Source organism: Lichenostomus cassidix, chromosome 2 (genome assembly GCF_008360975.1).
Source record: "Lichenostomus cassidix isolate B80296 chromosome 2, HeHo_3.0, whole genome shotgun sequence".
Taxonomy (NCBI): Eukaryota; Metazoa; Chordata; class Aves; order Passeriformes; family Meliphagidae; genus Lichenostomus; species Lichenostomus cassidix.
The window spans coordinates 2401897-2542114 of record NC_139482.1 but is presented as its reverse complement, the minus strand read 5'-3'; the positions used below and the strand labels follow the sequence as shown (position 1 = coordinate 2542114).

The window sequence follows — 140218 nt, the reverse complement described above, 5'->3', positions numbered from 1 at the left end:
ACCACCCAAAGGTCTGGGAAAGAGCTTAGATTTCAGCCACCCATCACTGCAAGACAGCCATTCATCTCCTCCTTAAGCAGTAATTAAGGTGTTTCTTCCCACTGGCAGTTTGAGGGCTCAGGCTGCCCACATTTCACAGGTAGGGGATTATCTGCTTCCTTCCTTCCTCACCTTCTCTGCTACTATGTAACACCCACAGCGCTGAGCAGCAATTCCTCAGGATAATCTCATTGATACACACCTAATTAAGGTCAGAGCAATTATTATAAATGTGTGTTTAGCTTTGGAACCTGCTGCCTCTAATTCAGGGTTGTTGCAAAGCCCACCTACAGTTTTCCCTCTCTTGTTCAACAACAGACTCCACACCTTGATACTCACCTACATTTCATCCCTGCCCTTGGATCACCACAAGTAGGACACTGTCAGCTTAATAAAAAATGACAATTTGCAGCTCAGATACCAAAATCCAGATCTTCTCCTGCACCAACATCCCCAAGACACAACAGAATCAATGAGCCCTCAAGAAAACTATTCAACCCTCAGGATCTTCTCCCTCAGTCCAGATATATCCAGATGGATAAACTGCACCTCTGGCTTCATTTCAGTGGCAGCTAAAACACCACAACAGCCACCCCAAGGTTTCAGAGAGGAAAATACTCCTGCCTTCCCCTTTCAGAGAGATTTTGACAGATGGATGTAAAAAGCTTTGGTGCCAAATTAATATAGGGATGTAAAGTACCTTTCGTCTGTGTCTCTGTAATTAATTTGTCTGGCATGCTCTCACACACCCATAATTTCAGCTCCAAAGCAACTGCAAAAGGAACTGTATTAACTCCATTTGATATGTGTCACTTTAGGGAGCTTTACTGGATATTATAGTCACAATGGTGTGAGTTACTCTGTCATCAAAGGCAATTTGGCTTTTCTTTTGCAACACAGTGATATTTTAAAAGAACTTGTAGCAGATTCTTTTATTTATTCACTGACCCCAGAATTCAGCTTCCTACTAATTTTTCCTGCTATGTCTACTTTTGATGAATTAAATAATGTTGCAGCTATATATATGTACAACTCCCCCACAGAAATTTCCTAATAAAGCCTGTTTCTTCTCTTCAGATTCTCAGGTTTACTTCAGAGGCACAAAATGCCTCTCAAACAAATTATAATTATCAAGCAAAAGTGTAATTCATTGAGCAGGATCCTGAAAACTACACATGCCAAGAGTTCCCAGTCCCTAGGGAAGAACAATGTAGGTCTCAATATATTGCTTCTGCAGCGTGAAATATTATGTAAAAGTTACATTTTTTCAGTCCAGGAGGATAAAAAGAATTGCTGTCACAGATGCAGGGGAGATTAAAACATCCAGTTGTTCAGGGTTCAGATTCTGTGAAAACTGGTCCTGAGATGGTTTGCTGCAGAGATTTAGTTCTGCTCTTAAACTCTGAGGTTTAACTCACAAACTAAAATTGCAGAGAGGTGAGACGGGTCCTCCTAAGGAAAAATTATTACACTTCCTTAGGTGACTTCAGTCATATTCTTATAAAGAGGATTTCACAGTAGAATGACCTATTACATTAAATAAGGGAACAGCAGAGCACAAACACCCTTAGTCCAAGACACCACAACTCTGCACAAGCACAAATAAACACTAACTAGGTTTCAAAATGATCAGACTCTTCAAGCACAGAAGCTGTGCACTTCAGAGCACAAGATGCCCACAGAAACACTCTGGGAGCTGTGGGTGATGCAGCACCCAGGCAGGCAAAAAGCACCAGCAGGTTTGAACATGCACCCAACAACTCTGTGCAAACACCCTCACTCAGTGAAGAAATTGAAACCTCTGCCCAGAAAAAGATTTGCTGGCAGAGGCCTCTGGCCATTTCACTGGAGGCAAACAGCAGAGTCTGCAGCAGCTCTGATCTGCCTCCTCCAGGCACAGCACCAGGGTGGACAGTGAGTCAGTCAAAGCTCCGCAGAAAGAGCGCCAGGAGCGAGACATGAGATCACAATTGAACAGTTTAAACTGAAATACAAGCACACAAAAGGCAGAGAGTGAGACAGCTTCAAAAAAAAAAAAAAAACACTTGAAAAGGCCTCTGAAGGACTCCCTGAGCACTTATAAAAGATTAAGGACATTCATCAAGGGGAGCTGCAGGATTTACCAGCTCACTCACAAGACGAGTGGCACAAGTTGTTCTGCTGCTTCCCACAGCAGTTGTGATGTGAAAAGTCTCCCTCTTCCCAGAAAGCTCCTCAGAGTCCCCATGTCCCCTGGAGCACCACCAGCTGTGCCCACACTGTGACACAAGCGAGGCTCTGCAGCAGCAGCCAGGGCTGTGTAGGTTTTGATCAAGGGTACAAAAAAAGTGGTTTTCTAGCCAGAGCTGGGCTGGGTTTAGTTAACAAAGGAAGGAACAAACAGCAGAAAGGGAAAAAGAAAAGAAAAATCTTTTCTTCTCATAAATACTGACAGGGACAAAACTGCTCTGACTTTCCTGACCCTTTTCACACCAAGCTGAAGAGCCAGAGGATGAGCTCACCCTGCTCCAAAGAGGCCAGGAGCAGCCCCAGCCATGTGAGGAGAGGGATGTTTGGATCATCCCTGGATCGATCAATCTGCACTGGGGAATGCAGACACAATTAAATCCTGCTCTCCTGCAGCCCCAGCATTTCAAACAGCCTCTTGCAGAGCAGAGCCATCATATAAATAACATTAATATGGAACAAACACTGTGCACACAGCTAAACTTAGAGCAGCAAAGTGGGATTCAGCTGGTAGGGAATGATGAGAGCAGAGAGACATAAGCCAGGAAAGCTGACTCCAGTGGAGGCAAACAGATGATCATAAACATGAGCCTTAAAATAAAGGCAGAACAATCTGCAAGAGTATTTGGGTTAGACCAGAGAGAACAGCCAGAAATAAAAAGCCAGATGGAAAGTAAAGGAAAGCAATTAGGGATCAGGGAGAACTGAAAATATATTTCTCATCTGTGGACACAGACTAGATCACAAATTTTACTGGCTGTTCAAAAAGCTGTTCAAAATTTAAAAAAAAAAAAAAAAGTGCAAAGAATTTCTAAGCCCTGTCACAACATGAAAAGATTTAACCTTCAAGCACAGTTCTGAGGAGCACTCACAAATCTGACTGGCAAATATAGTGGTTTCCATTCTATTTTTAATTCCTCCTGGCCAGTGCCCTTCTATACTCTAATTTAAAATACCTATGTCAAATTAGATTCCAGCTCATCTATCACAAACAATAAGATTGAGCAATTGGAGCTTAATTTTATTAGTGTTTCATAAGCCAAGAACAACAACAAAAAAAAAAAAGGAAATACAAGCTCATGGTACTCCAGCTGCATTTAAACCACCTTGCTAATAGGATTAAAATAGGGAAAGCTTTAGTGGTGGACTTGGCAGGGTTTGGTTTCTGGTTGGACTCAATGATCTTAAAAGTTTTTTACAACAAAAATAATTCTATGATTTCATTTGTGGAGGAGGTAGGCAGGACCTTGACTATGCAACTGAAACCCAAGTAAGATGTGCTATTTTTATAACAAAGAAGTTGAGGTTGGTACTTCAAAAGCAGGTAAAATGTCAGGTTTTGTTGCAAGTCTCCTGTCAAGCCTCTGTGTTGTTTATATAGATACACAAATCCTCTTTCAGAATTTTAATCAAATGCATTACATTTAAAAAAAAAAGGTAAAAGGAAAAAGCAAAGATAGGAGAACAACTCCAGCCAGACAATCTGGGAAGAAGAGTTTTACCCTCAGCTCATATTCTTCTCATCTTTTCTTCCCTCAAGGCTGAAGAAACTCATTCAGACTGTAATTACAGATCTTTCATTATGAGTTTGCAACAGGCAGTGAATCAGTGGAGCTTCTCTAGAAATTTAACAAAGTAGGATTTAAAAAGAAGAGAATTTAAAGAGAATTAAGAGAATGGAACATACCAAGCCCAGTCTATATTTTCCATACAGAGAAACTGATGCAAGGCTGGAAAAAGAGTCCACAGCAGCACCTAAAGCTCTGCTGCAACGCAAAGCCCATATGTTGTTTACTATGCAGAAAAAGCCCTTTTTGGTTTAATCCACATGCATTTCTCAGTACCAAAGGAACTCCTCTGTGTTGCTGTGCAGGCTGAGGGTGAGGAAACCTCCTGTCACCTCGTGTAGTAGCAACTTACCAACCTCCACATGGCCTGCTGCATGCCCTCCGTTGCTGAGCCCATTGAGCAGCTCGGTGGTCTCCAGCTGCAGCTGCACTGGGGGCTGCAACCGCAGCTCCTCCTCCACCTGCTGCCACCTGGCCTTGGCCCCAGAGCCACGGCTGCTGTTGAAATGGTGTTTCACCTTCTGGATGATGTTATCTGCAACAACAGGAAAACCTGCTGCAATCACCTCTGGAAAAGGGTTTACTTAATTAATCCTGAATGTTATTAAAGCTTTGTTAAGGGGATTGTTTATCGTATCATGCCATTGTCCTGGTTGGTTTTCATTCCTTCGTTTCTTATTGGTTTTGGTGTGAAATTCCACTGCTGGTTTGGGAACAAAAATACTTCTTTTAGGTATTTTGTATCTGAAAGGATCTGAAATCTCATCCAGTTCCATGGGCAGGGACACCTTCCACTGTCCCAGGTTGCTCCAAGCCCTGTCCAGCCTGGCCTTGGACACTTCCAGGGATCCAGGGGCAGCCACAGCTTCTCTGGGAAATCCATCCCAGGGCCTCATCACCCTCACAGGGAAGAATTTCTTCCCAATATCTAATCTAAATAACAATAAAAGTTATATGCAACTACCAGACAAAAGGTTAAGATCTCAGGCATCAAGTGCATCTTAGATCCAAACACAGGAAAGAGGGTGATTAAATTAATAAATAAATAACCACACAGCAGTATTTTGCACCCAGTAACTTAATAAAGTATGACAGTAAAAAGTACTTTAAAAATGTATTTTTTCTTTAAAAAATAAGCTTTATGCAATTAAATGAGGCCGGAAATTCCCCAACTCCTACTCAAGTTAAAAAACAAAGGAGTAATGTGGATCTCAATTACATCCTGGCTGTAATGTGCCCTGCAGGGAATTCACCCAAAATCCAAGATGGCTCTGTAAGAAGCTTTCCTGATGAATTTCTCAATCTTTTAAGCCTGAGTTTAACACTATTACTGAAATCTGGACAGGAGTGTGCAAACCCACTGCAGGATATTATCCTTTTCCAGAAAAGTTTCTCACTGCAAGGGAATTGTGTCTGTCAAAGGTGTGAGGTTCAGTAGAGCAGCTGCTACTTGGCAAGAAAACAAATTATATCAGGTTAAAAAAGAACCACTGGGCATGGGTCTGAAGTATTATGAGTCCAAGTCATGCCAGAAATAAAACTGCCCATAATAATCTATTCTGTCTCCCTTTTTTCCTGTTCTCATCTGTCTCCACTCATCAGAATTTTTTAAATTAAGTTAGAAAGTGTCTGAGATATCAATTTCTTTTTTCCTCTCTGCTTGTTCATCAATCACCACAGCATCTTGTTCATAATAGATGAACTCTCAGGACCTATAAACCAAATATTCCAATAGTTTAGGGCATTAAGATCTCCCCCTCCTCCTCCACATGCAGGCAAAGGCACACCCAGAGACACTTTTATCATCAGGCTTTGGTCAGGAGATGTTTAACACCATCAATTTGGCAGACAGAGGATTTTTACCATTAGAGAACAAAGTTACAAACCAAATTCAATAAAAACATATGGTCTGGAAGCTAAATTGATGCTCCTTGTGTCGTAGGAAGCAGCAAATTCCCACCGAAGCTCTTCCAGGAAGCAGAAGGCCATGATGGTTGAGTAGCTGCTGGAACAGATTGCCATGCAGGCAATATCCCCAGAAGAAAGGAAACTGAAATAGAAATGAAAAGAGTCACATCAATATAAAAAGGTGAAAGTCCTGCTGAACGTGAGGATGAAGCTGTGCTTTCTGTCAAAACACAAAGTACAGACTGAGCTGAGAGAGCAGACTGCAAAAAATGTAATTTTGGTTGTTGTCGAAGTCCTGCAATGCCTGTAGATCTATTTATTCTTAGACAAGTATTTATTTCTAACTCATCCAGGATGCCTGAGCACAGTGAAGATCACAACACAGACTTTATTAAATTGGTGCATCAGTACAAATCGAGGACATTATTCTCCCAGGCTGGCTTTAAATCACATTAATAAAAACCAAGATGGCCAGAAAACCAATTTTGAAAGAAAATGCAGAAAAAAAGTAAAAGCAAGGAAGCTTGTTCCCAGGAAGCAGATGGATTTCTTAATCCCCTTGAACATGGCAACATCACATTAACAGCAACAGATATTGGTTAATTTGCACAACCCAAGATTTTCAAACACTTACTGCTACATCATCTGTAACAAATGAGTTTGTAACAGAAACAGCACAATAAAAATTCTACTCTAAAAGGGATTCCTCCACCACTGAAGCTGCATTTATGCACAAGTTTTCACTTATAGATGGTCCAAAACCTTCCAGGAAAATTATCAGGGCTATCTTCCCTTACAGCCCAGCCATTTGTCAGCAGTAAATCAGTTTAACTCCCAAATTTTGAAACTGAACAATTTGTCTCTTTTCTTCTATTCCTATCTTTCATCCCAACCTAATTTCACGCTCGCGGTTTGTATTTCACCATATTTTCATTCACTTGCTCTACTGTGGAGTTGGGATTTACAGTTTGGCTTGGCTCTGCCAGCCCAGTTGCACTGGGTAGCTTCCCCAAATTCCTGCTGCTCCCAGCTCAGGGCTGGGGATCAACACCATGCCTGCCTCAAACCACCTTTTCCAAGTTGGCCATAATTTATGGCCTTTTTGCCACATATCCATTTGCACTGCTCTCATTCCAGAGCCAGGGCAGAGCTGCTTCTGCACAGAGCCCAAAAGATTAAACCAGCAGCACTTGTTGGCATCGAGTTTGCTTTTGAGTGAAGAGGAATTGAGATGAAGATCTCTGATTTTCCAGCTGTTTCAGTGTAAATTCATGTATTTTTTAGCTTCCCCCACTCCCCCAAAGAGGGAGGCTTAGTTTTAGCTTTTAAATAGTTGAACATTTAAATAAATGTCTTCATTTCTTTCTCTGTCATTTCTTTAATAAACTTCTGCTCCTCAACTAAGTTATTCCAAGCATTTGGACATCCTCTTAAAGGGATTTGTAGAAATCCATAATGCTCCAATTCCTAATAATAACAAGCACTGCCCATTGAGCAGGAGGCTTTGCTACACAAAATGAAAATTAACATGAGCAAAATATATATAAATAAGATATATATAAATAAGAAATATATATAAATAAGAAATATATACAAACATGCAGCTAAATATGTATAATATAGTGTAAATATGCATATGTAGATATGTATATGCATATAGGTGTATATGTACAAATGTATATATATAAATGTATGTGTATAAAAACAATGAAATATGTACAAATATAGCATAAAATAAATAACAGTTGTGTAAGTATATTTATATAAATGTAATATATAAAATACAATCTATCAATACACCAATACATACAAATACATGACTAAGCTGATGCTCACTACACTGAGCAAGAACTGAGGAATAAGCTTTCAAAACCCTTGGAGTTCACAACCCAGACAAGCACTGTGGGATTTCAAACTGGAATTAGCCACTACAGACCATACCCAGAGTTCAGCTAATCCCCAAGAGCATGATTCCAAAAATTGAAGCCAAAAACCCCAAGCAAAGCAGAGCAGGGACTCACTGGATGCTCAGGTTATGTCCTTTTGCTGTGCCCCTGCTTGGATACCGCGCCAGGATCGAGGACAACGCCTTCAATCTCTTCCTGCACTCCAGAAAGTCCTGGTTGAGATGGAAATCTGTGGAGGCTGAGAGGGGAAGTCCATCCCTCACCCTCACCACACAGGCAAAGAAGATCAGGGACATTCTCCACGGGAGTATTCATGAGGACAACCTGAAAATGGAAGGTTGAGTTCGGTTAAATCCGAAATTCCAGGCAGGAATACGTCAGGATGAGATTTTATTCACCACTGGAAGTGAAGAGCAGCTCTGGTGACACTTCTGCTATTGAAAGGCAACCAAACTGTTCTCAAAGCTCGTGCCTCTGTCCAATTTTTGCCTCTCAGATTAGAAGATGAGGCAGGGGAATCATCAACTTGAAAAATATTCTTGTTTCCCCTTCTTCTGCTTTACCCAAAGCCTCAGAAATGCTGACTAAAGTTCTTACAGGTGTTTCTGGAAGCTGCCTAAGCCCCACTGAAGTGCTGCATCTTCACTGGAGTTACAAAAGGCTGCCTGAGCATGGCAGCTCTTTATTTTTTCATGTAACACACAAATCCAAAAATAAATTTTAGGCTAGAGCCCGTCAGGCTCTTTTTACAGACTCACCTAGGGCTAAATATAGAATAAAAGTTGCCCTCTCTTGACTTCTTCCTCTTTAAGAGGTCACAAACTGCCGTGGAAAGTTATTCTTGGGATTCACCTGGCACATTCAGAGCATGCAGAGATGTGTCCTTCAGACATACCATGAGGATCCAGGACACGGTGTCAGAGGACTAACAGCACTTCACATCATCTCTGAAAGAGAACCAGAATGATCTAATTAAGAATTAGTATAAAAAACTGATTAATTGCCTGTATTTACATGTGTGTTTACCATCAGATCTCCTGTGAAGTGGATAAACATATTCTAGGAAGTACTTTGCCAGAAGGAAAACTAACAATTCATTTTCTTATTCAATATATTCATTTCTAGACTCATTCAAAGACATTATGGAATGATATGTGAAATATTTGTGAGGTCCCAATCATAATTTTTTTAAAGTTATCCCTGTAAAATAACAGTTCTAAATCAGCAGATTTGAAGAGATTACCACAAACAAGTCAAGGGGAAAAAATGGGAAAAAAGGAAAACCAAAGGCATTGACTTGGCTTCAGGCAAACTACATAAATAAAGCATTAAGGAAATAAAAGGAAAGAAACAAAATCACACTGTGAACTCAAACTTTTGATAGAGAGAACAACTGCTTTGACCAGCCTTGTATCACACCATTCATTAGGATGCTCAAAGTGCCTTTGAAATGTGGCTCACCAGGACCAGCTTTTCTTGTCTAAGAAGTCCAGCGAGCAAAACCTTTTCTATTTCAGGCACAAGCTCTCCTGCCTTGGAGCTGCTCTGATGTCTGATAAGGGTTGAGTTCTTGCCACAGGCAGCATTTCTCATTTCTACCCCAGGTCTCATTTCTGCCCCACAGGAATCATTCCCACCCAAGTTGTGGGAACAATCCCTCTGTCCAAGGTGCCAGCAGGTTAAAGTGACTGCAATTATCAGGGGATAATTATCAGAGGAATTAGCAGAAAGCACAATGGCACAAGACTTGTTTCCTTAGAAAAGCAGACTAAAACTACAGAAGATCAGACATCTCTTGAGAAGTGTTATCTTGAACTTTTCAAACAGAGATTAAAGAATTAGATGTGGTTTTTTTCCTATAATCCCTCTCACAGTTCTCTTCCAGTTGTCATTTAAGTTGTAAAAGCAAACTAAACTCACAAACTTCAACACACATCAAAAGGAATTTCAACACTAATCATGATTATCATAAATCAGCTAAACATCTCATCAATCAATGTGTTGTGCTCGTAGCCACCAAAGAAATAGTGCAGAAAACTTTTACATAAAAGTGAAATAAATCCAAAAAATATTAATTTGAACAGAAATATTAACTTTAACACAGCCAACTTTTAAGCACAGCTGCTCAGAACATCACAGGTTTAGGGTGAAGAGCTGGCAATGCTGATGAAGCTTAGCTCCAAAATAACTCCAAAACAGCCAGAAGATGATCAAGAAAATGAAAAAGCACCAAACTTAGGAATCAAAAACATTTTCTAAAACCTACCTAGCCTATGAAATTATTCAGCTCCCTGTGCCACTAACATCAAGAGTTTAAACTTAAACATACATATATTTTATTAACCACCAAGGATAACATCCCCTACAGTTAGAGAGTTTTCCAACTTTCCAAGACATACAAACCTTCCTGCTGCAGTGCCTAAGGCTGTCACTGAGTATCAGCTGCCCATCAGAGGGATCCTTTGGTCTGGGAAAGAAAGATCAAGTGTCCACCAGGCAACCTTCCAAATGAAGTGCCAGACTTCCCTGGAGAAATGAGTCCACACTCCTTGCTCAGCCAATGCTCCCAACAAGGCTTTGGGTTTTCCTTTTCCTCTGGCACCAGCCCTTGCTACTTGCCCATCAGATGATGTTCAGAGCTGTTCTGGCAAGTGACAGCCACGAATGTCACTTCCCCTGGGATTTTAACCACTTGCAGGCCAGTTTTGCCACGTCACCTGTGACCAAGCACAAAGTATCACAACTTGCTGCACTGATCAAGGTGTGCATTTAACCGGGTGACTCAATGCTGTCACTGTGTCACTCTGGCTGCCCTTTCCTCCTCCAGCCTCTCTGTTTGCACACCAGCAGCAGCCCAAAGATCTGCAGCTGGCTGTACGTGGCAGCTCTTTGACCTTGGCTCTGAGCTCGGGCAATGCTCTCAAGGCTTTGGATTCAGCAATATTAAACTTTGCAGCACTCACAATCGATAACATCACGCCAGCATCAGCCCACCTGTTTTACTGGCAGACCACCTGTTTTGCTGGCTCAAAGCTGAACTTGGGGAGTATTTCAAGCAATTGTTTCAGAAGAACAAGTCATAATTTATGACTGAAGTGAACGAAGTTGTTTTTTCACTACTTGAAGCACCAGTGTGTCTAACAACACTTCAGAATAAAACTGCTTAGTGCAAGACTCACATTAACAGCCCCAATCTCAGGACAAACAATTCCTCAGTGTAGCTAAGTGACCTGAAGCACAATTCCTCCTTCCCTCAGCTCCTAAGGAGCAGCCAACTCTCTCCAGTGGCTGTGCAGGGATTATCAAGGCAGCCTCAATCAGATCTGCTGCACTTTACTGTGCTGTTACGCAAACTCCTCTGGGTAAGCAGATTACACCCAACTCGCCAGGCCACACCACTCCAAATGCTCAACAAACTGCTGCTTTATTGCCTGGACTTAGGAAACAATCTGCTCAAAAGGCTGTGAAAGCAAATGCAAACCAGTGCAGAGTTCATGAGGCGAATCATGTTAAAAACCTGATTCTTTCAGAAATTATCTCACCATCAAAAGCAGAAGGTTTCCATGCCAGAATGGCACAACACTCACAAAAAATGTTACCAGGGTTTCTCTCAAGCTTTCACCTTCTCTCCCCATTCAGAGCCACATTTCCCTGCCCCCTAGAAGTGTCCAGCCTCAAACCCAACAGCATCCAGCTGTTTTGTCCAGCTCTGGCCTTCCTGCTGAAGGAAGAGCCAAAAGCTTTAGTGAATGTTACCACAGTCCTGAAGCAGAAAGTGAAGTTTTTTGGACATGTGATACATAACCACAACCATTACACCAAAGCATCTTTCCTCAGGCAGGTGATCTGCAGAGGGAGTCCTGGACAGCTCCAGGGATGGCAGAACATGAAAGAGACTCAGGTTGACTCAACCAAACACAAAACTTGAGCTGCAGCTCCAGTGTTGCTTTGGATCTCAACCAACAAGGATGTGGCTCATGAGGGAGATTTATCACATCCCTGGGGGATCACAAAGTGGATTTTACCTGCTCAGGTATATAAAAAAGCAAATCCAAAACGCTGTTAAGTTTCTCATCTTCCAAGATGGCACCATTATTCCCCTGATCCTTCCCAGCTCTCTCCCTGCATGCCCCCAGCAGTGCTGACCAGCTGCAGACACCCCAGAGCCACAGCACAACCAGAGCCACTCTCCAGACTGAGCAGTGAGCAAAAGCAATCTGAAAACATGCTGCTGTCTCAAAATTTAACACAGGATTTGCGCATATCCAGAGCTTTTAGGCTCCTATAAATCCTACAGGCTTACTCTTATCCCCAAGGGGAAGCATGTGGAAAACCCTTACCATCACAGATCTCCTGTCTGCACATGCTCATGTGAATTACCAGAAATAAAGCACACAACACGCCTCCAAGCCCAGCATTCAGCTCCCACATCAATCCCACTGTCCCAACAATCCTCCAAACCCCTGCCCAAATCACACTGGGGCAACTCTGTGATGCTCTAAAGCTCTGCCCCACCTTCATCTCTCAGAAACACCAGGCACCTTACCTGCTCCCAAATATTCACCCACCCCATCCACCTGAGCCCTGAAGCCTCCCCAAGCCCACCAGCTCATCCCTGTACCTTCACCAGCCCTTGTCACCCATCCCACATCCATCCTGTTCCACTCACATTGTACACAACTACATCCTACTCACACCAAGCATCCTCAAATCCCCAAATGAACCTCCTCCCCACACTCCTCAATACACCTGGACACCTTGGAAGCAAACACACCCATGCCTCCACTCAGGGCTCTGCTTTGTGCTGACAAGGCCTTCCACACACCCCTCAAGCACTCAGACATCCCCAATCTTACTCCCATCCCACAGGTCCCAAACCCTCCCGTTATCCCTGCTCACCCCAAGCCACCCCCAGCCCAACCCACATCGCTTAGAGTCCCAAGCCTCGTCCTCCTCCTCTACCCCTGAAGCACCCTAAGGAACCCCCAAATGCCATATCCATGCCATGGCATCCCAACCCCAACACACAGATCCCCTGACCACTCCCACCCGGTCCGCACACCCCCAACATCCCAGCTCTGTCCATCAGCACCCACACCCCATCAGGCAGCCCAAGGAACCCCCAAATCCCATATCCATCCCAACACACACACCCCCGCACATCCCCAAATCCCCGCCTCCCCAAGCGCCCCAAACCCCTAAACACCCCTCCATCCCCAGTTCACCCCAGTCCCCTCCCAGCTCACTGCCCCGCACCCTTCCAGCCGCGCACACGGCCCGGAGCGCCCCGTCCCGGGGCCGCGGAGGGGATGGGGGCAGAGGAGGAGGATGAAGAGGAGGGTCAGTGTCCCCTGCCCAGCCAGGACCCTCCCAGCTCACCTTCCTTCCCCGGCGGCCCCGCGGCCTCAGCCTCCCGCTGCCCCCAGCGCGCCCCGCCCGCACCACCGAGACGGAGAGCCGAGCGACTGCGCGGGGACTGCCGGGATAGCGCCCGGAGGACCGCGATGGGAACGGGAGCGGGATGGGAACGGGATGGGAACGGGAACGGGATGGGAGCGGGATGGGAACGGGATGGGAGCGGGATGGGAGCGGGATGGGAACGGGATGGGAACGGGATGGGAACGGGATGGGAGCGGGATGGGAACGGGATGGGAGCGGGATGGGAACGGGATGGGAGCGGGATGGGAACGGGATGGGAGCGGGATGGGAGCGGGATGGGAGCGGGATGGGAACGGGATGGGAGCGGGATGGGAACGGGATGGGAGCGGGATGGGAACGGGATGGGAGCGGGATGGGAGCGGGATGGGAGCGGGATGAGAACGGGGCTGAGTTCCCTTGGGATCGGGATGGGCTCTGGGAATGCGGATGGGGCTGGGCATGAGGATGAGGCTGGACTGGGGATTGGGATGGGATGGGATGGGATGGGGATGAGAATGGGGATGGAGACAGGGTGTAGGGATGGGGATGAGGCTGGAGATGAGGATGGGATGGAGGCATAGGGATGGGGATAGAGATGGGGATCGGGTGGGTGTGGATGGGGATAAGGGTGGTGATGGGGATGTGGGAATGAAGATGGTGTGGGGATGCGGATGGGCATGAGGATGGGATGTGGGGATGGGATTGAGGCTAGGGATGGGGTGTGGGGATGGGGTGCAGGGATGAGGATGGGGATGGGATCTGGGAGCCTTTGGGTGGGAGCACTGGTCCAGCTGAGCAGTGGGAGCTGTGCTGGGGCACCAGCAGCAGCCAAAGGAACAGTGGGATTTTTCCAGTGATATAAATCACACAGCTTGGACACCACAGCCACCTCACCCGGCTTTCCTGACACCTCTGGTTGAAATAAAACCAAGCTATCTCTCTAGCTCAGTTCTTGTGCTGCTGCTTCAAGACAAACTCAGTACCACTGTAATCCCAGATGGATTTTTCTTTTTAATCAGGAGCTGCTGCAGATGAACTGGGATATGATGCAAATTACCATTTTCCTTCCTTCTGGAGGTGCCAGGCTTAGGAACAAGTCAGGAGGCTCCAACCTGACATGGTACCTGTGCCTCAGGGTTGTTCATGTTCAGCCTGGAGAAGTGATGGCTCAGGAGAGACCTCACTGCTGCCTTTCAGAAATTAAAAGGGGTATAAAGAAGCAGGAGAATGACTTGACATGGTCACACAGTGATAAAACAACACAGAATGCTTTGAAATTGAAAGAGGAAAGATGTAGATTATATATTTGGAAGGAACTGTTCCCTGTGAGGGTGGGGAGGCCCTGGCACAGGGTGCCCAAAAAAGCTGTGCTGCCCCTGGATCCCTGGCAGTGTCCAAGGCCAGGCTGGACAGGGCTTGGAGCAACCTGGGACAGTGGAAGGTGTTCCTGCCCGTGGTAGGGAGTTGGAAATTAATCATCTTTAACAATCTTCCCAAACCTAAGCCATTCTGTGATATGATTCTGTGTTTCTCATTGCAGTGTTGTGGTAGTAACACAACACAAACTGTTCTCACAGGACATTCATCTGTAAAACAGCAGAATAGAAAGAGTAAACAATAAATCATTCCTCAACAAGGGAGCTCTGCACTCAAAATTCTCGATGTGGAGACACTGAATGTTATTGAGTTGTTGCTGTCTGTAAGCAGTAGCAGCCCTGCTCAGCACTACATGCAGTGAATAACCAGTGATGTTCTGTTGCTCCTCTGACAGCTTCCACTGCCCATGAAAACATCCCCCTGCTGCAGGTCTGCCTTGCTTCACAGTCTGACTCCATCCCTGCTCAGGGTTGCTGCTTTGGACACCTTCCACTATCCCAGGTTTCTCCAAGCCCTGTCCAACCTGCCTTGGACACTTCCAGATAGAATGCTGAGTCCAAACATTTATAAGGGAAAAATATTTCTACATAATATCTACACATCAGCAGTGATCTGATGTGGTGCAGGAGAGAAACAAAAAGCTGATTTTTCTCTTGCCCCAACCCCAGCTGTAAGAAATGTGAACAATGAGGCACAGAACAGCACTGAAGTTCCAAAGAAAACAAGGTTACATGCAGACAGGCTTGAGCCAGATAAGCTGACACAATCTGTATCCCATATGAGAAGCTTTGCCAGGGAATTTGAAGCCAATCTCTGCTTCCATTTTTAAGCAGAAAATCCTTATGTCAAGGAAAAAACACTAGAGAAAAGCATGGACTGAGTATTTGGGGCAAAAGACATCAAAATAAACGTGCACCACTGAATACTGGAGTGGTGGGAGAATCTTTCTCTGTTAACCACTACAAACAAACAATCAGAAAACCCACAAAACAACCAAACCCAGGAAACAGTCTGAAACTGCAGCATGGTTTGAATATATTTTAAGGTTTCCTTCCTGAGGGTGCTGTGAAATTATTAGACATGGCACATGCAGGGTCAGGCAGCCCAGCCAAGGGGATCAGACCAACTCAGACAGTATTCCCTAAATCCCCAGGGAGCTGTGGAAGTGCCAGCCAACATGAGTAGTGCCTTGCTGTAAAAATACCTTGCGGTTATGTCACTGAATGAGTTTTTGGACGGTATTAAATGCAAATTCACTTCTTCTTGCCATGGCATGGGGGTTAGAAAGAGGAAGGGCACTCATCTACTCAGCTCCCCACGGCACTCAGGAAAACGTGATTTTGTGGCTGACCTCCTGTTTGAATTATCCTGCCAGCCACAGAACAAAAGACTGCTTTATTAGATTGCTTGCCTTCGGGATTTTCTTAGGATTTAATGATCCTGGTCATGACTGGGAAAGAACAGAGCATGACAAATACTGAAACTTTCCCTAAAATTTTAAATTAGACTAGAAGAGAACACACTGACATGCAAAACCCTTGACAGCTTTCTGGATAAATACAAGTTGGCATTTGGTGATTGTGTTAAAATAGACATAACGGCTTGTTTGAGCTCAAATGTCTTCGCCAATACTTCCTGAGTGAGCAGGAGGGCTGGACACAAATCCTGGGTTTAAAAGGCCACAGTGCTGGTTCCAAGGTAAATAACTGTGAATTACCCAACTGACAGCACACAGCTCTGCCTGAAAGGAAAGGTACAGCCTGGTGTGAGAGAGAAGGCTCTGGCAGGCTTTATGCATTTCACAAATGCTTATTTATATATGTGGATGTGCCTTGTGTGTGTCTGAGCAGTGGAGTTGATATCTGAAGGCAGCTTTAAATGAGAGATTGGGAAGAAATTCTTCCCTGTGAGGGTGGGGAAGCCCAAATGTCCTGTGATTCTGTGACCTTAGGTATGCAAACAGTGAATCCACAGCATTGCAAAATGCAGGAGGAGTGTAAGATTCAAACCTCCTCAGCACACTCAATTTGACACCTGTCCAGGAATCTCAGCCTCAGTGAAAAGGTGTTGGAGGCGATACAGTCACTTTCTGAGTGGAGAATTGATGTCTTACCCACAATAATGGATCAGGACGCTCCTGTGACAGTGGCTGGCAAGACCAGATAGCTCAGGACCTTCTGAAGAAGCCACATTTCTGTCCCACGCTGTCAGAAGGGAGACAGGATGTCATGAGAGATGTTATTAAAAATGGTATGTCACCAGCACATCAGTGTAAGACCCTGGCTGAGCTCTACATTCACATAGCAATGACAGTCTCCAAATCCCATCATAATGCTCATCTCATTGCTTCCCAAAACATCCGTGATGGAGAAACATAGGAAACAAGGCCTTAAATTTTCATTTCCTAGGAATGTGGGAAGCTGATTTGTTAACCTTTGGAACAGCTTATTTAATGCTGTAGCAGGAGGTAAATCCTTCTATTTGCTGTACATTATTGCAGAAGAACATGTCACAATTTGTAATCTAAATACTCAATCTCGTGAGCATTTGATGAGCACATGGGAGGTTTATTTGTCTGACTCTCCCTGCACTGAATGCATTCCATCACATGCCTTTAAGAAGTGTAATGTTGGCTTGTTTAAATGTTCTAAAGATATAGGGTTTGTTTTAATATGAGAAGAGTCATTAAATATTTTTTCAGCTTTGTCATATTCATGTTAATGTTTTACTGTAAATAAATAAGTGCTGTCATAAAGGCAAAGGAACAGGGATACTGATTCAGATGGGATGCACAAGTCCATTAGCCTATTTTCAAAAGTATCCATAAGCAGATGTCAAAAGAAGAATAAGTGATACTTCCCCCATGAACTGGAGCTTCCAACTACTTTCAACCCAGAGAAGTCCATGAACTTGATGTGGTTTTGCTACTTGGCAAACCTCAATAGATCTCTAAAGTTCTGCCCTATTTCCCTTTTAACCCAGGAAAGCCTTCTACATCCACAACCTCTGGTAAGGAGTTCTAAAGGTTCAGCTGCCCACAGCATGAAGAACTATCTCTTCTTTCCCTGTACTAATATTGAAATATGCAAATCCACACTGACCTTCTTTGCTATGTTTTTGTTGAGGTTTTTGTTTGGTTGGTTTTTGGGTTTTTTTATTTTTAATTTACCCTGAGTTCTCGTGTCTCTGCCATGTTATCATGGCTTACATACAGATTATTTCCACTGCTCCTGCTCTCTCTGTCTCATGAACCCTGAGCAATCCCGGAGCCTCTGGGCTCCTTGCTCTTTCACTCCCCGGCTCACACTCCAAGGACAAAGAAATCAGCCAAATCCTCCAGGCATCTCTCAGCAGTTTTTCCCTTTCTGCCCAGGTTTTACAGGAGGTAAAAGTGACACAAGTGGCTTGAAGTCTTCCCACACGGCGCTGCTCATCCCTGTCCCGCTGTGCCGCGATGGTTTTGGTGATGGCAGCCGGGAGACAGATCAGAGACCGGAGCCAGAAGAAAGAGGGGATGCAGCTACTCCTCCCTGTGAGCTCTGCCAGCTCCGTGCTCGGGTTCAGAGCAGAGCCCCGGGGCAGGCGCTGCAACCAAAGGAGCAGTTCAGGAGGAGGTGAGAGTGGTTTAAGCTTTGAGGAGGTTTCACGTTACGTTCACCCTGGAGTCAAGAGGCAGCTCGGAATATTTTTATCGGCAGGGAGCCCTGAGTACTTTGACTTTTAAAAGCCTGAATGGTATGAGCAATAAGCCAGATGTGCTTTCTGTCTGCTAAATGTAGCCCCATCACTGGAGTTGAATTCTGTGTCCATTTGAAACAGGGACTAAAAGGCACCGTGCCCCTGGACAGGGAATTAATAATCAATTACACACTTATACTGGCAAAGAATCTCACCATTTTCGTGCTTAAATGAACAGAATGGGAACAAGCTTTGATTTTTATTATATTACTTCTTACTTCCCTCTGCCAGTAAGAACTGCTTGGCAAGGCAGGGCAGGCAGAGCCATATCTGCACCCCAGCTCAGGCAAGGAGCAAGAGCAAGGGCTGGTGTTGAAACAGAGCTCTCAAGCTCAGGGTTGGGAGGTTCACAGGCAAAAACCCCAAGCAGGAATCCTCAGGTTTCCACAGCAGCCTCACGCAACCTTACAGCTGCCCTACAGCAGGTCTGACCCTGAGCACTGCAGCTGAAGCCCTGGGAGGGGCAGGGAAGAGGCTGCAGAACCTGTTGGTGCACTCAGGGCTGTGACAGTCACCTCCTTTCCCATCACCATTTGTCCCCACACCTTGCCAAGGTCCCTCTTTGGAGTAGCAGGTGTGAGTGAAATGCTTGGTGCACAGGCATCATCCCTCACAGGTCAGATTGACCTCAAGGTGTTGATGTCTTAGGATTTTTAGTTTCTATAATTTTCGGGTATCTGTAGTTTTAGTGTGTAGCTCTGGACTCCACATAAAGTGCTAAAACTTCTGTTCCCAGCATTTTAGACAAAACAATTCCTCTAAGCTGGGAATCCAAGGACACTTTTGCTGCCTCAGAGCCCCAGAATATATCAACAACAGTGAACTGGGGGAGCAAGCTTGGGGTGATTGACATCATCATCTGAAGGTGGAATTGGAGGATTAAGGCCTGATATCTCTATGGACAGAATTTATAAAATGTGAAGAACTCATGACTCTTTGTCCATTTTGGATGTAGCCTCTCAAGTAGGCTTTGTCTGCCCTGAATGCACCTTAAAGGCCTTTAATAAATCTAACTGCTTTTTATTCTCCTAACTCTGTCTAGCCTCTGTTTTAGGTAAGCCTGTTCAGGCCTCAGAGTTCAGAGGCCACCAGTTCAGGGTGCAGTGTTGGGTAGATGCTCCCAACAGGTTCTGCTTGTGCTGGGATCACACCAATGGGGCAGCCAGCAGGGCAGTGACATGGTTGGGTTTCTGTCCCCTTCAAGGACTTGTCAAAGGGCCACAAAGATGTTCTGAGGGCTGTAGCACCTCTGCTCTGGAGCCAGGCTGAGGGACTTGGAGAAGAAAAGGCTCCAGGGAGACCTCAAAGTGATGTCCAGTAGCTAAAGGGGTTCCAAGAGAGCTGGAGAGGGACTTTGGACAAGGGATGGAGTGACAGGACAAGGGGGAATGGATTCACACTGCCAGAGGGCAGAGTTAGGTGGGATATTGGGAAGAAATTCTTCCCTGTGAGGGTGGTGAGGCCCTGGCACAGGGTGCCCAGAGAAGCTGTGGCTGCCCCTGGATCCCTGGAAGTGTCCAAGCCAGGCTGGACAGGGCTTGGAGCAACCTGGGACAGTGGAAGGTGTCCCTGAAATAGCAGGGGGTGGCACTGGATGATCCCTTCCAAGCCAGGCCATCCTATAATTCTATGAATGGCCAAGGGTCCAGCGCATCCCAGACAAATCCAAAAGTCCAGGAAGCCAGGAGCAGGTCAGGATCAGCAAGGCACAAGGCAGGGCACAGACAGACCTCAGCATCTCTCAGGCAAGGGAGTGAGCTTCAGAACAGCTCCTGAAATACAGGAAAGAGACCTCAAACAGGTCCTCCCACAGCAGATCCTCCCACACACGCACAGCACAGCAGAAGGAGCCAAGGCTGAAGCCTTGTCAGAGCTCCCCCCAGCCCAGGCAGCCACAATGCAAGGGGAGGGAGGAGGTTGTAGAGCTCAGTGGTGCATGCAAGGCACTGATGAAGTCTCCTCTTTCCTTGTACATCCTCTTGTCATGCTGCATTAACATTTAAGAGCAGACACAGACCAGGAGCTCTCAAGCTGACCAGGACTGTGAGGGATCTGTTTTGCAGCTTTGTGCTCCTTAAAACAGAACCTCCCTCTCTCTGTTTCCTCTCCCCCTGTAATTCACAGCATTGTCAGGCTTTAAAAATTGTCACCTGCTTAATACTGGAGAGCTTTGGCATTTCTTGGGAACTAACAGGTCACTCAGCTCTGGATAAAGGTTACGACAGTTCTTCCACTAAAAAGCCATCATTGCTCCTCCTCCTCCTCCTCCTCCTCATGCAGTGCTGTGGCAACTGAAAAGCACTGACAGGACATAGTTTAAAAGCTCAGGTATTTTTCTGCCCCACAAATAAGTTAATTGACTGTATCTCTGCTTGTAAATAAAGAAGGTTAGAGTTCATCCTCTGACCTGAGAGCAGGCTCCTGTTGATGTAGCTGAGCTGTGCTCCTGTTCTCCCCTCCAGGACAGGGTGGCTCCTTTTTTCTGCTGACCAGCAGGAGCTGCTGCTCCGTGGCTTTCTCAGACCAAGCCTGAGTGAGTCAGGAGATCCCAACAGCATCCCAAAGCAATGCCAACAACTGCACAGTACAGCCACAGACAGGTGTTCATACCAGTGTTTGACAGTTTTCACTGGTTTGTACACATCCATGTAGTCCTTTGGGTGGGTATGTACCTAATTCTTTGTAGAATTTGATCCTAAAAACTGTCTGATTTTCTCTTCTGATTCCCAAAGCAAAAAGGGAGAATTTTAATTTACCTGCCATCCACAGGTTGCTGGCTTTTAGTTCCACCCTTTACATGACAAGTTATCAGACTCTATGGAGAAATACATGGGGGAAAATCCAATCCCAAATGAGGCCAGATGGGATAATTTCCTTATCCATTTTAGCTCTCAGGATCTGAGGATTTGGGTGCTGATACTTCTGCCTTTTCCAGTTTTGGGTCTTTGGTTTTTGTTGGGTTTTTTTGCTGGTTGTTTTGGTTTGGTTTTTGTTTTGTTTTGTTTTGTTTTGTTTTGTTTCTTTTTTTTTTGCCTGACCTGTGTCACTGATCAGTCTGGCTGAGCTGGAGGTCCAACTTTTCCCTCAGTGCCAGCATGTAAGAATGCATCATTTCAAAGAGGCAGGAATGACCTTGGTTTGCAGCATCTCGCTGTCCCCTGTGGCACTGTCAGACACCAGATAAAGAGCCTCTGTGCTTGATGAGTGCTCTTGCTTTCTCTGAGCCAGAAAGAATATTTCAATTTCACAGCCTGAGTTTCCTTTGTTAACCCTTCCCCACCTGCTCTCAGGGTATTTTTATTCTCCTCAGTCCCCAAGAAGATGCAGACTGGAGGTTATATTTGACTAATTAGCAGTAGGTAAATGATAACATTATAATGTTCAAAGAACCATTTTTCCCCTGGGGATTTTTAGGATGAGTGATTTAGAGTAACAACATTATCCACCACACAAATACACCCTGCTGTAGCACCGTCACGCTGAATGCTCAGCACTGGAGAGCTGCAAATTTAAAAAAAGCTTATCAAAAGTGGCCAGTTATAATTAGAGGGGGAATTGAGGTCTGGCAGCAGCAGCCAGGAGCACCAGAGCTCACAGCCCCTCTAAAATGCTGTTGTTTAATGAATCCTGGGGACAGGTTTAACACAAGATGAGGGACTGGGGCACCTACACTGATAATTCGTGGTGTAGCACACCCTGCTCATGCAAAGAGAGAGTAACAGTGGTGTTACTGCTTCCTCCACCCCTGCTTCATGTCCCTGTGCCTGCATGCAGTACCCAGGGATGCCACCTTTGAGATGTCTCATGGATTCATTGAATCATCTAGACAGGAAAAGATCTCTAAGATTGTCAAGTCCAACCATTAACCCAGCAGTGCCATGTTCACCACTAAACCATGTCCCCAGGTGTCACATCCACCCAATTTTTTGAACATAATAGGGAAGATGTGTGCTGATGTCTTTCCAAACAATTCCATGGGCAGGGGACGGGTGTAAAGGGCTTTGAAATGGGTCTGGATGTCTCCGCCCACTTCAAGCCGCAGATTTGTTACAGAGCTCAGACAGTTTGGCTCCTGAACCACAAATGAGGCTGCACAAGCCTGAGATCCTGAACTTTGGGGAAAATTACAGGTTTAGGGGGGAATATCTAGTAGGCAGTTCGGGAAGTCTGTACCTTCCCAGTACCTCACCTCATGAGGAAAGGAAGAGGAAAACGTGCAGCTGGGAGTTTGGGATAAAAGGGGGCTGTGCTCTTCAAAAGAGAAGAAAGAGAAGACTTCCCTTGAGAGAGAAATCCCCACAGGCTTGTGCCCCAGTGGACTCTCTCCCTTTATTTGAATAAAGTTGCAGGACTCCTCCTTTATGGACACTGGCTTTTCCCAGTGGGATTTTCCACACAAACACTTTCCGGGAAGTGTTTTACTACAATGTGCAAAATATGAGGATTTAAGGTTTGGAATTCTGGAATAACAAGAAATCAAGGAAAATACCAGCTTGCTTTCCAGAGCAAAGGTAATTTGTAGATATCCTAACAGGAGAGTACAGCAGAAATACAAATCCTTGAAAGCATTTTTTAAAAAGCACCCCGGCTGTCTTTGCTTTAAAAACCTCGTAGGCTTTAATTTGTGTTTATGATCAGTTGGGCTTGGACTCAGGGATGAGCATCTGGAGATGATGAATCACAGATGCCACAGAAACTGTGCCACGGGCAGGGACACCTCCCACTGTCCCAGGTTGCTCCAAGCCCTGTCCAACCTGGCCTTGGACACTTCCAGGGATCCAGGGGCAGCCACAGCTTCTCTGATCACCCTGTGCCTTACAGAAACTTTCCCATCTTGCTCCCACATCCATTAAGACCTCATTGCAGCTTGATCTAGAGAGCTGCTTCCTGAGCAATGCCCACACACCCCCTGCATCCTGCAGAACAAATCCTGGAGGATATTTGGTGGGTATTAAGCAGGGAAGGATGTAGAAAATGGCAATGTGCTCACATTTGCACAAATCCCAGAAGTCAGGGAGGCAGGTTCAGGCTTACAAGTGGTTTCAATGTTGTTTTCTCAATTTTCCTCCGAAGAGCCCACATTTCACTGCCCTCAGCAAATGATGCCTCTGCTCACAGATATTGTTTCTCCCAGAAACCTCCCTTCTAGGACAAAGCTCATCCAACCGTGGCAGCTACAGCATTCCCGTTACGCCTAATCCAAATTAACTTGTCTCAGTTTTCACACATCACATACCACCAGTGCTTGTAACAGCCCATAAAACCACGAGGGAGAGACCAGAGCATGGGGAAAATTATTTGGAAAGTCTGCTCCATTAGGGAGAGAACAAACCAGAAGAAAATCGTTGGCCAGAAATGGGCTGTGTCCCCGAAACATGATGTTTGCTGGGAACATTCATGCTGACTTTTGCAAATGCTGCAATTACTGTCTGGCTGCCCTAAATAGTCACATTTATCTCGGGAGACTTTCTCTGCTCTGTGTGATTTTTCACTGCTCTTCCTCTGAGCTGTTTGCTCCCCGGCAGAGTTGTTTACATGCTCGTTATTTTTATGGGTTTCCCCTTCATTTCCCTGTAAGTAGAACAGCAAATAAAAGGTGTGGAGAGGGTGTGAGCAAATTCCTGCCAGGGGTCAGCGGCAGCTCAGTCAGGCCAAGCAGCAGAAGGTGGTTTCTGACAGCAGGTTCATCCTACAATTGTTTGAGACAAGTAAACGGCTGAGGTTGAATTTAGAGAAGGAAAATGATCGATGTGGTGCTCTGGCAGGAAAACAGGAAGAAAATTAAGGCAGAGACAGAGTTTTCTTTCAAGAAATGAATTGTTTTCACCTCAGAATTAAAGGACACATTATTCCCATTTATAATGCCAGCAGAATTTGATTCAGCCACATCTTACTTGTCAGTGCCAGCAGGGATGCAGGAGAAAACGTGGCCATGGAGATTTGATTAAATATCTTTTAATGAAGATTTCCAATTATTTTTCTTGGCTCATGTTTTAACTAGACTCAGGTGCATCAAAGTTTGGGTCAGAAATTATACTCCAAACCTTTCTTCATTCTGTGGGTTTTAGTTTGGTCACCTCTGCAGATGCTGTTCAGCAGCAATGAACTGGCCAGCACTTTACAGAATGTGGAAGAAACATTTTCTAGTGCAGGCAGGATGTAAAAGTCCAGGAATAGAGAGTCATAGAATGGAATCATAGAATCGTTCAGGTCAGAAAGGTCTTCTAAAATTGAAATTAACCATTAACACTGCCAAGGCCACCACTAAACCATGTCTCTGAGTGCCACATCTACACATTTTTTTCACATCCTTACAGGGATGGTGACTCCACCACTGCCCTGGGCATCCTGTTCCAACGCCTGACCACCTTTTCCATGATTTCCACCTTTTCCATCCAACTTCCCCTGGTGCAACTTGAGGCCCTTTTCTCTTGTTCTGTCACTTGTTACTTGGGAAAATTGACCAACTCCCACCTGGCTGCATCCTCCTGTCAGGGAGTTGTAGAGAGCAAGAAGGTCCCCCTGAGCATCCTGTTCTCTGGGTTAAACAGCCCCAGTTCCATGGGATTGAAATATAAACCTGGATCTAGGTTTACAGCTGTTTGTTGCCTCAGAATCTAAGGCTGAATCTGTGCAGCCAGTATTTTATTGATCCTGATTTATGTTTATAGACATGGTGTGATTTTATCACTCCTTCATTTACCCAAATCCATTAACATTTCCACATATGACTACCTAGTTAGATACTAACAGGCAACAATAGCTTTATGGCTGGATTTTCCCTCATTCTGTTCCTTAATTCACCATTAAAACGTCATTATTATTGTGATGGTAAAAGGCTTAGTTGTTCATTATTACTCTCCCAAAAGCCAGGCAGATCCCCTGGACAAACACTTGGCAGATTTGAGCACCAGGACTAAATCTAATAGGGTGATGCAGAATGTAACAGAAATTATTTCCCAGCTGATCCATAATCCTCCATCAGAACAGCAACATTTATCTGTCTTTGACTGACAGGAACACACGATTTGATCAGGACATCCTTGGCCAAGCTTCACCTACATGACACCTGCAACAAGATGATCTTTGAAAGGTCTGTTCCAACTCAGACTATTCTATGATTTTTGAAATCCCTCTGTGGTTTCTCACATGGGTAGTCCTAATTTCTCACCCTGGGAAGGAGGTTTTGGCATGCACTGCAAGGAGGCAGGCTGGAGGTTGGCTGCTCCCTGATTCACATTTTATTTACATGTTAACATCCAGGTTTTACTTTAAGCACCTGTCTTATCATAAGGCAAACTCTTCCTATGCAGAGGCATAAACAAGATTTTCACTACATCATGCCAGAGTTTTATATATCTCTGTCCGCCAAGATATCTTTTAGTATCAAATTAAGTGAGGCACTGAACTCCCAGCACAGATATTTTGCTGCTGCTGCAGGGAAGAGAAACTGTCATTCCCAAACAGATCGATGCAGTTTCCTGTCTCTGACAGTGGCCAGTGTTGAATGTTTCAGAAGACAATATAAATCCTTCCCTACTCCCAACCTGCTCTATCTGTAAGTGCACACAGTGCACTTAATTGTTCAATCCGGAAAAATAATATCTTCCTAACCTTAGCTGATGGTAATTGCATAGGGCTTTATTTATATCAACATCAATATTCATCTGGATGGTTATTACCAGCACTGCTACCAGGAGGCACTGCATGTTTTATTACTGCTGTTCTCTAAAGGCACTGTGCCAATCGAGGACTTCTGGCAATCCTTCATTCCTCCTATAGAAACCACCCACTCCTTTGCGGGAATCCATCCTGCCTGGATCCACAAGCCAGAATTGCATAGGGTCATGGAATCACAGAATGGTTTGGGATGGAGGGAACATTGAAGACCATCCAGTTCCAACCCTCCTGTCACAGGCAGGGATACCTTTCACAAGCCCAGGCTGCTCCAAGCCCTGACCAACCTGGCCTTGGACACTTCCAGGGATCCAGGGACAGCCACAGCTTCTCAGGGCCTCCCCACCCTCATGGGGAAGAATTTCCTCCCAGTATTGTAACCCTGCCCTCAGTCAGTTTGAAGCCATTCCCCCTATTGCTGTAACTTCATCCCTTGTCCAAAGTCCCTCTCCATCTCCCTTGTGCTGAGGACTGCAGAACTGGACAGGGCACTGCAGGTGGGGTCTCAGGAGGACAGAGTAGAGGGGGAGAATCACCTCCCTCAACCTGACCTGAATTTTTCAGTGCCCTCTTTTGTTACCAGGATTCTCTGTTCATTCCTCATTTTTGAGTGCAGGGAGCTGTTCCCTTTTGCCTGCTCAGATCTGCTGAGAATTCCCCGCCTCGCTGCAGCCATGGCTCTGCCAGGCTCTGCCAACTGCTCGGTTTTCCTTACTGGCACTGCTCTTGCTGTTATTATCACTCTGCTCTGGAGCCTCAGCTGCAGATTCACCGCTTTAACACCAGAACAAAGCACTGTAGCAATTAGTTTGACCTCCCAGCTCACAGGAGCCACTACATTTCACCCAGTTCCCCCCGTGCTGTGCCTTGAATTCTTTATTTTTGAAGCACTGGCAGCTGTATGGATTTATCCATCCCCGAGATGGCTTTGTGTGGAGTCAGCGTGGTTTCCATATGATTTAATGGTTCAGGATCAGCAGTGCATACAAATGGAGCTGCACTTGTTCCAGGGCCAATTTGGGTCTCAGAGCGATGCAGAGCTCAGCTGGTTCTGCTCGGAGCCAGCTCCAGCCTCTCTGTGCTACATGTCACACCCCTGGAAGCAGGAAGGTTGGGACAGCAGTGACAAGGTGTCCCACCAGCGCTACGTGAAGTCATTTCTGGCTCAGCACAGCAAATCGATGAATCTCTGCCGCTCTGCAGAGCTGCTTTGATGGTCCCCAGCAAATGCAGAGCCCCGAATCTCCACGTACATTTGCATCTCAGCTAATTAACAATCCCTCCTGCGAGCCACAGCGCTGGCACCGGGCTGCAGAAGCTGTCTGAGCTAAAGCTAACAAGCTCTGAAGCACCTGAGCTTCCTCAGTTTCAAGCGTTTCAAGCTGCATAACAGAGTGTTCTCAGATGGTGCTGGGTGAGAACATCGAACTGGGTTTACACGTCTTTAATAATGCAAAGGCAAAAAGGTAAATTAAACTTTAGGGGAAAAAAGAAAGGGAAAAATCTAGGGGAGAGGAATCATTGCTCCATGTTCCCCTCAAAAAGCTATTAATTAAATATTAGCTGGAATAGGAGTGATCCTGGGGATATTACACTTCATACCAAGCCTCTTGCAGGGTTGTGTGGCTGCCTCCAGCAATACACATGAATTTTCCCTTTCTACTTGCTCAGTACCATTTTCTATTTCTAATCTCTGCCTCGGTGTCACTTCTGAACAAGAGCAAGCTTTTAGGCAAAATTGCCTTCTCCCTTTTACCGACAGCAGACCGATAGAGGTTGTCAAAGTCCCTACCAAAAGCTCTCCGTTGTCACCCATTCCGGGAGCTCAGGATTTAATAGGAGAGACAAGAAGCACAGGGAAACAGATGGGAGATGGCAAGAACACAGTAACACAAACAGTCTAATTTTATTGGAAAGGGTAAAAACTCCCTTGTGCTGCTGCTCTGTAGCGTGCCCCACTTACTGGGTTTCCACGCAAGACTCCACATGCAAAAGCAGACATGGTATCATTAACCTCCGCAAGCTCCCGCGGCACCAGGTTTCACTGGTTAATTATATGCTGGAGAAACGAAGCTCTTGTTTTTGACCTAGTTTGAGTGTTACTGAGTGGGTAACTCATGTCTGATATGAGGTAATACATTTCTGCCTTTGCATGAAGAATAGTTTTGATTGCTAGCAAGACAGCAGGGTGAGGGTTTTTTTTCATATTCCTGAGTTACAGTCCCCTGAAGTAAATGAAAAAAATGATTAATCACTTTGGGGTTTGGATCAGGCCAAGTGTGATCTTGAGACATTCACAAGACACCAACCCACACATCAGGCATTTATTGGTTAAGCAAATGTAAAATCATCAACCCCTTTGTCTACACACAGTAGAATATTTTTAAAATGGAGGTATTTTTGTAAAGTTATTTAGGGAGAGCACACAGTAATGCAGGGAAGCAAATAAGCAGGTAGGCAGACAGGAAGGTTTTAGAGGTAGGGATCATCCTGCAGCAGCTCGGATGAAATCTGGATTTCAAGGCCTGAAGAAGCCACCAGTACAGGAATATTCCCTGCCCCATTAAGCAATTCACACACAATGGATTAATGAGTTGCTGATATTTCTATCACGCTGGGGCAGTCATTAACAAATTCTGTTTACTGCCTGGATAGCAGATGGGGCCACCTACTCATGCCAGGGATGGAAACACTCCTAAAGCTTCAGGGCAGGATGGGGGGATCCTCAGTAATCCTTTAGGAAGTGTGTTAGTGGTTCAGGTATTAAGTGGGTTCACAGGAAATCCCAGGGGAAAGGGAAGGCTGAGTGAAGGGAAGTGCAGGCAGCATTTGGGTGTCTGAGGTTCAGATATTCCTGTCACCTGCCCAAGTGTGTCCCCACATCCATGCTCCTTTCCAGCAAAAGCAAGTCCTAGGATAAAGGTTTTGCTTGAGATGTGCCATTTCCTCCCCTTTAGCTCTCTAAACTCAAATGCTGACCTGGGGATTTTTTAATGAAGCCCCTTTTAGCTACTTCAATTTGCTTAAGAGGTAAACTGCCTGTCAGCCTTTCACTTTTAACTTCTTGTGTGCTCAGCACTGAGGCTTGGCGTAATTAAAGCCCCTTTTCAGTTATTCCAGTCTGCAGTATTTATTTTTCATAAAAAACCCCAAAGAAATGGCTTTGCATGACTGACTGGCTGAAGGAAACACTTCAGATGCTTGTCTGTTTTTCAGTTAAGTTCTTTAATTTAAATGTAAGATTTTCTGGCTCTTATTTCATCTTTCTACACTCCAAACTTTGGTGACCCACGTGAACTGTTCTGAGTCAGCTCTCCTGGTGTCAACACTTAGCATCCCTCCTGGAGCAGAAAGATGGAACACTGAAGAGTGAGATTTTGAACAAGTAGCTGTGAATTTGTCTCACAAGAGTATTTTGAGCACCACCCCCCGAACCAAAATGCCCTAGATAATGAAAAGCTTTGTTGGAAATTTCATCTTAAGTAACAAACTAGGTAGGAAAACACTCAGCACGGAGGAGCAGTGAAGAGGTTTTTCAGGCACTCAAGCTCTCTACCAACAGCTTGTTGCTCAGAAAAAAACCTCGTTTCCCACTGCAGTCTCAGGTTCCACATATGGAATTTGCAAAAAAGATAAAGAAAAGCCTCTATAAATACCTAAACAAAAGCTGCTTAGTTCAAGCTTTCATGGCCACATGGAGACTAATAGTTATTAAGGCAATTGAAGACACTTTGGAAATTAAAGTCTGTGCCCCAATTCAAGCAGTTTTACCCCAAAGTGCCTGCAGGCTCCATAGCTGCTCTGCAGTGGCTTTTACCCTCCCATTTTAAAACCTCCCCAAGCCAAGCAGGCTCTGTCTCAGGGGAGAATGCAGCTTCCAGCCAAGATTTGTCAATGTGGATTCTTAGGCATAAATTGTACCACTAAGAAATCTCTGAAGTTGATTTGAGGTAGGATAAAGTTGGATCTGCAGATCTCGATGTGCACAAAAGTTGTGTCTTGGATTGGAAAACAACCAGGAGAATTTTAGCCTGTAAAAGGGAAGTGTTTCACAAATGTAGGGCGTATCAAACACTAGAATAATACAGAAGCAATTATTCCTAACCGTGCTGAGTGTGATCCCCCTCACACAGCCTACACCCAGAGCCACTGCCATCAAAGGGGACTTTGTCACTGCTTTCAATGGACACAGGATGTGACCAGAGCAGCATCTGCAGCAGCTCCCAGAGAGGGGCACGAGGAAAAATATCTTCATTTGTAACTCAGTGTTTCATCTTTCAAAAGACTGGCCTCAGATGTGCTTTGGGAACTCTTTTTTTGGGTATCTCTTTCTTCCACCAAGCTGCATATTTATCAGCTCTAGTCCTAGACATGATCTTGAAAGCTTATCTCCCGAGGGATCAGAACTTCTTTTCAATTTGCTTCTTTATTAAAATAATCAGGGCTTGAAATTAACTTCTTTTTTTTTTTTTACTGCTCACAATCCTTGCTATTTTTATCAAAAGTGAGCAGCACATTTCCATGTCTTTTGAGACTTTTTGCTTATTTATTTGCTCTTCTGCCTCTAGCAAGTTCATGTTCTGAGGATGGAAAAGCAAGAAACTGCAGGTGAAAGGGAATTAAAAATTTAATTGAAGATTAAGGAAATAAAGGAGATGTGCTTTCAAATTTCAATTCTGGCAAGGAAGTCCTGCAGACCTCCTGCAACTCAACTTCTCGGTAGCTTTGTTTCTCAGCTACCATGGAAAAGTGAGGCAAATAACACCCTTCTGCTTTATAAGAGCATTTCACAGCTAAATAATTTAGGACCAGACTTGCTACATTTTTTTCTTCACATTCTTTGACAGCTTATCCTATAAGTATCCCCAAGGACCAGCAAACCAGTGTGACAACTCCAGTGACAGAACTCCTGAGGGACCACTTGCACCATCATGTGTTATTAGACCTAATAAAGAATGACAGAATCTAGCTGTTAAAACTTCATGTGATGATCAAACACTATCGTGACAGCAACCATTAAACTATAGATAAATTACATCTAAAACAATCCCACTTTGCTGCATTCCCAGCTGCTAAAATATCCTGTGATTTCAGCATTGCTACTTTATTCTCAGCAGGGGGGTTTTTCTCATCTAAAACCTCTGAATTTCTCCTCAGACAAGGACATAATTGCAGATACTGCTGCCAGGTAAAATTACTGCAGAGTTCTGGTTTGTACAACTTTCAGGAAGCATTGGAAATAATTTGCTTTTTCAGTGCTGAGGACTAAATGTCCTTCCTGCTTAGAAAAATACTTCTTTCTGGAATTAATAAAGGTACTGTTACAGGAGTATTTATATAAATTAAATTAATAAACAAAACTGTTTTAAGCTTCTGGGCATCCTCAGCGTGAAGTAACTCGGCCTGAAGGATGTGTTAGGCTGAGGATTTACACTTTCCCTACACCTTCCTGAACAGTTTGACGCTTCAATTTCTCATTACTACTTCCACACTCCAGCATGGTCCAACATCCCCAACACGGAATAAATAACCTATGGCCTGCTGCAATCATTAAAATGGATTTGGTTTACATTTTTTTTGTGTTTCTAAGACACAGCAAGGCTGAGGCTGAGGGAGGGGCAGGATGATCCTGAAGCTGTCACCATCTCATCCTGAGAGGGAACCAAGAACATACTGCAGGGAACATTTTCCATACATAATCTTCTGAGGGCTTATTTATAGGCCCCCAAATATTTTTTCTTTCATGGAGAATCGTCTTAGACTCCTCAGATTAAAGGGGTGAAGGAGCTGGGGGTGTCCCTCAGCTCCACAGCCCTGAGGGGTCAGGGCAGTGAGGTACCCCCACCATGGAGGGTTATTTATTCTGTACGGGTCATTCATTGTTATTTATTCATAATATTTATTCTGCAAAGGTTGTTTGTGATGCTGTTTATTCTCGTTATGGATTCTGTAAAGCCCCTTCCTCCTCGCCGAGCCGCGTTCAAAGAGGGAGGCAAAGCAAATCTCCACTCCCACTTGTACAGAGGGGGAAAACACCACAGGGAATCGAGCCGCTATTTCCAGCATTCAAACTCACAGCCTACCACTTATAGGCAATTACACTTCCCATAGGGGGAAAGCATAAGTTAAGAGCTGGATTTTTAAATTATTTTTAAACATTTATCCCCGCGGCAATGGGGAGCTCGGTCCCGCCATGTCTAGCAGAGAGCGCAGCCCCCTCCCCTCATGGCGCCACTGCCTTCCCCCTCCATCCCGGGACAGTACGAGTTCAGAGTCGGATTTATTTTTCACACCATTATTATTATTTTTATTTAAACAGCCCTCATTTTAAACGCGGCACGGGGGAACAAGCTCCCGCCTCCCCCGGCGGCACCGCCCCCCCTGCCCCTCACGCAGAGGGCGGGAAGGCGCGGCGGGGAGGGCGGGAGCGGGCGGGGCCTGGCGCGGCCATTGAGCCCGGCCGGGTAATGGCGGCCGGGAGCGGCGGCGCCGCCTGGCGGCGGGGCGGGGGGGCAGCGGGGGCTGAGGGGGGCGCGCCGTGAGGGGACAAAGCGCCGGAGCCGCCAGGTAAAACCCGGGAGAAGGGAGCGGTGCGGAGCGATGGCAGCGGGGGGAAGGAGGGGATGGGCCGCGAGCCCGGCTGCGTGTTGGCGGCAGGAACCGCTTCCCCTCGGAGCGAGTTTCCCCCGCCGGCGGGGTCGGGGCTGAGGCGGAGCCGCCCCGCGGTAATTGAAGCCCCGGGTGAGGAGGGAGGGACGGAGGGAGGGAGGGAGCGCGGGGCTCCTTCTGTGCTTTGTGTCCAGGTGGCGAGGCCGAGGGGCGGCCATGGGGGTGCAGGACCGGCCCCAGTGCTTCTTCGAGATAGAGATCAACAGGGAGCCAGGTAAGGCTGTGCTCGGGGCTTTGGAATCACCTTTTTGCCTGAATAATGGGCCCAAGCCGCTAGCAGCGAGTTTGGCTATTGATGCGTTATTTCTGAGTTACTTTTTAATAACTTCGGATGTTTTCTGAGGTGCTGGATGCTCTTTATTCTCCTTTCCGATGGATTTTTATTTGCACACGTGAATATTAAGGTTCGGCAGGGCTGACAAACACTGTTGTGAAGGTAAAAAGCCGTCTGGTGATGTACTATACCTTTTCTGTTATACCTTTGTTAGGCCAGTTCTGTAAACTGTGGAAAATCGGGGGAGGCTGTGAGGAAAGTGGATGTTTACTCCTATAGGTGTTTTTAATGATACAGTAATTAAAATTGGGAAGGAACTTAGGAGGTCGTCTGGGCTAGGGCTTTCCTTGTCCTGCTTCAAATGCATCTTCTGACTGCGAAGGAAGAACTGGTTATTCAGTCATAGAGGCACAGAACATCTCATCAGCTCGGCTCTTAAAAAATATAATAAATCCGGTTTTTAACTCCTATTTTCTCTCTGCAAGTGTAAGTGCCCATAGTGGTGAGCTGTGAGTTTTAATCCTGGAATAGCTGCTTGGTTCCCTCTTGTGTTTTCCCCTGTCTGTAAAGATGGGAGTGGAGATTTCCTCCCGCATCTCTTTGAACACGCGTTTATCGATGCATATTAGTTGTCTCGCACATACTCCGTGCTTTATCTTGCTACCACTTGTCTCCGGAAAAATGAATGTATGTGATGGCTTCATTACGCTTTCACTTTCATTTTCTGCTTCAATGTCTCTCTGAAAACCTTTGAATTAAGAGCTTATATCTCCGGGATTTCCACATTTCAGCCGCATTCAGATGCAACTGAAACGCTTTTAGCCTTTTATTTTCACCACAGTTTCAAAAGAGAGGTTCTGTTCTAACTTCAGAGACCTGATAGGGCATATCTATAAATCTGTTGCTGTTGTAACTCCTGTCTGAGTTATTTTGATTGATAGTGTGTTTTCTGAATACTGCCAGTGAAGAGATAAGTGGTGATGTAAGTGAAGTTTTTACATCTTTCGTTGCTTTAATTTCGGGTGGAATTTGCTACGGAATGAGACAACTAAAACTGTTTCAGGTTGGTTAGGTTTCCAGTTAGGAGTGGTAGTTTGATGGGATTGATTTAGAGCAAAGACAATTCATTCTTCATCTCATTTGCTGTTAATCTTTTTTGGGTTTGGGTTTTTTTTTGTTCTGACTCCATCTGAAGTACCTCTCCCTGCGCTGTTTTCTCTGCTCTTCCTGCACAGGTTGCTGCTCTCATTTCATAATCTCTTCCTGCCTCATCCCCCCCTCAGCCTTCAGTGAAAGTGGATTACCTTATTTTCCCCCAAAACCTATCTGGGTTCGGTGACTGATAGAGCTGTCAGAGAGGAATTGCAGCGTTGGTGTTCTTGGTGGTGCAGAGCTTGGGTTACCTGGAGCAGACCCAGGGCTTTGGCTCTGTTTGTGTCTGTCTGCATTTCTGTTCTCCTGAAAGTAACAGCAATCTCCCAGCTGCACATCAAACTCACAGCCCTGCTGGTTTCATTGCACCTGACTAATGGCTTGGATTTTTGCAGGAAAAATGCCAGTTTGTACAATTGATGTTGGGACTTGTGTGCTGTCTGGGCATCCTGCTTTATTCTAGTGCCTGTTTATTAATTCACCATGTAACTCTGTCTCGGGATTTAAGGATATATTTAAAAAGCTTAAACGTTGCTCTCTTAGCTCTAAGATGACCTTCAAAAGCTGAATCAAGTGGTAAATCAGTGCCTCCAGATGACACCCAAGCACTAACTCTGAGAGATGTGCTCTCCTGCTGGCACCAGTGAGGTATTAATTTTAACTTCTAAACTGCCAGCAGATTTCCAAGTGAACATTTTGCTTACTTGACTTCAATAAATAAGCTGACGTGCTTGTTCATTTTTATGAGATGTAGGGAGAAGTGGGGAGCAGAACAGCCCTGCATTTTGTTGGTAGCCAAGAAAAAAGGCCTTGCCCCCACCCTGTGTGCACTGAAAAGCTGAACTGACATCTCCACAAAATGCAGAGAGAAGAGGATGTACCTCTTGCAGCACTGGAAGCATCTTTTTGCCTGCAGAACACAAAATTGTGTCATTTTTTTACACTGTAGGTTGCTGGGAGTCCAAAAACATTCCCCCCACGCAGCTGCCAAATCTTGGCTCTTCCCTTACAGGCTTTGCTTGCCCAGTGTGTGCCAGGATACCTGTAGCAATTAAAAGTCAGATCAGTTTTACTCTAATAAGATCCCTTGGAAAACGCAGGAGTGAATACCTTTGCTTTGGCTGTGCTTTCCGAAGCTTTATTACAGCTTTTGTGTCCATATTTTGTTACAGCTACAGTATCTTGGAATAAAACTCAGTGCCAGCTTGTACTTGCCTCTTGCAGTGGGGCAAACTTTGTTGGCTTGGTGTTTTTTAAGGCTAAATTTAGGCTGCTTTTAATATATTGCCTGTTAAGCATTTTTTTTGTGTTTTTTTTATGGATGCAGGTTGTGGCTCATAATTTTTAAAGGGCAAACGGAAGATAAATCAGGAAGAAGCATTTATTTTGATACTGGTACAAACAGTGCTTCTCCCTCCTTTTGGGTCCCCCACCAGCAGATTTGGACACAGTATGCACACAGGATTAAACTGCTTCCAGTATTCCAGGAATTTCAGGATGGCAGCAGATGCCTATTTAAATAATTCTGTCTTTACTCTGTGAGGCAAAATCTGTGTGAAGCTCCAGCCTTTCAGGTACCGTGATAATTGGAACAGATGTCCCACTAGGATGTCACAGATGCAGTCGGCTGCTGTAGCAGTTCCTGTGGCCATCCAAGATTTTTTTCCCACATCTCCCCTCCTCATCCACCCCACCCCCTGACTAGCTTTATCCATCACAAAGTTTGTTCAATTTATTCTTTTTTTGTTTCATTCTTATTCACCGAATAATTGTCTTTGTAATATTTTTTTTTCTTTTTTTTTCTCCTGTCTGCTGTTACTGTTCGACCCCTGGCTCACTGATTTGTTCCCCTTCAGTTTCTTTCATTCCTGGAGTATGTCCTTCCCTGTATCAGTTGGTCTAGTCTTTCCTTACTTCCCTCTTTCTAGTCACTTTTGACTGAAGTTTTTGTATATTTTGGGATTTCAGCTGTTAGGAATTTATGTGAAATGAGCTCCACTGCAGAAGTCATTGTTTTGTGCCTCCAGTAATAGACCCAGTGCTGCCTTATGGAGTTTTTGTTACCTTTCCTAAAGACAGAAACTGTTCTCAACTGGCTTCACGTTACCTTTAAGGCTTCAGAAGGGAAAAGTTGCAGATTGTCAGAAAACAGAGCAGCACTTTGGCTGTCCATGAACCCATGGGCAATGCAGTGTGGGACAACAGGAGCTAAGGGGGATCCCATCTGGAGAACCCCTGTTAGGGGTGATAAAATGGAGATTAGAAAGGACCTAGTTCAATAAAAACTGTAATCCAGTCATTGTGTAGAGTTGTGTGCAGGATGAAATACTCTGAAGACTCCCCTTGAGGTCTGGAACAAGTTGGCTGAGTAAATAGAAGACAAACTGATCAGCCTCTCCTGCCAGAAGGCAAAATGCTGTCTCTCATTTCCATATCTCTGGGAAACTCAGGGAATCTTTGTTGTGTGCAGTACTGAAATGAGTTTGGTTTTGTGGAGAGCATGGGAGAAGGGAATGGAGGGAACTCCAGGTGGTGTTTGTGGCAGATTGGGCTTAGTAGAGAGCTGGGGAAAGAAGTTTTATGGAGGTTTTCCTTGCAAAGAGTGCAAGTGAGGCAAGGAGGTGTTAACAAAGTGTTAATGTGTCAAAACTACAGATCCCTGCTCAGGGGAACGGAGCATCCATTCTTGAAACTCGGATTTAAATAAAATCTATTCTCGTTCCACAGTAAGCTTTTATTTCCTTGAAAACTGTGGCCACATTTCTACTTTGAAGCAGTTCTATAATCTATGTGCCATAGCGTTCACAGATTTAGGGATAAACAAATTAATAAAATTCAAATAGTGTCCTTTTAGTAAGCTGTTATTTAAACTTGTATGCAAATCTGTCTGAGCCTTTGGGCCCTTGGCAGCCATCCTGGGCTGTGCATCACTGTCTTAATGGTTGTAATCCCTGCTTTCTCCTTCAGCAGGATATTCCTGCTGATGGAGTGGGAAAAGTGCCTCGTGTTTGGTTTACTCTAAGAAACTGAGAAAAGATAAAATCCAATAGAGTTTTGAATAACCAGGTTTATCTTGGGAGCGTGTTGTTGAATTTGATACCTGGGTGGTCTAAACATAATAAAATGTAGCAAAGCAGTTCACACTAATTGGAAAGTAACTTGAGACAATGTATCTTTGGCTCCCAAGGGTTTTTTTTCCCCAGAAAGTGAAGCAGCTGAATTGGAGGATTTACCTTCAGAACAATAAACATTTCAATGCAGTGATTATTTTAATAAACTTTGCTAGCAGGAGCCCTTATTTCAGTATAGCACGGATATTCCTACCCTCAGTTTTTACCACATAATTTGAATCAAGTACTAGTTCTTCTTCAGCTGGAAAATTGTTAAGGAGTTCAAAAACAAAAGAACAAAAATTTCATCTTTTAGTTTGAAGACAGAGTTCTGAAATTGGATTATTTCTGATCATTTTGCCTTCTGGTTTCTCTAATTGGTACAGCTCATTAGCTGCAGAGAGCACTTTATCAAATTTCCAAACAGCTTAGACTTACATACAGCAAGTGATGCCTATATGAATGTACATATTTCTTTCACCACTTACTCTAATTCTTTAAAAAAAAGTTCAAAAACTGCTAGCAAATAATACTTTATCAAACTATTGTTTTAGAAATAATAGGCAAGTGAAATCCCAGCACTTTTTGCTTTAGCCTGGAATTGCAGGTTCATTTCTTGGCTAAAGCCAGCTGAGGACTCTGGGTAGGTTTGTGAGCAGCCTTTGCCTACTCAACTGGCTCTTTTTAGCAATTTTTGTTTGTTTTAATTTATTATTCAAATATTATGGTTAGTCACAGAGAGCTTGTTCCCTAATCAGATAACTTAACCTTTGCATCAGGGAAATGAAGCTGAAGAAAGCATTGGAAATTCTCTCTCTGCAGTGAAGGTGGATCATTTCAGAGAAGATGTGTCTAAATCTGAGGAAATTAGTAGCATCTCAAATGCTTTTTTTATCTGTGTTGTATCAGCATCTACCTCAGCTTTAAGTTTAAAATGAGATTTTCTTTTTTTTCTGAGGGAAGAGAAAGATTCGTAGGTTCTAATCATACATACTTTTATTATTCTTTTTCATTAACAGCTGTTATTTCATGCATCTTTGACCAAGGTGTGAAAACGTGTTTGATCTTTCTCTGGCACATTTAATTGCCTGTTTGTCAGTAGAAAATATAACCTTTCAGTGCTAATGGTATTCATGCAGCTGAAGTAAAATGCAGACAACTAACCCAGCAGATGGATACGCAGTGTGTGGTTTGTGTCTTAGGAGCAGACGGCAGCATTTGCTGTGGCTGGATCCAACTGGGTAAGCAGTGCTCCAGGTTTTATGGAGGAGAGAGCCCTTATCTTTTAAACTTTGGATGTTTATTTTTTGCATGTTGGATATGTGCATTACATTTGTAGGAATTTGTAGGGATTGAAGGGTGTGAAAAGACCGGGCTGGATGGGGCAACCTGATCTAGGGGAAGGTGTCCCTGCCCATGAAACTGGATGATTTAGGGTTCCTCCCAGCACGAATCATTCTGTGATTTTATGAGCACCTGACAGACTTTTTTTATTGGCAAAGCACTGGTGAAAAATACTGCTGAAACTGATAGCTTAGTTACAAATATCTTCTTCCATCTTCTGCCTTGTCGTCTGCAAGAACATGAGTTCTCCGGTGGAGCACAGAAGTAGTGGTGTCTGCTGCTTCAGGTGCTAAATGGGGTGGGTTTGTAAGCAGGGCTTGCAACCTGAATCCTTCTACACTTTGTGCCTCAGGGTAAAAGTCCCTTCTGGAGCCTGCAGGGACTAACTAACAGCCCTCAGTTATTTGGCAGCTCTCACCTTGGTGAAGCAGCAGCTGGGCTGGGGAGTAGAGTGGGGATAGTGACAGCGTTTTCCCTGGAAAGTGTTGTGTGTTATTTCACACAGTGAATGCAGGAGGAATCTTCTGTGAAGACAGAGAGAGTTGGGGCTGTTCAGCCTGGAGAAGAGAAGGCTCTGGGGAGACCTTACAGTCTCTTGCAGGATCTAGAGGGACCCCAAGAAAGCTAGAGAGGAGCTCATGTGGGGGTGGAGTAATGGGACAAGGAGGAGTGGTGTCAAACTGAAGGAGGGTAGGTTTAGACGAGCTGTTAGGAAGAAATTCCTCCCTGTGAGGATGGTGATGCCCTGGCTCAGGGTGCCCAGAGAGGCTGTGGCTGCCCCTGGATCCCTGGAAATTTCCAAGGCCAGGTTGGACAGGGCTTGGAGCAGCCTGGGACAGTGGAAGTTGTCCCTGCCTATGGCAGAGAATTGGAACTGCATGATCTTTAATGTCCCTTCCATCCCAAACCATTCTGTGATTCTCTTCTGTGATTCTGTAAAATCTGTATGTGGCTTTCTAAAGCACTTGGTTGCTGTTCTGCTTTTGCAGTAGAGGAATGGGAATGGGACTTGTGCTCTCCTGAGTTCCTGGGCTATACTGAAAATTGATAACTCTTCTACTAAACTTATTCTCTGTTGTGTTCTTTGTAGGAATCTTCAATCCTCACAGTTTAGAATGGTTCCTTCACCTCCAAATAGCAGTCATGTCACAGTGTTAGCTACAGAACTGCTGTTTGTTGGGGGATCTTTGAATATTCCCTATTTCTTCATTCTTTGGACATTCTCCCTAGCCATTTCTTTTAGATTTTTCCTGCTGTAGTCCTGAATGCTTAGAGAACATTCTTCTTGCAGTTAATGAGATGCAGACATTTCAACAGCTCAAGGCATCTTGAATTTTTATCTAAGAGTACAAAGTACTGATGGTTTTTTATTTCTTCCTGCCTGAACCAACAATTTACCATGTTATAATTGTATATTTTTGGACAAAGCCTGAAAACTGAATGCAGTTTTTTAGGAGCAGTTTTTCTTTGGTGACTAAGTATTGAATGAAATACATTTGAACTTTAATTTTTTCTTTCTTTAAAGGAAAGGAAACAGAGTTTATTCCTGGAGTAGTTACTTTGTAAAATGATGAAGTCTTACCAGTGTGCACCACTAGAGTGTAGTGCTCATTGACAGATTATTGTGTCCTTGTAATGTGCCCAAAAGTGTGGCTCTTATGGATTATTTCACAACTTGCAGAGATACCCATTTTTTCTTTATTAACTATATATTTTTAAAAGATTTCATATATTTGGGAGTGGTTTGGTTTGGGGGTTCTTTTTAGTACTGGATATCCCAATTTCATGGAAAATAAATTAAAAGATGCAAATCAGTTTTAGAATAGTTTTCTTTATATTCAGCCACTTTTCAGCAGTATTTTATTAGTTTTGGAAGGCACATAACACAACTACAACCAGTAGCAAAGAGGAAGTATTTGGTTCATAGTATCTGGCAAGTGGAGCATTAGTCCTGCCTGCCTTTCATCTTCCCTGTTTGGCTCATCTGGGTTTTTTTAAACTAAAGGATTTTAGGCCAAGAGTGCCAATGCATCTGCAATCCTCAGCACAATGTGGAACTAAGCCAGTTGGACTTCTCAGATAATGATCACAGGGAAAACTGTGGAAATGTGATTATTAATGTATTTGTATAAACATAGTAATTGGGGAGGGAATTGCTCCAGCTCTCTGAGGACCTGTATTTATGGGAAATCATTTTCAAAATGGAGAAGATCTGACATGATAAGCTATTTTAGTAAATCAGCTTGGCTGTCTGGGTTGAAATCACAATGGAATCACTAGGACTTCTGATATATTGGATGTAATGATATTGCTTAATGTTCTTTCTTTTTCAATTATGTTACTGGTTTTGCTACTTTTTTTAATATACACATACTTCGATGTTTTCTTATTCTGCTTGCTAAAAAAAAACTCCTCTCAGTAAATTACATTTTTAAAACACACAGCTTTATTTATATGCAGATTTTCTTATTCCAGACAGTTCTAAAACTCTAATTGTTATTTTTTAATTATTTTCTAGTTGGTCGAATTATGTTTCAGCTCTTCTCAGACATTTGTCCGAAGACTTGTAAAAACTTCCTTTGCTTGTGCTCGGGTATGTAGCTGATATTTCAGATTTTTATTGTTATTTACAGTTATTATTTATTTGTACAAGTACAAACCACAGCTGAATGCAAGGCCTGAGCCCACCTGAGGAGGTAAATTATAATGGAGAGGGGATGCTGTCCCATTCTAGACCATCTAGTCTACATAAAGCCATCCTCAAGCCAGGGTGTTTTTGGCAGGACAGATGGAGGAGGACAGGCTGATTGTGGCATTGCTGTCAGAAGTAGATTTGGCCCCTAGAAAGGTCCCTGTCTGCCCAGACAGAGAGAGGCTCCTGTTTTTAAATTCCAGCAGCTGGACTTGCAAACTGGCACTTGCAGATCTGCCCACCTATGGAATAAACCCAGGTCCATCTGCTGTGGTGCTTTGTCAGGAGCTTCCCTTCTAATCTCAAATAGGCACCACTTGGCCCTTAATTCAAAATGGGTCATGTTGAGCTGCTCCAGTTCAGGTGTTAACAGGGCAGGTGAGTTCTCTGCCATCCCATTTCCAAGTGATTTGCAGTGCGTGGAAAGAGCTGTTTAGGCAGGAGGGGTATAAGTAGATGGGGCTGAAAGACAGAGATTTTTCTTTTTCAGACAAAATTCATGCATGTTTAGAACAAAAAGAATAAGGCTGGTATTTGGCCTGGAACAAAAGAGAAGCTGAACCCATGGGCATTGCAGTGGTTGCTGTGGAAAGGTGTCTGAGCTTAGAAGTGCTGCAGCTCTTACCAGTGGAACAGCTGGTCTGTGTTTTACCTGACTGGGAAAAAGCTGGCAGTACTGCAGAGGGGAGTACAGAAAGGGACTGTGACTTCTGGCCATGGCCAAAGCTCCCATCTCAGTGCAGCAGCTCAGTTCCATGGTCAAATGCCATGCAGGATCCCATTCTCTAAGGGGATTATCCATAGCCCTGAGGGACATCCTGAAACATGAACAAAACTGCAGGCAGATATTCCATGGTATTGTTTGATGGGAGGTTTTCAGTGCTGTAGCAGAGAGAGGCATGTTTGGGGGGAAAGAGGAGTGTGTCCATCCCTGAAATAAATAGTTGTGCTTTTATAATTCATGTGGAAAACAAGAATGGGGTAGGAGGAGGTTTGGATTATGGGTGTGGAAAGTAGTAGAAAATAACTTGTATTCAGTGAGTGAAGGATGCTAAACAGCAATGCCCTGAGTGGGTTTTGTGCCACAAACTGCTGTTTGCCCTCATTCTGGTGGTGATGGGCTTGGAATGGCAAATTTGGGATGATTGAGCTGCCAGTTAATTTTGGGTGGCAGAGTAATAGATTGCAGAAGGGTAGTGTTGGATCTGGGTAATGAGAGTACCTGCATTTCTGAGAGTGCTACATGGTGCAGAATATTTGGTTAAATGTTCTCTAACCCAGTGTCAAATACCTGTTCCATAACCAGTGACGGGATGAAACTGAACACTGGGTTATTTGTCCTGTTATTTATCCCATTGATTTATGTTTTCATCACACAGCTTCTGATGTATGTAGGGATTATGTGGGATTTTAACTGTTGCACAGTGTATAATATTATTACAACCTGTTACCATTAATTGCTACGTTCTAACAATTCCCCTCTTCTGGGAAGCTCAAGTCGGTGTCTCTTGACCAGTATAAATCCTTCATGAACCTACAGTGTAGGACTTCAGCCCTCCCACTCATAGTGACCTCACCCACAAGCCCAGCACAGTTTTTCTTCTTGGGCAAGGGAAGGACATTTTTTTAAGAAACAATTTAATTTTCACCTCAGAGTCCCCTTGTAAAGATCCCCCTTCTGGATGGTGAAAAGGCATCAGATAGGAATGTGTTATCTTTTACAGTTTTGCTATTTTGATGGTTCCCACATCCATTAGAACTAGGGAGGGGAAACCCTTGGAATTTGTTCAGTGACAATATGTAGACTCTTTTTGTTTCACCTTCTTGCAGGTGAAAAAGGAATTGGCAAAACAACTGGAAAGAAGCTGTGCTACAAAGGCACCACATTCCATCGTGTGGTCAAAAACTTCATGATTCAGGGTGGGGACTTCAGCGAAGGTAAAATGGGCTTTTACAACTGAAAAGTTCTAAATGGGACAGAAATGTTATCATTTATGTGGTTATAATATATAACTTCAGAAAATACAATGAAAGTATAACATCGCCATAAAAATGTTTTATTTGCTGTCAAGTATAGCATAGCTCACCCATTTCTTTGTTAATTTTTAAAGTTCTGAAATGTTTCAACTCGTGTAGTATTTGTTTAGAAAAGTGTGTTAAAAAATCCTCACTGGAGGGTTTTATGATATTCCAGCCTATTAAAACAATTCCAATCCAGACTGTAACTTAATTGCTTTTCACTTCTGTGTCTGCTGTAGAGGCAACACTGGTGATGTTCTGTTGGTACAGAAATGTAACTATTTGAATAAGTTTAAACTAATAATAAAGCATTGAATGAAATAGAAGTGTTTTAAAAGTCTCCAAAAGGAGTTTTCTAGATTTTTTTGTTTCTTTCCCTGCAATAAATCTGTCCTGAAATACCTGTCCTTACCAAAATATCTGTTTTCACTGTTTCCTGAAATCCTGTGTCTGATCAAATGAACATGAAGAGGGAATATCCTCTGTTGAGAGTCAAGTATTGGTGGAATGTCATGCACAGCTTTAGTATAAATGAAACAAAAGTTTTAATTGCTGCTTTTTAATGTATAGGTAATGGAAAAGGAGGTGAATCTATTTATGGTGGCTATTTTAAAGGTAAGAGCAAGTATGTCTTTGCAGATTCTTTGTTCAGTTCTGAGATAAAGAAGTCTTGATTCCCAAACTACTTAATGAAAACAGGTCCACTCATAGATCACCTTTTGCATGAAACTAATGTTGCATGAGAATTCCTTTTATATGCATGACTTTCAGATAATTTTTTTTGTTAATATTTAACTTTAATTGACAATTAATTAAGGCTAACATTATTGGTTAAACATGACTTTCAGCATGGAGGCTAGGCAACTTTATTCATGAATAAACTCCTATCTTCCTGCCTAAAACTGTCAACATATTCTTTTGTTTATAGAGAATGTGGTCTTTTGCAAAATGAAAAGGTAAGAGACAAAAGCTCAGTAACACAAATTCAAACTCTGTTCCCTTCTCCCCTCCCTAGTAAATATATAGACAATTGCTAAGTCCCTTTGTAGATGGATATCTGTATTGCTTGGAAAAATGAAGAGTTCTGTGTCTAACCTTTCTGAGGGTTAATGAATTATTCTGAGAGAGAATTCGGGCATAATTCCAGCTCTAAACAGTGATTTCTTCTTTTATTCATGACCCTTTTCCTCCCCTTCCCTACTCCAGGTTTGTATGCTTAGGGTTCATTTCTGAAATAGTTTGACTTTTATTTATATGCTGCACAAGTCATTTTCCTTGCAAAGAATTGGTAAATAAATTTAAAATTTAAATTTAAAACTTACCTATTTTAAAAATCTGTTGGAAGGAAAATGGTGAGTTTATAAAGTATTTGTTGGAAGACATACAATTATTTCTTGAAAAAAGCAGGTGGTTACTGTGATATTCAAATGTTAAGACACTGCATATATTTATGTACAGCCCCTGGTTCTGTGTGTGTTGCAAGTTGCTCTTGTTAAATGCATGAAATTAAATTTCTCTTGAAAAAGAGACGTAGTTTGACATTGTAGTATTAAAGTTTTTAGTCAAGGAAAGCTTTGAATGGATCCATTTACTAAGAAGTTGCTCAGGGTTTGTTTCTCACGGTGAGTGCTAAATATGCAAGATTGTGTTTTGATATGTGATCTAAAAATTAATAGCTTTGCACACTCAAATTAGTATTTTTATCTTTGGAAATGACCTTGAGAAGATCTGGTTTTATATTGTGCTATACAACCAGAACTCCTCTTTAATTCACTGCGATATAAAATGTGTGTTCAGTTTAGTCTTAATGGATTTTATACTCAGATTCAGATATATAGGTTGTTTTTTCTTTTCCTTTTATGTTTTGAGAGTTCCAGTTTTGGCCATCTTTCAGTGTGCCACATCAGGAAAATAAATGGCTTTTTCTCCTGATTTTCCACCTGGAGTGTAAATAACAGTATCATGTATGTTCATTCTTGTTTTAGAATGTCAGCAATTCTGCCAACCTTGTTCTTACCCAAATAATGCTGAATTTAAATCCAAACGTTTATTGAAGACACTAATAGTGACTTTAACTATTTTTAATTAAAAATATTTGTACTATATCTGAATCATTTTCTTTAGGAAGCGATGCTTTGTCTCAAATTTAACTTTTTAAGAGACTCGTTTAAACCAGATTGTTGTTTTTTTTCTCCAACCCGTTCCCATTTCTCCAGCAGCAGCAGCATTTCTCCTTGTAGCATCCATAAGTTACTAAGAAAACAACCTGCCTCCCTTGCCAGGGAAAATCTGACAAACATATTTTTTCTTCAAACAGATGAAAACTTTATTCTCAAACATGACAGAGCGTTCCTTTTGTCAATGGCAAACCGAGGGAAACATACCAATGGTTCCCAATTTTTCATGTGAGTAGATGTGATCCCCCAGTCGAGCTTTTCTTACACAGAGAAGCGCTGTTCATGAGAAAGATGGTATTGCTAAATTATCCATATCCATGTTATCCACCTGATTGGAGCTAGGAGTGAGTGGGACCTGCAGCAGGAAACGTTAGAGATCACAACTTGCTGGTGGCATTCATTTGGATTAAAGCTGGTGCTCCATGCATGTTCCTCCCGTGTAGCTTTTTTCCCTAAAAATGTGGTTTATGTTCAGTTTTTAGTGGCCAGATTGTTTGGCTTTGTGTGTGCACCAACCAAATCTCAGCAGATTATCTGCAAATCACAGTGATGAGCATTGTATGCAAGGGGGAGTGAGATCTAGAGGTGCTTTGAATGGTTTTGCTCCTTTAAAAAATGATGGTTTATGATTTACTTTTGGGGGGTTATTTCGTTTGTTGTTTTTTTCAGGAGAGGAATGAGTGGAGTTGTTGTTTGTTGGGATTTTTTTATTTGATGATTATTATTACTAATTTTTTTTTGAGTGTTTGTTCCTGACATGCTTTCTGAGTATATACCCTGCATAATTCTGTTTACTTGTGCATATACCAACCACTTTGGTACCAACACTACATTAAATTATGTGCTAATAACCAGATTTTTCCTTCATTACCTTAAAAAAAATTCCATTCTAGTAACCATATTCTGCTAAATTATAGAAAACATATTTACTTTTACTCATAAGTAAAATACTCAGGTCTGATAATTGAGGGTTTCCTGGTTAAAGCAGGTGTATTTTAGGTGGAGTATCAGTATTTTTAAGCTTGCAATCTTTGTGATTATTCCTCTTGTTAACTCCCTTTTCAAAATTGCATCCTCTTAATGTTTACCAGTCTGTATTTGCAAAGAGCAGGTTGATAACTTTAGTCTGGAAATACTTCATGAAACAACACTGGGCTTTTCAAAAGTAAATTTCAGCATAGTTACTTAACTAGAAAAAGTATTTTTTTTCTTTGCCATCTTTCTTGGGGGATAAGAATGAATGGCGCTTCCCTGTCTTCAGTAAAGGAGTAAATTGTCCTCCAGAATTTTGCTTTTTTTTCTTTGCCTGAAAGAGATCTTCAGTATGATATGATGTAGTTCAGATAAGAAACATTTTTAGGTCTTTTCCTAAAAAATGTCCTAAAAATGGAAAATGCACAGGAACCTAAAAGAAAGTCTTTCACAGTTTTCACTGTTCAGACATTCCTTGGAGATAAAATTGTTTCAAAAGCTTGTTTTCTGCTCCCTTCAAAGGAAATTTTAGATGTTGTGCTTCATTACAGTAAATCTGAAAGGATATGTGTGCACATTAATATGGAAAACAGTCTGTCCAAATAAAATTCCATGGCTTAATAAGCTCTCTGAAGGCATTGCTTGATGATTTTTCACTTGATGACTTGCCTTTGGGTTCTCTTGCCATAATTTTCCATTTTTTAGCTTATCTGAACGTTAAACATGAAAACCTAATGATGTCACATCGGTCAAGCAGCTGTCATTTGAGGGCTCTAAAGTTTCTTTTCTCTCCTCCATTTGATTCCAAAGTCATCTTCTTTCCCTGATGCTTGGTAAGCTCAGATTGAACAATTAGATGTAAACACCTTGTCTCTCCCCACACACCAAAACAACCTAAGGTTGTGTTGGATACTAAATTATAATTAATACAGGACAAGAAATGAACATTCTTTAAATGCACTTCCATCAAATACAGAAGTGTTTTGAGAGATGCAGATTTCTTGGAAAATTCTGTTTTCTCATAAAATCACTGTAAAGAGAAGTGTGAGTTCATTGGGAATTGAGGCAGAGTAAGAGACCTAAAAATTTCCATGTGAACTGGATTCACCTCAGCTGCCTGCAGGAATCCAAACAGGTTTAGACTCCTGGGGTGTCCTCTGTGGCCTTTGGCTGCTGGGAGAGAAGGATGAGGATGCTCTGGAGCTCTTGCCTTTCCTGCCCCATGCAGGTTTCTGGGGTATCCTGTAATGTCTGAAAAGGCACTTTGGTGCCCTGGAGTCAGGGAAGAGAAGATTCCAAGTAGGAAACAGCTCCTAAAGGTTTTATCTAGGCAGTTTCTGCCTTTACTTTAAAATGCAGATTATTAAAGCAGTTAATCTTGCTGGGTGGCATTTGCCTGATTTCTTTAGGAAATATGCAGTGCATCTATACAGCTTTTCTTTAATAAGATATTTTCTTCTTTTAGTGATGCACTTTAAGCTGAAATTAAAATGTGGGTTTTTTGATACTCCCAGCAATGCTCAGTTTCTCTGTAGTTTATCATTAGGAAAAATGTTCTTCCAGTGTTTACCCTGAATCGTGTTTGAAAGGCAATCCTCAGTGGTAGCCTTCAGATTTTTTGTTTGTTTATATAGATTTAATTTCATTGATTAAATTTATAGTAAGGGAAATAGTTCACCTCCATCTGAGCTTCTTTAGACCTCTGCATTTGTTTTCATAGATCACTTCAGGTGTGAGAACTCTGCTTCTTTTAAACATCTAACGTAGCAGATAAGGAGTGCAAATAAGTGATTTTGGTATATATAACAATTTGTCCAAGTAGGGCTAAAATTATAGCAAGAAGCCTGACTATAACAGTTTTGTTAATTCATCAGAATTCCCACAGAAATGTGTTATTTGGAATAACGAGTCTTTACAGGAAATAATCAGGCTGCAAATGTCTCTCTGGCATATTGCACCAACAAACCAGGCACAAGAAGACTCTGCAATGCCTAAAAGCTGTTAAAAGTCGATTTAAAGTGGTCAGTTTTACTTGAAATAGAATCTCCAGACTCATCTTAATGTAAACAGACATCTGACCCATTCTAAAAAACAAGCTTTCTTTGATTTGTCAGGAATTTCTCTGGCATGAAAGCTCTTGAAGAATTTATAAGCAGCAATGAGCGCTGGGCATGGAAAGGGCAATGGAAGTGTTGTTAGGAAACTCCGGGGAAAAACATGGATAGAAATCAAAGCACTGGCAGAGAATGGCAAAGTGCAGGGATAGAAAGAGGAGTCAGAAGTGTGTCTGTGTAACATCAGAGGTGCTGTGTTTAGTGCTTGTGGACTCATTTTCCCCACTTTTTTTTTTTTTTCCCTGACTTGAATAGGAGCAGGGGTTGGGTGGGGAGGAGAATGTGTAGCTAAGGGAGGATTGTGTGTCTCCTGCACATGTGCTGTAAATAGGCCAGGTCTGTTCTCATGTGCCTGAGAAACATTTCCTGCTCTGGAGGAACACATCAGATTGCAGTCCAGCAGAAAGGATACAGAGACAATCCCTTTCGATTTGTGAAATACTGGAATTTCAATTTTCTTTGCCCAAAGGGATCTGTTTGTAGCAGTTCATTGCAGGCTTGTGTTGAAGAGACTTGTAAGGCACCAGGTTATAAATTGGCTATCTGTGTTTTCAGAGAACACCACTCTGATTTTTTTTTCCTGTGAATAACTTCCTTTAGAACCCTCAGTGATGTTGCAAGTGTTCTAAACACCATCTGGGTATGTTAATCCTTAGCTGTCCTGTTTCCATGTGGGTCCTGAGCTATGGAATCCCTAGGATGGGGCAGAGATTGACAGGAACCACTCCAGAATCATATTTTCTTTTTCTTTATCTCCAGTAGCTGCTCTGAATTGCTGCTGCAACATCAATAGTAGTTATGGGGGCAGCACATCTAGAGCACTGCAGCAATAGAGCTGATGGCTTCAGGGCTCTGATTTAGGGGAAGGTTGGGGATATTTGGGCTCTACCTGGACATCCCAGCTCAGTGGCTGTTACTCCTTTAGATGATGATCTGGAGTGCTCCCTTCTCAGTGGAGCTGATCTGGGAATATCTTGTCTCTTTAGAGCCACTCCACCATTCCTGTGGCCATTCCCAACCTGCCAGTGAGGAAAATCACAGTGCAAAATAGTGCAACTCCAGTGAAAATGAGGGAATAAAGTAACATTAATGAGACTCCTGATCCTCCCACCGGCTCAGCTCTGCTTCCATTGTCATACAAAATCTCTCAAACTACACTTTGTAGCAAACCAGAAGTGCCTATTCAGAAGGAAGAATAGGAACAACAAATAGGAAGCAAAACTAAGTAACCTCTTGGTTAAAAGAGGGAAGTTTTGTGTAATAATTATTTTTATGGCCTTGTTCTTTAGTTCTGTAGTTTGCTGAGGAATAAGCCCTTAACTGCAACCTAAAGAGGAGTCCTGGATGTGTTCCTTATCAGTGCAAATGCTTGGAGTTCTTGTCTCTGTGTTCCAAAGCTATTTAAAACTTGAGTCTGATTTCTCATTACTGACAGATTTATTTTTTTCCTTATTGAGGGCACTGCTGGTTTAATGTGTCTCTCAAGCTCTGCTTTCTTGCTCAGAACTAAATAGGGTTTTTTTGGTTTTAGAATGTTTTAACGTGTGATGCCATACCCAGTTCATAAATTGAAACAAAGGACCCACTTTGATCTGCTAAATGAAGGATAAAATAATTTGGGAGGACTCTTGTTTTGATTTTACAAATGATTTCTGAATGTTACCAGCTCATTAAAAGTAGTTTGTTATCATTCTGGTGTCCCAAACCAGGTAGTTTTCTAATCAACAGTTCATAATTTCCTTTTTTTACTGTGAATGAAATACCTTTGAGCTAATTATTGAACAGTTGATTAATACAAAAATGAAAAAACATCAAATGGAAGGGGCTGATGTTGCACTATCTTTGAGCATTTCTCACACAAGCAGGTCTCATTGGCTTGATCAAAAGTTTATGGAAATGTGAGAATCTTCCCAGGATACTTTTAGGTGTAATCAGTAACAGAAAGATCATTTCAGAACTTGACTATGCAGCGATAATTAATCACTAATAATTCATTGGTGTGGTGGGGGTTATGGAAAAGCTCAACTGGTAATGCAGTTTTAAAACATTGCTGCTCAGAATTACACCAGAGGACAAAGCCAGTATCAGCTGGTGCAGGTGTTTGGCTTTTTTGCACATGAAAAGTGGGTTTTTTTCTAAACTGAACAGAAGCAATCAGTGCACATATTTTCAAGAAAACACCTATTTTTCTCAGTTCTAGAAAAGCTTCATAGTTGGAGGAAGATATCAGCTAATTATGAAATGTCTGAAATTGTGAACTTCCTGGCTGTACACATTTCACTTGTGAATCCAAACTTTGTGTGCCAGGCTGGGAAGTTTCTGCCTAGGAATGGATTCAGCAGAGCTTTTGAATCCCTGTGTATCCACAAGCATGTGAATAAACCCACAGAAATTGGTTATTCATCTGCTTAAAGCTGGGCATTTTTTTTTACTGGATTGAGACTTAGAGGGGAGTGGGGGCTTCTCTTTCTAACTGTTTGTTTTTGCAGTAGTTTTGCAAGCAGGTTTTGTCTCGAGTTTTCTTTTTGTTTGTAAGGAGAACTTTAGTTTTCAAAGTACCTTGTATTCTAAAGAAAATTTAGAGCCCTCTTTTAGGCATCCTTGTTCTGCATACAACTTGATTAATATTAATTTTAAACTTGTATTTAATAAAACATAGACTCAGTTTTGTCTGAAAATGTATTACAATTTATTTCTGCCATTTTTGTGTAAAATTTACAGAAACAGTGTTACATCGTGCGCTCCAAAGGTAATGTCTCATTCCTCTAAGGCTGTGTCCTTTCCTTTTCTTTCTGTTTTTATCTTTCTTGTTTTTCTGATCATATTGTTATGTGCATTGAACCCTTTGTTAGGCCTGAGGTTCTTTGGGGGGGGTGGGTAAGAACGTGTTTTTATCAAAAAGATGATTTTCTCTTCAGCAGTATCTTAAACCAGTTTAAACCTGAGTGAAGAAAGGTATTTGTCCTTCTGTAAATAACTTGCTTAACAGTATCTATTATTAGGCAGATTTGGAATGGTTTAAATTATGAGAGCTCTATATAGAAATGTTCTAATAAAATATTATTTTGGGGGATGAACTCATCATGACTTTAGGTTTCCATAGTGCCAAGACAGGAGGTAGGTTTTCTGCTGGTTAAGTTCTGAAGCCACAGCAAATATTCAAGGATCGATGCAGAAAACCTTGAAATGTTCTTTTAAAAGTGCACCTTTGCAGAATAAATGTCAGGTCACAGCCCTAACCCTGAGGTGAGAAAACTTTCAAAAGCACAACAAGGATTTGAGGCTCTGCTTCCCACAGGAGGTTGTTCAGTCACCCAACTCCTTGTCGTGCATCTGAAAGGTTTCCCTTTGGGATAAATCTTCTCCTTGTGTTCTCCCTTGGTGAACAAGGAGAGAAATCCTGTCCATTTTATCTCTCAAACTTCCAGCTAGTGGGGAAACCTCTGCATGGGATTTACTGCACCACCCGTCCTTTCCTCTGCTCAGTAAGGACCAGTCTGAAGGAAATTCCTGCTTAGGTAATTTGCTTAATTAGTCTCAAATGCTGCTGCAGCATGGCAGGAGCACCTCCAGCCTCCCCAGCCCTGTGTTTGAGCCTATTGCTGTTCCAGCCAATTCTAAACACTAAAAGTCTTCAATACTATTGGTTTCATTGATGCAACCCACTTCTGGTTTTTTCACCCCTTTAAATCAGCTTTATAATTAAACCCACTTAAATGGTTTACTTAACAGCAGGTTGTTAATGCAGTTAACTCTTGCTTCAAGAACTTCAAAAGCTGTAAGGATTTTTCTCTTTGTAGCAATATGCTGTGTTAGCGAGGGGAAATCAAAGAGCACCCACCGCTACTGAGAAATTTAATGTTGTATTAATAGCATTTATTCCCCTGTGTTAACCCAAACAAGTTTTCTGTATTATTTAGTATTACAGAAGTGGAAGGTGTGGTTGACATTTGGAGCTTCAAAAAAAAAAAAAGAAATCAAGAGTGTAAACACTCCTGATTCACAGTTCCACCTTTTGGGATGTGTTCCAGCACTGCAGTGTTTTGTGACCTAATAGTTCAAAACTCCAGGGAAGAGAAATGCTTAAGAAGTAATATTTTATTCTAACAGTGAAAAACTGACTTCTTCATACCAGGTGTGTTATCATAAATTTAGAAAAATCGTCTGTGATTATTTATTTTGAGAGAGAGGAGTTCATTGGAAGAAGGCTTTAAAAGCAAAATAACGCTTGGGAGGAGAGAGGAAGAATGTTTTCACATATTAAAGTAACTTCAGGAGTGATTTCTGTTTTATTTCTCCCCCAGTATTTGAGCAAGTTCTGATGTTCTTTACTCAGTATTTCTGCACAGCAGGAATTGAGGCTCACTTGGAGAAGTAACTTTATTTTGGTTTTGGAAAAGGATTTGCTACCATTAGAATCCAAAAGATTTGTACAAAATGCAGTTGCATTTTCCATTCAGGCTCTATGTGAGAAGCTGAAAAATAAGGAGGAAGTACTTTTATCACAGAAGTGCAGTGTAGGTGGCACTTAATGTCTGCTGTTGATTTTGGGAAGCCTGTGAGTTTTTGAGCTGAAACATTTGATGATTTAAGACAGAAATATTGCTTTGTATTCCAAGTCAGGAGGCCAAGCAGGTAAATGGGGAGTGAGAAGAGGTGGGAGGTGAGGGGAAGCAGAGAATCTCACATATCATAACTTTTCTTTTTTTTTAAATCAACTCTCTTTAAAGTGACCTCTAAGAAGCTAACAAGCTCAGAAACATTTAAATCCCACTAGTTACCCGATATTTATCACCAAGTTGTATCTCCTCTGTGATTAAAAATCATAAAGTTACATTCAATGTGTATTTAAAGACACTTACATGGAAACTGTTTACTGCATGCTTAAAATGATACTTGGTACAGCTTTCAGTATGCACAGTTAGCTAAACTCCAAACAAATATTATGTAAAAGCTTAAGAAAGCCTGTGTGTATAATCTGTAATTTTAATTTGTTAATTCCATGTATTTAACTGCATTTTTTCACTATTTTTTTGTCTTACCTTCACCCCTTTTTTTTTTTTCTGTGTCATTGTCCTCTTTTACTTCATCTGAATCCCTGATTTTATTTTATTTTACCATCTTCCCATCTTGCTGTTTGTCCAACAGAACAACAAAACCTGCTCCTCATCTCGATGGGTAAGAATCCTTTCCAGTTTCTCACATGATTGCCAAAGTTTGAAGGTTTTAAGTCTTCACATGTTATATTGAAAATAGCCAACAATGGGGAAACAAATTGTTCATTCTGTGGAAGATTATACAATGAAAGAAGATGGAAAACAAAAGTTTTCAGTTCTATAAAACTTTCAAGTTGCAACTTATTTCCTAAAGCTGGACAAAAACTTGAATTGTCTTAAATCCTAGGATTATATTGTCTTAAACCCTAAGATTATTTCTTTAAAACTGCTTGCTGCTCTCAGCCCATAAATCAGGGAGTTGAATTGTCAAGTTTAATATATTTGAGCAGTCATCTCTTTTGGGGCATCTTTTTATCCCCAAAATTTATGGGGCAAATGGAAGAGGGAGAGAGAAATGTGGTACTTTAGAACAAAACCAAGGATTCCTTAATTTTAGCTGTCCCTGCACTGCCAGGGGGAAATTGTATCTTGGGTTTGTAGAAACCTATAAATTCTGCTGCTCTGGGGAAGACTTTGTCATGTTTATAGATGGACTCTTGATCTCTGTTGCACAAAACTGCAAAAATAGAAGGGTGGATTAGGAATTATGATCTGTTTACCCTGCCCTTGTGGAACAGAGGAGACTGCTTCAATTTGAGGGAAATACTTGATGTCAGAGTGGATCTTTGTTCCACATTGCATAAAATATTAGCATTGTTGTCAGCATTAAACTTAAAATAATTTTTAAAAAATCTTATTTAATGCATTAAGAGCTCAATGTTTCTATTCAGATTGATTTTTTTTTTTTAAATGTCAAATTAATTGGAAAATAATCACAGCCATTTATAAATGTTTAGCACTTTGTAAATATTTTCTTTCTGCAGTGTGCACGTTGTCTTTGGACTGGTTATTTCTGGGTTTGAAGTCATAGAACAAATAGAAAATCTCAAAACTGATACTGCCAGCAGGCCCTACGCAGACGTCAGAGTTATTGACTGCGGGGTGCTGGTTACCAGATCAGCTAAAGATGGTGAGTGCCAGCATTCCCAGAGTTAATCAGTGTTCATATTGGTCTCAGAGGGTATAAAAATTACACCAACAGCTAAAAATCATTATGGTAAAGGTCAAGAATCTTAATGAATTCTTGCGAGCTTTCAGACGTAAATCGTGGTGTCGGTGAGGAAGGCACAGCAAAGGAAAAGGTTTTCTGCCCTCAGCATTTGTACTCTGTTGGTGTTAGAGGTTGATATGACAAACTCAAAAAGAAATGAGAAGTTATTTTTCTGTGTGTGAAAGAGGGAGACACAAGTGTGCCTTTCCTGAAGTTGGATTTTGTGCACTTCCCAAAGGTTTGTTTTAAGACTGTGTAATGTTAACATAAGCAATCTACATAGTCAACTTTATTTCCGTTTCCATGAAGGTTCATAAGGAATAAATTACCTAAATATATGTGTGGACAGTCACTGTGAAATAGTGGAGTGTTGTAAGTTTGCATTTTCTACTTCATTTTTGACTTTCTTTAAGTATAATGTGGTTATTTGTGTCCTTTAGAGAAAGTCAAGAGGAGGCATAGTGTAAAGATATGAGGATGCAGAAAAAGAAAATTACAAAGTTTTAAAAATAAAAAGGTGCAACTGAGGCTGCAGCTGATTTATTCTTAAACTTGGTTTTGCAACCTGTGCATTGTTTCTCAAGGAAACTATTTGTGTATTAAAAATGGTCTTGGCCTATCTGTGTATTCTGTCTTTGCTGGAAAACATTTGTATCATACCAACATGGATTTAGAGTGGACAGAATTAAATGAATATCTCTTATGGTTTTTTAACGCAACTCATTGTGGAAAAGTTCACAGAGCTCCTCCAAAATGGTACATTTGTATATTTATACCTAAAAAAGTGTATATTTTGTGCTGTGTACATACATACACACACTGCACCCACATGTGCCCGGTGTAAATTGAAAATACCTGTTTCAGCTCTGGAGAAGAAGAAGAAGGTCTGTTCTGAGTCAGAAGCCTCAGAGTCCTCCTCCAGTGCATCCAGCTCTTCAGAATCCTCATCTGACAGTGAGGCTGAGAATGAAAGGAGCAGGAGGAGAAAGAGGAAAAGGAGAGCAAAAACCAAACAGTCCAGGAAACGAAGGAAGGAGGAGAGGAAGAAAGAGGATCCAAGGTGCAAGCGAACCTCAAGCCAAAGACGGTGACTGGGCTCTTACATTTTAAAATTTCAGTGAAATCTGGGAAATTCTGCTTTGTTTTCATGAAGTGCTCAAGTAGTGAATATGTAAATTCTTTTATTTAAGTTTGGGGTTTGATAGCTGATGTTATAAACAAAAATTATGTTACAAACAAGCAAAAATCCCTAAAGCTGAGCTTGTTGAGTCTTCCATGAAAGGATTCAAGATCCTTGTAGGCCAGAAGCAAGAGTGATGTTGAAATGGCTGAATCCCAGCATGTGAAAGTATTCAGGACTGAGCACACTCTCAGTAAAAGAGAGACTTTAGGCAAATTATAGAACTTTAATATATATTTGATTGTATTTTAAAAATACTTCATAACAAGCTATAAATGAAAAGCAGAATTATTTGCTGTAAAGCAAGAACTCAGCTTTCTCTCCAGTACTTCATTCAGCCAAACATGGGTTATTAAACACATATTGGTTGCTAAGTCAACTTTAAGTTTGATGCATCTCATCCTGGAATTCACTTAGAAAAGGGATTTTTCCAGCAAATTGTGATATCTCACCTTGCTCTTTCCCTTAGCAGCCTTTCTGACAAGAGTGATGTCACAGACAAAGTCGACCTTAGCACAAAGAGGGACAAACCTGTGGTACGTCCTGAAGAAATCCCCCCAGTGCCTGAAAATAGATTTTTGCTCAGAAGAGATGTGCCTGTTGTCAATGTAGAGCCTGAACCGTAAGGAACTCCGAGCTTTTTATTCTGACTTGGTGAAAACTGTGCATGAAATATACCTGTTAACATTCTCTCCCTGGTACTGATGACTGGAGTGTCAGACTTTCTGCATTAGGTTATTTAATACAGTTTCCTTTGTAATATTCCTTGTGACCTTTGCCAGGGGTTTTCAGTGAGATCTCGAGTTGGTTTCATTGGTCTTTAAGGATCACACGTTAAAATGAATTGGAAAAAATTATTAATTTCAGAAGGAATCATGCAACGCAAACCACAGGAAATATTTGATTGCAAGGGAAACTTGGGATTGGGAGAGGTGATTCTTCATCTGTCTTAGACTGGTGAGGAAAGTGGTTCAAAGTGTTACCTGGAATTTTGAGACCACTGTTTGAGAGTAAGAGAAAATACTCTTTTGCTACAAAGGAAGTCACAAGTTCATTAAATACTTTCAACATGTTTTGTACCTTTGCTGTCAAATTTCCTTGCTTTTGTAACTGAGCTAATCCATTACAGTGCCAGATACCTCTAAAATCAGTGTTGGGTTTGCTTGGTATTGGGGATTTTTAATTTCTGTTAATGGTGTAGTCTCCTGTAAGTCTTTCCTTAGAACATCACTCATGTTCCCAAAGATTTAGTAACTACTTGGGAGGATATTACATAAGCTGAAAGGAAAGAAGCAAAGCTTTACAACCTGTGACCTATCCTGAAACTCTTCTGCCCATGTTGTCTTCAAGATTTGTGCTCCAAACACAAGTTAACCTCTAGTGACAGTGTTTTGCAAGTTCATTGTTAGTATTTATTTCTGTGTCAAAAGATCAGGCTGCACATTTGGTTGAAAACAAATACATGTTGATTTGCCTTTTGTTGCAGAACTCTCTTGCTTTGTTTCTTGGGAAAAAAACACTGAATTCTTGGTTCTGTCTAAAAATGAATGAATAAGATGATGAATATTTCTCATTCTTAACTTAAACTAATTGTAAGTTAATTGTTTTTTGCCATGTAAGTTCATACTTTATTAATTTATGTAGGAAGCTTCTTGATGCTGCGCCAGTTCTGACTGACCAGAAACCATCAGTCTCTAAATCTGGACGAAAAATTAAAGGAAGAGGCACAATAGTATGTGACAATTTTATTTATTTCTATATTTCCTCTCACCCAGAGTATCTTCCCTGACTTTGAGCTTTGAATTTCCCTGAAGGGGTTTGTGTGACCCTTTATTTAAGTGTTGTAGATTGTAGTTTGGAAAGCACTGAAATTGTCAGGTAGTTGATTTTATAACACTTTTCCCCCATCCTTCCTGTTACTGTGTTTTTACTTAAAAGATCGCTTGGAAAAACTAATGGCTAAATCTCAGCTGCAAGAAGTCTTCAAATGTAAGAATAAAATAATTTCTTTTTAAAGAGGAAGTTATTTCAGCCAGATTTGTCCTGTCTGAGCCACAAGTTCTAAAGTAATAAGGAGTGACAAGAGCTTTTATTCTTCTCCACTCCTTGGATTTCCTGGCTGTTTTTTCTGAGCAGCAGAGAGAAACACACCAAGCTGTGTCTGCAGCCCTTTCTAATGTATAATTATAAAGTTTTCCTGTTCTCTAATAATCCACAATCCACAGCCCAAAATGCTGCACTGCTGTGCTGTTGTTTTTAGTTAGTACAACAGGGAGAAAGTAAGAAATTTTTTTTGTGCATTTGATTCAGGTGTGTTTCAAAATACAATCTGCCATGACTGAGCATATTTTTCTCCTAAAGAATCTTTTCCTGGATCAGTTTGGCAGGTGGCATTTGGGTAACCATAAACCAAACCAAGGTTTGGTGCTGCCAAACCTCTTCATGTAAGTGGAAGTCCTCAAAAAAAGTGTCTATACACATATCAATACATTTACATTGTCCCGCTCCGCTCTAAAAGGGGGACTCGGGAAGGATTCTTTTGATGGATTTCTCGGACAAAAAAAAGAAACTAAGCAATATTTTATCTGAAAATTGTTTATTGGTAAAGAAAGGGTAAGTGTTCTTACCCAAGGGGGACGGGAAAAGGAACGAAGAGGGAAAGAGAGAGAGAGAGAAAGAATACCGGGCAAATCACTCCCGCTGTACCCCTGGCTCCCCGTCGGTGAGCGTTTAGCAGATGGAGTGGCGAGCGGCGAGTCTGCGTGGCTCCCGGGCGGAGAGCAGAACGGGACTCGAGGCGGGCAGGGTCGGAGCACGGTGGCTGCAGGCAGCAGCGGCTCCGGGCTGGGTGCAGGCTGGGTGCAGGCAGCGGCGGCTCCGGGCTGGGTGCAGGCTGGGTGCAGGCAGGGTGCAGGCAGCAGTGGCTCTGCGCTGGGTGCACGGAGGCTGGTCGGCCGTCGGAGGAACAGCGAACATGAGGCTCCTCCGAAGGTGGACCATCCTCGAGCAAGCAGCGAAGCAAAGCAGGACACGGGCGCACACGACAGCCAGGAAAAGCGCGGACTGCAGAAAGAAAAACGCGAAGGGGGTGAGGGGGACAGAGCTCACCCTCGGGCGAACCTCTGCTCCCTCCGAGAAACCCCAACAAAATGGCCACAGGTGTGGCGCAGCTAACTGCTTTTATACGCTCGGCCGTGCTATCGCGTGCCTTCGCGTGCCTTCCCGCGCACTCTTCTCGCGCGTTTTCCCGGCCATCCGGGGATCTGTCCCACAGTGAGAGGGTGTGCCTTGCAGCCCGGCAGTGGCAGTTTGCTCTCTCGTGAGTGGCTGCCGGGCGAAGCCTCTCGGGGAACAGAGCTTCCATTCTTCTGTTAAAGCTTTATTTTTTTTTAAGTAGTCGTTACTTCATATGATAGGGAAGCGCTGAGTGGCAAGTTATCTTGATTTTTTTTTTGGTTTTTTTTTCATTTAAAAAGGGTGTCATAAACACTTCTGTAATTACCTGGATAAATCAATACATGCAGTTTTGTGATTTTATTTTGGGGGACAACACTTTCTCCCCCCATTTTATTGCTTTCATAAGTGCTCCAAATAATTGAGTCAAATCCAGGTGTGCTTTTATTGAGTCAAGGAGCATCTGATTTCCTCACAGAATTTACCTGAGTGTGTATCCCACTGGGTAATGGAAAATAATGAGTTAGCAACAGTAGAGTTCCTTTTTTTTTCTTCTGCACAAGTAGCTCTTACTGCCTACTTGAATGCTCTGCCTAAGTTTAATTTTTTAAATGTGAAGCTTCATTTCTCTTTTTTGTGAAAGAGTTGGGGAGGTGTTTTGTGATTAGGTTTTGGGTTTGGTTTTCAGGGTTTTTTTAATTGCTTTAAAGTGACTTAATCTGGACTCGCATTTCTGAAGAGCTGAACAGCAGTAACTTTAGAAATGGGGCTTGTCTTTATTCCTACGAGCAATGAAGTGTCTGACTAAAGTGAAACATCTGTGCTTCAGTATACTGAAAACAAGGCTAGTTATCTGCAGTAATTGTGTTATTCCAAAAGGGAATCCATTCCCTCTTCCTTGATTCTTCCTTTCATGTTCTGAAAAACTGGGTGAGCCGCTGGCCTCTCTCAGGGTTTGCAGAACTCTCAGAGTATGAGAAGATGCAGTGGTTATGTAAGAAAACACTTGTGCAGCTGTGTTGTGTGTGTGTTTGTTCCCCAGCGCTATCACACTCCACCACGATCGCGGTCCTGCTCCGAGTCCGAGGATGAGGAGAGCAGCGAAACTCCTCCGCACTGGAAGGAGGAGATGCAGAGACTGAGGACCTACAGACCTCCCAGTGGGGAGAAGTGGAGCAAAGGAGACAAGTAAGAGCCTCAGCATGGGTTTGAAATGTCCTGGCTTCTGACAAGCCCTGATCGATTGTGTAGATGTACCAGGATGAGAGGAAACAGCCTCGAGTTGTGCCAGGGGAGGTTTAGATTGGATAGAAGGATTTGTTTTTCACAGAAAACACTGGAACAGAGTGCCCAGGGAAGTGTGGAGTCACCATCCCTGGAAGTGTTTAGAAAACATGGATGTGGCACTTGAGGACACGGTTTAGTGCTGAATAATGTGGTGGAGCTGATGGTTGGACTTGGTGATCTTAAAGGTCTTTTCCAACCTTAAGGATTCAGTGATTTCCTTATCCTCAAAGTGAATTACATGGTTTTTTTGGAGTAAAACAGTCAAATCCACCTACCCTTTATTGTTTGTGTGCTCTTTCAGCAATTGCAAACTGTGTGGTGGATGGAAGTCAGCTCTCCAAAATTCCTGATGACTTGATACTAAATATGAGCTTCTATCAAATTATGAGAGATAATTTTCAAAAGGGAAACTGAAAATTATACATAACCATCAGTGAACAATTGCAAATGTTTCCACTGGTTTTCTCTTATGTACTGTGGTATACTTTAAAATTTGTATTTAAATGTGTTTTAGGATGTAGTTGTAGAGGTCAAAGTCCTGCAGACTGGGGTAATTAAAACCTTAAATCTCTACACAGATTCTACAATATGCAAAATTTGCTGATGTTGGCAATTTACTTTTTAGAAGTAGCTCTTGATACTGATGTAATTCTGTCTCTTCAACTGAGTGTAAAAATTCAGTAAAACCACAATTCTCTGGTACTAAAGTGTGTGTGTTAGGGGTTTTTTTAACTTACTTAAAATAAGGTTTAAAAATGCTTAGTTTATCTGAAGGTTTTAAAGAATTTCCACTTAGCTGGGGCTTTGTTGTTTGTTTTGCAGGTTGAGTGACCCCTGTACAAGCAGGTGGGATGAGAGAAGTGCATCGCGGAGATCCAGGTCTTGGTCACATAACGGTTATGCTGATCTAAGCACTGTGAGATATTCCAGCCATCACAAGAAGCACAGGAAGGAGAAGAAGAAGGTGAAGCATAAAAAGAAATCTAAAAAGCAGAAGCATTTCAAGAAGCACAAGCAAATTAAGAAAAAGAAAACGTCAGCCTCATCAGATGTAGAATCCTCTCATTCCTTCCGCAGGAGGACAAAATCATCTTGCGACCATGAGAGGAAATCTCGTTCTTCCTCATTGTCTTCCAGACGTTCATCCAGGAGAGACTGGTCTAAATCTGATAAGGAAGACCAGACCTCATCATGTTTATCAAGCAGAGGTTCTCGATCGTACTACAGGTCCAGATCCAGGTCTAGATCTAAATCAAGATCTTACTCCAGAAGAAGTTCTAGATCAAGGTCAGCCTCAAGATCATCACGTTCTCGAAGTAGGTCAAGGTCAAGTTCAAACCCCAGGCAGCAAAAGACTGTTCCCAATTCTCCACGAAATATTTCAGCACGGTTAAATGACACTAAGCTGACCAAGACTACTGAGCCTGTCCGAGCAGTGATACTGCCCAGTGACAAAGTTATCGTGCCACCAGTTGTCCCAGAAAACCTCCCTGTGATCCCCTTAAGTGACAGCCCCCCACCTTCAAGGTGGAAACCTGGGCAGAAACCATGGAAGCCATCATATGAGCGAATTCAGGAGATGAAAGCTAAAACAACCCACTTAATTCCCACCCAAACTAATTACAATTTAGTGGTCGTTAAGGAGGCCAACACTTCTTCCTCGTATCGCAAGCAGGAGAGGAGCTCCGAGAGCGATCGGAGTGGTTACTCCAAAGGCCGCAGTGACAGGAGCTCGGAGAGCTGGCCAAGGTCCAGGAGCAGGTCCTCTCGAAGCAGGTCATACTCGAGATCTTACTCGAGGTCTAGAAGTCCATCAAGCTCCAGGACAAAATCTCCTTCTTCTGGCAGGTCCCCATCCCCGAGCAAATACCGTAGTGACAGGTCGGGGTACAGCGAGTCCACGTCCGACTATTCCCTCAGCGATGAGGACAGGCACAGCAGCAAAAGGAAATCCAGCAATCCCAAAGCTCAGGGCCTCAAACTGAGGCGGGAAACGAGCTCTGAAAGCACTTTGCCTTACACCCATCCTAAAGACTACGATGAGTCTTCCCGAGGATTGAAGGAGAGTGACAGTTTGTCATCCTCAGACTTCTCCTCCGACAGTGAGCGCTCTGCCAAGGCCAGAGCAGCCCAAGAAAAGGAAGGCCGTTTTGCAGTAGAAGGAGATGCTGAGAAACAGGATAAAAATAGCATAAGTTCTGAGAGAGGGGAGGAGAAAGCCAAGGGTGAGTGGGATTCTGATCACTCTAAAAAGAAAGCAGCTAAGGAGAAGTGCTCGGAGCAACCCAGAAGTGGTGCAAAAACAAAACGCAAATCCTACTCAGGTAGCAAATGGGACTCAGAGTCAAATTCTGAAAGAGGAGAAGTAAGGCATAAAAGGGGGGATTCCAGACCCTCCTCTAGTAAAGAAGAAGGAGAGGCCACCTCAGCGTCTGACACGGAGCTGAGTGTAACCAAAAGGATAAAAAAACAATCCAATTCCTCAGAAGGCTTTTTGGGTTCTGACTGCGCGTGGAAGACAAGCAAACAGTTGTCATCTTCTGAATCCGAGAGTTCTTGTTCCAGCTCGGCAGACACTCGAGGCAAGTCAAAAAAACACAAACACGGGTTGAAAAAGACTCCTAAAAAATCACATTCCAAAAAGGCAAAAGAAAAATTGAAAGGGAAAAAGGAGAAAAAACACAAAGTTCAGAAAAGAAAAGAAATGTTTCATTGGCAGCCCCCGCTTGAGTTCGGGGAAGAAGAGGATGATGAGATAAATGAAAAGCCGGTTACTAAGGATGATAAAAAAGAAAAGCAGCTTAGCAGGGACATAAAGGATAAAAAACAAGTTTATGAAAAGGATGAAATAGTCACAGATAAAATGGGAAATGGTGAAAAGTCATGTGTGAATGAAAACCTTGCAGATAAAAACACCGCATGTGGGGCTTCGCCAGATCGCAGCAACCTTAATAAAGAGCCCATTGAAACAAGCACTTCAACCAGTGTTTTCAACTCAGGAATAAACGTGGCTGCCTGCAAGAGTGAGATGAAACAAGCAGAGGAAAATAACCAGAATGGGCTGGAAGATGTTATTCAGACAGATGACAACATGGACATTTGTACTCCGGATCGTAACTCGCCAGGGAAGGTGGACATGGACGTTTTGTCTCCTGTCATTCTCAATGCTTTAAGTTCTGCTATAAAAAAAGACTTACAGCTTGAGACCCCTGAGCAAGATGCTGTCAAACTGGGAAACAACATTAGAGACTTGGTTAATGTTAAAGAAGAAAGAGAAACTGGAAAGCAGGAAAATAACTCTGCCCCTGTGTCAGGTGCTAAAGACTGTAGTTTAAAAAGTGAAATTACTGAAAATGCACAAAGCAATATGATAGACAATAAATGGAAGCCTTTGCAAGGTGTTGGTAACTTACAGCCTGCAGCAATTAGTACAACCACAGAGGTTAAAAATGTAGCATCAGCACCAGAGTCTAAACCTGCAGGTTTAAGAATTGAAATAAAAGCGAAAAATAAGGTAAGGCCTGGGTCTCTTTTTGATGAAGTGAGGAAAACAGCCAGGCTAAATCGGCGGCCAAGGAACCAGGAAAGTTCCAGTGAGGAGGAATCTCCCAGCAGAGATGACAACAGCCCTTCCAGGAGTCTCAGCAGGTCACGAAGTAAATCTGAGTCTAAATCCAGACACAGAACAAGGTCCATATCTTACAGTCACTCGAGAAGTCGATCCCGAAGTTCTACATACTCATACAGGTGAGAAGTTTGTGCTATTCCCACAGCCTGCCCTGGTAACTTGAATGTTCTCGTCTTTTCAAGGCATGTTTTTGTTTTTCAACTCCTGGTTTTTTTCCTTTTGAACAGTCCTGTGTCGTAGAACCACAGAGTGTTTTGAGTTGGAAGGGACCTGAAAGACCATCTAGTTCTACCCCCTGCCATGGGCAGGGACACCTTGCACTATCTCAGGCTGCTCCAAGCCTGGCCTTGGACACTTCCAGGGATCCAGGGGCAGTCACAGCTTCTCTGGGCACCCTGTGCCAGGGCCTCCCCACCCTCACAGGGAGGAATTCCTTCCCAGTATCTAGCCTAAATCTGTCAGTCTGAAGCCATTCCCCATTGTCCTGTCCTCTATCCCTTGTCCCAAGTCGCTCTCCAGCTCTCCTGGAGCCCCTTTAGGCCCTGAAGGGGTTCTGAAGTCTCTCTGGAGCTTCTCTTCTCCAGGTGGACACCCCCAGCTCTCCAGAGCAGAGAGGCTCCAGCCCTGGGATCAACTTAATGGCACTATCATTTAGCAAGTATGGAATAAATATTTAGCTAGAATGGTAAAGACCTAGAACTTCTTTTGCATCCCATTTTGTGCTGTTCTCCTCCTCAGTTGTTCTTTCTGGGTGTTCACTGGCTGTAGGTCCAGGAGCTACTCCAGGAGCCGAAGCCGGGGTTGGTACAGCAGAGATCGCTCTAGGAGTCGGAGTAGTTCCTACCACAGCTACAAGAGCCGTAGGTGAGTTTGTCCAGCTGGAGATCTGCCAAACATGTTCTCCTCCTCTTGTTCTCCCTCTGCCCCTGCTCTCTTCAGCACTTTTGGGTTTGGTTGACTAAAAACCCCTGTGTGGTTTTGTTTCTGTCAGTCGCAGCTATAGCAGGAGTCGATCCAGGAGCAGTTCTTACTGTCATCACAGTAGATCCAGGTATGGATTGTACTTTTAGACAAACTTTGCAAGAAATGTGCTGCCTATCAAAACATCTTAGTATACTTCTGTTTATATTTCTTTAAATTAGACTTTATTATATAATTATAGTGTATTATATTATTAAACAAACATAAGACAGTTTCAAAAGCTGAATATAACCAAACCATCCTGCCATTACAGTTACAGGTGATGCTATGAGTAATAGTGAATATATTTGCTTATTTTTAAATAAAGTTGAGTTATAAATGGAATAACTTGCTTGTTTTCAAAAGTGTCAGCAAACAAGAATTTTACTGCATCTACAGAAAAAAGAGCACAAAGCTTTATAGATACTTAGCATGCCTTTCCTAATAAAATTTGAGATTTTTACTGTTATGTTAAAGATTGTTGTTAGGTTGAAACTTTCATAAAGTGTAGAATTGTTTACCACATCCTTGAAAGTAATTCCCACAGAGCCCCTCATGTCTCTATATAAACCTCCTTTAAACCAGCGTTTAAAATAGCAATTTAAACCAGAAGCTGTAAATTCACAGTGACTTTTTCTCCCCTTTAAAGCAGGTCCTACACCTATGACAGTTACTACAGCAGGAGTCGGAGCAGGAGCAAGAGGAGCGACAGCTACCGGAGATCTCGGAGTTACGACCGCAGATCCAGGTGGGTCTGGCACTGCAGAAGGGTTTGCTGAACACAAACAGAGGGTGGTTAAAAAAATTAAACCAGTTATGTGTGAGTGAGGAAGTTGGAAGTCCTGACATGCCAAACAGGGAATAAGGAGATTTTCTTCATGATAAGAGAAGGTTGATTTCCAGTTTGTTGTGTGCATGCATTCAAAATTAGCAAATTTTCTTAGGGAAGTGGTGGAATCCTCATCCCTGGAAGTGTTAAAAAGTTGTGGAAATGGCACTTGAGAACATGGTTTAATAGTGCAGACTGTAGGGCTGGGTTAACCATTGGATTTGATGATCTCAAAGATGTTTGCCAACCTTAATGATTTTTTTTTTTTTTAAATAATAATATTATGTGTTTCTTAAAACCTACCCAGTCAATGAGCTCTCAAGATTTTAATCAAGTGCCCTGTTAAGGATTAAAAGCTGCCTGGTATGCAGAGAATTCCACTGGATGGTAAATTCTTTTCAGTTATGCTGCAGAAGTGGATTTAAAACAATCTGGAAGGGAAATTAAAAGTTTTGCTGCAATCCAGATTTAATTTTTAACTTCCTAGAATGTATTTTGAAAGAATATTTTAACCTGCAAATCTGATGAATTTATTCCAAATTTTATTCTCCTCAGTCCAGGGGATTTTTGTATTTGTAAGTTAAGCACATTTCACAGAGATCAGAGATGGAACAGGAGATATGGAGAGTTGTAGACACATTTAATATCACTGATGATTTGTTTTATACCTTTAAATATGCCCCCAATTACTCATAAATCACACAGGTCTCTAAGACTACTGTAAATTTTCATCCTCTCCTCACATTCATTTTTTCACAGCTTTATACCAACTCTTCATGTACTTTGCTCTCACCCATTTCCACAAGACAACTTCCATTTTGTGTTTGAGGGGAAACTAATAAGATTAAAAAAGAATGTGGAAATAATTAAAAACCCATTGCTTTATTACGTTGAGAAGCTTCAGAGAAACAGTGTTGGATTAGGAAATGCTCACCTTTCACTTAGAAAGCTTCCCTTACAGGCAGGAGGCTGGAAAATCTCTGAAAGCTTATTCTGTGTAATTTGAACGTGTCCTGTGGCTTGTCTGAAACCATCTGGGCTCTGTGTTGACATTTGGCCAGGTGCTGAGCTTGGAATTCATCTGGAGAAGCCAAAACATTTTAAATACAATTTCCACACTGCAGACACACACACACACACACTTCTGTTGTGGTTATGAGGCCTAATTTTTAAGACTCTCCTTCAAATAATAAAATATATAACTCAAGGATTTGTGAAATTGTTTTACTTGAGAAATGCCTGCGGTGTAAAATTAGGCTTGTTAGAATACATACACTTCTCACTCAGCTCAGTTAGCATTTACAAAAACATGAATTTTGGATGGTTTTTTGCTGTAACAGAGAAAAGCAAGAAGTTACCAACAGTTTGACTTGAGTTACAGAGTTCTCATCATGTAAAGTCAATAATTATTTCAATTTCAAGTCTCTTCTAATGCATACTTCAGTTACAAGAAATACAACCCTGTAAAAGATCTGTGTGTTTTCTTCTCCGTATCTGTCTTGCCAATTTTTTTACATGATACAACTTTAAATTTGAGGCTCAAACTGCAGTTTTGAGGCATTTGAATCCTTTTCCTTGCAGGTCCTACGGCTCTGACAGCGACAGTGATCGCAGCTACTCCAACAACAGGAGCCCCAGTGAGAGCAGCAGATACAGCTGAGCACGATCTTTTGAGGATGGAAACTGTATTCCAGAAGTTTTTCAGTGTTATATTACAAAAAAAACTGTTTTGACAGTGTCACAAGTGAAGGTTGTTTGCTGAATTAGCTGAAACTTTCCCACTTAACGGTGAACTCAAATCTCTGCTTCAAGAGAGAAGGACTGAGCTCGACAGCTGATATTATTTTTTATTTTTTTTTATGTCAAATGCAACTTTTACAAAATAATAATAAAAAAAAGCCAGTTTGATTTCCTTGAATCAGCTTTTCCAAGCCATGAATGACATTTAGATGAATTGCTGCCACCACTTTTTGGGTGCAGCAGTCAGGACTGTCTTCAAGTCTGTTTATAAACACCTTAGGAAATATGTGCTAGCAACTATTAAACTGTGAAGTCAATTTCTTATAAAGGCTGCCATTTCTAGTTGATGAAAATGCTTTTTTTTTTATTGCTGGAAGCTGTTTCCATGCTGTCTTGATTGTTGATTATTGCATTCTACACAGGATATAGGTGAGGAATACAAAGCCTGCCACTCTGTCTTAATCCCTCCTGAGCTGTGATGTTCTGGAATTCTGCTGGAAAAGGTGAGATGATGCACAGTGGGAATTGTCAAACTGACAAGCGGTGAGCAAAAGTGTGATGAAGGAGTTTGGAGCTTAATATCCAACTTGTCTAAACTTTTTATGTTGAAAAGATTAATTTTTGTGATAAACAGCAGTGTCCTTCAGAGGCTAAAAAAGTGTTTCTAAACACTTCCTGACTTTCATTTCAGTTCCTATTACAGTGCTTGGCATCCTCCAACACATTTGGAACATTATAAACCATGAGTGTATCACGAGTTTGTCCAAAGCACTTTTTGAAAAATTGACAAGATGATAATTTTTTTTTTTTTGAGAAAACCAACCATAAAGGTTCCTTTATAAAACCTCTGTAGCTGTATCCCATTCACCATAGGGAATATCAGATACTGATAGTGCAGATATTGAAGTGTATCTTGGTAAAGTAGGACTCCAAAAATACTGGATGCCTCATAAAAGCATGGACAATACTTTTCAAAGTAAAAGTTAATACCAAAACCAATTTTATGTTACAGGTAAATGGTTTGCAAAAAAATAAATAGATTCAAGCTGAAGACCATTGAGTAGTTCTTGCAATTCTTGCAATTCTGATTGAGTTGATTTAAAATAATTTGTAAAGTTTTTCTTGGGGGGTTTAGAAAGTTGTGTACTTAGAACCAGAATTTTTAATGGGCATAATGGAACCTGAAAATTGGGGTCTATGACAAAACAGACTAACAATGGTTTGAGTAGAGCTAACAAGCACTGTTGTACAATAACAGTTTCCATTACTGACTTTCTGTAATATCTGGAGATGCTTTCATTTTCTCATTTTCAAATATTGGAAATGATTTTTCTTAATCTCATCAGGACCCAGTAGCTTTGAAAATTAAAAGCAGTAATTTCTCGCTTAGGCGTCAATTCGTTCTCTCTTTGATTGAATTAAACTCTCCCAAATTAGATGATTTTTTTTTTTTTTTTTAATACACTTGTGAAACATGAAAAGCAAGTTCAAAGGGAGGTTTGCAGATGGTGCTGATTCCCTCCATTTCTGCCCACCCACAGCACATTCCTGAAACTCAATTGGCCGTGCAGGTTTTTCACTTTTCTAGAAGTACCCAAAACTCTGCTCTTTACCCCTTTCCTACACTTACAGTTTAGTGACAAAGTGTGTGCATGCAACCTTTCCACCTTTTTGTAAACTTCTTATGATTTTTAGTGTTAAATGCATTTAGAACTCAAGTCAGGATATATTTACAGATATGTTTCTAACAATAGCAGCCCATCTCAGAGTCCTGACCAAATATTTCAGTGATATTTGTTGTAGTTTTATAATTTTCAGTACAAATGTAACTTGTTTTTTTCCCTTACCAAGAAAATAGAACTAGAGGGTTCATGGTGCAACAAAATATAGAAATATAACCATTACTATTCAATACCTATTAGTGAAAATATTGCTCCAGAGTCAGATTTTTATCATATTTCAGATCTGATTTGACTTTTTAAGGCCAGGAAAAGGTAATAGAAATATGGTCAATTAACTGTAGTTATCAAAAATTACTGCACTGTCACTAAAGTCTTTCATATCTTTAGTCAAAGCTTTATAATGAAATTCCATCAGGTAGAGAATGACTGGGGAGGGGTTGAGGGAAGGGTTTGGGGTATTTTTACTTAGTGAAGTCTGTTAAATTGTGCTTCAGATAGAAAATGTCCCCCTGAGCTGGTTTTCTAACGCTGCTCTATGTTTTTGCAATTTTGTTATTCCAAAGTAGCTGCTGTTTGTAAAACAAACTTTTGTACATATCTGCAAATGCTGTTTTCTCTGCATCTGGAAAAATCCGTGGTGCTGCTTGAAGGAAACAGGCAGGAAAATTAAAAATATACTTCACTTTCAGTATCCGCTTTTGTCCCTTGCAATACTCGGACACAAAGTTGCTTTTCCCTTTCCTGACCTACATAGCGAATGATTCCTCAGCAAGACTCTGGGTTTACATAACAGTCACTGGAGGAACAAATATTTTGAAATTTCCAAGTGATTTGAGGTCTTGCCATTTCCTTGAGATCTATAAAAGGTTCCTCTCCTTGGTGCAAAGATACACTGAACAGATCTCCACGGAAATCTGGGAATGGGCTGAGCTTAACCACTCAGCTAAATACTCTTTCCCAAATAAATACACATTCCCACATCATTTCCTTAACATATTGGAAACGTGGTATTAGTCCATGGCAGCAGATGTAATGGCTTGCAGACTAATCCATTAGTCTTTCAGACCTTCTGTTCCTCAGAAACTGGATTTCATTGGACATACTGGTTTTGGCATAATGGAAAGATGAATTGCCCTGGTGTGAGGTAAAAAGGATGAGGGGAGGTGGCTCCTTGTTGTTGGATGAGGTCTTCAGTGGGATCTGGTTAAGCTGGCATTTCCTGACCTTGGAGGGAATGGCAACACTAGAGAGATCAGGTGAAATAGTGAGGTGCTGGAGAAGCTCTTGTGTCACAGGGCAGCATCACCCTGCTGCTTTTCATTGAATGACTTGGAAGAGATTTTAAAGCCCATCCAGCCCCACCCCCTGTTGTGACACCTTTTGGTTGTCATCTAACCTGGCCTTGGACACTTCAGGGATCCAGGGGCAGCGACAGCTTGTCTGGGCAACCTCTGCTAGTGCAGAGAAATCAGGAGTTTCTTGGTCGTACCTCATCTATCCCTGTCCTCTGTCAGTTTAAGGCCATTCCCTGTGTCCTGTCCCTCCATCCCTTGTCCCCAGTCCCTCTGCAGCTCTCCTGGAGCCCCTTTAGGCACTGGCAGGAGCTCTGAGGTCTCCCTGGATCCTTCTCCTCTCCAGGTGAGCATTCCCAGCTCTCCCAGCCTGGTTCCAGAGGGGCCCCAGAGCTGGACACAGCCCTGCAGGGAGGGGTAAAGGGGCTGAATCCCTTCCCTAACAGGCTGTTAAGGGTACTCACCAACATTTCTTTTAAGAGCACAATGTTTTTTATGCTTGCAGAGCTGTATTCCCTGCAGGAGTCAAACCTGGGGATCCCAGGGCTGCTCTCAGGTGCTGCTGCCATGGAGGTCACACTGTCACCTTGAGGCAGCTCTGGCTGCAGGGCTGGAGGCAGGGCTGGAGCAGTGCCTGGTAAAAATAGAGCAGTGACACCCAGGCAGGGACTGCTCCTGATTGAAACAGGTCTGAAATCCTGCAATGAAGTGAAATTGCTGCTCAATTAGGAGTGATTTCATTAAAAAAAAAAAAATGGTTTGCAGGTCTGGGGTAGTTTTGGGAATAGGTTATCCACAGGATATTGGGCAGTGGCTCTGTCTCCAGTTGCAGGTGAGTTCCTTGTCTCAAATAATATTAAATGAACCATCTGCCTCTCCCACCAGCTACTTATAAATCACAGGTTTAGAAAGCCACAGCATAAACACACTTTCCCTACAATATCACTGTGCCAGGAGATTTCCTTCCCTCTCTCACTTCCAAACAAGGGCTGTTGGTGTCCTTGAACTGGAGGGGAAGGAGCATTCCCAGTGCTCTTTCCGAGGATCCCTGGGTCTCTGGCAGTGGATTAAATTTCTGTCATGGCTTTGTGTGATTCCTGATGATCCCACTCAGCTCAGAGCAGAGCACAGTGTTTAGATGACCTTGAGCTGCACCCTGGAATCCCATCTGGTGTCATTCCCAAATGGAATGCTGCCTGGGATTTAAATCATCAGGAGATAAAGCTTTGCATGCTCCACCCCTGCTTCACATCCATGTAAATAATTCTTTTTTACGTGGTGGTGAAACGGGAATGATTTCCTTTCCACCTGGCACATTAAAACTGCTTACACATCATCTGAACAATTAAAGGGACCCAGGCCTGAATTTCATCCTATCCCTGTAATCCCTGTGAAGTGGATGGGATTGCATGTGTGAAATCAAAGGGCCTGTGGCAGGTTTGGGGAGGCTTTTTAATGCAGGTAGTATTTGTGCATGGTGGATGCACAAAGAAGGGGTCATTAACTTGGGATTAATTGATATTTCTGCCATGTATCTGTCCTTGCAAGAATGGGGTGAAGCCCAAGGAAAGTGATGTCCTGTACCTCAAGGATGGCCTGACATTGCACCTGGAATTTTGTGTGCAAGAAAAATTGAGGGCTGGAGAGTGTCCAGGGAAAGGAACAGAGCTGGGAAGGGTCTGGAGCACCAGGAGAGGCTGAGGGAGCTGGGAAAGGAGTTCAGCCTGGAGCAAAGGAGGCTCAGGGGGACCTTGTGGCTCTGCACAACTCCTGACAGGAGGGGACAGCCAGGGGGTCAGGCTGTGCTCCAGGGGACAGGGACAGGAGGAGAGGGAATGGCCTCAGGCTGGGCCAGGGGAGGTTTAGTTTGGATATCAGGGAAAATTTCTTCATAGAAAGGGTTTTGAGGCATTGGAAGGGGCTGCCCAGGGCAGTGTAGAGTCACCATCCCTGGAAGTGTTCAAAAAACATGGGGATGTGGGGACAGGGTTTAGTGGTGAAAACTGTTGGGGTGATGGTTGGACTTGATCTCTGAGCTCCTTTCCAGCCTTAGGGATTCTGTGATTCTGACACTGAGAGTTCTGAGCTCAGCACAGCTTGTGAACACTTGCAGCTCCCACCCTGCCATTATGTCCCAGCACTGGCCTCAGGCTGCAAAATTCCTTAATTAATTCCTCCATTCAGACAGGAAGGGCTGCCCTCCCTCTTGGGGTTTCTTTCTCTTCCAGCTCCTGGTGCACCCTGTGAGAGAGGGTAAGGAAGATCCTTCCCCTCTCCTTGCCTTGGCCACCCACTCGGGCAGCATCCACATGGCTTTACCCCAGTGAATTCTGGCAAATGAAAAAGCTTGAGGAGGTTCAGGAAGGTCCTCGAGAATGGGAGAGAGCAAGGATTGATGCATTTCCAGGAGAAACACCTGGCTCTTGGGAACGTGAGGTGAGTCAATCACCAGAGGTTCTGGGGTCTTCAGAAGTGTGTCTGAGAAAGAATGAAAGAACAAACCCATTCCACTGAGAGGGATGCATATTTGGCATAAAGTTGTTTTGTTTTTTTTAAAGTCTGTGTAGCAATGTCAATTTTATATATTTATACCCACTGTCACTTCCCTTCCCTGATTCCCAGTGTCTCCCCTGAAGGGACCAATCAGTCCCTGTTGTGTCCCACGATCAGAGCTGCCCAGGGGCTCCCTGTGAGCTGCTGGTGTCACCAGGCATCACTGGCACAGAGCAGCTGCTGCTCTGCAAGTGGCATCACTGTGGCACCAAGAGAGGGCTGAGAGTTTGGGTTGTTCAGCCTGGAGGAGAGAAACCCCAGGGTGACCTCATTGTGGCCTCACAGTGCCTGAAGGGAGCTGGCAAGGAAGATGGAGAGAGATGATTTCCAAGGGCCTGGAGTGGCTGGAGAAAGGGGGAATGGCTTCACACTGAGAGAGAGTAGGTTTAGAGTGGATATTAGGAATAAATTCTTCCCTGTGAGGGTGGTGAGGCCCTGGCACAGCTGCCCAGAGAAGCTGTGGCTGCCCCTGGATCCCTGCAAGTGTCCAAGGCCAGGCTGGACAGGGCTTGGAGCAACCTGGGACAGTGGAAGTTATCCCTGTTCACGGCACAGAATGGAGCTGGATTATCTCTAAGTTCCCTTCCAACCCAAACTGCTCTGATTCTGTGATAATTTTAAGAACCATGTTAGGAATTTCATATTCCACATAGACCTACAGGTTCTTCACCTCTGGCTAAATAGGAATCACCCTCAGCCCAGGGACTCTTTTCCCTGGGCCTTACCTCTTCCTTCTCCAAAGAACAGATCTTTCCCTTGTGACAAAAATTTTTCATTTTAAGCAGTAAAAAAACCCATGAGAGAGGGAGGATATCAAATACTCAGTGTTCTCACCTGTGGGAAGAAGGGCTGGTGAGTGGGAGCCTTTCCTAGGACTTTGAGGTGGATGTTGGTTCCTCTGTGCCACCAAGTATCATCTGGGACAGTTCCCTGCTCCTGAGAGCTCATGAGTTGCTGTGAAGATGTGAAGATGTGATTCCCTACTGGGCCTGGCAGGATTGGTTATTGCAGAAGTGAGATCTGTCTAAGGAAGATCTGGTCAACAGCAGGGAATCTGGGAACATGAACTCACACCATCCCAAACCCAGGCTGCCTTGTTGTGCCTCTGGTGTGATTTTTGATTTCATGGCTGTAGCAATGCACCTCTCTTCTTGCCATTAAACCAGGAGGGAAAACAAAGAAAAAAAATTCTGTTTTATGAAAATCACTCTCTGTAACAAAAACCACATATTGGTGGAGAAATGCAGCTTTAGCAATGGATTTCCTACTGACTTTCTGCAGGAAGCTGCATAGATTCCACGTTCATCTTTCATTTCCATGAATAGCTCTGAACTGACACCTTTCACAAGGAGTTTGTGCCAGAGAACATGGCAAAAAGGGACCTTTTCAGCTCTGCACAGTTTCTTCCTGTACAAAGTCAGGATCAACTCCAGCTGTATAAATCACAGCAGTTCTTTTCCAACCAATCTGCAGAAAATTTTCAGGGCTGATACTGAGCAGCTGAATTGCCAAACCCAAAATTGCCTGCACTCAATAAAAAAAACCAGACAAAAAACCAAACCAAAACAAAAACCCCCACATTTTTTTCTGTTGTCTAAATTAAAGCTCCTTTTCTGTTGCATAAGCCCATCACTGCTGGTCACAGAGAGGAAGAGAATGACCTTTTTCCTTCTAATAAAATCACAGGATCACAGAATGGTTTGGGTTGGAAGGACCTTAAAGATAATTTCATTTCACCCCCTGCCACAGGCAGGGACATCTTCCACTATCCCAGGTTGCTCCAAGCCCTGTCCAACCTGGCCTTGGACATTTCCAGGGATCCAGGGGCAGCCACAGCTGCTCTGGGAATTCTATTCCAACCCCTCAGCACCCTCACAGGGAAGAATTCTTTTCCAATATCCCATCCAAACCTTCCCTCTGGCAGTGTGAATCCATTCCCCCTTGTCCTGTCACTCCAGGCCTTTGCAAATGTTTAAGTAGAAGGGAAAAGACCACTTTAAATATCTGTAAAAGGTCTGAAGTAGTGAGGTAGCTTTTGCCCAAACCTGGTCTCCTCTGCAATAAATATCTCCAAGTCTGTTGATTATTTTGAGGGGGTTTTAGAGTGCGGTGAGTCTTTGATTTTTTTTTCCAACTTCTGTGATTGACCAACTCCTGGACTCCACCAGCAGCCCTCAAATCCCCATATCCACGTGGACAACACACTCCAGGCGAGGATTCTCAGAGCCTGCAGAATCTGGTCTAAATCACCACTCCACGTGTCCTGCAGGCAACATTCACCTCCCCTTGCCTGTGGTTTGCTGCTTTTCCCTCAGAATGAGGAGGGCTGCTCATCCCAGGCAGGGATGTGACACTTCTGCCTCATCCCTGCTCCCCCATTCCCTTCCCAGGCTGTGCTCTGCAGCACAACTCCTCTTACACAAGCAGCATTTTCCCTTTGTTTCTCCTAAATTGCAGACTTTATTTTTTTTTTTTCCAGGCTAATTCTCTACTACGTCAAGATTGTTTTGAAGTTCCAGCCCATCCTCCAAAGCGCTTCGAGTCCCTCCCGGCTTGCTATCATTTGCAGCTGTAAGAAGCAAATTTTCTATTCATGCAAGTAATTATTAAAAAAATATTTTGAGCAGTACCAGGCCTGGGACAGATCCCCAGGGAGTCCCAGGCTGTGTATCTCTTCGCTTTCCCGGCGGATCATAAATAACTCCTCCAAGCAATGTTCTCTCCTTCCAGCACTGCTTTCCTTCGCCTTCGTGTCATCTGTCCCTGCCATCTTCCCTCTTCCAGCTGTGCTGGAGCTGCAGGGATGTGAGCAGGAGCTGGCTGGAGTCTTAATTTAATTTCAACCTCAGCTCATCTGACTGCAGCTTCTGGATTTGGATTTTACAAAGCCGTGGCTGAAGGTGCCCATGGCTTGTTTGCCATATCTGCCCCTGGAGTTTGTGTTTCTAAACCCCCCTGTAAATTTATCTTGGAAAAACTGAGCTCTCCACCCTAAGACACTTCTTTCAGGCCTTCACTTCACTGCTGTGTCTTTAGGATCATAGAATCATGGAATAGCTTGGGTTGGAAGGGACCCTGAAAGGTCATCTACTCCACCCCCCTGCCATGGGCAGGGAACCTTCTCTGCTGAATATATCAGCACAAGTACCAGCAGTTAATGGAGGGTTTTAGCACTAACATAAATCAGACTATTTCTCTGTGATCTTCATCCTGGATTTTTCTTGTTTTGATTTTTTTTTTGTTTGTTTGGTTTTTTTTTTGTGGCATTATTTAACATGGCTTAGGCAGGGGAGGAAAATTCACTGGATATTTCCTATTTATGACTGTTTACTGAGTAAGATGGTTTCTTGTCTTTCACGTTACCAATTTTATAGAACCTCAGAATGGTTTGGGTTGGAAGTGACTTTAAATATCATCTCATTCCACCCCCTGCCATTTCAGGGACACCTTCCACTATCCCAGGTTGCTCCAAGCCCTGTCCAGCTTGGCCTTGGACACTGCCAGGGACCCAGGGGCCTCAGCTTCTCTGGATACTCTGGTTATGATGGAAAACTCCCTGTGGATTCCAGGGATCTAAAAGCCAGAGGGGAGAGAAGGGGCTGTAGAAGTATTATAGTTCATACATATCTGCTTTGCAATTCCAGCATTTCCCCAGCAGTCTTAAAAATTAGGATTATCCAAAGGAAAAAAATAAGAATCTATTTCATCCTTAAAAAATAAAAAGACAGGACTGATATGGGGGGTTTGAAAGGTGGGACTTCACTTTGCAGTGCTGCATCCCTGAACAGAAACTCCTATTTGGGGCAAAGTTCCCCCTACTCCCTGGAGACTCTCTCGAATATAAATGCATCTCCGGGTATTTCCTGTAATTCTCGATAATTATTTCAATCAAGGTATCAATTTATAACTTCCTGACTAATGAAAAGCTGCTTCTTACCGCATTCTCCTTTGATATGCAAAGCTGCCTTTGAGCTGCCAGCCCCGTGCTGGGCAGACCGTGCAGATCCACACCTGGCAAACCCAGGGGTGACACCAACGCCCTTCGGAGCTGTCAGGGAAATTCCACCCTTAGCTTTGCACGAAGGAACTGCTTAATGCACATTTGGGCTCTGCATGGGATGAGGGATGAAGTTTATTGCTCCTAATTGAGGAAGTCTGGGGGTGAGGAGCAGTGATCCAAGTGTGTCTCGCTGGATTTGGGAGTCTGGTCCAGTAACTGCCCTGGTTTTCTGTGGGTTTATCAAACCTATTGGTCTTTTCCAGCAGGAAAAGGAGGTAACACTCCAAAACCAGTTTTGGAGCAATCTGATCTAGTGGAAAGAGGTGGAATGAGATGATATTTAAGGTTCCTTCCGACCCAAACTGTTCTGGGATTCTATGACCTGCTCTCATTTGGTCAATAATCTTGCATTTAATGACCTCATCACCTTCAGGATTTGCTGCCCCTGGTTCACAAGCTGCCAAGAGCTTTCCCTTCTCCAGGCTGAACCATCCTGAGCTGCCATCTCACATTGAAAAGCAGCTGCCTCATCCCACTGGTCATTTAATTGCTCTTTTTTCTTCTCCAACATGCTCTTTCTGCTTCTCCACCATGCTCCCCTTGGAGATCAGCACCACACAGCTATGGAAATGTGGACACATCAGGTTTTCCTGCAGCAGCAAAGTGATGCCTTGAGCACTGGATGTGCTCAGGGAAGGCTGAGAAATAACAATTTCTTGTCTCTTTTCAGCTGCCACCTTGAGCACACCTTGGCCACACGCTGAGGGATTTCTGGGGACAGTCCAAGATCTCAGCTCGTGCTGCCAGTTCAGCCTTGGCATAGCATGAGAATGGTTCAGACTTTTATCCTCCAGATTCTTTTCAAAGCTCATTGGAAACTTTCTTGTCTGCTTTTCCTTTCTTGAGAGCCTTTTGGAGTTTCTTCCCATCAGTGTGGTACTTGATGTCCCCAAAAGTCCTCACCTGCAGAAATGGAGATGTGGGGCTGCTCTTGCTCCTCCAGGGTGTGGAAGAGGATGTTGAAAAACCCTGGACTCGATCTCTGCTGAACCACACCATGGACTCATTGCCATCCTGAGAAATGACCATTGAAACCTCTTGCTTTCTGTCTTTTTCAACAGTTTTCAAGCAACAAAAGGACCTTTTGTCCAAATTAGTTTCTTTAATTGGATTGTGAAAGGCTTTAAAAAAATATGTAAAATCCTGTGGTTTTCCCACCTAGATCATACAATCCGTGTGCTTTATCATGAAAAAGGTTAAATTTTACTGAATTTACTTTTGACCAGTGCCCTGAAAACCACAGGAGTTCAATTTTTCGTGCAGGAAAGCAGTAGCCAGTAATGGCTGGAGAAAGGCCTGGTGGGAGAATAAAAATATTTCTTTCCCCAAAATGTTGAAACTGCCAAGTCAAGTTGTTAATAGAGATTGTTTCTCCAACACAACAGCAGTAAGGACAACTTGGCTTGGGCTGCTTGGCTTGGCTTGGCTTGGCTTGCTTGGTGCATGCAGAGCACAGACCTTGGTCGTAAAACCTGCTCTTAAGTAATGCTCAAAATAAGCTTTTTTCCACCCAAAACGATGACCTGGCTGTGCTCTGCTGTAACTCATCCAAAGGGATGAGCAGAGCCAGCTCCAAAAGCAGGGTCAGGGCAGCTGCTCCATGATCTCCTCCCTTAGAACCCATTTAGGGCATCCATCTGGATCCCTGGAAGTGTTCCAGGTCAGGTTGGACAGGGCTTGGAGCAACCTGGGACAGTGGAAGGTGTTCCTGCCCATGGCAGGGAGTTGGAAATTAATCATCTTTAACAATCTCCCCAAACCCAAACCATTCTGTGATGTGATTCTGCGTTTCTCATTGCAGGTGTTGTGGCAGGGGGTTGGAAATGAATAATCTTTAAGGTTCCTTCCAACCCAAACCATTCCTCAATTCCATGAAAAAAACCCTCAAGGGCTGCAGTTCTAATGAGCCTTGTTGCTAACGAGTCAACATCTGCCAACATCAGCACAGCCAGGGATGCACAGCTCTGAAGCCATGCTGAGGCAGGCAGAGTGAAGAGACAGCACAGCCTCACCTGGCTCCAGTTTTGGCACCCAAGAAGTATTTTTGAAGGCCAACAGCTGGGCTGTGATGGATAGAGCTCCAGGGTGGGCCAGGAACCTGCTGCAGTGTGGGCTTTCCATGGGGGCACAGCCTCCTCCAGGCATCTCCCTGCTCCAGTGTGGGCTCTCCATGGTGGATCTCAGCTCCATGATCTCCATGGGCTGCAGGAGCACAGCTGCTTCTCCATGGGCTGCACCATGGAATCTCAGGAATCTCAACTCCTGCCCCTCCTTGGGCTCTGCAGGGTTGTTCCTCTCACTCTGTCTGCAGCAGTACAGGGATTTTCCCACTTCCCAAATCTGTTTTCCCCAGAGGTGCTGCCACAATCTCTCCTGGGTTTGTCCTTGGTCAGTGACAGGTCCATCCTGGAGGCAGCTGGAATTTGCTCCATTGGACACAGGAAGCTCCCAGCAGCTCCTCACAGCAGCCCCCCCTGTAGCCCCCCACTGCCCAAACCTGCCCACCAAACCCATTGCACTCCTCCAAGCATTTCCTCAATAATGCTTGGATCTTCTCATCACTGTGCTATAACTCAAAGGTTAAGACTTCTTCCTAATATTGGTGTTGCCACAAATAAAATTTAACCTGATGATTACAAAATTGGTAGGAAAAAAAAGTCTAGAATCCAATATGAGCTCCTCTGAGGATTAAAACCTGGCTGCTGCTCGATCCAGAAGATACCTGTGGGTGGATAAATTATTGTGTGCATGAAAAATACAGAAAATACAAATTCACTGGGGTTTTTTATAAGCCAGGGTCTTACTTGTAGCGTGGATTCCCCTCCCTGCCTCAGCCAAGCAGAGGCAAAAAGCTGTTCCTGGTGAGAACACCACCTGCCATGGCATGGAGTGACTTTTGCAGCTCTGGGAGGTGGTGCTTCCCTCTCAGGCAGCGAAATTCCAGGTCAGCCAGGATTTGCAGCAGTGGATGGATGGCCTTGGCACAATCCATCGTGTTTGAGAGTGGAGTAACAACGTCTTCCCTGCTTGGATCACAGCCCTTGCACGGCCCAGGGCAGGATAAACACAGCCACAGGGCAGGATAAACACCAGCACAGCTGCCTGCAGGAAGGGGAGCAGCTCAGGGGGCTTCACCCACCTCCCTCACCCACCCACCGTGATGGGAAGGTGTCACCTGGACCCAGCCAGCCCTGCCTGGATCATCACTTCCCTTTTAAAATTCCTTTTTTTTTCCCCACCCCCTAGTCTGGAGGCAGAAGTGAGAACTCGAAGAGGGAAAAAAAAACAAAATAAAAGGGAAAAAAGGAGAGAAGAATCGGGGTCAACACGAGCAGCAGTATTTCAGTCGTCCTTTGAGAGCTTGTCTATACTCACTGTGGGTGTTCTCCTTGCAAACACTGAGCGGGAGCTCTTTTCCCTTAGTAGGGCAGGATCCCGAGCTCTGCCCTCCTCTCCTGGCCATAAAAGGGCAGTGTTTTCTGCAGGACCCCCGATCCTCGGGAAGCTGACGGGTTTTTGGGAAGGGGCCTGCCCGGCACTGCTTGCTTTGGACCTCGCAACCCTCGTGTTTGTGTTGTTTTGGCTCGTTCTTTTCTTGTGCCTTTTGTTTTGTCTCTCTCCTCCTCCTGCTCCTCTCAGGAGGTTGGAGGGAGAGAGGCCAGAGAGCCTCCAGGAATGTTCTTGCTTCCCCTAGTTTTTATCCTTTCTCTCTCCCTCCCTTGGCCTGATTTGATCCCTTCTTTTCCATGGTCCATCTCATAAAACCAGCTGCTGAGGGAAAACCACTTGCCAAGCCCAGGGTACATCCCTAAAATCCTGACTGTGTCCCCAGCCTCCACCCTGTGTCCCATGGGACTCTGAAGGGCTTTTTCCCTCTGCTCTGCCCAGGCCTGTGGATGCCCTGAGCCCCTCAGGAAGGGTGGACACCACAGAACCTCCTCTCACCATCTCCTGGAGCATCTCTCCATGGGAATTCTGGCCTAGAGGAGATGCTCAGCAGAGCACAGTTGTTCCAGCAGGGAATCCCAGGCAGGCAGAGCCAGCTAGAGGATGTGGCTCTGTCTTGGAATTAATCATTCCAGGTCCACTTGGCTCTTCACAGAATCATTTAGGTTGGACAAGACCCTCAAGATCATCAAGTCCAACCATTACCTGCCAGGCACTGTCACATCCACCACTAAACGTGTCCCCAGCTGTCCCATTGACACTTCTTGAACAGCTCCAGGTTCTTCCATGGTTCCTCACAAAGCCAAAGCTCTCTGAGCTGTTACAGGGCCTCAGCTTTCATCGTCACTGATCCTTGGTGACACCTCCTTTGGAGAAGTCAGAAATTACGGAAATGCAAATTGAAATACCAGGAGTCAGTTAAACCAAGGAAACAGGAACCTCTCCTGGTTTCCCTACACATTTTTCCTGTATTGTTGTGGCTGATCTTTCATTTAAGACCCTCTGTGACCTTGTGGTTGCCACCTCACGGCCTGGGGAGAGGCAAGGAAGAGATAAGGCTACAGGAGATGTCCCTTTCATGGCCACCACGCTGCTGGGAAATGCTGAGGAGGAGACCCAACACTTCTGTGTCAACAAACCTCAGTCCATGTGCTCCTTGTTGCCAGCTTCTCCAGAACTTTGTCTTCCTGGAGAACTTGTTCCCTAACAGTGGCTGGAGTGAACTCTGAACCCTCAGATCCCTCTGTGGACCCTTTCTGTGGTCATTTTCCATGGTCCAGGAGCCTCAGTGAGAAATCCCAGCCTCAGTGAGCAATCCCAGCCCACATGTCCCATCACCCAACACAACAAAGGCCCCAGACCAGGCTGGGTGGGATCTCACCAAACTGGGTGAGGTGGGATTTGCTGGGAGCTTCAGGAAGATGTTTCAGCAAACCCCACACAGCCCTGGGTGTTTTGTCTCATGTTTTGTCTCTCAGGAACATGGCTGTGGTCACTCCTGTCAAATAAAGGGTTTCACCCAAGGGTGTCATTGGTTCTGCCCCTTCCAAGGTTTTTCTTCTCATCTTGGTGGCAACAGCCACTGCAGGAACATCTTCTCCCACATCTGGAAGGAAAAACTGCATCTGGGAAACACCAGATCTCCATGTAAGAGGTGGGCTCAGCTTCTTCCAAGAGCTCCTGGTGAGCCCCCCAGAGTGCCATCAGGGCCTTGACCACCCCAAGACCTTCATGCTTCAGAGCCAAGAGGGCTCCAAGCTCCGGAGTTCCCTCATCCCCTGTGCCACATCCAAGAAAATGCCACAGGGATTTGGGCTCTGGAACAGAGCTTAAATCCCTGTCTCTCACCTCCAGCCTCGTCTCACCCTCAACCCCAGCACTGGCTGCATTTCCAGGAGCTTATGTAGCTTTTTGGAAAAGTTTCCAGGGTAGAAGAGAAGTCAGACGGGCCAAACACTCATCTCACAAAAAGCTTTCAGATAGGGAAGATATTTTGGTGGCACTGGCCAGGAATTTTTTCCTGTGGAGCAGAGCGGGGCTGAGAGCGAGAAAGGGCATTAAAAAAAAAAAATTAACTAAAGCTCTGCAGTGAACCCAGCACAGGCAGGACGTGGCCACGGGGAGGTTATGCAAAGAGCTGCTCACATCTGGAAGAAGTTACTGCACACGGCAACCGGGCTGAGTCTAAACAAGTGCAAGACGTTAGCACATGGATGTCTGCAGCAGGGAGTGGCTCCGGAGGGGATTTGGGAAGGTGGGATGAAGATGGAGCAGCCCAGGGGTTTTGGGAATGCCCCCAGTGCCCCTCAGAGCCGTTGTGCCTCTCTGCCTTTGGGGTGGTGGAGGAGAATCCTCATGGCTGTGGCATTGCCAGAGGTGTCTGCAGGAAGGGTGGGGCAGGGATGGGGCAGGAATGGGGTTTGGAGGTGATCATCATCCCCATGATGGCATCTCCTGGGGCTTCTCCTGCCGAGGGGCAGAGCCTGTCCAGGGTGCCTCCCCAGACACGCTGGAGCTGCTTCAGCTTTGCCCCCTGGGTCCCCAGCAGGAGGATTTTGGGGTCCCCAGCTCCTGGCTGGGGCTGGAGGTGTTGGGATGATCAACCCCACCCTTCACTCAGCAGCAGGGGGAGAGACAAGCAGAGCTGGGGGTGAAATAGTGGAGTTTGTTTTATTTTGGAGGGTGTTGTGTCCCACAGATCTCATCCCAGGCCCCGAGGGGGTTTGGGGACCTCTCTCCTTAAGGGAAATTTCCTTAAACACCATCCCAGTGGGAGATCCCCATTTGTTCTAAACAGTGGCAGAATGTGCCCAAAATCTCTTTCTCTAATAACTGATGTTAGCTCATGGCTTCTCAAATCAGGATTTTATGGCAAAAAAACCCCAAAAAACGTGGGGTCTTTTTATTGGGTTTGGGGAGGGGGTGAGGGGTTGTGTGCCTCAGTTTCACCCCCCCATCGGGGTCCAGAGGATGGACTAAATCTGCCTTAACTAAATCTGCCTTAAACATCCCCCCATTCATCTCCCCATTTCCTCCAAACAGTGGTAGAACACTCCAAAGATCCATTTTTTTAAATAAACCAACCTTATTTCACAACACCCCAAACTGAGGGTTTATGCCCCAAAAAGCCTTGGGATCCTTTTTTTTTTTTTTTGGGTTTAGGGCAGGGGTGAACAGTTGTGTGCCTCAGTTTCCCCAGCCATAGCAGGATCCAGAGGATGCTCCTAACAACCAAATGTGCCTTAAACCCATCCAGTGGGGGATCCTCGTTTCCTCCAAAGATTTGGAGAACACTCCAAAAATCCCATTTTTAAATAAATCAGCTTCATTCCATGACACCCCAAACTGGGGTTTATTACCCCAAAAGGTCTTGGGGACTTTTTATTAGGTTTGGGGGGGAAAGGGCTGTGTGTGCCTCAGTTTCCTTCCCCAGGGGGATCCAGATGATGATCCCAATAACCAAATCTGCATTAAACACATCCAGATGGGTGATCCCCATTTCCTCCAAACAGTGCAAGAATGCTCAAAAAATCCCATTTTTAAAGAAACCAACCTTATTCCATGACACCCCAAATTGAGGTTTTATTACCCCAACGAGCCTTGGGATCTTTTTCCTGGGTTTGGGGAAGGGGGTGAGGAGTTGTGTGCCTCAGTTTCCTTCCCCAGGGGGATCCAGAGGACGATCCCAACATCTAAAGGCACCTTAAACACATCCAGCAGAGAATTCCCATTTCCTCCAAACAGTGCAAGAACACCCCAAAATCCCTTTTTTAAATAAATCAGCCTTATTCCATGATGCCCCAAATTGGGGTTTCATGACCCCAAAAAGTCTTGGGGATATTTTATTACGTTGGGGGGTAAATGGCTGTGTGTGTGCCTCAGTTTCCCCTGCTATAGCAGGATCCAGAGGATGATCCCAATAACCAAACATGCCTTAAACCCATCCAGTGGGGGATCCTTGTTTCCTCCAAAGAGTGGGAGAACACTCCAAAAATCCCATTTTTAAATAAATCAGCCTTATTCCACAACACCCTAAACTGAGGGTTTATGCCCCAAAAAGTCTTGGGATCTTTTTTGGGGGTTTAGGGAAGGGGTGAGGAGTTGTGTGCCTCAGTTTCCCCACACGACTGTGATCTCCCAATAACCAAACGTGCCTTAAACACATCCAGGTGGGGATCCCTGTTTCCTCCAAACAGTGTGAGAACACTCCAGAAATCCCATTTTTAAATAAATCAACCTCATTCCATGACACGCCAAACTGGGGTTTTATTACCCCAAATTGGGTTTTTTATTACCCCAAACTGGGTTTTTATTACCCCCAAAAATCTTGGGGACTTTTTATTAGGTTTGGGGGTAAAAGGGCTGTGTGTGCCTCAGTTTCCTTCCCCAGGGGGATCCAGAGGATGATCCCAATAACTAAATGTACCTTAAACACATCCAGGTGGGGATCCCCATTTCCTCCAAACAGCGCGGGAACACCCCAAAAATCCCATTTTTAAACAAACCAACCTCATTCCACGCCACCCCAAACCGATCTTTCCCACCCCCAAACCCTCGGGCTGCGCTGAGGTCGGGCAGGGGGCTGTGCGTGCCTCAGTTTCCCCGCCGCGCCGGGATGCAGGGATGCTCCGGGCGGATGCTGCTCTGCAGGGATGGCTGTGACACCAAGATTAGGGTGCGGGGACAGGGCACAGGAGCTGTCCCCGCGGGGCTGGCGGTGGCTGCTGTCGCTTTAAAGGGGCAGCCGCGGCCCCAGCTGATGCGGAGGCTCCAATCAGCGGCCCCGGGGCTCTTGGCAGCCGGAGCCGCCGCCGCTCCGCATTCCTCCGGCTTCCCAAAAGGGGCGAACATGGCGATGGGCAGGATGAGGTGAAGAGGAGGAGGAGGAGGAGGAGGAGGAGAGGAAAACAAAACAAAAAAAAAAAAAAAGAAAAAAAAAAAGGAAAAAAAAAAAGAGCAAAAAGAGGGGAGAGGAAATTTTTTTTAAAGAGAAGAATATAAGGAAAAGAGGGACGGGGATGCAAACAGCGCTGGCGCGGTGATTTCCTCCCCCCCCCTTCCCACCCTCCTCCAAAAGGCAAAAAAAAAAAAAAAAAAGCAGAAATAAGGCAGCCAAAAGAAAAAAAAAAAAAAATAGGGGAAAAAAAAAAAGCCACCAAACCAGCAACCCACCCAACCCACCAATTCCTTGTTTTTTTCATGGAGAGCACAAACCCCAGGCCAGCGGAGGAGGACCGGGACTCCTCAGCGCGGAGACCTTTGCATCAAAATGGTAGAGCCTCAACTCCCCCCCTTCTCCCTTTTCTCCTCGCTTTTATTTTCCCCTCTCCCTTCCCCTTCCTTCCTCCGTGGCTTCCTCTCGCTGCCGGGGCTTTGCCGACTTGCCAAAGGCCTCCAAACTTGCCCAAAATCGCGGCGGAGGTGGATGCGGGAGGGGGAGGCTGCATGGGCGATGCTGCATCCGCGCCTGGGGGGGGTCGGGTGGGTTTTTTTTTGGGGGGTAAAAAAAGGGCAGCCCGGCCGGGTTTGGGGCTGCTGATGTTCTGCTGGGGGGGCTGCATGGCTTCCTCCCTCCTGCCAGGGGAAAATGGGCTGCGTTTGGGTGGAAATGGCATTAAAATCGCTCCCCCCCCACCTTTGGGGTGCCTGGGGGGGGATGGGGGTGCGGAAGGGGTGTGAGGAGGGGTCTGACCCTCCCTTACCCCCCCAGCCCAGCTCGGGGGTGGCCGGCAGGATTTGGGGTGACACACACACTTTTGGAGCCCCCAGGCCGGAGGATTCGCTGGGGGGGGGGGGGGCGCACGAGATGTCTCTTCCTCGGCCATTCCCATTCCCATTCCCCGGATGACTCCATCCTTTTGCCAATTCCTGCCCCCCCTCCCCGCCATGCCTGTTCCCGGCCTGGGCCCCCTTTTCCCGGGGGGTTTTGGGGGGTCTCGGGCTCTCCCCACCACCCCGGCGGAGCCAGGCTGCTCCTGGCTCAGCATCCCACCCCTCTCCCGTCGGGAAAGGGATTTTTCCAGCCACGCTCTTAAAAAATAACGATAATAATAATAATAACACCACCGCCGGAGCTGGGGCTCTCGCCTGCAGCGGTGACCTATTTTGCGGGCCGGCGGAGTTTTGGGGGGGTTGGCTGGAGTTGCAGAGGGCAGGGAGGATGCTCGGGAAATCCCCAGGGATGCGCGGTGACCGCGGGATCGCTGCTCGGTTCCTCGGTGCCTCCCCATCCCCAAAAGTGCGGGCTTGTGGTTGCCCCAGCGCTGGCTCCCTGCCCATCCTAACGCCCCGGGAAGCGTGCGAGCGGATTTTTGGGAAGGGGGAGAAAGTGCAAGCTTGGAAAAACAAGGGAACGGTGGTGGGATGGAGCTCAGCACCCCCCGGCTGCGATTTTGGGGTTAAACTGGTCGGGATTGGGTTTGGGTTCACGCTGGGCAGTCACGCTCGGCCTGTGAAATTCCTCCTGGCGTGAAATCACTGCCGAAACCGCCCCTGTGTCCCTTCCCGGAGGAGATGCTGAGGGACCGGGGGACACCCCGGGGTGTTTTGGGGAGTGTTGGATGCCCCGAGGTGGAGATGGAGACACCCAGAGCAAGCAGCCCCGCCAGGGAGACGGGAAAAGTTGGGAATTCAGCCTTCCTTCCACACCCTGCCTCGGCAAGAACCAGGGGAAGATTTGCTTTACAAAGCAAAATTCCTCCTCGGAAAGACACTAAGGGATTTATTATTTTTTAATTTTTTTTTTTCCTTCTTCCCGGATCTGTGGTGAAATCTTGCAGGGTGCAAACGTTGTGGCTCCGGGGGCAGAGTTTCCCGGAGGATGCTGGCTGTGCTCAGCACAGCTCCAGGGGTTTTTCCCAGGGTGGCCCGAGGGTCCCCTTTGCCACCTGGGCTTGGAATGACGGCGGAGCTTTGTTCTCCCCGGCAGGAATTAACGGAGCGTTCGGTTATCAGCAGGCGAGATAAACGGCCCTGTGCTCCTGTCTGGTGTCTGGAGCTCTGAGACATTGTCACCCCGTCCACAAAAATAACCCTCTGCCGCCTTTGGAGAGGGATCCTTTGGAAAAGGCAGGGAGAACAGGGAGGTCGGTTGCCAGCGAGTTGATTAAATATTGGTTATTTTTAAGATGCAGGTTTTTCTGCTGGAGGAGAAATAGGAGGAGGGGGGAAAAAAAACCTTTTGCAGATGAACTGAATGTGTCAAAACATCAGAGGGTCTTTGAAGGTTTTGGGGGAATTGCTGATTTTCCCGTCCTCCCTCCGTGCTCCAGCTGGAGGAGAAAACTGAGGGCTCTCCCACACTGCTGCATTTAAACCTTTATGGATGGGGACCTGGTGATGGCCGTGACAAAGTGACTCTCCAGGAAGAGCAAGGGATGAAGTTTTTAATTTGCTGCCACATTTGCCTGGCCCCAAAACTGGGGATATCTAGATCCTCCTGGTGGTTTGCATCCCACGTGTCCCCTGCCATCCCAGGTGTCCCTGTAAAACTGCAGGAATGGACATTGGTGAGGAGGATGAGCTCAGGGTCAGGTGCTGTGCCTCCTGCCTCTCATTTTTCCTTTTTTTTACAAAAATGTGTTGTGTTGTTGGAGTGGTTTGTGCAGGGCAGGGATGGCCCCGTTGGGTTTCCTGCATGGGGACACCTGAGGATGTCTCTGTGTCCTTTAGGGCTGCTGTCCCCTCTCCAGCCAGCTCAGTGCTCATCCACCTCTCCTGATGATGAAAACTGGGATGCCTTTGGATATGGGGAAAGTCTGGCCAAGGTGGCACAGATGTGATGGGTAGAGGGCTTAATTACAATAAACTGTCTTTTTTTTATTATTATTATTATTTTTATGATTATATCTTTTGCCTGGAGCCAGGGCTGCTGACACCCTGTCTGAGTTAAAGCCCTGCTCCCCAAGCTGCTGAATTTGCTGGCAAAAACGTGATAAAAATACGGATAAAAATAGTGCATGTTCATAAAAATGTTAAAAATGTTGGGCAGGAAGGACTTGGTGCATCCAAATTCTGTATCTAATGGAAGATGGCCTGTGGCAGGAGAGTTGGAACAAGAGAAACTTTAGGGTCCCAACCAACCCAAACCATTCCATGGCTGGATTAGAGGAGCATGGCTGGTGCTTCCCAAAAAGCCTTGGCCAAGGCTGGGTTTAGGATGGAACTGGAGATGGGCACCATTGCTGGGATCAGAGCCAGGGTTTGGAGAGAATGCTCTGGGGTGGAGAGTCCTCCCCAGGACGTTGGGATAGATTCAACCTCGGACCTCTGTGGCAATTTTGTGGTCTGGGGTTGGGTTAGGAAATGCTGTGGTTTTAGGGTTTATTGGGAGGTGGGTGTGGAGCAAACCTTGGAGGTGTTGTATCCCATCAGGCTGCTGACCCAGCTGGAAGGTCGTGGTGGGTTCCACAGGGATGGCACTGTGGTGCCAGGCAGGGCATGCTGCCCTCTGATGAAAACCTCGTTCAGCAGTGCTTGGGAGAGGCTCCATCCCTCCATCCATCCATCCCTCCATCCACCCACCTTGTTTCTGGGTGTCTCCTCCCTTTCCCAGCCGTTGCACATGCAGCTGGGGCTGGTTTGGGGTTACAATGCCTTCAGGCTCTGCTCAGGTGATGTGGTGGCTGCCCCTCTGCACCCATGCCTGCTCCTGGCACTGAATTTGGGGTTCCTGGAGAGGGTTCTATGAGCCATGGGGAGGCACTGCCTGCCCTGCTGCATCCCTCAGTGACAGTGGGGACATCCATGGGGTCTCTGGGGGGTGTTTCTCCTCCCCAACCTCGCGCGGCGCTCCAGGCTGGGCAGCGGTCCGGAGCTGGCCCCTGGCGCAGCCGCTTGGCTGACAGCCCGGCTGGGGAGGTCAGCCTTGGGTTTTGTCCTCGTTTCCTCCCTCAATCTTCCCTGTGCTTGTTTTTCTCGGGCAGGGGAGGGAGGGGGACAGTGGCTTTGCATGCGTGTGCCCCCAGGCTCTTCCACCCCGGCAGTGACTCTGCGGGTGATCCTGCATCCCGCGGATGGAGGGCAGCATCCCATCCCATCCCATCCCATCCCATCCCATCCCATCCCATCCCATCCCATCCCATCCCATCCCATCCCATCCTGCTGCCTGTTCCCAGCGTGGTGGCTCAGGGACATCTCCATCAGCTAGGTGTCACTGGCTGTGCCAGGCACTGGCAGGGACCCCATGGCTTGGCTGTCCTGTCTGCCCTCAGCATTTGCCAGGGCGATGCCAGCTCTGCTGAAATCCATCAGCATCCCTTCAGGATTTAACCCCAGACCTGGCTTTGTGGAGCTCTGGAATTACCTGCAGGGCTTTTTCACTTCTTGGGTCTGGCTGAGCTGCACCTCTTTTGGCCCTGACTGAGGGGACAGGGACAGGCAGGTGGATGCATCCAGCTCAGCTTCAGTGCCTCTGCTCTGCTGAGGGATTGGGATTTGTCCTGGGATGAAAATAACGCGGCGTTGCTGAAGCCTCAGAGGCTGTGCTTGTGCAGGGGATAGAGCTCGATTTCCCACGTGTTGGGATGGACTCCAGGGCTTGGCACTGCCCTCACTGTCACCCCGCTGGAACAGAGGGACAGTGTCCTCGATGCCATCGCAGTGGTGGCATCCCCCAGGAGCAGCATCACCTCCCTGGGCTGGTTTGGGGATGGGGGTGACGGCAGGGTTGATCTGTCCAATCATCCTTGGAAGTGTCACTGGGGCTTTGCAGATCTGGGTAAGAAAGAAAGGAGAAAAGCACCCAGAGCAGCTGGTAGGGTTTAAAAAAATTTAAAATATGAGATAAAAAAGCACCAAGCCATTAACCCTCTGTGGGCTGTGCATTGGGAAGCCAGTTCCTGCTCCCCTCGTGTTGCTCATCCCACCTCACCCCCCTGCTCCTCCCACTGCTGGCACCCATGGTGCTTCCAAAAAACCTGCAAATTAACCTTTCCTGCATTTTCAAAAGTGTCCTTTGGCTGCAGGGAGGCAGGGATGGGGGAAAGATTTGTCACTGTTCCCTTGCACTGAGGACAGTCCTGGCGGGTCTGGTGTTGCCACCAACTCCCCAGGCTGCTCCTGGGAAAAGTGTCTTTGAGCCAAAGCCTGCAAACGCTGGGTATCATTAAAAAAATTAGGAACAACCAAAAGGGAGGGGAAAAAAAAAAAAAAAAAGCCTGGGAAGTACCTGGCTGTCCCACAGCTGGGCTAATGCTCTTCTTCACTTGTGAAGCGGCTGGGAGGTGTTTTTTGGGGTGTCCAACACCCCGGGATCGGACAGGCTCCGGGAGCATCGCCGAGCCCCTTCCCCTCGCCTGCTCTCTGTAGCTGCACAAGGCTCTCCTCTGGGCACCCTCAAGCCTTTCGGACACCGCACAGGGAGAAATCCCCGCTCCAGGTGGTGTCACCACCGTCGCCACGGTCCCGGAGCCCCGCGGAGCGTCCCGCACATCGCGGCGGGCAGGATGCCGGCGGTGGGTGCTCGGGGCCGGCGCCTCGCCAGGCGGGGCTGTGGCCGGGCTATTGTTTTCCCTTCCTGCTTGTTTTTCCGGACAACCCTCTCCTAATTAAATAAAAACACCCGCGGAGGAGCGAGCAATCCCCACCCCCAGCGCGGTCCCGTGCCGAAAGCACCCACGGAGAGCTCCCCGGGGAGGGAGGGACGGCAGAGCGGTGCAGGTAGGCGACAGGCGAAGGGCGAGCGCTTTGGGATGTGGTTTATCCCTCTGCCAGGTTTCCAGGCGTGGCCGTGATCCAGAATTTGGGTGGTTTGGCGGTGGGATGTGCACGGTCCGGGCAGTGCTGCTCGTTCTGGGGTGTCTTGGTTTGGGGAGTCGTGGGAAGACATGAGTGTCACATCATCTTTAAAAAAAAAGCTTCTAAAAGCCTCAAAACTGGGGAGAAAAGGCTGGAGGTTTCATCCAAGGGTCTGAAAGGCAGAGGGAAGTTGCAGGAGGCCGAGGATTAAAACCGAAAGCGTGAGTTTGGGATTTGTAATGATGCCCCTTTGTGTCATCTGAACGGTAAAAATGGGGGTTTAGTATTATTTCTTTCTCTAGCAAAAGTCAAGTTTTGACATTAAGTCGTTTCAGCCCAGCTCTCCCTGCCCTGAAGTGCAGCAATGTCCAAATTGAGAAGAGGACATGGGGGACTTCTTTTTTTGAGGAGCGAGTGCTGACATTGTATTTAGCTCCTTATTAATGCACTTTTCCTTAATGCAATTTAATACTGAAGGTCAGCTATGAATGCTTTGGCAGTTGGAAATGATGCAGAAAAGCAGCTTGCTTTTTTTTTTTCTTGCACATCTTGAGGGTGAAAACCCCAAGTTTTGTGCTGAATGGAAAGTGGTTTACAGACAGCTGGTCTTTTCACCACCTAAATATGAATTTTATGCCCCAAAACCTACTGTCCTTGTGCTTATACAGGAAAGAATTACTCATGGTCCTCGGTGCTCTGGTGATGAGTGTGAGAGAAATGAATAATTAATTAATTAAATAAATAAGAGGCTGGTGAAGGTCAGAGATGGTCTTCTGGGGGACCGAGGATTTGAGTACTTAAATATATCCAGAGTGGCCCAACCTACTGTTCCTCTGGGGAAGTTTAGAGCTGCAGGAACATTTAAGGATCTGGTTCTCCATAGCTGCTAGGAGAAATAGCATTTTATCCTAGTGCACTGATTTAAATCCGGCAGCAAATACCTTTCAGGGCAGGTGATCCGGGGTTGTTTAGGGAATCTGAGGCACGCAGGGGGATGTGGGTGGAAACATAGCTTGGACTTCACTCTTATTTTGGGATTTCCAGCGGCTTTGCTGGAGAGAGGCTGATGTGGTCCAGCGAGCATCAGCATCTCCTTCCACCACCATTCCTGAGTCACTTTTATCCTTTCCCTGCATCCCCCGCCGTCAGGGTTCATCCAACCCCCATCCCTCTCCCCGAGCATCCTCCCCATCCTCTGGCCGCCCTCCTGCCCCAGCAGCTGTTTTGGGATGGGATTTTGGCAGCATCACGTGAAAAAACCCTTAAAATAGAGCCGGAGGGCAGCGTCGGGGCGGGGAGGGCTGGCTGGAGGCGCCGCCAGCCCCTCGGGGTGGGGAATTAATGGCCACGCTGCTTTCTAATAATTTTAGGGGTGTTTTTCTGTGCTGATGGTGCCAAAGCCTTGCTCAGAGGTGTGGTGTGGTGGGGGCCTGCAGTTTTAGGGTTCACCCTGGTTTGGTGCATCCAGTGAGCTCTTCAAGTCCGGGATGGGGATGGGGATGGGGATGGGGATGGGGATGGGGATGGGGATGGGGATGGGGATGGGGATGGGGATGGGGATGGGGATGGGGATGCGGTGGGCGACCTTTTCCTGTGTTTATTTGAGCTACTCCTGGTGCTAAACACAGCCAGAGGGTCAGGTTGGTGATGGTGGAAAAGAGCAAAACTCTTGACACTTTTTTTTTTTAATATGCATTTTTAATATAAATATTTTTTTAATATCAAAAGAGATCTCTATTTCAAATATGTGCGTGTTCCCAGAGGAAGCGCACTGGCTTTAACCCTCCCATTAATCCCCATTAGTCAGGCTGCTCCGCTCCAGCAGAGCTGCAGGGACAGCAGCTGCCGCAGGGGCATTTTGGGGCAAGTTGGGGTCTTTCTGGGGATCTCACCCCGGCAGGCGCCTCTTGTCTCGGCCGGGGCTCTGGCTCCGGGCGAGCTCACGAAAAGCATCTGAGAGCAATAAAGAGCAAAAGGCTCCCGCTGACAAGCCCGGGCTGAAGTCACCGGCGGGACGCGGCCAAGACACGCATTGTCCTCGCCGCTGCTGGGACTGATTAGAGCCGCCTGGCAAGGAGCGGCGCTGGGTGAGGGATCAGCCCCTTCTGCCAAAAAAACGCGATCCGCAGGGGGAAAAAAGCCAGCTTTTGTTTTCCAGCCTGGGCGATGCCACCCGACAGACCCGTTTTTGTCTGTTTCGCACCCATTTCTCTGCCGCTGTGCCGAGCTTGGGGTGTCCTGTGTGGGGGGAATGGTGTGAGATGGATCCTCTGAGGAAAAACCTGAATTTAGGGGTTTTTTTGCAGAAGGGAAGCTGGCAAACGGCAAACTGCTGAATTCCTGCTGTCTCTTCGTTTTTTTAATATATTTATGATATCGTTATTTATTTTCTACGTGTCTTGGGGGGGCTGAACCATCCAAGATCTCATCAAAATGTTCTTGGCAGTCGCAAGGCTCAGAAAATGGGGGGGTGGATGGATGTTCCAGCTGGAATGCAGCATTTTGTAACAAATGCATATATAAAGAATGTTTGCGTATTTATATATTTTTCTATTTTTATATGTAAGTTGTTTAACTATATGTAAGCACAGATGTATAAAATATTGGAAATAACGTATATAAAATATTTTAAAGTATATAAAATATTGAAATATATAGACACCCAACCCTTTTCCTACCTCTTTGCCCCAGTCCAGGCTCCAGAGCCAAGAATTTGGAGCAGAACTGGTTTTTCCATGTTTTTCCCTGGGTGCCAGCACTTGCTGGGGCTCTCCAGGGCTATCAGGACTGTGCAAAACTGACATCCCAATTGGCTGGACAGGTTGGTTGTGGAGCAGAAATCCAATGAAAATGAAAAAAATTTGGCAGGAAGGGGGAAGAGGTTTTTTTGCTTGTTGGGAAAACAGGGAAGAAAACACCCTTTTTTATTATTTAAACATTTTTGTCTGTGTGTGCTTTTGCTTTTGGCTCACCAGGAAGGAAAAAAAAAAAAGAGAAAAAGACAAACAGAACTTGTCTTGCTGGAATTCGTGTGTTGATTGAGAGCTGCCGTTTGTCCCAGAAAAAAATGGGAACTGGAGGACTCTTTTTGGAGCAGGAGATGCAGGATAAACCTGGCAGGTTGAATCCTCCTTCTCTGCCACTTGGTCACATCCTCAGGAAAGAGGGTCTGGATGTGTCTCCATGCAGGATTTTGGTGTTCAGCAAGAGAAGCAAAGGGAAAGGGACCTTCTTTTAATACAGGACACAGGATTTAGGGTGTGGGATATCCCTTGGATTTGGGATGTAGCAGGCAGACTCATCCTGGGCCTCAGATCTGACCAGGTGAGGGGATGAACATCCAGGGATGGTCTGCACCATGTGAAATGCGTGGGAGTTGGATTAAATACCCAGCAAACTCAGCCTGGGGAGGGTTGGTACTCACAGCATTTCCCAGCCTGGGGGTGCTGCTCCCTAATGTGAATTTTTCCAGGTAGTGCCTTTCCCCAGGCAATGGAAAATGAGCATTAAAAAGTGCATAAATCATCCCCATGAATCCAGCTGCGAGTGAGCTGCTGTCGTGAGCGAGAGCACGCGGCGTAATTCAGAGAGATCAGAGGATATTGGGTTTATGTAATTATCTGTAGGAGCAGGGAGCTATAAAATCCTAATTTCCTTTTATTTAGGGGGTTAAATCTCAGCAGGTGCCTAAAATTGGCTTCCTGCTTGGGGCAAATATCCACCTGGATCTCCATCTGGTTCAGGAGGTCAAGGCATCACCTCTCCTGTGTGACATCTCTGAGTGAGTCTGGGCACCTGAGCCTGGCTTTGGACCTCTTTGCTGGCCTTGGTGCCTCCTGCCCATCTTGAAGGGATAACATTGGGTGCTTGTGACCTGCTCTTCTCTCCTCCTCAGCTGAGTCTCCTGGACTCAAGTTGGTGGTGGAGCTTCTTGGCCTTCCAAGGCTGAGGTTGGTGGTGGAGCATTTTGGTTGACATCTCCAGGCTGGGGCTGGTGGTGGAATGTTTTGGTTGGTATCTCCAAGCTGGGGTCTGCTGGTGGAGTGTTTTGGTTGGTATCTCCAAGCTGGGGCTGGTGATGGAGCTTCTTGGTTGGTATCTCCAAGCTGAGGCTGGTGGTGGAGCTTCTTGGTTGATATCTCCAGGCTGGGGCTTCTGGTGGAATGTTTGGTTGGTATCTCCAAGCTGTGGCTGCTGGTGGAACTTCATGGTTGGTATCTCCAAGCTGGGGCTGGTGATGGAACTTCTTGGTTGGTATCTCCAAGCTGGGGTTCATGATGGAGCTTCTCAGGTGGCATCTCTGACTTGGGAATGCATGGCCAGGGATGGCTGGCATGGCCAGGAGGGTGTTTTTTGGGGGGAAAAAGAGCTCTGAATGATTTTATTTCCTTCCTCCCCACAGCTGATAGTCGAAAAAACGACTGACTACCCTTCGGCTGAGTACTCCCTGGTGGAGGATGTAGCCCTCCACTTCACGTGTTTGATGGACAGACTGAACGAGCAGCGCCTCTTTCAGCCGGACCTGTGCGACGTGGACATCGTGCTGGTGCAGCACAAGAGCATCTTCCCAGCGCACAAGGGGGTCCTGGCAGCCTACAGCCAGTTCTTCCACTCCCTCTTCACCCAGAACAAGCAGCTGCAGCGCGTGGAGCTGTCCCTGGAGGCCCTCACCTCGCAGGGCCTCCAGCAGATCCTCAACTTCATCTACACCTCCAAGCTGCTGGTCAACTCCTGCAATGTGCAGGATGTGCTGAACGCGGCCGCCGTGCTGCAGATGAACAACATCGCGTCCTCCTGCCAGGACCTGCTGGACACGCGCTCGCTCAGCCTGGCCACCGACATGGCCCTGCCCGCCGAGGGCTGCGCAGGACCCCCGCCCTACTACTGTGAGATCAAGCAGGAGGTGGACGCCCCCCACCCCAAAATCTATGCCCGGGAGGGCAACGACCCCTTCTCGGTGCGGGTGGAGGACGGGACGGGCAGCGGGACGCTCCCCCCAGGCCCGGCCAAGCAGTACTACAAGGAGGAGAAGGATGGAGGTCCTGGTGCTGTCTGCAAGATGGAGGGTGAGGAGTCCGAGGAGGACCTGGACAGCCAGGGATCCTACAACCGGGAGCAGATCATCGTGGAGGTGAACCTCAACAACCAGACCCTCAACGTCTCCAAGGGCACGGAGGGCAAGGCGGCTGCCAGCGAGGCAGCCGTGATGGGGCGGCCGGACGGGGATGGGCGAGACACGGAGGAGGATGGGGAGGAGGAGAATGAGGAAGGGGAGGAGGAGGAGGAGGAGGAAGAGGATGCAGAGGTGGGGGAGGAGGAGGAGGAGGAGCGCAGCGAGGAGGAAGAGCTGGAGGAGACGACGGAAGAAGAGGACGATGACGATGATGATGAAGATGCCTCAGAGATGAAAAGGGAGAAGGGTGGGCAGCCCCGCCGGGGCAGCCGGGCATCCAAAGCCACCAAACCTGCCATGGCAACCCGGTCCCAGGAGATGGCCAAGGTGGAAGAGGAGGAGGAGGAGGAAGAAGAAGGCCAGAGGGGGAGGAAGAGAAAGAAGGAACAAGATGGCTTGGGCCAGAAGGTGAAGCTGGAGGAGAAGCAGCATTATCCATGCAAGAAGTGTCCTCGGATCTTCAACAACCGCTGGTACCTGGAGAAGCACATGAACGTCACGCACAGCCGGATGCAGATCTGCGACAAGTGCGGGAAGCGCTTCCTGCTGGAGAGTGAGCTCCTGCTGCACCACCAGACCGACTGCGAGAAGAACATCCAGGTGAGCTCCCCCATCCATCCATGGATCCCAGCAGGGTGAGCATCCCACCAAGGGGGAAATATCACCCAGGGGTGGAGCATCCCATGAGGGATGGATGTCCCTCCAAGGGAAAAAGAACCCAGCAAGGTGTGGAGCATCCCTCTAGGGATGGATGTCCCACCAACAGGGAAATATCTTACCCAGGGGTGGAGCATCCCATGAGGGATGGATGTCCCAAAAAGGAGGAAAGAGCCCAGCAAGGTGTGGAACATCCCACCAGGAATGGATGTCCCATCGAGGTGGGGACATCTCACCAGAGGAGGAGCATCCCACCATGATGGGACATCCCAAACAGCATGAAGGTCACCTCACCCAGCTACACCATGGGGTGGGCTCGTGTTCAGATAATACTGATGTTGCAGTCGGCACATGGCAGATGGGAGGGAACCTTCCTTCACCCATTACTTGTTTTCAGGCTCAGGAGGGTCCCACAGTGGCCTGGGACCAGAGAATTTGTCCCAGCAGGGCTGTGGCTTCCCCTTGGCTGGCTGAGTGGAAACACAGAGTTAATTTTTACAGGGTAATTTTTCTTTTTAATTTATTCAGTTAATCTGGATAAAACATTGCGAGCCCCTGATGGAAACACACTCCAGCCATTCCCACCCAGGCTGAACCCACTTTAGCTTAATTTGAAGATTTGCTGACAGGAGTTAAAATGGTTTTAATCTCTCTTTTGTGGGGTTTTTTGTGTGTATTAGCAAATTTCTGAGTGCGTTTGACATCCATGCATGGCTCGGGCTTGGTGTGTCCTTCCCCTGTGCTAATGAGATCTTGTATTGGCAAATGAACTCTTAAATCAGTGCAGTTTTGGGGGGATAGGGAGGCACCCAACCAGAGCAGCAGACATGTGTGATCCTGAAGATCCCTCCAAATTCCCATCTCATAATTCCTGATGAGCTGTTTTACAGGATGCTGCTGCTAATAATTAAAAATATAGCAATTTCTGGAGAGCTTCTCCCATCAGCCTTCCCACCAGTGACCAGATTTTAAATTATCTCACAGCTCTCCTGGATGAAGGTAACACAACCCAAGTGCTACTGGAGCCCTTTGCCAATGGCAAATATTTTCCCAAATTTAATTTCAAAAAAAATTAAATCCCAAAAAATTTCCCAAATTTTTATTTATTTTCCCAAATAAAATAGGGAATGAGGGAGATTTGGCAAGCAGGGAACACAGAGGCTGAACAGTCTTGGCTCACAGGTGAAGCAGCCACTGCCTGCACTGACCCTTTGGTGCATCTTCTTGTTGCTGTTTTTGGATGCTTTTTCCCAGAATTGATGAGTGCAACTCCAATACCTGCATGGTGTGGCTGTTTAATGATCTAACATGAAATCTGGGTAGTTAAAAAGGAGTATTTTCCAGAAAGTTTCTTCAGCTTCATCTGCTTTCCAGGTGGACAACATGGGGCTGTCACCTCATTGCTTTTTTTTTGTTTTCCCCCTCTTTTTTATCCCTTTTCCAGACCATTTTAGAATAGGATGAACCACAGCTGCCCATGCAGTGACCTCCTTCTGTGGAAAAAGGGATCATTGTTTCCCACTTAACTGAGCATTTTTAATTTTACAAATAGCCAAATTTACTCCACGTGCTCTGATAATGTTGAATAACTTTATCAATATACCATGGAATTTTGTCTGGATGGAAAAGGAATTTTTTTCAGCTCTGTATCTATAACAGACAGTTTTTATTTCTTGGGTTTTAATTAGATCCATGGAGGGACCATCCATCTTATCCCAGTTGGGTCTACTGCTTTCTTTCCCTGTTTTGTCCCCAAATTTCATCCATAAAGCTTTAGGTTTTAAGCATCATCTCACTCCCTGTGATGATTCCCCATCTCCATAATGTGCATCCTGCCTCCTCCATCACCTGAAAAGTGATTCGTCCTTTGCTTTACTGAGTTGTCCCTCAAACTCTTTTTCTGGCCAGCTTCAGTATGGTTTTCTTTTTAACGTGCAAGAATTTATATCCTCATTTTTCCCCCTCATCTGGATGTTACTTCCACATTTATGAGTGATGATTTTCAGCAGTAACTGAGGACACAGAGCTCAGCCCTCCAGGGTGTTTGGTCCCAGCCCTGGGGGTTTTCCTACCTCTGCTGCTTTCCCTCTACCTTTCATTTTCAAATTCCCCTGCAGCCTCTTTCATTTTAAATGGAGAAAATGGATATTGATGTGTCTTTGATATCAGGCTCTAGTCCTGAATTTGCCCTGAAATATCCCTGGAAACAGAGATAAAGCTGTTCTGATCCATGGAAATACATACTTGGGAACAGTGGGACTCAGAGGACTACTCATGTTGACATTTGAGCATGACAAGATGAAGATGATGGGAGTGGGTTGGGAATGGCTCTGCAACCCTAATTTTTCCTTTGGGGCACCTAAATATAAATATATATGGAAAAATACTATGACTTCACAGCATAATGGTATATTTCCCACGGTGTCCCAGCAAAATTTGGTTGAAGCCCATCAAGGAGGATCTGTTACTCTGGGAAGGAGGAACAGTGGAGGAATTCCTCCCTGGGTTCACCAGTACAGCTCAGCCACATTGCTGCAAGATGCCTTCAAGGCATGAATTATTTTCTCAACAAATCTGCAAGGAGAGAAGGGATGGTTTGATCCCTCTTGACCAAGAGGAATGGGAGTCATGGAAAGATAAAGGGGAAGGAGTTGACCCTTGGCTCCTGGTGGTGGTTTCCTTTGTGGACATCTCTCCCCTGTGTTTCCCTGAGCACTGAACTGGTCTCACACAGAAACTGGAGCTTTTCCTGGGAACTTCCAGAGAAACACTGAACTTGCTGGAGCTGAAGTGATTCTCTGCCATAATTTGTTGTGGAAGACTTTGCATGTCATGTTGTTCTACTTGTGCTGATGAACTGATGTTTTGGGTCCATTTTGGTCCATTTGGATATCATGGAATAATAGATACATTTAAAAAACCAGTTTAGTGGTGAAGTATCCATAATATCTGCTGAGGACCAAAGTTGTGCTACCCTGGCTTGGGATTCTCCTTTCTTTTTGTATTTTTTGCAACCTTCCAATGCACAGAGGGTTGGGATTATCTTATGTAACATCTTCAATTAGGAATAAAATTCCCACTTGGGAACAGGGCCTTGATGCATGAGCTGCTGCTTATGCAAGTCCTGATACATCCACTGATGGAGATGCCACATCCTTCCCTGGAAGGTCATTGTCCCTTGCTCATCCCATGGATAGAAACTTAAATTTTGGAGGTTTTGAAGTGACCCAGTCTGTGTCAGACTTGCTGGTTGTTATGATTTGTGATATCAGCTGTAGCTTTCACAGTGATGTTCCCCTTCCACGGATGAAGCTGGTTCCCCTGCTCCCCTGACCACCTCCTGTCTCCTTGCAGTGTGTGACGTGTGGGAAGGGCTTCAAGAAGCTCTGGTCTCTCCACGAGCACAACAAGATTGTCCATGGCTATGCAGAGAAGAAGTTCTCCTGCGAGATCTGCGAGAAGAAGTTCTACACCATGGCCCACGTGCGCAAACACATGGTTGGTGAGTGTGGGAGGCACTGGTGCCATGGGGGATCTTGTTGGGGCTGTTAACCATTTATCCATGTAATTGTGTATTTATTTATATTTTTATCTTATTTTATTTAATTTATTTATATTTATTTTTATTTATTTCTATATTTATATTACATTTATCCATTAATTTGGTAATGAAAGGTGTTTTCTGTCGCTGTCATGTTGGATATTCAGGGCTGGGCTTACTCTTGGGTGAGCTTTCTCATATCACCATCTTGAAATTTGGCCTGATATTCAATGCTGAAAAAATGTCTGCTCAGTGCTGGGTTTGGATGTGGTGCTGGGAAATCCCATTTATTTTACTGATCAGAAGTGATCAGAGGAAGGTTTGAAGGGTAACCAGTGTAAAAGAAGACCACTACTGGGTTTTTAAAAGCTGGTCAGGTCCCCAGGCCTTGGAGCCACCAAAGAGATTAAAAAAATGGGGGTTTGGAAGGGAAGTGCTTGAAATGTTGCTGCCATATATCTTCCAGAGATGCTTTGGGTGTGCTGGGGGTGGGCACTGGCGTTGGGAGGCACAGCTGGGATGTGGGGAGGTGGGTTCTGGAGGTGTGTGAGGCTCCTGACCCTGTCCCTGTCCCCACCAGCACACACCAAGGACATGCCCTTCACCTGCGAGACCTGCGGCAAGTCCTTCAAGCGCAGCATGTCCCTCAAGGTCCACTCTCTGCAGCACTCTGGGGAAAAGCCTTTCAAATGTGAGGTAAGGTCCTGGCTGTCCCCCTACCCCTCACGCTCTCAAATGAGGGCAAAAATGCTGATTTGGGGAAAGAACTTCCACTTCTTGGGGCTTCCACCGTGCTCTGTGCCAGTGCAGCTGTAGGGATGGTCCCACACTTTTCCAAACTTTGCATCCCCTCCTGGTTTGAGGGTCTCACCAACCCTATGATGAAATTTGTCCAATGCCAGGATCTGTCCTCCAATGCCTGGACTTTGCATCCCACCCCAATCCCATCCAGCCTGCAAACCTAGCTGGGCACCTCCCGAAATGCATTTATTTGGGTTGTTTTTTGGCGGGGGGGGGGGGGGGGAAATGGGATTTCTTCGCTGCTGCTGATTTGAGAGGAATGCAGGGATATTTTGGGTGCTCATCAGCAACTCTTCACCCCCACAGAACTGCAACGAGCGCTTCCAGTACAAATACCAGCTGCGCTCCCACATGAGCATCCACATCGGCCACAAGCAGTTCATGTGCCAGTGGTGTGGCAAGGACTTCAACATGAAGCAGTACTTTGATGAGCACATGAAGACACACACGGGTGAGACACCCCTGGCCTGGCCACAAATCCCTGCAGTCAGGCTCTCCTGTGGGAAGGGCAGTGGGATGGGGTTAGCATCTTGGGGTGGGTGGCAGGGTGGGGTTTTGGGGGACACAGGTACAGTGTAAGGCCCCAGTCAGCTCTCTCAGCAAGATTTCTGAATGGGTTTACAATGGTTCACAATCTCTGAGTTGGATGCACAGGAAAAATACCAACAAGGTCTTCACAAGAGGTGAAAAAAACACAAAGGTTTGCTGGCAAACTTCAGGAAAATCAGGGAACTTTGGTAAAAGTTTTGTACAGCATTCAATCAACATGAAACACTTCTCACAGTACTAACCTGGCCCTTTCAACTCAAATGGAATTCAACAGCAAATATTGAATGCTCGATGTTAAATTACTCAAAAAATTCTGAGGAAAGGGGATTAAGAGAGAAAGACAGAAAATATATAGAAGAGCACACATATAGCTACCAACCCCTGGGTTCCAGTGGTGTTCAGACAGAACTTCCAAAACAAAGATAGGGTCTGGATGAACATGACGGCCTGGTGTTCAGCCTTAAATACCCCTTGGGTTTCATGGGCAATTCTCCCAGGTGGGACTTGTGGTCATTTGGCCACTCAGGAGCTGGGAGAGTTATGGGAGAGTGGAGCACTGCCTCTGGTGTGCCATGATTGGCAGACCCTGTGGGGCTGGGATACAGGCTCTAGGGCTGGGATACAGGCTCTAGGGCTGGCGTGTAGGGCCATTCACTGCCTCACCATGGCGAATCCCAACCTGCCCTTCCCCCACACACACGCACCCCAAAATGTCTCAAAATACCAAACCCTTCCAGTCTCTGGCACACAGCCTCACCAGCATCTCTCCTCTCCCGTCCTCAGGCGAGAAGCCCTACATCTGTGAGATCTGTGGGAAGAGCTTCACCAGCCGCCCCAACATGAAGCGGCACCGCCGGACCCACACCGGGGAGAAGCCCTATCCCTGCGATGTCTGTGGCCAGCGCTTCCGCTTCTCCAACATGCTCAAAGCCCACAAGGAGAAATGTTTCCGCGTCAGCAACCCCTTGGCTTCGGACACGGCCGTCCCCCAACCCGCCACCAGCCCGGCTCCGCTGCCCCCCGGCCCCGGCGTCTCCCCCCTGCCCCTGCCGCTGCTCCATCCTCTTCCACAGACCCTCCCTCCTCCTCCTCACCTACCGCCACCCCCTCCCCTGTTTCCCGCGGGGAGGATAAATTCAAACAACAATTAGGTGCCCCCCGCCCCGGCCACGCGCCTGCACGGACTGCTCTGCCCTTCGGGAACGCCTTCCCCCCGGGGAGCCAAGGCTTTGCTTGCTCTCTGCCCCCTTCCTCCTCGTTTTGGGGTTGTTTTGGGTTTTTATTCCTTTTTGTCACCTGTCATTCTCCGCAGAGAGGGGGAGCAGGAGGAAGTTCCCCCTGAGGAGCATGGGTGTTGGGGGAAACCGCTGTCCGTCCGTGAGGGTGTAGGTAAAAGGTGTCACTCTCCATTTCATCTTCCCACACGCCAGCTTCATCTTCCTGCTGGGATGCTGGTGGGGCTGGGAGGAGCAGGATATCCAGGCTTGAGCTTGCTGGCCGGTGCATCGATACTTCTAAGCCGAATTCTAGTTAGTGGTGCTTGAATCCCTGTACTGTAAAGCTGGTCTTTCAATCCAGGCTCCTCACCTGTGGGGTTGGCAGTTGGGCACCACAGAGGAGCCCATGGCTGCCAGCCCTGTGGCCCGTGGCGAGCTAGCAGATGTCCCCATTGGAAAGCCATTAGCACGCTCTCATTAGCAGCCCTCAGCATGTCTTCCTTGCCTACAGCAGGTTTTCCTCCTCCACAGGCAAAAGCACAAACACCCACATTGCATCTCGGGGCATCTGCAGCTCGCTGTCAGGTCAGTTTTGGGGTGCCCTAAGGGAGCTGGGTTCTGGTGTGCCCTTTCTGCTGATCCCAGCAGGAGCTGGGCTCCTGGGGATACTCTGGAGTTGGGGAGCTGCTCCTGGGAGAGCTTAGATAGCTTTGGGACTGGCAGGAGGGTAGCCTGGGGCAGAGGAGCAGGACGCTTCTGTTTCTCGGCAGAATCGGCCCAGAATAGTGCCTTAACAATCCGAATAACCCCCTGAGGGATGGGTAAGCCCCAGGTTGGTCTCATTGCAAGGTTCAAAGGTAAAGCAAGACCGTGTTCAGCCTGGTGGTGATGCTCCAATTCCCAGTTTTTTGCCTGTGTTGAGCTCCCAAGCTTCACCTCTCCTTGTGGTGCTGGCATCCATTGCCCTGCCCTGGTTTGGGGGGAACAGAGGGGACCAGTGAGGGCTGTGGTTGTTCTGGTGATGCCCTGTGGTGTTGCTTAGTGCTTGTTGAAGTCGAGCTAGTCTTTGGTTTCACTTATAAATAATGTGGCTGGCTTCATGCTGAGGAGGAGGAGAAGAGGAAGGCTTTGCTGTCATGCATTGTCCTGACCATGGCTGTGGGGTCTCCCTGCCTGGGGCAATGTCCCCTTTGGAGTCAGAGAGCACCCAGCATGGGCAGAGAGGTGCTGGCAGGAGGTGAAGGTGTTGCAGCTGATGCTCCAAGCTGGTGTTGAGGTCACCTAGGGACATGGGGCAGGTCATGGAGGAGGTGGTGAGCAGCTGTTGGTAGGCAAGGAGGAAAGAGGTCACTGAGTGGGCTGCAGGAGCCTTTTCTCCTTTGCTGGGAGACAGCAGAGTGCTGGGGACAGGGAGCCACGTCTGGCTCTGTGAAAAGTCTTGGTGCTTTGTCTCCTGGACCAAACTAGCAAATCTCTTGGGCAGTGTCAAGGCTGTCCCTGCAGAGATGGGAGGATTCAGCCACATGCTCAGGGGCTTTGCTGCCTGGGGACATGCAGGAGCCTGACAGGGACAGGAGACAGGACAGGGGAGCATCTACTGTTCTGAGTGCACTTTGAGGTGCTTGGTGCCACCTCCTGCTAAGTGGTGTACCCCAGGCCTGGCATCTTGGGAAAGCTGACTGATGTTAGCATTTTGGAGCCACAAATTCCTTTTCATCCTCGTGTTGGCTGGGATCCTGTGGATCCCCAGCACCTCTCTCAGTACCAGTGAGCTCACCCCATCTCCATCTTCTCCGAGCAAAAGGAGTTTGCCATGGCAGCACTGCCTCGCCATATCGACCTTCTCAGGTGGGTTCCAAAGGCTTCTCTGCTGTCCTCCTCCATAACCCTGGGGCTCGTTGGGATGGTGCAAAGCCTTCTCCAACACACACCCATGAGGGATGGGAGCTCTTGGGGCCATTGGCTGTCTGAAGGGACCATGACCCATACTGGAAGATGATTGCTTTAGAGAAGCATTTAGTGATAGCCGTGGAGGTGTTGGAGTGGTCCATGCTGTCTCCTCCTCTGCTGCCTCCCAGATCCCATCCCCTTGGGCTTCCTTGTGCTTCTTTCCCCTCATGCTGAGCCTTGAGACCGGGTGGGAATGCTGTGCCCTGAAGAGGGCTCACCTTGCTTTTATGGTCTTCTGTGATGGAGCCCATCAGCTGACTGACTTCCCCCATGTAAACACCCACGCCAACACGTGCTCCCTTATTCCACTCACCTGGAGGTGGCTTTGCCTGTTCCTGTCCTGGTTCATCCTCTCCCAGTGAGGACCTGCCCACCTTGGACATCTCTGTGAGATGAGAGCACTTCCTTGAGGCTGGAAGCCCAGCAGAAAGCCCAGTGACTGATCCCAGCCGCGTCCGATCCCCTTCGAGAGCCTGCTCGTAGAGCCACTTGGAGACGTCGAGATGTGACCATGCACACAGCACTTTGGAGAACCAGATCCCTGCTGCTCCCTCCCCTCTCCAAGGCCTGGGTAGTTCCCAGGAGTCCTACAAGGCCTCTGAGCCCTTTTGTCTACACCCTGACTCAGCCCCGGTGTGTCTTCATGTCTGTTTTTGTTCGCATACTAAGAGCTCGGACGAGTTGCTCCCGCAGTGCCTCGTCCCTCCTGGATCCAGCCTTGCCAGCCCTTCTGCACCCCTTGGGGTTAGACAGGGCAGGAGAGTCGGGTCTGTTGTTTTCAAGCTTTTTATCTTTTATTTTACATTTGGTTTTAAAACTTTTTTTTTTTTTTTTTAACTCTTGCACCTTAATCTCTCACATCCCTTCTTTGACAGACCGCGAGGGTGGAGAGGGGCTTGATTTCCATTGCGCAGTTCCTGAATACGCCGCAACGCAACGTTCAGCTGACAGCTCTCCCCTAAACCCCAGACCTGTCTGGGCTGGAATTTTTATTTCCCTCCCCTCCACCCTTCATTTGAACTTGGGGGAGGGAGGGAGTCACGTGGGGAGGGTCATTTTTGGTTTCTATATCCCAGGAGCCTGGTAGCACAGACCAGTTTGCCTCACATATCCATGAGGCACAGCTGGCCCTTCGGACCACAGCCATAACCCCGGCGCGGTGGGAAGGTGACGGATGGATGGACGGATGGATGGACGGGTGGGAATGGCTGTGACAGTGCAATAGAGACGAGCATCCGCTGCTAGACAACTCCTCTGAGGTGACTCTTGGTTTGCCCGAAGTCAGGAGGGAAGGACAGACGGACAGACGCCCTTCGTTCACATGGACGGTGAGAGCTTCCCCACACGCAGCCCTGCCTAGAGACACGGAACCACGACGGGAGTTGGGTCGGACTTACAAAGGAAGAAAATAATGACTTTAAAAAAAAAAGGAGAAAAAAAAAGGAAAAAAATAGGAATAAGAACAACCTCTGTAGCATGGAACTTGAAGGAAATGAATGAAACCCCAAGCACTTGCCTCAAAACTAGTTTCTCATGCCTGGTGTTTGGCTCTATTATTTTATGGCATTCAGTATCGGTTGCCCAAACATGCCAAGTTAAGAGTGTATTGGTGGCTCTACAAGTGTGAACAAACTAAACGAAGCACTTTATTCTGTATAGATTAAGGGAAGGCGGGGAGGGGAGGGGAAGCTTGGATGCTTTTCAGAAGCATCTTAAGTAATGTTCTAGGAAATGTATTATTATTATTATTATTATTATTACTTTTTTTTTTTAATGACCATGTGTAATCAATATATGTTTATCTTTAACTCCAAGTACAGCAGTTACTCTCTTTGGGATGGTGTGAGGAGGGGGAGGCTGAGATGGTTGGATTAGTCCATCCCCGTGGGGCCAACTGAGGTGAGTCATTGTCCACCACAGGAACGGGCGAGTCTTGCTTTGTTGATGATCCCGTTGACCATTGTCCAGGAGGTCCCAAGAGGTTCATCAAAGCCACCTCCCAGGGCACAGCTCCCAGTCAGACATCCCCATCCCGAGCCATCTCCTGCCTGAGGGTGCTCTCTGGGCTGCCAGCAAGCACGACGAGTCACGGTAGGGAGGCTGGTTTGGGTTGTCCCTCGAGGCCAGGTCCTTGGCCATGCTTTGAAACCTGCTTTTGGCCTCTCACTAAGGCACGTCGGGGCTTGCTGAGCTCTGAAATTGGTGAGAGGTCAGAACTGGGCCTTTCCACTGCGTTCTCCCAGTCTGGAAGTGTTATGACTGTTACCAAAGAGGTTGCAAGTGGAAGGACTGAATCAATAAACAATTTGTCTTTTATAAAAGAAAACCTAAAGCTCCACCACTTTCTTTGTTAGCTTAATTTTGCCTTACCTTTTTCTTCCTTTTTTTTTTTTCTTTCATTTTGAAAGGGTTTTTTCAGGCAATTATGTGAGGAGTTAGAGATGGTGAGGATGGGATTCTTGTGGAATGTTGACTGCTCCACTGCTTCACATGTATAGGTTCTGTGTTGGGTTTGGTGGGAGGTGTGTGTGTGTGTGTGAGACAACTTGACTGTTGTGGGGACAACAAAAAAAGAGCTTTTCAGGGAAGGGTGATGAGTGGCTAGAAGAAGGGATTCAGTGCTTACAGCCCTGGGATAAGGACTGAGCTCCAGGTCTTGCTGGCTCCATCAGGTTTGTGTGAACTCTGAGCAGGGGCTCTCTGATCTCTGTTGGCAGTGGAGAAACCAAGGAGCACATTCAAAAACATCCAGTGCCTTTATTAGTTTCAAATGGAGCAGGGGAACATCACCAACAATATCGGCGTGGATATTGGGAAAATAATGGAAGAGATGGTATTCCCTCAGCCTTTGGATGTACCCAGTGTTTGGCATTGTCCTTATCTTTAGGAGGGCCTGTGCCACCAGAGATGTTGCATCTGAGCCAGGAAAACACCAGGCAGCAGCAAGGAATGATATCTCTCTGAGCATTCCTGGTGGCATTTCTTATCTGTCATGGCCTTTGGACTGACACAGCTTCTTGAAGATGTGGAGGAACATCTCTGGGCCAGACTTTCACTTGGTGATGTCCAGCTTTGACACATTCCTCGGACCAACATGTGCTGAGATTTGGCTCTTATTGCTCAAGCAATGGGATATTTCAAGTTCTTCTGGGTCTTTTCATACAACAGCTATTTTTCCTTTTGTGGTTCTCTGCCCTTTGCCAGTGATGGCATCTCCACAGGTTTATAATGGATGTGAACCCAGTGGGAGCTCCAAATTTTCAGTAATTGTGTTCCTGATGGAGAGTTGTGAGGTGAGTGACCAAGGATTGGGATCAGCTTTATTTGCAACTTCTTGAGCCTTTGTCAGGGACCACATCACAGCAAGCCATGGAAGGTCAGCAATGTTCTCCTGCTGGCTTCAAAGAGCTCAGAATTCCTCCAGGAGAGGCAAGAAATGTGGCAGGAGGTGAATGGGGATTAACCCTCTCTTAGGATCAACAGCTTTCCAGCCTGTGTGCAGCAAGAAGAGCTGAAGTGAAGGTCATGGAATCACAGAACCATGAAGGTTGGAAAATACCTCCAAGATCATCGAGTCCAACTTTTGACCAATCACCACCTTGTCAACCAGACCAGAGCACAGAGTGCTTCTACTCATTCCTTGAACACTTCCAGGGATGGTATTGGTGGAGGCAGGAGGTGGTATCCTGCCGCTGCAAAAAATGACTTTTAAAAATCATTATTCTGTGCAGGGATTATTTTTTAAATTCTTAATTTTTCTTTTTTTGTTTTCTGCCAGAAGCTATTTGGAAGACTCATCTTTAATTATCTTGGGAATTGTCTGCATGAATTTCTGCAGAACTGGGCAGAAGGTGTTTATTTCTTTCCAGTGCATTTTTCACACATTTGATTGTTTCAAACACTTTTTGTTCCCTTTTTTTTTTTTTTAAGCTACTCTGTGACAGCCAGTCACCTTGGATTTCTTTTTCTTCTGAAAATATTTCATTACTGTTCTGCTGTGATTGTCCTCTAAGGAGCTTATCCTGTAACTTTTAAAATCCTTCAAATGAAACCAGGACAAGACCTTTGTTCCTTTACTGCTGCTGAATTCTCTTTCCTTCCAAATGTGTTTTAGTTCCTCCATTTTGATCTAGATGAATCAGCTAGTTATGATTTGTGATACCAGAATTTTCATTCCACTTCGAGGCAATTATTTGCAAGGTTTGTATTTGTTCTTTTTGTTTTAATTATTATTGATTATCACCCCTGTTAGTGGTACCATGACATCATAGAATCATAGAATTGTAAAGATTGGAAAAGACATTTATTGTTATCTAGTCCAACCACCCACCCAGCACCACCATGTTCACCACTAAATCATGTCCCTAAGTGCCACATCCACATGTTTTTGAACACTTCCAGGGATGGTGACTACACCACCTCCCTGGGCTGCCTCTTCCTGTTCTTTACAACCCTTTCTGTGAAAAAATTAATCCTAATATCCAACCTAAACCTTTCCTGACCCAACTTGAGGCTGTTTCGTCCTGTCACTGTAGGCATCCAGCTTCCTTCTAGTCCTGGCAAAATTCCTAGTTGTTGTATCTGAGGAGAAGAGCTGTAAGGATATGAATCCTAAATTTTCAGCTTTCAAATGGGGGAAAATAATAGGAATAAATGGTGGGGGTCTCCATGGAGCTGGTTTGCTGCGTGTGTCCATCACAACTTGAGCTTGGTCCTTATCTCTGGTTGCTGGGAAGGATCAGTTTCAGCTCTATCAACATGCAAACACAAGGGATTTATTTTGGAATAGTCACATTTATTTTTAAATAAACCACTGGTCAGATGGTGTCAGCAGCAGGAGATTTTTGTTCAAACAGATCTTTTTTCCTGCTGCCGGTACAGTCATGTTTCTATCAAAACTTCATTATGGATAACTTTAAAATAAATACACATTTTTCCTCAGTAAAAAGCTCTATTTGAGCCAAACAGATCTGAGACCTCCTTAGCAAATTAGAATACTCTTTTTAAAAAAAAAAGTCTGAACATTAAAAATAAGAGAAACAGCAAAAAATATAAAACCTTTCCCTAAAAAACAGCATTTGTCCATCCATAGGTGAGGACATTGTGATCTGTGATTGGAGATGAGAAGCCCAGAAGGCTGGAGATGAGCCCACATGGCCTGCCCAGCTCATCTCTCCCCCTTTTCCCACCCTACAACTTGCACAACTCCTCCCCTCCTGAGACTCAACTCCCAGCCTCTCATCACTCCAAAGTCAATGTAGAGGCAGAGAACTAATATTATTTCTTTTTCATTACAACTTCCAAAGTGCTTCTGCTGCTCTTGTGATCTTTTCTTTTAACTGTCTCAGCCCAAAAACCCTCATCACTCAGGAACTCACCAAATTCCACCAGGTCTCTCCTGTACCCCTTGCCATTGACTCTTCCTTCTCCTCTCCGAGGAACACTGTGCTCACAGACACCTTAGACGGGGAAATACTTTGTAGACCCCTTTTCCTGGGGAATGACAGCTTAGTCCCCACTTTCTCCTCCACTGTTGGTTGGGGGGGTTCAAAAGTGGTTGAAAAGATGGGGAAAAATGCGGAGAAAGAAGTGAAACAAGTGTATGACCTATTTGTCCTGTCTCTTGAGACTGGAATAACTCATTTCTCCACGCTTCTCAGTCTCCCCCAGCTCCTTGCAGGCTCCAGATCTCCTCTCTAATTACCTTGTAAGCACCACTGAGTTCCCAGAGTTTTTCCAGACACTTTCCCCATTTTCCCATTTACACAAAAAAGCACCAATCACAGACACAACGTCCTGCACAGTGTCCAGATGCCACATCTCTGATAAGCATCTCCCCCCACCCCTCCTTGCCCCCGTGGAAAGAACTCCAATCCTGCCTCTCTACATCTTGGTTAGGCGCAGGACGTTGAGGCGCACGGGAAGGAAAGTGGCGCCTGAGGCATACTGGATCTCCCGAAGGACTCCTTCCCACTTCTTCTGCTCCTCATCGTACCTGGGCAGAGGCAGACAGGCAGTTATGGTGAGGAATGGTCTCCTCTCTCTCCCTCCAGCTGCTCTCCATAGTGGTGGCAGCCCTGCTGTGTCCCACAGGAGTTATTTGGCCACAGGGATCTGTGGGAGCTGCATGGGGACTTTCAGCCCTGGCATTGCCTGGTTTGGGGGACGAGGATATCAGCACGAGGTCTTGCAGGGGAGGGGATGTTTTTCCACTGGGAAATGGCATGATGGCAGCAAGGTGGTGAAGGACAGCAGGATCCTGCTGAGGGTGCTAAAGCACCAATGTGAGGGACAGGAGCAGCCAACTCTGTGTTTGCAGCTGTCACAAAGTGCTTTCTGCCCACTCCTCTCGCATGTAAGACTATCTGCTTCTCATCCCAGACTCTCTGCTTCCCAGCCCAGATTATCTGCTACCCAGCTCGAGCCCTGGCTGTTCCCAGGGAGAGGGAAGCATCGCACAGCTGCTGCTCCACACCAAAGGGGAGGCTGGAACCAGCTCCAGGCAAAATGTCAAGGCAGCAACAAAGCCAAAGGAGCAGGTTTTTCCCTGGTCTGTTGCTGTTTGAGGCTGGGAGAGATCACTGCAGCACTAAAGTGCCCTCCAGCACAGCACAGGGCAGACTTCCCACCCAGAGACCCTGTAGCCTGGTGCTGGGGTGACAACCTCCATCTCAGACTCAAGGCACAAAGAAAGACAGAAAAACATCTGCTTCATCTCTAACATCCCTCCCATGCTCCTTGGACAGCCCAGGGAAGATCATCACCTCCAAACATCGTTCAGCTCCGTTGGCACCAGCTCTCCCGACTCCGTCTCCACCGTGGCGAATCCCCCGAGCAGGTAGAGCACCCCAGACAGGCTGACCAGGCTGGCAGAGCTGCGCTCCTGGGGGAACTCAGTGAAGGTGTCCCACCTGCCATGGCAAGAGGGGACAAGTTACAGCACCCTGGCCATCCCCACGCCAAGGGTGGCCTCAAATCAGGATTCAACAGCTGGGCTCACTAGTGACAGATGAGGTTGTGCAGGTCTTGGTGGGATGGGATCATAGCCTGGGTGGTTTTAAGGACTGCTGTTTCCACCACCATTGTTCAACTTTGTTTTGCATTGAGTGCAGGGACCAGCATGTCCCAGTGCTGGGACTGCAGCTGCAAGAGCCACCCAAAATCAGAGCATTTATCGTGTTGGGTGAAGCTGCAGGGAACCCAAGCACAGCACCAGTTGGTGAAACCACTTTGAAGACAAGCCTGAGATGATCCACAGCCCAACCACGGTGACATTGGTGCTGCCCAGCTCTCTGAGGAACCACAGAACCCTAGAATTGTTTGATCTGGAAAGGATCTGAAAGATTATCTAGCTCCAGCCCCTCTGCCATGAGCACACAAACTGGGTGAACTGACATCAGGAGTCACAAACAAACTCCAGCATGGCTGGAAGTCTCTGAACAAACACCTGCAGCTACTCCTTGTGTAACTACAACTCAGGACTTACTTGTTGGTGGCAATGTCATAGACCTCCACCGAGTTGGTCAAACCAGAGTCAGTCACCCCAGCTGCCACGTAGATTTTGTCCTTGTGCACGGTGGCACCGAACAAGGAGCGGGCAGTTTTCATGGGAGCCACCTCCTTCCACTCAAACTTGGCTGGGTTGTAGACACACATCGTCTTCAGGCACTTTCTGGAGAAAGAGGAGAGGGAAAAGGATCGCCTGTCAAGGGGTGGTTTGGCACTGCAGGAGTTTGGGGGTGTCTGCTGGGGAGAATGTGGGGGCTCTAGGGAGGATTCTGCTCTTCAACATCAACATGATTGGAGGAACACACCCTTTTTGGGTGTGCACTGAAATCCAGGGATGGGGCAATACATTCTCCCCCCTGCAAGGACTCTTCCATCTCTCTCACATCCCTGTTGGCCTCCTAAGGTTTTAGAAAGGGCTGCAGGCACAAAGGTGAGCTGAGAGGGAAATTTCCACCTCTCACAACCCATCCAGCCCTCCTCAAACCAGACTGGGGAGGTACCAACTCTGCATTCCCACTGGTTTGGGGGATTGATTCCTTGATTTTCTCTTGCTTTTTAACTTACTTGTCACTTCCCTTGCCTCCGATGACATAGACAAGATCCTTGTGTGACACCACTGCATGGCCATAGACTGCGTAGGGAAGGGAGTCAGCCTCACCCCACTTGAAGGACCTGGGTTGGAGAAAGATGGGAAACAAAAGGATTTGTAGCTTGCTGGGTGGCACCTAGAGGAGATGGCTCTTCCCAGACCTAGAGGTGAGCACAGAGTTGGACTCAATCTCAGAAACACAAGGGCTGCAATGAGAGAGACTCATCCAGCAAATTTTGTAATCCTAAAAAAGGGTGACAGTGACATAAGCAGAATATTTATGCTAATAGCCATTATTTTCTTGAGGTCTTCAGGCAGGTGTAGGGAGCAATAATGTCCCCTTGAACCTCCTTTTCTCCAAGCTGAGCTCACCCAGGTCACCTGCTCCTGGTGCTCCAGACCCTTCCCAGCTCTGTTCCCTTCTCTGGACACACTCCAACCCCTCAAAGTCCTTCTTGTCATGAGGGGCCAAAAACTGGACACAGGATTTGAGGGGCAGCCTCAGCAGTGCCGAGTGCAGGGCAAGAAACACTTCCCTGGTGCTGCTGGCCACAGTCCTGCTGATACATCCAGGATGCCACCAGCCTTCCTGGACACCTGGGCACACTGCTGGCTCATGTTCAGCCTCTGTCAGCAGAATAATGCTGGAATAATTGTCAACCAAATGAAACTAAAGTGGTGCTGATCACATCTCTATCAGCTTCAAACTGACACTCAAACCACGCCCTGAGCACTGAGAGGGAACAGACACTTTCTTTCCCAGAGTCTGCAGGGGCAGGTAAATTCCCCATTCTGTGGGAATGGAGCTGGTTTCAGATCTCTGCCTGTAAAACAGACTTGGAAGCACACAAATCTAAATATAGACCAAGCAAAGGCTTGTTGACGCCTGCTGCTCTGTCTCTTTGGGGCAGAGAGCAGCCGGCTTTGGAAGTTTCTGTCTCCTGAGAGAAGAACAGGATGGTGCCTTTTAATAAAGCTCATGACCTAGCATGGGTCAGAGCCCGTTGTCTAAAAGTAATTGGATAGTAAGCCTGATATCAATCAGGATGAGCCATTCTGTGCCTCATCTGAATATTCTAAAAACAAACCTTTCTGTTCAAACCTCCTTTGGTGAGACCACAGTGAATGTCACTGATCCTTCAATCAGGGGGCAAGAGCAGAAGGTTTAGCAGAAGGAAAAACTCCTCTGTACATGTCTCACATGTACATCTACTAATATCAGTCCCAGAAAACAAAACATCCCCCTAAAGGCTTCCATTTCCAGGAGGTTCAGTTACAATAAATGGAGCAGCTGGAGCGAGGCAGCTCAGAGCCCCAGGGCACAGCTCAAGACAGTGCCAGCAGCCCCAGCATCCAGATAGAGTTCAAACCCTTCTCCAAAGGGTTTGAACTCCCTTTTGACCCCTGGGAACCTGGAGTCCCTTGGCATGGCAGCTCCCCTTCCCCTGTGACCCCACACCCACACTGAGCACTCACAGCCTGTCATAGCACAGCACAGAGTCCAAGGTCTTCTCTCCCTCCTTCAGCTCCTTCCCTCCGACCACAAAAATGGAGTTTTCTGCCTCTCCCAGGCCAAAGAGGCAGCGAGGGGAGGGCAGGGGGGGCATCCCCAGCCAGTCTGCATCCAGATGGTCGTACTGGAAGGAAACATATGGTCATCAGTGTGTGCTCACCCCATCCATGTGGAAAGTCAGAGGATGAGGGTGAGGTCTGTTCCCATGGGCAGCTTGGTCACCCCAGCAGCATTCTGTGCAATGCTCCTGTGGCTGAGCCTTTGTCACCTGCAGCAGGGTGGGAGATCTTAGAGCAAAGTCAGACATCACATGACAAACCTTTTGTAACAAGGCATAAGAACTGAGATGGGCCTGCAGCAACATGTTCTGCTCTGTTCATCAAAGCCTGGAGTTAATAGAATCACGTTAAGGTTGGAAGACACCTCTGAGATCATTGGGTCCAACTTTGACCAGTCACCTCCACGGCACTAAGTGTCACATCTGGTCATTTCTTGAACACCTCCAGGAATGGTGACTCCACCACTTCCCTGGGCAGCCCACCCCAATTCTGATCACCTTTCCAGTGAAAAATTCTCCTTGATGTCACACCTGAACCTCCCTTGGTGCAGCTTGAGGCCTTGTCCTCTCATCCTGTCTCTGGGAGAAGAGGCTGACCCCACCTGGCTACAGCCTCCTTTCTGGGAGTTGTAGAGAGTGATGAGCTCTCTCCTGAGTCTCCTCTTCAGACTTGGACCTTGGAACAAGTTTGGTCATCTTTGGGTGAAAGACTTCCATGTTGGGCTTATAATGGATTGTTTCTGGAGGAGTGGGAAGCATTTCAATCTTGTAAATTTTCCTGAACCTTTTAATATGCAGAACACCTCACAGAATTTCATCTTGGTATTTTCCATCTCTGCCAGGTGACAGGGTGGTGTCAGCAGTGTTGGCTACACAGATGAAGTGTGCCAGACCCATCTGACAGAGGAGGAAGCTATTCCAAACAGTGCTGCTGGATCAGATCACCAAATCCTTGGACATCTGTAGATCAAGGCGTTGCCTCATCTCCCACCAGAAAAAAAAAAAAAGGGAATAATTCTGACTGGAGACTCTGAGCACTGTGGCTTAATGAGAACTGGGCAAAAATTTAATGTAGTTTGATAGCAGAGGAGGGAGAGATGTCTTGCAGCCAATTTTGTGGGACTTTGCAGGATAAAGCTGTGATGCAGCATTGCCTAGAGCACTGCTTGCCATGGGCTCAGGCCAAGGAGCTTCAGCTTCATGGGTTGACACCAAAGACTTGGCCTCAGCTGGGTGCCTGTGGTTTTTGTCTCTTTGTAAGCTGTGGTCCACACATGTGTTATTTATAGTGCAACCCTGAGCAGTTCAGTCATCAGGATAGTTCCTGCTTCTTGATGGATTCAGCATTGTTTTTGAGTCATAAATCTCACAAGTGACAAAGAAAGGATACCCTCTTCCATCCAAAATGTCAATGGAATCGTTTTGCTCCTGCCAAAATCTGCAAGGCCCCTGGGATTTATCAGCATTTTTATATTTTGGTGCCTGTCCTTAAATCTAAATTATCCCTGACCTAATGCCCCTGGCTTCAGCAGGGGGAATGTGAAAATGGGGAGGATAGAAACAGTCAGAAGGGGTAGGGAATTGCAGCACAGTGGTTCAAGAGCTTGTTACAGAGCTACATAACTATATCATTTCAGCTGAAAAAAAGGGCTCAAAAGTCTCCCTTACTCATATAGGAACTGTGAGCTACATAATGACACAGATGTAGTAAATTACACCTTTACAAACTGGCAGCACCTCCAACCCCAGGGTTTGTGTGATTCTCCCAAGCACGAGTGACACAGGGAGGTGTGGAGACACTGTCCCTTCTTGCGGGGAAGAGCTAAAAATGGCCCCATGATGCTCAAGGCATTTGCCACTGAGTCAGTGGCAAACTGGGAGCTGAATAGAGAGATATTGTTGCTTGCAGCTCAGAACTGCAGAGTATTTTGGGTTGAAGGACCTCCAAAGGGGTCCTTCATGTCCAAGAGGTTACAGCTTTGGAGGTAGAGAAGATTGCCAGGGCTTTGTGCAGTCAAGTATTAGATGTTTCCAAGGAATGTTTCCAGTGTTTTCCCAGCCCTGGAAATGTTCAAGGCCAGGCTGGATGGAGCTCTGAGCAGCCTGGTGTAATGGATGGTGTGATGGAAGGTGTCCCCATGGCAAGAATTTGGAATCAAGTGATCTTCAAGGTCCCTCCCAACTCAGGTCATTCTGTGATTTATGGAGGTTCTGTGACCTCTCTGGACCCTGCTCCAGCTCTGCTGGGAAGAATCATCTTCAAGCACATGTTTGGGCTGAATGCATCTCTCTGCTCTGCACAGGTGACTGGTGGAGTGGGACACACCCCTGTCATCATCCCCTGTCCAGAGTGAAGGGCTGTATCCCAAACGTCCCTGGCACTTCCACACCTTCCCACTCCCTCCTGCTTTCTGGGGCTGAGGGTTCTCTCTGCTGGCTTCTCATTCCCTGGACCTCACCTGGCCTGCACAACCTCCTGCCCCTTTCCAGGTGAGGACCAGCCTGGTCCCTGCATGATGTGCAGCCCTACAGATGCAATGAGTCCAGGGAGGGATCAGGGCTCTGTGTCTCAGCTTGGCAACCACCCTCAATTTATCCTCTCTGCCTGGAGATGTTATTGTTTTCCCCAGAAGATGTGAGCCTGGGACACGTTATTGTTTCTTCCCAGAAGACTTGAGCCACGGAGAGGAACAAAAAAAGGATTTCTGAGTATGGGAGGAAGAACAGAGGATTTACTGGATTCCTTGGGGTCAGCAGGAAGGGTCGGCGCCTTGCCTTAGCTGTCTGCAGGGAAAGAAATCTGGGCTAGAGCCCAGGCTGGGGCTCAGATTGCCTGTACAGCTCAATCCAGTCGCAGTTTGGTCACTGCTGAGTTATAGCAGCCACTTTCCTCGTGGAGTATTCTGAAAGACACTGCATTGTGATTTCCCCCTCACAGGATGGAAATGGCAGTGGCAGAGACTCGGAGCTGGAACAAACCCATCTCCAGGGGCAGGAGCAGCACTGGAAATGGGGCATGTTTTGGGAGGCAGGGACATGCCCTGTGTCCTTGGGGTGTTTGTTCTGTGGCTGCAGCAGCTGCTGCTGCTCCTTTTTTGGCACCTGGCAGAGTCACCCTTGGGTTTTGCTGGGGTTCATAACCAGGAACACAGGGGATGGAGAACAGAACCCAAATCTGATGCCACAAACCTCCCAGTTCATGAGCCCTATGGCAGCCACGACTGGGCCCAATTCACTGTTCTAAACAATCCTCTGTTCAGGGTTTGGATCAGGAAGGCTTATTCCTATCACCTACTCCTTCAACCCTCCTTCCCAAATTACCAGAACCTCCTCTCAGTGGGATCTGCCTTAAAAATACAGGGAGAAGAATCTCTGGTAGAACAATTCACATGATTCTCCTTTATGTTTATGACTGTCATTTTAACATCACATGACTACAACTATTACTGGCATTGCTTGGAAGCTAAAGCCTGGTGATGCTCCAAAGTGGTCAAAGAAACAAAAGAATGTAAAGGTAGTACCTGTAGGAAGTAGGAGCTCATGGGGTCCTCTTTGTTGTCCTCGTTGTAGTACAATCCTCCAACTATGAAGATCTGATTCTCTTTGGTCGCCAGACTGACGTGGTTCTTTGGGATTTGAGTGGACAGCGAGGCGAAATAGCACTCGTTGGCATTGGGGTCGTAGGCCACTGCTCCACTGTCACTCACCATGAAAATAAGGTCCTGGAGGAACATCCCAAAGCGCATCGTGTCATTCAGGATCCCAGGGAGAGCATCCTCCTCCGTATCTTCACCTTCATCTACTGCTCCATTGACAACATTCTCCTTTGCTTGATTCTCACTGTTTTTCTTCACTTTCTTCTTCTTCACCACGGTGAATTTGCCTTTCTGGGCGTCCTTCACCATCTGCAGCTTCTTGAGCAGCTCCGGGCTGGACTTGACCATGGCGTGCTTCTCCACATGGTCCTTGATGTAGTCGTTGGGCATGAGGCGGAAGCGGATGCTTTCGAAGATGACAGGCAAGGCCTTCTGCCGGCTCTCTCGGTCCTTGGTCCCCACCCACTTCATCACCACCTCGAAGACGCTCTCCTCCTTCTCGATGTTGAGGGAGTCGCTGGAGATGATGGCGATCAGCTCGTCGGGGGACAGCTGGTAGAACTCCTCGTCGCGGGACACCAGCGCAAAGCGGTCGCAGATGAAGTCGCGGGCGGCCACGGCCAGCCGGGCGCAATCCAGCATCAACCCCAGCCGGAAAATGGCCAGGCAGTTGCTGAGGCAGAGCCTCTTCTGCAGGAAGGACACGCACACAGTGAAGATGGATGGGATCTGGAACATGTTGGCCACGGAGAAGATGTCCTGCACGTTCTGCTCGGTGATCTCCAGCTCGGAGGTGTAGATGTAGTGGAGGATCTTGCCCATGACATCTGGGTCAACATCCTCTAAGCTGATCTCCCTCTTCTTGCTCTCTTCCATGTCTGAGAGGAACATGGCCCGGAAATAGGGGCTGCAGGCTGCCAGCACCAGCCGATGGCAGGGAAACTCCTTCCCTTTGACTTTTAAGACACAGTCCAGGAACTTGTTGTGGTCCAGCATGTCTTTGAGTCCATCCTGGAGAAGAGTTTGCTGGTAGAGACGCAATTCTTCCACTTGATCAAGAGGCAAACCCATGGTGGTGACAACTAACCACTCGTTCTTTCCCCCAGTCCTGCTTTTATGGATAAATATTGGTGGCTATATCAATACCTGAGTAAAGAAACTTGCTCAAAGCAGGGCTCACAGCCTCGCTGGCTTCCAGACCATCAGCACACCGGGAATGTGAAACGCTCAGCTGTCTGTGTACTTCAGTTCCCAGCTTGGGGCTTTATATATAGACACAGCGCAGCAGAGCTTAAGGAATCCATAGTGCAGCATGTGTAAGCCGATCACCCTTTAATATGACACATTGGACAAGGAGGAAGGGAGGGGGCAGGGGGAACAGCTGTAATTCCAGCCTCAGTAATTCAGGAAGGGTCTGTCAGCTCATGAGTCACCGCGGGGGGAGCAGGAGGTTTCACTGCTGTGACACCACGGGGGACTCGTGTGACCCATGGGCTTGGGAAGGGCCTTGGGGTGAATGAAACAGCCCAATCTGCCTTTTGGGTCAGGGGTGGTGAGGCTGGGACTTCCTCCTGACGATGGTAAAAGGGCTGTTCTGGAAGTGCTGAACCTTTAGCTGTGCTAAAAATAGGCAGTGAAGTAAAAGCTGGAAAGATGCACTAAGGGAAGGTCTTATGTGGGCTTTGTGGCATCCCCAGCTCCAGCCAGCTCCTGCCCAGGGCTGCTTTGCTGCGCAGGTTTGTCCTTTATTCTCCTCTGGAGTCACTTTTCAGGGGGCTGGGAGGGGGTGGGAAATGGAGATGGAGCTGTTTGTTTACAGCCCTGTGTGGGATACGAAACCTGTGCTGAAAGTTGCTTTAAAATTCCCACTAAAGCAGGAGACTTGAGCACTGTGGGAGAGGAATGGCTGTCTTTTCCCCCAGAAGGTGGTGGAGCCACTAACCCTGGAGGTGTTTAAGGAAAGACTGGACCTGGCACTCAGTGCCATGGTCTGGTGGCCACAGTGGTGTAAGGTCACAGGTTGGAGTTGATGGTCACAGAGCTCTTTTCCAGCATCACTGATTCTGTGATTCTGTCACACATGCAAATGGGCCCCAGTGGCACAGTCTCTGGGCACCTTGGCATCAATAAATCCATCCTTTCCATATCTTGGTGACAGAGAGAGTGTCTGAGGCAGAACAGAAGTAGAGAAAATGTAGTGGTGGGTTTCAACTCACAGATTAAAACATCCAAACACAAATACCTTCTCGTTAATTGAGGGTCTCCTGCTCAGCTCTTCTGGTTCATCACCCCCATGATGAAGTCTAGAGCCACAGCAGTACAACCTGCCTGGCCCTGACCTGATGCTCCAGAGTTGCTGAGTTCTCCAGCAGGTCTTGTGTTCTGGATGACCATGGATGTCCAGGAAGTCCCATGGGCCCTCAAATGGCCAGTCCAGGTCCAGCTATTCCCACAAAGCAAATTAGTTTTGACAGACATGGGCGAGCAGAGTAGCTATAATTATTTATATCTGTAGTAAAACTTGTGCATGAATCTGTTTTATCTCTTACTGAGGACCCTCTGGGCTGTCTGACACTCAGTGATGGCACAGATTTAATTAACAATTTAATTAAGTCTGTGCAAAGATATTAGCCGCTATTCTTGGCATTTTTAAAGCCACATAACCCTTTACCCTGGCACGGGTGTATTTATAAAAATTGCCATGATGGTTATCTGCAGAAGTGGGGGGAAGGAGGGAGCTATACTGGTATGAAGCCCTTCTGTACTGGTGTGGCTCCAGCAGCATCTGGGAAGTACCAATATAGCAGGGAAATAATCACAAGCTGTTTTCAGAGTTTACATCATAAGCTCTTCTGTGCTGCTCGTCTGTGACAGGATCAAGCTCTGATCTTTGAACTGGGTCGGACTTCTGGAATCTTTGCTCCCTGACATCTGGGGCTGGACACCCCCATCCTCCCCTGCCTGCTCCTCTGCATTAGCTCTGTGCCAGCCCAACTTTAATCCTGCGTTGTGCCACCAGCTGGATCTCCCCCCACCTTTAATCTCCCTTGAGCCCTGCGTTGTTTTCATTCTCGCTGCACTGCCGTCTGAGTTTTGCTCCCTCAGTCACCACACCACGAGGTGCCACTGCTAAAATGCAGCTACATCCATCCCTTAGAGGAGCTCTGGGACCTGTGGGTCTCTGGCATCTCCCAGGTTGGTGGCTGCCCCAGGGAAAGGCACTGTGCTGGTCCCAAACCTGCTCTGGGGACCCTGTGGGTGTCAGTGGCTTTGCCCAGCAGCTGGAGCAGCTCCAAGGCTTGGGAAGCAGCCCTGGTTTTCCAAGAGCACTCTCTCCTGGGTGCACTGTGTCCCCCAGGTCTGACAGAGCCATAGCCTGGAATTTCCAATGACCAATGGATTAGAAAAGTCATTAAGTGTGTCCCTAAGTGGGCAGTAGTCCCCCCAGGACTTGCGAGTGAGTGAATGTCCTTTTTCCATCTGGGACAGAGTTAATTCTCCTCCTAGTTACAGGTACAGGGCTGTGTTTTTCTGATTTAGGATGGGGCTAAACCTATATTGATAACTCACCAGTATTTTGGCTCTTGTTGAGTCGTTCTCACCCCGAGCCAAGGATTTCCAGTGTCTCACGCTCTGCCAGGGAGGAGCTGCACCAAAAGAAGCAGCAGGGCCAGGAGGGCTGACCCAAAGGGGCCAGAGGGATATTCCCTTCCACAGAACATCATTCCCAGTATAGAAACTGTGGAAATTACCCAGAAGGGACCCAGCTGCTATTTGGGGTCAGGCTGGGCAGCAGTCAGTGGGAGATGAGCAATTGTGTTGTGCATCACTTGTTTCTCCTGGGCTCTGTTACTCTTCCTCCTCTCCTTATCATTATTATTATTATCATCATTACAATCTTGTTTCAAATCTTAAACTTTTCTTACCTCAACAGATTTACCTGTTTACCTTTTCTTTCTGATTCTCCTCCTCATGAGGGCTGAGAGGGAGTGAATGAGAGGCTATGTGGGATTAAGCCACGACAGTGAGGATACGTGGAAACATCCTAAAGGGATGAAGTGGCACAGGATCACTCCCTCCCATACAAAATGTTAGAATAAAAAAGATGGATGATGGAATTTTAGCCATATCAGGCTGAAAAAGAAAGTGTCCAGTGTAGGGGTATTAATTAGGTTTTGTAATTGCAATAAATAATTGCTTTTCTTGGAGTCTTGGTTGAGTTTTATGAACAGGCAGGCAATTACCAGATCAGATGAGATGCTCTTCTCCAGAGAGATGAGCAGGGGATAAATCCCATTCTGCAGAGGCATTTACTGAGGCTGAGCTGGCTGAGATAGCACCAGGCTGCTCCTGGCTTGTCAGAGCAGTGCAGGCTGAAGGGACAACTCCTGGAAAAGGAGGGCAAAACCCAAATTCTCCCCTGAAGTGTGTCTAACACATCACTCGCTGGGTTGGTGTCTAAGATTAGCTCCTTCTGGCAGCTTCAGCAGATGCAGCTGCTGGGTAAATATAGAGCATTAGTGAATGGGCTATTTTCTCCTGGAGAGCCCAAGTCAGGAGGGCAGTGCAGAGTCACTGGGCTCTGCCATGTGAGTCACCCACTGCAGCACAGGGAGGTGACTCTGTCCTCCCAGGCAGCCACAGACCTGAGCTGAGCCACCACAGGGACAGAGCCCTCGTCACTCAGCAGCCCTGGGTGGTGGCACCTGGGCAGGGACATCCCTGTGGAGGGGAAGAGATGAATTTCACCCTGGAGAAAGCACATCGTGGCGTTGCTGTTTTGATGGGAAAAGTAAATCTGAAAGAATAAAGATGACAAGAAACACCTACCAAAAATCCAGCAGCGACAGATGTGTCACAAAGGGATGTGCCTGGCAGCTGGAGAGGTTTTGGGGATGTGATGAGGTGCCACCAAGGCACAATACCTGCCCTTACTGTTGGTCACACTCCTAGAAATAAAACCAACCTGGCTGCTAACCCAAAAATAGTTTGATGGCCACAGACAGAGTCAAAATAAAGGTGAACATGAATCGAGCTGCAGCCCAATCTTCAAAGTGGGTTTCTGCTTGAGTCAAAAATGTCTTTTTGACAACTATCAAATGGCAAAATGACAATTGTCACTGTTCTGGGGGGCAGGTGAGGACTTGCCAACAGATCCTTGTCCTCTCAGCTCCGGTGGTCAGGCGTTGCTGCAGGTGTCACCTGCAGCCCAGCAGTGATGAGCAGCAGGTGCCAGAGTTATCCAACATTTATTTGCTACATAAATAAGTGACATTTACCAGGGACTTCACAAATCACTTTGGCAGAGCTGAAAGCTGGCTAGGAACCCATCCTGCTTCATCCACAGGGATGCACCAAGCATCTCGACCCACACTGCACAGGGGTCTGGATCCTGCCCTCACCAACACCGACACAACTCGGACATAAGGCCACTGAGAATTGCTCTAAAGTGCAAGAGACAGAGCTATTTTGCAGTTACAACCCCACCCTTCCCCCAAGGCACCGTGTTTCACACACTCCCAAAGTCTGCTTCTCCAAGGAGTCTCCCCTGGGCTTTCCCTCCAGCACCCAGCCCCAAATCCCTGCCCTTCCTTCGGGGTTTTGCTCCTTTGGTTGTATTTACCTGTGTGCTCACTCAGCCCCGCAGCCAGGGGCTGTGCACACTGAAGGCAGCTGAGGAAAGGGATGGGTGGCTGGAGATGAGCAAGGGGTGGCTACAGCACCTTCTGTCCCTCAGCCACGGGCAGGAATGTGAGCTTAGAGCTTTGTCCATGGCATATTAAAAAAGAGAGATGGGGTTTGGCTTGAGTCCCAGGACATGTGTCACAGCAGGGTGGTCGTGGTGGTCACATTGGTCTCAGAGCCAGCAGTGCAGGGCCCTAAAACCTCCATCCATGGGATTTGGAGAGCCTCCTCTGGGAGACATGGGCTGTGGAGAGCCCAGTGCTGGTGGATCAGGTGTTGTGGGAAGCAGGGGGTGAAACCTCTAGGCCTGCACAACGTCAGAGGGTCAGGAGAACAACGGGGATGGCTCTGGCACTGAAGAAACGTCCTGGGAGCTGCCTCAGCATCCTGCCACGCCTGGGGAGCCTGTGAAACACCCCCTGTGCCTGATGGAAAATCCTTCAAGGCTTCCATCAATCCTTTGAGTCCATCAGGCAGCAAGGGGGTGACCTGTGCCTTCCAGGTGACTTCTACGTGGATGAGCTACAGCAGTCCGATTGTCAGGAGGGCTTGGAGAGCCCTGGATGGTGGCTGGAAGGGAGAGGAGGCTTTGGGACAAGCCTGCTTGTCTCCCCTACTCCACCTTGGCCTTCTGCTCCTCCTCCAGGGCCTGGAATCTCTCGCGCTCCTTGATCAGCTGCACCCCGCAGTAGGTGATGAACCAGATGGACAAGGTGCTCACCGGGAAACCTGGAGCAGGGAGGGAGACAGGGTCACCAGGTGTGCCTGCTTGGCCAAAAAGGGCAATTCTTCACCAGCTCAGCTCCTCTCAGGTGGGTTTGGGAGGTTTCACAGGCTCACGATGGCCGACGAGGTTTTTCATCAGAGATCCAGCCCTGTCTCTTCACTGAGAGGAGAGGGAAATCCCCAGGATCAGATTGTAGATGAGGCTGTGCCTGAGCACTGCAGCTAATGTGGGGACATTCTGGAGTGGCTTAAGTCCCTCTTAGCCCCAAAACTCCTTCTGCTCCCCAAGCTCAGACATGGTAGTTAACTTTCTGCACATTGAACCTGCCCATGTCCATTGCTGCTCAATACTGTGACCTTCTGGAAGCTTTGGGTCCCACTGATGCTGAAGATCAACCCCAGCCTCATCCTGTGCTTGATGGGGACACAATATCCGCCCAGGAAAATATGTATTTTTGTCACCCACGTCAGTGACAGAGCCTGGAGCTCTCCCCCCACTTAGGAAGGGTCTGGTGGCATTTGCAATCACAAACCTGGTATCCACAGCAGAGGGGTGGATCCAGGGCTTGCTCCTGCTAAAACAGGACCTCTGCAATGAATAATGCAACCAGCAAAAGGCAGCGAGCTCAGCAGGCAGGCACTCCTGGCACACTGAGTGTGACATTATCCATTCCCTGTTCCAGCCCCATCCCAGAGAGGCTGGAGGGCTTCAGCTCCAGGTGGCTATTTATACCCTGGGCAGCTCAAGAAGGCTCCAAAATAGTGCCACGATGCACTGATTAGAAATGGACAGACTGCAGGGTGAGGATTTGTACCTCACACCTTCAGGCTGATGCAGGAATGTCTGCTGAGGCAAAGGAAGTGGGGAAGAATGAGTGAATCCCCTTCTCCTAAGGGTAAATCTCCTTTTCTGCAAGGGCACCATTTCACAGGCAGGGACTCAGCCCCGCCTGGGGAGGTGAATGGGACCTTTGCAGTGCTCCAGGGACCCCAAATCAGTGCCAGGAGCTGTACAAACACACCTGGAGAGCAGCTGGCAGCCCAGAGCACTCTGTGAGGAGGGTAGGGGCTAACAAATCACTGCCTGCACTTTTTGTAAAAGGAATTAAGGCCATTTGGAGCCACCACCAAACAAGCCAGTGGCCAGGACACTCTGGACCCAAAAGGACACAAAAGCCCCAATCCTCAGTCCCCCCATGAAGACAGGGGGAAAGATGGCAGCTCCTTACCTATCACGAGGAGTCTCTTGGTCACCAGCAGTGCAAACTCCAGGCTGTTGAGGGCCAGGATGTTGTAGAGGACGATGGCCCAGAAGTTCACAGCCCCAAAAGCTGCCCTGATCCGCCAGGACATGGCCTCTGACAGCTTGGCCTGTGGAGGGGAGAGGAGCAGAGGGAAAAGGGTCTGTAAGGAAAAGGGATGACCTGGTGTGAATCCAGCAAACTACAGCTGGCATCCCAGAGAGGAGGCAAAAATCAGAGCAGCCTTTGGTGCCTCTGGGATGAAGAAACATAAGGACAAGGCAAAACTTCTGCTGTGGTGCACAAGGGACTCTGGACTGGGTGGGAAGGGAAAAGGTGTTTGACAGAGTTTCATGATAATTGTGGAAACACAGATACATGGAATGGTTTGGGTTGGAAAGGACCTTAAGGATCATCCAGTGCCATGGGCAGGGACACCTTCCACTGTCCCCAGGCTGCTCCAAGCCCTGTCCAGCCTGACCTTGGACACTGCCAGGGATCCAGGGGCAGCCACAGCTTCTCTGGGCACCCTGTGCCAGGGCCTCACCATCCTCACTGGGAGGAATTTCTCCCCAATATCCCACCTATCCCTCCCCTCTGACAGTTTAAATCTATTACTCCTCATCCTGTCCCTCCACATCCCTGTCACAAGTCCCTCTCCAGCTCTCTCAGAGCCACTTTAAAGTGAAATGTCTGAGTCCTGCTTTCTCCACCTCTTGCCTTGGGTAAGCCACTCCTCAAGGCAGAAGAATCTGTTTTATCTCAGGATTATTATTAGCCCTACATGCAAATCACTCCTGGGTCATGGTAAAAATAGTTTCTCAGGAATTAAAAAAAAAAAAAAGCTGAAAACTAATGACAGCAGCAGAGTGAAATTGTCCCTGGCACATAATCTTCAGGATCAGCTGCTGTGAGTGGAGCAGGGAAGGAGTTTAGATCAGCCTTCAAAGAGCACAGTGAATCCCCAGGCCACTTAGTGCTGGGAGTTGTGGTGCCACAGGGAAGGAGATTTCACTGCCTGTGAGAGACATAATCTGATTAGGAGTTCAACAAGGAGAGCAAATGGGATGATTGCTCTCCACAGTTTTTATTTGGAATAGATCTGTATTTAACCAGTTTAGGATCTCCAGACTTTAAATTGGTTAAGAGAAATAAGGAACATAATTGTTTCCAGGATGGAAGTTTTTAAGTTTTTTTTCCAGTATGTCCTTGAGACACCTTAGTCCCAAACAGAGACAGGGCACTAAGCTTTGGAGTGTTCTAAAAATTATTTTTTCTAGCATCTAAACTCTTGCTTTAAAAAAAAAAAAAATCAGATCAAAACCACTGAGAATGCCAAGATGCTTTGCAGAACAAGAAGAACAAATTATTCCCATTGGGAAATATATAAACATTACCCCATAGAATCACAGAATATTGATATTCCCCATATGCATAAACAAATCCCCAAGTTCAGACCTCATATTCTGTGTCCATCTGTGGTACTTTGATGCCTCACTGGAGCTGCATTCCTGTTTGTCTTGAACCTTAATTTTTCCTCTGGAATCTCCACCCCAACCTAAATTTCCTGTGAATTGTTACAGGGCCAGGAGGGAGTTTGCCCTGGCTGGGTGACAAAGTGCATGAAATGAAGGAGTACAGAGCACCAGGACTGTGCTCCCCTTGCACAGCTCAGCAGCTGATCCCAAGGATTGTCCAGGGATGTCACCATCCCTGGAAGTGTTGAAAAAAGTGTGGCTATGGCACTTCAGGGTGTGGCTGAGTGGTGAACAGGTCGGTGATGCTGGGTTGACAGCTGGACTTGATGGTCTTAGAGATCTTCTCCAACCCTAATGATTCCATGATTTTAAAGGCCACAGGAAAGGCATTCAGGTCTCCACACTCCATGGCACCCTCAGGGATTCTGCTCTCCAGCCTCAGCTGCAAATCTGACTCCTACAAACCATCATGAGCTCCCTCCAGCCACAGATATTGTCCCCCTTGACCCCAGCCCAGCTCCTCACCTCCAGTTTGGCAAAAGGCCCCAGCTGGAAGAACTTCTGCACCCAGAGCTCAAAGTTGAGGCCGAAGCAGTTGACGAGGGACCAGATGTAAACCACCTCACAAGGACCCAGCCACAGCGTGGTGACAGCAAAGGTGGTGACACTGGCCACCAGCTCCTTCAGGATGTTGTCGTGGTTCTCTCCAAGGTGGTCATACACGTACCTAAAGGCCAGGGAAGGGGGTTGATCCTCTCTGGAGTGTCTTCCTCACACAGGCAGGTCAGTCCAGGACACCCCAGTAAAACAGGAAGGATGCTCTGGCTGACACGTTCTAGCAATAAATTAATTTTTGCTGCGTCCCAACCGCTTGTGACTTGTGTTTCTACAAACCTAGAAATCCTTAAGGACAAAATATCCATCTTTCCCCTTCTGGCAGTCAAAATTTGCCAAAATTTGATGTCTCTAGAGCTGCAGGAGCTCTTGATTTCATAGCAGAGCAGCCACTCCCCTCAGCAGAGGTGTGCTGACGTGAACTCATGGCTGAAGGGAGGTGAAGGGCTGAGGGAGATGCAAATGGAACTACAAGAGCAAATTCCCCTTTCATCCTGGAGAAATACAGACATAAATCTGCCTCTTCCTCCTCTGAGGGAATGCTAAATCCACTAGACTTAGATTTTGGGACAGGATCCTCTTATTGCCAACTTTAGAGGGGGTTGTTGCTCTTTGTGGCAATTAACTCAATAGGTTTGGGGCTAAACAGAGCAAATAGTGGGATTCACCCAGAAAAAAAAAGACACCCCAGCTTAGGGATGAACAGCATCTGATGCTCCATTGCTCTGTGATGGAAGAGAACACCCTGAACCAGGCTAGAGGTGGTCGATGGGACACTTACTTGCACAGCCAGTCATTAATCCCTCTGTCAAAATGCCTAAAATCAGATGAGAAGAACATGTTAAAACACAGAATGGCAATAAACACATGTTAAAACAGAAAAAAACCCAAGCCCCTGGCAAGGCACATCTTGGACTTTGCTCATACCAAGAAGCAGCTTTTCCAGCCTTCTTCCCTGGACAGGTACCATTATAGACCTAGTTTTATTTTCTGTCCTTATATAACATTTGCTTTCTGCCTGGAAGCAAATGTTTCCCAGGGCTGTGGGCTTGTTTAGACTATGATTTCAGGTGGTCTCCAACTCCCAGCCTAGCCCAACCCAGCTCTCCTCCCCTCCCCTCAGGACCTGTCCAGCTCAACCCCTCTTTGCTCATGTCCATGGGTGACTCACGTTTCGGCAAAGATGTAGAGCATGGTGATGCATTTGGGGGGCTGAGGAGGCTCCAGGTGGTCCAGTCTGGCGATGGTGTTGATGACCCCAAACATGACAGCAGCTTTCACCCAGTCATACACCAAGTTGGAGTAGGCCAGGCCAGCTGGAGCAAAAATGGGAGTCAAACAGGGGAAAAGGGACATGGGATGCATCAGGATTTCTAGGGACATCACATCCCATGGGAGCATGGAATCTACTGCAACACACACAACATCAAGAGGACAGCCTTGTGCTGTCTTGGACCAGAAAATTTTTCAAAACTATATTTTTAAGAGCCTTGAACCAAAGGACAATCTCTTCTCAGGGTATCAGGGAGCAAACTGTTTATTGCTCTTGGTAGTCCAAGAAATTCTGTTTCTACAGTCATTTATTCCATCATTGTTCCTTCCCTCTGAGGCTTGTTAAGCTCAGAACTCATCACAGCTCTCAGGTCTGACCTGTGAGGTTTTATTGGCACCTCCACCAAAACTCCCCCACCCCAGCTCCCTCTGCCCAAGGATGTAACATCAATGCCACAGCAGAGCCAGGGCAGAACCCCTGTCTGGGAGAGGAGTCTGACACAGGGAGACACACCCTGCAGGAGCAGCCACTAAAGATGTCAAATGCCTCTGCAAACAGCTGCTGAAATGCCCCCATCTTGGTGGGATTCAGCTCCCAGATTGAGGATGGTCCCACCCTGGGCCAGGCAGGTGTGGTCAGTACAGCCAGAAGAGCTCAGCTCCCTCTGGAGTGACACAGGATCATCCCTTGGGACACCCTAAATCAATGTTAGTGACATTCCAGCTGCATTAGGATTTTATCTGGCCTCCAGCTGCCACTCTGGAGAGATGTGAGGCTCCTCCAGCCCCTGCTTGTTCTCTGCTGTGCAGTGGTGTCCAAAACACTGCCCTCAGACATGGATTTGACAGCTGGAATCCTCCATCCAGCACTGTACCATCACTAATCCTAGGAATTTGGCTTCTGGAGGTCCCTAGTCCAGCCCTGCTTGGACAACAGCCAAATTTAAATGGGGATTATGTTGCTCTGGACATTGTTCATTTAAGCCTGAATGTGACTCTTTGGGGATAATCTGTGACCCCTCTGGGCACCTATTCCAGTGCTTGACCACTCCATGGACAACATTCCTTGCAGGCAATCAGCCTTGGCCTCATTGCATGTGGTTTGCTGTGTCCTGCAGATTTTTTGGAGGTGCTGAGCTCCCTGCCAGTCCAAAGGCAACAAGAACATCTTGCTGCTCATCTTCCCAAACCCCAAACTAAACAATTTACCCCATGAAAAGGCCAGATCAGGGCTGCCCAACCCCAGCTCTGTGCACAACCAACAGGAAGAAAAGGGGTTTTCATTCCAACCTGTCCAACACAGGCATTCCCAAAGCCTCTCAAGGAGGGTGGATGGGGATCTGGATCACTCACCACTGCCTTGGAGCTGAGCACAGGGGTGAACGTGCCCAAGCACGGCCACTCACCCAAGGACCAGTCCGAGAGGCGGTTCACGAACTTCAGGTCGGAAGGGAGGGTGAGGATGTAGAAGAAGTGGAAGAAGATGTCCACAGCCACGATGGCCCCCACGTGGAGCAGGGCTTTGACTCGGATGTCCTTCATCTCGTTGTCCTTGCGCCGCAGCTCTCGGGTGCTCACCTGCAGGAGGGACAGAGCGGGGACAGTGTGGGCAGAGCTCCTTCATCCAGAATGTTGGTCAAGGTCCAGACAGGCACTCATTGCTTTGCTCCTGTAGAAATCACACCCTGGACTGTGTGGCCCAAATTTCCATTGATTTGGAAATTCAAATTTCCGTTGATTAGGGATGACCCAAGGACAGGCTGAGGTGAGCACAGCCACAAGGAGCAGGACATGTCCCACCCAGAGCACTCCTCCCACACCCACAGCGCTGAGCACAGCAGGGATGTCCCTCCTGCATCACCCTGCTGCTCCCAAGAGGTTTCCAGCAGAGACACAGCAGTGACAGGCCTGGCTGTACTCAGGGTGGACTGAAATCCACTCTGCCCAGGGAGCTCCCAGGGTTTCATGCTCTTTCTCCAAAGTGCTCAGAAAATCAACTTTGTTTAAGGACAGCTCCTTACAGGTCACTAAGAGGGAGCAAATGCTTGCACCCATCATCTCCAGGATGGATTGCAGGGTTGAAATCCCAGCCTGACAGCTCTGCCAGGGCCTGATGTATTTTTGTCCAGGGTCATCTGGGAGGAGGAGGAGAAGTGATGATCTCTGAGGCTTCTGCTGCAGACTCAGGCTGTAAACCAGAGGGAGACTTGCTCGAGGGACCATCCTGAATCAGTGGGACCTGATTGATGGGGATTTCATCTCTGCCGTGTCTTGCACGAACAGGGGCTGGGGTTTGCCTGCAGGAGCTGTCACATCCCTGGTGGTTGTCACACAAACATCACCAGAGAGAGCTCTCAGGATTACACGGGGCAGAGCGATGTCCTTGCTTCCCCGCATCGCCGTAAAATTGCTGCTGTATTCAAAATCCTCTTATGTTTATTACTTCCCCTTTATTCCCTGCGAGAGGTGGGAGCTCTCCCTGCATAATCCACAGGCTGCTGCACCAGCCCCGTTGTCAAATCCAGATGATTCCTGGGAATTAAAGCCTTTGCCAGATTTTTTTTGTGCCTGTTAAGTACCAGGTGCTTTAAGGATACAAAGAGGTCGCTGGGCCCTGAGCTGGAGGAGCAGATGAGGGAGGACAGGTTTGGTGTGGAGATGTGTGGGAGGACACAGAACCCTCCTTCCATGGAATCAGAGAATGGTTTAGGTTGGAAAAATCCATTAAGATCATGGAGTCCAATCAGTAACCCAGCACTGCCAAGCCCATCACTAAAGCATGTCCCCAAGTGCCACATCTACACCCCTTTTAAAAGCCTCCAGGGATGGCGACTCCACCACTGCCCTGGGCAAACTTTTCTAATACTTGACAACCATTTCCTTGAAGAAATTATTCCTAATATCTAACCTAAACCTCCCCTGGTGCAACCTGAGGTTGTTTCCTCTCACCCTCGTGTCTGGTGTGGTGGCAGCACTTGGCCACCAATCCCTTGGGATCAGGGCTGTGTCCCCCACATTCCCAACCCTATAGAAAAGAATTTGTTCCCTTGATCTCCGTAAGAAAGCTGCTTCTCCACCCAAATTTGGCTGGCCAAGCCCTGGTACAGATAAATTCCCACCTCACATGGGGGTGCAAGAGATCCACCAGGATGTAGGACCAGCAGGATCCCAGAAGACAGATCCTTTCTCTAACTGGGCCATCCATCCCACCCTGGGGAAGGGTTCTACCTGCCTCCTGCCCTAATTGCTGTTGTCCAATTAAGAATTCACCTCTGCAGCCAGTGCAGCTCCAGCAGTGCAGGGGGGATGCAGCCAGGAGATGGCAGTGGTGACCAGGCCAAGCCAGGACCCCTGGCCAGGGCAGGGGAAAGGGGTTGGGAACTTAATCCTTGTGCCTTTGGGGTGAGAGTTCTGAGCAGCACAGAGGGGAATTGCTCACTCAGTGGCTTTAGGCATCCTGGTTTGGGGCTGTGAAAAGGAGCAGGAAATAAAACTCCCCCTGGATCTATCTCTGTAGGAGCAGCGGGAGTTCAGGTGTTGGAGACATGAGGAGTTTAATGTCCCCATTTAGAGGTGCCTGGCTGCATCCTGAAGGGGACACCAGACATGACCTCACGATCTTCAGGCTCAAATGCTCTTAAAATCCTTTTTAATATGTCCTGTAAGACCCGAGGGCTGTTTTTCCTTTCAAGAGGTATCACAAGGTTGTTAATTCCATGAGGAATTAACCAGCAAGGGGCAGGACTAGGATAAGAGCTCATCCTGCTCTCTGGAGCAAACATCTCTGATCCTTTCTCAGGCAACCAGAACCAACCCCACATTGAAGAGAAGGTGCTGAGCTGGTGGGTCTTTGGTCTCCTCCCCACCACGAGGCTCTGGCTGCTCTCCCCACTCCTGGGCTGGTTTTTCTTCTGAATTCACAAATGTTTTTCCAAAACATTCTTGCACGCAGGCATCAGTTGGGGTCCAAAAACTCAATGTAGCTGTTCTTCTTCAAAAGGACCCAAAAAGGGTGGTGGGACTCCTCCACAACACCATTGCTGACAAACAAGAGGTGCCTCCTTTTTCCAGCATCACCAGTTTGCTTGATGGCCAAGGCTGATCCTTGGTGGGGAATATGTTGAGATGGGAAGAATGAGGGGACACAGCACTGCTGGTTTCCTTGATTTTGGACTGTGGAACAGCTCCAGAGGTTGGCTGGTGCCAGTCCAAACTTCTGCTGGTGTTTTCCAATTCTATTTGAAGTCTGCTCATCCAAAATCTCCCTCGGTTGTGTGGAACAGGCGAAGCCTTGGGCATCATGGAGCTCCTGACTGCTGAAACACAGCTTTCCACCAATCTCATTTATTTCCTGAGAAATAACCCAATTTAAAGACACACCAGGCATCCCTGGAAGATCCTGCTGCCTTGGTGAAGCAGCTGGATAGAAATGGGAGACTACCCTTGCTGTCACAGCTTGCAGAGGTCCCACAGGTGGGCACCACATGAAGGTGCTGGGGTGACACACAAGGAAACTGAGGCACCAAGCAGTGCAGATGCACAGTGAGCAAGGACTTCCCAGCAAGATATTCCCTTGCAAACTGGTCAGTGAAAATGGCCAAAAAACCCCAAAAAGGAGGTTAAAAACCCACCAGTTGATGCCCTTCCCCACAAAAATGCACAGCCACGGACTACAGGTGACAATAAGAATTTCCACAACCATTTGCACCTTCACTGGCAGGCAAAAGGTGGATTTTCTGTAGACATTAAACCAAAACAAATAAATTTTGGGTAGAAGTCCTGCTCCAGTCTGGCCTCAGGATCACTCACCTGGGCGTGGAACTGGTCAAACGTCATGACAGGCCCAAAGAAGAAGAATGGGAGGTAGAAGTTGTACTTGAGGAGGTCAAAGATGGAGTAGATTCCTTCTTCCCTCTCGGAGCTCTCGAGGGCAAAGCTCATGCAGCGCATGATGGTGAAGGTGCATCCTCCGTAGAAAAGGACATCTTGGAGATCAAAGGACCCTGTTACAAACCCACTCTGGGCAAGAAACAGAGAGTTACCACCAGGAATGTGGTGTGACTTGTGTGCTTTGTGGAGAGCATCACTGCTGGGGCAGCAGGGAACGGTTTGGGATGGAAGGGGTGTTAAAGCTCATCCAGTGCCACCTCCTGCCATGGGCAGGGACACCTCCCACTATCCCAGGTTGCTCCAAGCCCTGTCCAACCTGGCCTTGGACACTGCCAGGGATCCAGGGGCAGCCACAGCTTCTCTGGGCACCCTATGCCAGGGCCTCACCGCCCTCACAGGGAGGAATTTCTGCCCAACCTCTAACCCTGACCTCTATCAGTTTAGTTTTCAGTTCAAAAAAAACCCTCTAATTAGGCTCTGACACCAATTGTCTCTGAAGTTAATGAGCTGGGAAGAAAAAACTGGGGCTCGATTTCCCAGCTGGCTCCTGCAGCCCAGAGCAGTGAGGAAGTGGCAAATCCCCTTGGCCATGTTGTCACCAAGCAGCTGTTGGTCACACAGGCTTTGCTCTGGGGTGGCAATGTCACCCTGGCACAGGACACAGTCCTCCCCAGGGAACAAGCATGGCCAGCACAGGGATGATGGAGAGGGAGGGAACACATCTTCGGAGGCAAGGAGAGGCTGCACAGTCCTGCTGAGGGACTGAATATTTTGATAAGGTCCTTCCTGGGCTTTTCTCCACCCATCAGTGAGAGAAAATCTTAACTGGGCTGTGAGCCAAGAGATGGGAATCCCTGAATCCATCCCAGCTCTGTTACAGGTGGGGAAACTAAGGCACGGGGCAGGAACAGGCTGACAAATTGTTGCCTGGGCAGCAAGAAGGACTCAGATGTCTTTTGTTCTGGAGTAGCATGAAGCCACCAAAACATGATATTGACACTGTGGGATTATTCTATTATACAATCCCCTCCTTCTCACACACTGTGGGAGCTCTGCTGCAGCCAGGGGAAATGGCCAAGGTCTGGGAGTGCCCCAGGAGCCTTCCCGGGGGATAAACCCAAGGAGAAGGACAGAAATGGGCTGGAAAGGAGGCAGACACATGGCCAGGACAGCACCTACCTGCCACGAGCCGAACGGCTCCACCTTGAAGGAGGCAAGGCAGCAGAGCCCAGCCACGTAGCAGAGCCACTTCTGCTTGGCCAGTGCCACCGAGTAGAGGAGCAGGCAGTGGGACAGGATGATCATCAGGTAGACCAAGCCCATGCTGCCCAGCACAGCCAGGACCCCGTAGATCATGTACATCACAGCCCGGTGCTGCGGGGAGAGCGGCCGTGGTCAGCGTGGTGAAACCCCCAAGCCTGGAACATCCCCTCATCTCTGCCCTAAAGCATCCCCCAAACCCCTTCTGCAGATCCCAGGCCGCCCCTGGTGATCCCAAATCCATCCCCACCCGCCTGGCTCACCTGTGGCACAGTCATGGAGCAGATCTTGCCGAAGAGGACGTGTCCTGAGAGGGCAAAGATGATGATGTTCCTGAACGAGGTGAACCACATCACCCACTCGAAATCGGCCACGTCCTGTGGGAGCAGCACCAGGCACTTTACTGCCCTCAGCCCCACAACTTTTAAAGCCTTTTCTTCCCATTTTCCACCCCAGGGAGCACTTTAGCTCGGACGTTAAACCCCAGGAGTGACGTGCAGAGGTCACTCATCTCTGCACACACAAAGCAGAGCATCCACAACCCTGCAGGGCTGGTGTTTCCCCACTACTTTAGGGAGGAAAACACAAGTCACATGGGCTTCACAAAAGCGTGTCAGCAGCAGGAAAAAGCAACTCTGTTTCTGCCCTGACCGGGTTGTCTGTGGCTAGAAAAGCCCAAGCCCTTCCTCACTCACCATCTTCCTGCCGAAGTAGTGCCAGCCCGGCTTTATGCCATCCCGAAAGGCCTTTCTGTTCATGCTGTCTGCAAAAAAAATGGAGTTGCAGGGAGAGAAACAGCTCTGGGAAACGGGATTCACATTCAAGCCAGGCAGGGAGCTTTCATCGTTGAGATAATGAGCCATCAGGGCTCAAATACCCCACCCCAAAAGTGCCCGATTGCCATGGACAGCCAAAAGAGTCAGCGAGTGAAGGTTTCTGCAGGGATTTCCAGCAAAGCCGTTTTGTCATTGCACATCCCTTGGCTGATCCCATAAAGTTTTCAGGTTTGTGGGTTAAAAAAAAAAAAAAAATTAAATAAATAAATAAATAAATAAAAAGGGAATCAGCCCTGCATAGGCATGGTGGTGGTTGTCGCCCTGTTTGGCACTAGCTGGAGATCTGAAACACCCCATAGCCTCTTGCCCTGAGTTCTGGAAACAGGGACAAGAGAGCAACCAGGCGAAAAGGCAAAAATCCCCATAAAAAGGATTTCCAAGCTGTTTTATTTTCAGAAATTAAAGCCAGTGATCCGCTGCTGGCATCACCAGCTGTAACAGCAGGCACCTTACACCCTGGGCTCCCTCCGGGGGATGTGAGGGCAGCGTTACCTCGGGAAGCCTCGAAGATGCCGCTGCCACTGTAGAGCACAGCACAGGTCACCACGAGGGCATAAAAGCCCAGCTCGTAGCTGGGCAGCATCGCTTTCACCCCCATGGCGGGAGGTTAGAGCCCCGGCGGGTGTGAGGGAGCCAGACCTGCGAAAAGAAAGGGGAGAGGGAGGAAAAGCAGGGCTGAGAGCTCACCTGCCCCTCAAACACCCTGAATTCCTGCTGCTCCTCCCCAGCTCTGCTTTGGGAGCTTCCCTGAAGGCTGAAGGGAAGGAGAAGAGGATCCCACCTGGGGCTGAGTCCAGGGACGCAGAGGTTCCTGCAAACCCACCCAGGAGCCAGGATTCGGGGCAGCTCAGCCAGGTGATCCCGATAATAGGTTTTTCTCATCCATCCCGATGCTCAGAGCTGCTCCAGGATGCCAGCTAGCCGGGATGGGGTCTCCCCAGCCCTAATTCCTACCTGGATCCATGGAGAGGATCCAGGACAGAGCACGGGGAGGGAACAGGATGGGAAATCCCAACTCCTCTGCCCTGGGCTGCCGCTCACCTTCTGCTGGGGTGTTGCCCACCCTCCAGCTCTCGGGGGGCTCCCAAATCTCCCAAATTTATCCTGGCCAGGAGCCTCTAGGATCCCGCAGACGCGGCTGAGCTCCTGGCGGCATCAGCAGCGCTCGGGGGATGCCGACACCCAGCCCCGCAATTAGCCCTGGGCTAATTACTCCCGCCGAGGCTAATTAACCTCGGCGCGACGTGCCTTGCAGCTCCGCAGCCTCCCGGCTGCCTGTCCGGCAGCTGCCAAAAGGCGGCTGAGGCAGGCGGGTTGAGGGATGCGGGGGGACAGGGACAGGACAGGGACACGGACAGGGACACGGACACGGACAGGGACACGGACAGGGACAGGGACACGGACAGGGACACGGACACGCTCCCCCCGTGCTGGCACCCACCCGCGGTCATCCCTGAGATGACCGGAATAAAAGGAGTGAAAAGGCCACCCTCCGCTTTGGCATCCGCGTCGCAAAGCTTCTGCGGTTATGAAAATAATCGCGTATAAAAATTAAAATAATATTAGAATTAATGGTTTAATTTTAAACGGGTTTTTTTTTTCGGTTTGGTCGCTGAGGTTTTCGAGGGGGGTGGAGGAGTGCCTTAGCAGCCATGCGGGGTGACCCCATCTCTCCCCAGCGTGGAACACACGCCTTTCCCGGGGGGAATTTGGGGCTCATCCCAGGGGGAATTTGGGGCTCATCCCTGGGCGAATTTGGGGGTCACTCGCGGTGCGGGGCCGCTGCGGACGGGCGCTGTCACTGCGCTGCGGTGCCCCTGCGGCGGGAGGGCACTCATTGAGGTGCCTTTAAAAAGCTTTTCGTCCTCCTTTCCACGCTTTCCAAAGCTTTTTTTTTTCTTCTTCTTTTTTCTTTTTTCTTTTTTTTTTTTCTTTTTCTTTTTTTTTGCCGGGGAGCGGGCAAAGCCACCCCGCAAAGGAGCCGCCAGCAGGGGTGACCGACCCTGGCGACGAATCCCTCGGACAATTTTAACTCCTGATCGCTCCCGAGCTGCCCAGGGAGGCTCAGGGGTGTCCCAGCACAGCCCCCCGGAGCCCCGAGCGGCCGCGGGGCAGCAGCATCCTCATCCCCCCGCTCCCCTCCCCGGCCCGGCAGGCAGCTGGGGACAGGCAGAGGTGACAGAAAGCCCTGCAGGTGCGGGAGCAGAGTGTCACCAGCCGCGGTGTGACCCCCCAAGCCCCCATGGCTCCCCGTACTGACCTTGAGCCCCGGGGCGGCGGGGGAGGCGGGCGAGGGTCGGGGGTCCAGCGTCCAGCAGCGCGACGGGGGGCAGGAGGGGCAAAGGGGACAGGGGACAACCGCAGAGGGTTTGGGGGGCTGCTGACTTGCCCTACAGCATCTCTCAGCCCGGCCTGGAGGGGGGTGGGTGTGTTTTTGGGCTGCCGTCCCCCACCTTGCCCCTGGAGGAAGTTTGGCTGGGAGTGGAGCGGAGCAGGCGGGAGGTATTTTTATTTTAGAGCAGCACTGCAGAGGGGGGTGGCTCGGGAGCTGTCTGTCACGGCAGCTGCTGAGAGGACCCGTGCTGCCTGCCAAAGCTCACCCCGAGCCAGGGGAGCTGGCCCGGGAGCCCCGGCAGGGACCGAACCCATCCCGGGGGAAAATTTGGCTCCCCGATTTTAGCCCTGCAAGGTTAAAATCATCCCCATCACCTTGTTCCACGGGGAGATGGCATTGCGTGGGGATGGGGAAACTGAGGCACGGAGCCAAAGGGAAGTGGAATTCCTGCTCGGCTTGGGCAGTGTTTAAAATTAAATGAGGCTCGGAGGTTGCAGCATCTCCTGCTCCCAGGTAAGAAGAGTCAGGACAAGAGGAAACAGCCTCGAGATGTGCCAGGGAGGTTTGAGTTGGAAATTATTAAAAATTCCATCACTGCAAGTGTTGTCAGGCACTGGAACAGGCTGTGCAGGGAAGTGGTGGAATCACCATCCCTGAAAGTGTACAAAAACCTTGCAAATTAGGGACGTGTTTTAGGTGGTGAGTTTGGCAGTGCTGGGTTAAAGCTTAGATTTGGCAATCTCAGAGTTCTTTTCCAACCTCAGTGATTCTGGGATCTCCACAAAGCACCTTTGGGGTCTCCCTCTCTGCTTCCAGCATCCCCAGCAGGGGCTAGGAAGGGACAAGGCTGGGTTGTGGCCTCTGTCCTTTCAGGGTGGGCAAGCACAGCTCAGCCAAGAGCAGAGTCACCACAGCCTTGGGGTCAGCCTGTGCCCAGTGCCCACACCTTTCACAAGGCCCTGTGAGATCTGGGGACAGCTCACCCTGGGGACAACTCCCTGAGCATCTCCTAGGCTGCCTGTCTGGTCAGGGAACAGAAAAAAGGCAGAGAACTGCAGATTTTATAAATACCTCCATGGGCTATTCGGTTTGGGGTGATGTGGTGTGTTCTGGGCTCTGCAGGGAGGATCTCCAGCCCTGGAAGCCCTTGGGTGAGCCCAGCTTTGCCGTTGAGCTGGCTGAGAAATAAAAAAGGCTTTTTAGCATCATTTTTCACCTGGTGTGCACAGAGAGAAGCTCTGCCTGGCCAGGGCTGGGTGACAACATTTTCAGCACCTAACGAGTGCTTTAATTTGCATCAGCCAGGCAGGATTCAGCCCCTCGGATGACCCAGAGCTCCAACCTGGATCCTGCAGCTGCAGCTCCATCCCTGCCCGGGGACTTGGCTCCCAGACCTCGGAATAATTGACTGGTGCTGCTTGGAGGCGAAGTAATTAAGAGATCGGCGCAGATAAGCGCGGGACACAATTCCTGCTCGCAATTCCTCGTGTTCCCAGTGCCTGTGGCAGGC

At 46.6% G+C, this 140218-nt stretch overlaps 5 protein-coding genes and 2 long non-coding RNA genes across 23 annotated transcripts in view; 3 read left to right on the top strand and 4 right to left on the bottom strand.

The window, feature by feature from the left end:
* SEC22C (SEC22 homolog C, vesicle trafficking protein) overlaps window positions 1-13088 on the bottom strand; it is a 19059-nt gene extending 5971 nt beyond the window's left edge. The window contains exons 1-5 of one of the 8 annotated variants that reach the window (XM_085050141.1): window positions 13028-13088; window positions 8544-8595; window positions 7763-7972; window positions 5720-5883; window positions 4186-4368 (exon numbers count right to left, since the gene is read on the bottom strand). In XM_085050141.1, the coding sequence (XP_084906267.1) occupies window positions 4186-4368; window positions 5720-5883; window positions 7763-7944 (529 nt within the window). In that variant the 5' untranslated portion in view covers window positions 7945-7972; window positions 8544-8595; window positions 13028-13088. Of the gene's footprint in view, window positions 1-4185; window positions 4369-5719; window positions 5884-7762; window positions 7973-8406; window positions 8596-10051; window positions 12224-12904; window positions 12964-13027 lie in introns of those variants that run through there. The other 7 variants (XM_085050137.1, XM_085050143.1, XM_085050138.1 and 4 more) reach the window with 7 other exon arrangements.
* Window positions 13089-13813: 725 nt separating this feature from the next.
* On the top strand, window positions 13814-15366 carry LOC146440714 (uncharacterized). The gene is made up of 2 exons (XR_014849647.1): window positions 13814-14676; window positions 14838-15366. It is a non-coding gene; the product is annotated as an uncharacterized LOC146440714 (long non-coding RNA).
* Window positions 15367-32372: 17006 nt separating this feature from the next.
* Window positions 32373-69821, top strand: NKTR (natural killer cell triggering receptor). 7 transcript variants are annotated; one of them, XM_085050132.1, is made up of 17 exons: window positions 32373-32425; window positions 32662-32741; window positions 40926-41000; window positions 42930-43037; window positions 43689-43733; window positions 45436-45523; window positions 53530-53559; window positions 54422-54567; window positions 55513-55708; window positions 56301-56450; window positions 57473-57560; window positions 60045-60190; window positions 61112-64036; window positions 64686-64781; window positions 64909-64968; window positions 65527-65625; window positions 67288-69821. In XM_085050132.1, the coding sequence occupies exons 2-17, from the start codon at window positions 32684-32686 to the stop codon at window positions 67364-67366; spliced, it is 4389 nt and encodes a 1462-aa protein (XP_084906258.1). In that variant the 5' UTR covers window positions 32373-32425; window positions 32662-32683; the 3' UTR covers window positions 67367-69821. The 7 variants fall into 7 exon arrangements, with proteins under 7 accessions (XP_084906258.1, XP_084906257.1, XP_084906255.1 ...); XM_085050131.1 differs by having other exon boundaries at window positions 55513-55735; window positions 65530-65625; XM_085050129.1 differs by having other exon boundaries at window positions 55513-55735.
* LOC146440712 (uncharacterized) lies at window positions 65035-71023 on the bottom strand. The gene is made up of 3 exons (XR_014849646.1): window positions 70885-71023; window positions 66641-66787; window positions 65035-65652 (listed from the first exon to the last, which is right to left on the bottom strand). It is a non-coding gene; the product is annotated as an uncharacterized LOC146440712 (long non-coding RNA).
* Window positions 71024-85255: 14232 nt separating this feature from the next.
* On the top strand, window positions 85256-107431 carry ZBTB47 (zinc finger and BTB domain containing 47). Its single transcript, XM_085050121.1, has 6 exons — window positions 85256-85752; window positions 95620-96990; window positions 100402-100549; window positions 101169-101284; window positions 101696-101840; window positions 102722-107431. Exons 1-6 carry the CDS (start codon window positions 85750-85752, stop codon window positions 103087-103089), a joined length of 2151 nt encoding a protein of 716 aa, XP_084906247.1. The 5' UTR covers window positions 85256-85749; the 3' UTR covers window positions 103090-107431.
* A 2448-nt stretch (window positions 107432-109879) lies between these two features.
* KLHL40 (kelch like family member 40) lies at window positions 109880-123416 on the bottom strand. Of its 2 annotated transcripts, XM_085050123.1 has the most exons (8): window positions 121941-123416; window positions 120613-120813; window positions 118296-119481; window positions 114680-114840; window positions 113179-113286; window positions 112592-112777; window positions 111870-112016; window positions 109880-111100 (listed from the first exon to the last, which is right to left on the bottom strand). In XM_085050123.1, the coding sequence occupies exons 3-8, from the start codon at window positions 119439-119441 to the stop codon at window positions 110989-110991; spliced, it is 1860 nt and encodes a 619-aa protein (XP_084906249.1). In that variant the 5' UTR covers window positions 119442-119481; window positions 120613-120813; window positions 121941-123416; the 3' UTR covers window positions 109880-110988. The 2 variants fall into 2 exon arrangements, with proteins under 2 accessions (XP_084906249.1, XP_084906248.1); XM_085050122.1 differs by lacking the exons at window positions 120613-120813; window positions 121941-123416 and having other exon boundaries at window positions 118296-120598.
* A 184-nt stretch (window positions 123417-123600) lies between these two features.
* HHATL (hedgehog acyltransferase like) lies at window positions 123601-138880 on the bottom strand. 3 transcript variants are annotated; one of them, XM_085050125.1, is made up of 12 exons: window positions 138634-138880; window positions 136866-137012; window positions 136233-136300; window positions 135801-135914; window positions 135457-135651; window positions 134197-134406; window positions 130794-130965; window positions 129287-129431; window positions 128897-128932; window positions 128026-128227; window positions 126011-126152; window positions 123601-124784 (listed from the first exon to the last, which is right to left on the bottom strand). In XM_085050125.1, exons 2-12 carry the CDS (start codon window positions 136969-136971, stop codon window positions 124669-124671), a joined length of 1506 nt encoding a protein of 501 aa, XP_084906251.1. In that variant the 5' UTR covers window positions 136972-137012; window positions 138634-138880; the 3' UTR covers window positions 123601-124668. The 3 variants fall into 3 exon arrangements, with proteins under 3 accessions (XP_084906251.1, XP_084906252.1, XP_084906250.1); XM_085050126.1 differs by lacking the exon at window positions 138634-138880 and adding an exon at window positions 137415-137719; XM_085050124.1 differs by lacking the exon at window positions 138634-138880 and adding an exon at window positions 137155-137270 and having other exon boundaries at window positions 136233-136296.
* Between the last annotated feature and the right edge of the window lie 1338 nt (window positions 138881-140218).

Coding starts and splice junctions, on each gene's coding strand:
- NKTR (XM_085050128.1), top strand. CDS start 32,684: ATGGGGGTGCAGGACCGGCCCCAGTGCTTCTTCGAGATAGAGATCAAC. Junction 54,568..55,512: donor TACCAGATCAGCTAAAGATG/GTGAGTGCCAGC, acceptor TACCTGTTTCAG/CTCTGGAGAAGAAGAAGAAG. Junction 64,037..64,685: donor AGTTCTACATACTCATACAG/GTGAGAAGTTTG, acceptor CACTGGCTGTAG/GTCCAGGAGCTACTCCAGGA.
- ZBTB47 (XM_085050121.1), top strand. Junction 96,991..100,401: donor ACTGCGAGAAGAACATCCAG/GTGAGCTCCCCC, acceptor GTCTCCTTGCAG/TGTGTGACGTGTGGGAAGGG. Junction 101,841..102,721: donor GCACATGAAGACACACACGG/GTGAGACACCCC, acceptor TCCCGTCCTCAG/GCGAGAAGCCCTACATCTGT.
- KLHL40 (XM_085050123.1), bottom strand. CDS start 119,441: ATGGGTTTGCCTCTTGATCAAGTGGAAGAATTGCGTCTCTACCAGCAA. Junction 114,841..118,295: donor TGAGCTCCTACTTCCTACAG/GTACTACCTTTA, acceptor GTTTCCTTCCAG/TACGACCATCTGGATGCAGA. Junction 112,778..113,178: donor GGAGGCAAGGGAAGTGACAA/GTAAGTTAAAAA, acceptor CTCTTTCTCCAG/AAAGTGCCTGAAGACGATGT.
- HHATL (XM_085050124.1), bottom strand. CDS start 137,255: ATGAGAAAAACCTATTATCGGGATCACCTGGCTGAGCTGCCCCGAATC. Junction 136,297..136,865: donor CATCTTCGAGGCTTCCCGAG/GTAACGCTGCCC, acceptor TTTTGCAGACAG/CATGAACAGAAAGGCCTTTC. Junction 128,933..129,286: donor CTCTACATCTTTGCCGAAAC/GTGAGTCACCCA, acceptor ATCTGATTTTAG/GCATTTTGACAGAGGGATTA.